Here is a 144,179-nt window from a genome sequence, read left to right on the forward strand (position 1 = left end):
GACTTACATGAACTGATGTGAGTAGAATCAAGAGAACATGGTATATAGCAACAGCAAGATTATATGATGATCAATGCATGTGGCTCTTTAAAAGCAAGGTGATTCAGACTAGTTCCAATGGTTTTGTGATGGAGAGAACTATCTGCACCCAGAATGAGGACTGTGGGGATTGGGTATGGATCACAACATAGCACTTTTTTGTTGTTGTTTATTTGTGCTTTGTCTTTTTCTCAGTTTTTTTCTCTTTTTGATCGATTTTTCTTGTGCAGCATAATAATCGTGGAAATATTATGAAAGCATTGCATGTGTTTAACATATATTGTATTACTTGCCTTCTTGGGGGACAGTTCCAATTGTTTAGTAATGAAAAGAATCAGCTACACCTAGAGAGAAAACTATGGGAAATAAACATAGCATTTTCACTCTTTCTGTTGTTTGCTTGAATTTTTGTTTTCCTTCTCAGTTTCTTTTTCTTTCTTTCTAGATCCAATTTTTCTTGTGTAGTAAGATAATTGTATAAATATGTATACATATATTGGATTTAATATATACTTTAACATGTTTAACATATATGGGACTACCTGCCATATAGGGGAGGGGGTCGGGGGAATGAGGGAAAAGTTGGAACACAAGGTTTTGCAAGGGTCAATGTTGAAAAATTACCTATGCATATATCTTGTAAATAAAAAGCTATAATAAAAAGGGGGCATTCTCCACCTTATTTCTTACCTAGTCTTGGTCACTGAATAGGTCTTGGCTCCTATTAAGGACCATGCCTAAGTGAAGGGGCAGGTCAATTCTCCGAGAGCCTTGGCAGATGTGGATCATAACACTTGAAGGAGTTGCAAAGCAGCCTTTGCAAATGTTCCCTGTGGATTGGGAATGAAATAAATTGGAGGGAAGAGGGAAGAGGAGAGATGTCAGAGAATGTAACTGCCTCTCAGTCTCCTTGTATCATCATCATCCTCTCACATGAAGAGATACATTCTACAGGTCTGAGTTAGACCTCCAGCAGCCACTGGCAGGTGGCTCCCATATCACAACATATGGCGCCCAAATATGGGACATAAGAAACACAAGAAACAAAGAAGGAGCAGTTCCCAAGAGCTGTTTGTGAGTAGGATCCTCCCAAACAACAGTAGATGCTAACTAGTTTGTGATTCTGGGCAAGTCACTTGATCCTCTCTGAGCCTCAGTTCCCTATCTGTGTAGCATGAAGATAACAATAGCACTTATCTCTTATGGTTGTAAGAATAAAGCAAGATATAATAAAACTATACTATAAGTAATATTTGTTGTTCAATCATTTCAATTGTGCCCAATTCTCCATGACCCCCTTTGGAGTTTTCTTGGCAAAGACAATGAAGCAGTTTGCCACTCTCTTCTCCAGCTCATTTTTCAGATGAGGAAACTGAGGCAAACAAGGTAAAGTGAGTTGCCCAGGGTCACACAGCTATTAAGTGTCTGGGACTGGATTTGAACTGGATCTTCCTGACTCCAGGATCAGCCTTTCATCCATTACCTAGTTGCCCCATGATATAAATGCTAACTATTAGTCTTATTATTATAAAAAATAATCAATATTTGAAGGCCTGTCATTTGAAATAGAAATTAAATATTTTTCCTGGGTCCCAAAGGAAACTAGGAGTAATAGGTGGAAGCTGTAAAGGGGCAGACTTGGGCTTTCAGTAAGGGAAAACTTCATAATAATCCCGTGAATTCCCTTTCATTAGAGGTTTTTAAGCAAAGGTTGATGACTTGCCTACACAGTAATAGAGGGGATTCTTTCTCCCCTAGACATGGATTGGACTCCAGCTTTGAAGTTCTGTGGTATACTCCACCCAATGCAGATGCATCAGAAGTAGACTTTAATGGGGAAACAGGATGGAGACTAAACATACCCATCCTTTAAAAAAGAGAAAGAAGAAAATTTAACCTAGCAACAAGAAGAGGGCAACTGTACTAGAGGTCTTTTTATCTCTTCTGATGATCTTCCCTTCACCCCTCACTTCTGTCTTCAATAAATGTACAAATATCCCCTAGTGGAAGTAATACATTAAATTCCTAACACCTACAGTAAATTATGCTGATTCTTCCTTCTAGATCAAAATAGATAATACATCTTATTTCTACAAGTCTATACCACAAAATGGAATCTTATATAGTTTGTTTTACACCCAACTCTGGGTTCATGTGGAGTAAAAGTGGAAATATTTTTAGTGATAATTATAATTACACTCTGATGACTGGAGTCCCTTACTAGTTCCCCAAGAACTTCTGCAATGTCATATCAATTCACTTTATATCTTACTAAAAGATGTTACAGGAATCACAAATGGGGATATAACAAAATATTTTATCAGGATACAATTGTAGAATAATATATTTGGAAAACCCATCCCTGGGTTCCCATCCCTAAATGTGGAAAACCTGACCCTTAATTTCTACTAGAGAATCCTAGGGGAAATAGCTCCTCTGGGAATCATGTTTCCAAAACAGGAAAAGGTCTCTGCTTTCAGCCTAGGCTTCTTGAGTTTGATTTTCATTTCTGACCCATTCTCCTCTTTTTTGCCATGACCTGAGAAAAGAATTGGGAAACTCCCCGCTAGGCAAGGTGCAGGGGACAGAAATATTGCAGGAATAGCTCCTCCTAGAGAGGAGACACACTTTACTTCTTTCTCCTAAGAGATCCGTGCCCTGAGGCAAAGCCCCAGAATCCCCATGCTTCTGGAAATAGCTCACATTTGCGGAGCACTGGAAGATTTACAAAAGTAACTTCCTCAAATCCATCTTGTTCAGGTTTTTTGTTGTTGTTTGGTTTGGTTGGTGTGGTTTGATTTGGTTTGGTTGGTTGGGGTTTTTTTTTAGAGGGGGGGTTAAGGTTAGTAAAGCTGCTATTATTTTTTTCAGACCATTTTTTCAGATCAAATGAGATAAAGGATATAAAGTGACTTGAAAATCTTAAAACATTACATAAATGTCAGCTGCTATTAAGGGTGTGCTGAAGCCAGCTCTAACCAGTATACAGATTGCTAAATTTTCATTATGAGCATTTATACCTCGGAAATCTGGCAAACATCACAAATCAGGACTTTGTTGATTGTCTGGACTTATGAAAGTGGTAGAGAAAATGTTCATAATGAAAATGAAACTTTAAAGGGTGTGATTAGCGCATTTTCTTCTGGAGATCCAGTTATTATATACATGGAAGCTGAATATCAGAAATAAAATGGTTTTCTTAGTGTCACACAGTTAATTAGGGTCCTATCTAGAATTAAAGGCTCAAGGTTAGAATGCAGAACCCAGAGCTCCTTCTACCCAACACAGAAAGGAAAAATTAAAACTCAGAAAATTATTATGTTGCTGAAAGACTTGGGAGTCACAAAATCTGAGTTCAAATTCTGACTCTTTTCTGTTTGACTTTGAGCAAATAATTTTACCTCTCTCAGTCTCAATTTCCTTCTTTATAAAATGGGGATGATAGTAGTTACACAAGGTTTCTGTAAGGAAAACATTTTGTAATATAAATATATGCATATATATATATATATATATGTATACACACACAGGTTATTATTGTTATTAGAAAGATTCACATAGACACAAAGAAGGCGCCAGAGAATGAAGGTTGTCTTTACAGGTTCAGGCTCTAAGATGAGTAGAAGGAAAAGGGGGAGAAAAAAAGGGGAGTGGGTTTCATAGGAAACCATCTCTTATTTTGCCTTTGTTTATTAACTGTTCTAGTGGAGGGAAGCAGGCTGAGAACAATAATGTAGCCAGGGCACTGGACTACTGCCCAGAGTTGTTGGTAGGACTGAGGATCAAGGATAGCCAAGGTTCTTAAACCCAGAGCCATCAGCCCTTTGCCATCACCAATCAGTGTAATTTCAGTTCTCAGTAGCAAACCTCCCCGTCCCTTTTTCATCATAGTTGAAAAGGAGGAGTTTTCCTCAGAAGGCAAGGGAGATGTGCTTGATAGGTCAGCAATATAATATAGTAGTCAAAAGACCTATGAAAGCTTAGGTTGCAGCAAGAAACAGTGCCCAGAATGACAGAGAGGATGGTCCCACTGCTTCCTCTCTTAATAATAGCTGGAGCATCTTGCACCGTTCTGGGTCCCACATTTTAGGAAAGGTTGGAGTATGACAAGTGGAGAATAACTAGGAAAATAGATACATTAGTGTATTGTTGATGGAGCCATGAGTCATTCTAGAAAGCAATTTGGAACCCTGCCCCCCAAGTCACTAAACTATGTGTACTCGTTAAAGATCAAAGAAAAATGGAAAAGATTCAAATGTACAAAAATATTTTAGCAGTTCTTTTGTATTGGCAATGAACTGAAAATTAATAAGGAAGCCAGTTAGAGAATCAGTTGAACAAGTTGTGGTATGTAGATGTAATTGGAATAGTATTGTGCCATAAGAAATGATAAAAAGAAATAACTCCTCAAAAAAAAAAAAAACATGTATTAAGCACCTACTGTGTATCAGGCACCAACAATTAAGCTTGCTACCCATCTTCTGACAAAGAAGTGATATACTCACAGGAGAGAATTCAACATAGATTTTTTTTATATGATCAGTGTGGAAATTTATTTTGTTTGATTATACATATTTGTTATAAGAGTTCTTTTTCTAACTGGTGGAGAAAAAATAAATATTTATTAAAATATTTTGCTATTTTAAAGTATTTTAATTTTAAAGACTTATTTACATATTAATCATGTTGTTAAAAAAAGAAAGAAAGAAAGAAAAAAAGAAATAGAACAAAAGGAAAAATACCATAAAAAATTTGCATTCAGACTCCAAGAGTTCTTTATCTGGAAATGAACAGCATTTTCCTTCATGAATTCTTTGGCACTGTCTTGGTTCACCATATTGCTGAGAAAAGCCCAACTTATTAACATTATATCATGGGAGAATGTTTGCTGTTACCATATACAACGTTCTCCTGTTTCTTCTCACTTCACTTTGTAATGGTCGGTTCATATAAATCTTTCTAGGTTTTTTGTTGTTGTTATTTTGAAATCTATCCATTTGTCTGACTTTTTTTTTAAGTAACCCAGTTGATGAGGGAAATGGAGAACGTGCCATGAAAAGGTAGGTTGAAGAAAATCAAGTCTTTATCCTGAGAGTTTCATCCCTTTCTATTTCATCTATTGGTCTTTTCTACCATGCCATACAAAGCTTATAGATTATTATAGGTTATTATAGATTATTGAGTTCTCACTTTGGAAGTACTCCCCATCCCTGAGACCTCAACTTCTGATTATCTGGTTCTTTCCAGAACCTCTCATTTAAGGAGGAGATCCATACTACAGGAACGTTTCATCACCTTAGGACTTCTTCTATCATGTTCCCAAGATGGCTACCATCTCCCTCATCTTCCTTCAGCTCCTTTTTCTTTATCTTCCTCTGTTAGTATGTAAGCTTCCTAAGAAGAAGTATTATCTTTCTTTCTGCTTTTATTTGTATCCCCAATATCTGGCACATTCTATGTATTGACAAATATTTGTTAACTGAAGGATGGTAGAGAAAAAAAATTAATAGGGACCTGATAACTATCTTCAAATAATAAAAAGGCTAATATATAGAAAAGATTTATTCCACTTGGCCCAAGAGGGCAGAAATAAATATTAGTCTGATAATAGGAAAAATTTCTTAACAGTTAGAGGAGCTGGCCCAAAAGGAGCTGTCTCAGGGGATTGAGGTTTCTCCTTCACTGGAGATCTTCAATTAGAAGCCAGATAACTAACATTTAAATCGCTTCCTGCTCAAGGACAAGTTGGACCAGATAGTTTCTAAAATCCCTTCCAATTCTGAGGTTCCGTGATTCTGTACTGGAAATTTTGTGCTCTTTACCCTTCCTGACAAGAAGAAGGAGAAGCTGGACTCCTAAAATGTTTGGACATTTGGACACTGCCTTATTGGCCAGCTATGTGAGGGTGCTGGGCCCCACTTTCAGAGGCTTGGTTCTGAACATTTAAGCCAGTGGTCCCTTGGAGGGGCTGGAGATTGAGTCATGAGGGTTTTTTCCCACCACACCTTAGCAGATTTAACCTTTCTTTCAAAGTAGTTGGACCAGAAGCACTGGCTAGACAGGGGAAAAGTTCAACCACCAAGTCCAACTCACTTTTTACCCAGTCCAACAGAGTGTCCACACCTACCCCATGCCTTTCTTCCCTCTATCTTTCCCGGGCCCTGAGAAGCCCTGGAGAATTCCACAATGATAAGACCCTCCCAAGAAGAGAATAGAAGCTATAAAGAGCACTGTGGGGGCTTTCTAATCCATGGGACTGGGGGGATGGAAGAGTTGAAAAGAATATTAGAAGTCATCTTGTCCAACTTTTATGGAAGAAAAAATAGCTCTGCAGAGACTGAGTGACCTGTCCAGGGCAATACACTTAGTAAGAGGCAGAAGTGGAACTCAGAATGCACAATCACCTTTAGGCAGTTGAACCTGGAGGATGCTGCTACTTTCAGAGCTCAGTCTTGGCTTATCTTACTAGTGACCCACCATCTCCCTTTAAAATTTTTTTATTCATTTTGTTTTTAACTTGTATAATAAAATAGGCACTTCCATAATATAGTATAGTTTTTTTAAAAAGATGATTGCACATGAAAGTGCAAATCTATTATGAACAACTTGCTATTGTTTTTAAATATATAATAAAGTTATGATATAACTCTTTTTTTCTTACCTCCTTCCATCTCACCTAGAGAGAGATACTATTAGACAGAAATGTGTGTGTAAGCACTCTATATATCTATTTATCAGTTCTTTCTCTAAATACAAATAACATCTTCTTTCATAGGTCCTTTATAGTTAATTGGGGTGCTTTTTGTATTTTAAAATTAATTTTATATTAGTCAAATTTAGTCATTTAATTTTGTATTAATCAAAATGACTTATTTGTTCGAAGATATTCAAAACCATATTGCTGGGACTGTATACAACATTCTCTTGGTTCTGCTCATTTTGCTCTTCATTATTTCATGCAAGCTTATCCATGTTTTTTGAAGATCATTGAACTCATCATTAACAAAATTCATTTGGAAGAACAAGAAGTCACCTCCTTTTTCATTGTCCCACCCCCCACTGCTAGGCTTCTGGGGTCCCTCAATATTGTACCCCTCACCCCCAATGGCATTTACAACTGAAAACACTGGATCTGCTGTCAAAATAACAAATTTTGATGGGATTTTAGGTTGCATGGTTTCTAGGAAAATGGAAGTAATCATCTCAAGCTGTACTTAACTCTGGTTTGGTCATATCTGGAGTCATGTTAATTTTTTGGGTGCCACCTTTTGGGAGGAATATTGCTAAACTGGGTGCTTATTTCTGTTGGGAATTAGGGTGGACAATATGGTGAGAGGACTAGGAATCATGCTATACCACAGAAAATACAAAAGATGCTTAACCTAAAAAAGGAGTATTTAAAGAGCTGGTTTCATAGAAGAAAGATTAGTTTTGTTCTGGTTGGCCTTAGTAGGCACAACTAGAAACAATGGGTGGGAGATACAGAGAGATTGATTGAGGCTTGATGGAAGAGCAAAGTCTGACAAAATTGGAAGGATCTATCTCCTGAATACCTCATGTGAGGGAGAAAAGGAAGGGAAGGTCTTCAAACAAAGGGTGAGGAGCCACTAATAAACATTGTACTTAATGCATTTCCTACTGCAGGTATGGGCAGGACTAGACAAGCTTAAAATCAGGTTTTGCTCTGAGCTCCTGGGACCTTAGGACCTTACAGTTCACATTCCCATAGCACTTTGCTCCTTCCTCCCAACTACTCTGAAGTAGGTAATACAAATATTATTATAAATATTTTGTTGTTGTTCAGACACTTCAGTCATGTCCAGCTCTTCATGATCCCATTGGGGGTCTCTTGGCAAAGATACTAGACTGGTTTGCCATTTTCTTTTCAGACGAGGAAACTGAGACAACGATGACTTGCCCACAGTCACATAGCTACTAAGATTTGCATTTAGAGATATGAGGCTTCCTGATTTCAACCCAGGCATTCCACCTACTGCATCACCTAGCAGCAACTTAAGAAATTGATGGTTAGAAGACAAAGTGCTTCTGAGGTACAGAGCTTGAGAGTGGCAGAGCCCAGCTCTTCTGACTGCAAATCTAGTGCTCTTCCCATCAGACTAAGCTACCTCAGTCGTTCCTCTGCCATAACCAGCTAGTAAGTGGCTTGGGAAGTCTTTCAATAAATACTCATTAGGTGTTCTATACACTCATTAGGTGTATAGAATAGCAATGCTAGGTAAGGGAAAGACAAGAAGTTAGATGAGGCAAAGTGCCGGTCTTCAGAAAACTTTTATCTAAATAGGAAAAAGGTAAAGAATTGTAGTGCAAAATAAAATAAAAGAATTGTAGAGCAAAATAAAAGGTAAATAATAGAGAGCTAGGCAAAATGCTAGGGCAACTAGGTGGCACCAAAATGGGTAAAGGCCAGACCTGGAGTTAAGAAGATGCATCTTCCTGAATTTAAATCCAGCTTCACACATTTACTAGCTGTATGACTCTGGACAAGTTAACTGTCTGATTTGGTTTCCTCATCTGTAAAATGAACTCAAGAAGGAAATAGCAAACCACTCCCAGTATTTCAGTCAAAACAAACAAAACAAAACAAAACAAAACCCAAATGGGATCACAAAGAATCAGACTCAAAAATGAATGAACAGGTGCAGCTAATTGGTGCAGTAGATAGAGCACCAGCCCTGAAGTCAGGAGGACCTGAGTTTAAATCTGGTCTCAGACACTTCCTGGCTGTGTGACCCTGGACAAGTCATTTAACCCCAATTGCCTCAGGGAAAAAAAAGAAAGAAAAGAAAAGAATGAACAGCAACAGGCAAAATGTTATGTGAAGAATAAGGAAGAAAATGGTCATTTCTAACTAGAGTGGGTTAATCATCAAGGAAGATTTCCTAGAGAATGGGGGCAGTATACTCTCTGGCTAATAGAAGAGTAGGCAGAGCACTAGATTTGGAGTCCAGAAGAGTCCAAGTTCCTTCTCAGACACTTATTAGATGTTCGAACTTGGACAAGTCATTTAACTTTTGACTCAGTTTCCCCATCTATAAAGTGAGTGGGGTGGATTCAATAACCTCCAAGATCCCAGAATGTAAGATCCTGTCATTCTTTGATATAATTCAAGAGAAGGAGAGAACATGGCCCCCAGCTCAGTACCCTCAAATTACATGGTTCTTAAAGCTTCTTTTACTACATCTCACCCATAAACAGAGTCCTCTTAGAAGCATAAAAAGTTCAAGCTGAAAAATAACTTTGAGGTCTCCTAGTCCAATCCTCTCATCTTACGGGAAACTTAAACCCTTGTTTTGGGTCAGTGTTGAATTGCAAATGGGCAGGATGGGGGAAGGAAAAGAGAAGAGGTTGAGACTGAAGTCTACTAAATTTCTTTTCATGAGGAAACTAAGGGCATTCCCTATTTTTTCCTCACATTTGCCTTTAGAAGACTGATAGAGAAATAATGTCACTTCCCTTGTGTCTCTATAATATTTGAATGATTTACAAATCACCCTGTTTTCTGGTTACCCTCATCCCAGACCTGGCCCTGACCGAACCCCCTCCCCATTATCTTAAAAATTAGCACAAAGGGAACAAGGAGAAAGGAGACAAGCTTCAGGGTGTCCCCCTTCTTATTTCTTTTAAACTGAGACTAAGGGAAATAGCAATGGAAATATGAATTCTTGCTAAGAGACTTGTCATCCTCATTCTGCAAGCTTAATTCCTTTCAAAGTTATTTATCAAAACTCTTCATCTGGGAATAAGAACACTCAGATTCTGTTTTTCAAATTACCCCAGATGAGGTTGACCAGAACTATCTTACAGCTTGGCAGAATAGGCAGTCACTTAACATGATAAGATTAGAAGGGCTCAGAGAAAGTCCACACATATTAAAAATTGTTCTCCTAGGATATTAGTGATTCATTCCTTTGAACCAATCATTATCTTCTTCTTCTCTCATCTTCTAGGAATTCTTTCAGGAAGAAGTAACATTTTAAATTCCTACCTTATAGTAAATGTATTTGTCAGATTCTTTCCTTTGGAACCAGAGTTATTTATATAAAGCTTTACAATACAATGGAATAATCCATAACATTTTCCTTCCATTCTAGTCTAAGTTCACTGGGATAATAGCTTAAGAATGAGGGTTATTTTGAATGACAGTTATAACTGGTCTTGGCTTACAATGATATTAATTCAGCTTGTATCTTATTAATAAGACAGAATGGAATCAAATGTGTTAACATAGTAAAATATTTAATTGGGATAAGATTGCAAAGAAAAACAATAGGAAAACACATTTCAACATCCATGCTGGGAAAAGCACCTCATTTAACAAGAAATTCTACCATAATAGTTGAGGAAAATAGCTTCTCTGAGTCTCCCCAAAGTGAAAAAAAAACTTTTTTCTGCCTTTGGTATCAAAGAAAGTAGAGTAGCCAGAGTGGACATTCAGGTTGAAGGCTGAATCTGTCGGTATCATGATGTTCTTCTCTCTACTCTTGGCATCTCTCCTTGCTCCATGAAGTCTCATGAACATTCCAGGATTCTTTTTTCCCTAAGTGCCATCATCATAATCTTGGACATCACCACCTCTTCTTTCCAGAATCACCTTCCAATCTGCTGTGACACAAAAACACACATGGCAGACACATAAATCATAGAGAAAAATTGAATCTTGAAGTCCAAATAAACATCACTATTTGGACCTATTCTGGGAAGCTCAATCTATTCCCCTCTGATACACATCTATTGTACATAGAATATTCCCACTGAAAGGTACTTCAGAAGTTATTTCAATCAACTTCCTCCTTCTATGGACAAGGAAAGTTATTCAAAGCTAGGAAACTTTCCCAAATGCATTTATCAAGTTAATAGCAGACTTGGACACTAAATCCAGATCTGCCAATGCTGGGTTCATTGTTCATCTCTCTAAACTACTTACAAAAATCCTATGAGGTGGATGAGTAATATAAGTATTATTATCCTCATTTTAAAGATGAAATAAGACTCAGAGAGGATTCCCTATATCTACACTTTTGTTCCTATATGAATTCCCAAGTCTGGAATTGGAAGGAATTCCATGTCTTTTCTTGTCTTCAACAAGTAGTTATTAAACACCTGATAGATATTTAAAGAGATGAAAATAGAATCAGGTATTGTTCTCCAGGAGCTTCCAATAGAATTGAAGAGAGGGGAAGAATAGGAATGAACCACTATGGAAACAGATGAACAGGAGCTATAAACAAATTTCTGTTGAAGTACTGAAGAGAAGTGGTGGTCATGGAAGACTTTCTTAAGGAAATAGTCTTTTTTTGGAGGCCATTCTAGGTTTAGAGAGCAAAAAGGTATGGCCAGGAAAGTTTATTATGAAGGATGTATAATATGTTTTTTCGAGACCACAGAGAAGGAGAAAGGGTGTGAAATAAAGCTGGAAAATTAGGGAGTATCACATTGAGAGTCTTGAGTGCCAAGAGCATTAAAATCATATTAGCAAATGCATGTTACATACCAGTTCTATGAGGAGCACTACCTTAGGTGCTAGGAATACATTAAAAAAAAACACTACCTTCAAAAAGTTTACACTCTGGTACTTTAAGGACTTTGAGTTTTATTTTTAAGATAATAGGAAGCTTCTGTAGAATATTTTCATTCTAGGTGAACTGGAATTCAAATCTCTGACAGATCAGACCTTACAAGAAGCTCCATCCTCCTCCAAATGAACACATCATTTCTTTGTTCTCAGTTTCTTCCCATGTAAATTATGGCACTAATCCAAAAGTCTCTCTTAGCCCTAATCCTGTGATCTTTTGGCCTCTGACCTATCCTCCAATCCCAGAGCCCCTATCAATTGGATGAGAAGATTCAATTCTGTGAGAACCAACAGATAGTGTTCCCAAAAAACCATGGGACAAATAAGCAGAAAACAGGGAAATGAGAGCCAGAGGTTAGTAAACTGTCTGGACTTGGGGGGGGGGGGGGAGTTGAAGGTGGTGTGCAAAGGGATACAAAGAAATGTTGTTCCTGTCCTTAGTGAATTACCATTCTGCTTCTTTTCCTTTGCCAATCCCTTCCTCAAAGTGACTGTCCTGCTCATCCTACTTGGCAATATCTAACCTCCCTATCCGAGGGCAGGATGGCAAAATGAGCATCCACTGAGCTCACCCGGATGTTTGAGAAAGGAGGCTCTGTGTACACACGTTGGCATGTTTGCCTTTGTGCTTGGTAAGCTGGGTGCCTGAGCCATCGGGTTGCAGTCCTTAGGACTGGGAGCCCTGATGCCCATCTCATGTATCACTTAGAGCATAATTCCCAACCTGCTCCTCTAGGGTAGAAACCAAACAATGTGGTAGCACCAGTCCCTTGTTTGTAAAATAGCTCTCCCCCTTTTGGTAGAGAGGAGAGAGTTGTAAAAGAATCTCAAATTCCAATTTAGAAAAGGCTACCTACCACCCATTTTTCCTCCCCCATTGAAAGTCTAGTCAGATTAAAGTTGTGGTCCTGAGCCTTCTCTTGCTCCCATTTATCACCCAGTTCTTTGGGACCAAATATCAGGGGCAGGATTCCCTCAAAAATGAGGACTCAGGAATTCATAATCACAAAGGCATTCCTATGTTACCCGATATCAGATACTTTCTAGCTGCAGCTCATAAAGCCTCGGCTTCCTCGTCATAAAACAGAAGAAAAGAATACTTATATTGCCTATCTAAACAGAAAAGGGAAAAAGCACATTGCTGATCTTAGAGTCTAAGTTAAAAGGAGTCAGTATCATCATCTTTAATATGACTATGGTTATTACAGAGACATCACAGGACAGTGGATGCTGACCTCTGAATTAGGAAAAATTGGATTCAGAGTATAAGTAGGCTGTGAAAGTCTGGACAAATTACTCAACTTCTCAGTGTCTCAGGTTTATAAACTTTCAGTCACTCAAGTTTAAAGTCTTAAAAAAATCAATCAACAAACAACGATTAAGTGTACCAGGCACTGTCCTAGGCAAAAGTCTCTGTCCCCAAGGAGTGTACATTCTAAGGGGAAACATAACACACGTGTGTATATGTGTACATATATATGTTTATGTATGAATATACAAATAAACATTAGGTATTTACCTTAGAGGAAAGGGCACTAGAAACTAGTAATGTCAGAAAAAGCCTCACATAGAAGCTGGTACTTGAATTGAGTTTTGAAGGAAACCAGGAATTACAAAAGGTCAAGGTGAGAAAGGAGTACATTCCACACCTGGGGAAACAGTTAGTGCAAAGGTACAGAGCTGGTAATTGGAGTTTTTCATGTGATTAACAGCAAGTAAGTCAGTTTGGCTGGACCACAGAGTGCATGGAGGAAAATGACATGCAATAAGATTAGAATACTAAGGTCAGAGGCAGGTTTTAAAAGGCTTTAAATGACAAAGGAGTTCTTAGATGTAACAGGGAGGCGTTATAGTTCATTGAATCAGAAAGGTGATATAGTTAGACCTATGCTTTGAGAAATTCTTTTTGAAGAGTGTATAATCCTACTCTTTGGAGAGCTTGGAGAGACTTGAGGCAGAAAGACCAATTAAATGGAAATTGCAATAATTCAAGCAAGAGGTCATGACTTGAGTTAGAAGTGGTGGTATGAATGAAGATTTGGGAATGGATCCAAGAAATCTTCTAGAGGTAGAAACAAGAACATATAGTCACAGATTGCTTATGTGGGATGAATGAGAAGTCAAGAATGAATATAGGTTGCAAATGTAGGTGAATGGAGTTACAGCCTGAATGACTAGAAGAGTTGCAAATATGCATTGATAGTTTCCTTCAGTTTCCTTCACTGGAAGTTCCTACAACAATGAGAGCCAAGATGTATAGCTAAAAATAATAATAGTCCTAAGGTCTTCTGTGGGTGTAATTCAAAAGAACTCAGTCAACACTGTGTCAACAAAGAAGCAAATAAAAATGATGGGGCCATAAAAATGTGTTTTTAGAAATGGAAGGTTTATGATGGCAATTCAAGAGTGGCTCATTGCTACAAGTAATTACACATAGCTTATCCTTAAGTAGTCTATACCTATCAATCAATGCAGATTATGCAAAGAAATGGTAGAAATTGGGTGACATATCATGGGAATACCTAATAAGACATAACTTGTTGGCTGATATACATGAAAAGCTCATCACTTTTCAGAAAATAACAAATGGAAAAAACAAAACAACAAAACTCCTTACTGAAAATACAGACCTCAAAATGTCCTTTGGAAATCAACAATTGTATTGGAACCTGTACATAAAGACAAAAATCTATTCCTAGTATCATCCAAACATAACGCTGACTAGTTAAAAAGACTTAAATTAAGTAATTTGCTTTTATGAGTATTAATTATCTATTTCTTCAATAGCTTTTCAAATTGAACAATAAAAATTAAATTCTCATAATAAATATGCATAGTCCAGCAAAACAAATTCCCACTGATCTTGTCTAGAAATGTATATCTCATTCTGTTTTTTAAGTCCATCCCCTCTCTGGCAGGAGGTGGGTAATATGTTTCTTTGTTTTTTAATCCTTTGAATTTGTGATTTACCATTGCATTGATCGTAGTTCTAAAGTCTTTAAAAGTTGTTATTCTTTCCACCATTATTATAATTGTGCAAATTGTTTTCCTACTTTTGCTCACAACCTTCTGCCTCAGTTGCCTCTGAAATTTTCCATTTCATAACTTCTTATAGCACAATAATATTCCACTGTATTTATCAGCATGATTTGTTTAGCCATTCAAATAGGAGGGCACCCTTTTAGTTTCTAGTTTGGAGTTCATATGAGAAGAGATATTATAAATATTATTTTACATATCAGTCCTTTTTTTTCTTTGATCTCTTTGAGAGTATAAGTAGGCCTTCTAGTGATACAAGTATGTAAAAGACTATGTATAATGTAGTAATTGCTGGGGCCTAGTTCCAAATTGTTTTCTAGATTGGTTGTACCAATTTAGAACTCCATCTACAGTGCCTAATTTACCTTTGATTCCTCCTCACACATACCATTTTCCTTTTTCTTTTTTTGACCATCTTTGCCATTCTCATGGATATAAAGTAAAATCTCAGTATTGCTTTAATTGCATTTCTCTAATTATTAGTGATGTGGAGCATTTTTTTTTCTGTGTAGTTGTTGAAAACATGAATTTCTTCCTTTGAAAACTGACTTTTTATTTTTTGACCATTTATCTATTAGGAAATAGTTGAAATCAATTCCTAATATATTTATGACATCTTTATCAGAGAAATTTGTGGCAAAGATTTTTCCCAGTTAACTATTTCTATTCTCATTTTAACAGTGGATATTTTATATAAAAAACTTTTAAATTCTATATAACCCAAATTGATTATTTTATCTTCTGTGATCCTTTCTTATTTAGTCATCAAATCTTTTCCTATTCATAGACCTAAGAAGTAATTCTTTCTTTGCTCATTTAATTTGCCTTTAATGTCACTTTTTATATTTAAGATATGTATACATTTAGAATGTATCTTGTCATATTGTATGAGATTCTATTCCATACTAAATTTTGGTCAAACTACTTTTCAATTCTCCAAATAGTTTTTGTCAAATCATGAGTTTTTACCTCAGTAACGAAGATCCTTGGGTTTATTAAACACTATGGTGCCATATTGTTTGCTTCTATAGGCTATAATCTATTCCATTAATCACCCTCTCTAATCTGGAAATATTTTTTTAAATAGATGTAATCTTGCCAATATTCAAAATTTCCAAGCTACATGGAATGAAAAGCTTTCAAAATATAGAGACCTATCAGAGAAGATAAAAACCATGAAGGAATATGATGAAGTACATTATCATTCTCAGCAGAGCCTTATTTACTACTGGGGTCCCACAGATGCTTTCAGTGAACCTAAATGATGAGTTTATATCTCAATATTTTAAATCAAATATAAAAAGCATTAACTTGTTTACCTGTTCAATAGTCTAAAGATAATTAAATATAAAAGAATAATAGTAATATGACAAGTATTGCTCTTTGATCATTTCTATCTCAATCTATGTCAAAAAAAAAAGATGAGAAAAATGAGATGCATAATAACAACAATAACAATGTTAAAGCATCTTCTCTTTTATGTCATTAGTGATTGGATCTTTTTACCCTCTAACATCCTTCTCACACCCAACATCAACACACAAGTGTACAACTGTACATACACACTATAGTAACGGTAACCTTTAATACTACAATGTATCCCTAATTTCAGTGTAATTATACAACAATGTATAAAGTAGATTTACACAATTACTTTGTATATCAACCTAACTATACTCTGAATGGATGCATGTCAACTTTCCTTGACTTCTTGTCCCTAGCAATGCTTGTTCATGTACCCAACATGCTGCAGACACTCCTAGAGGTATTTTCAATATTTTTTGAGTACCAGGATAGTGCTCAAACTATCCCTACTGTTTTTACTCCTCAGTATCACTACATGGGCCCTTCACCTCCCTTTCTAACTATACATTATCTTGAAGTATTCCCCAATAATAATAGCTAGAATTTACATAATTTTTAAAAACATTCAAAGTGCATTCAATTATTTCATTTGATTCTTACAAATCTGTAAGCCAAGTGCTCTTATTATCCTCATTTTTAAAATGAGGAAGTAAATTCAGGTCCTCCTAACGCTAGCTAACACTCTATCCAGTGTACCACCCAGCTGCCTCTATCTACAAAAGATAAAAGGTGATTCTTCTTTTATTCATGTTCACACTCTTCCACTTACAGGGCTTTGAGTTTTACAGAGCAATTAAAAGTTTTATAAAACACAGATCTTACTTTATCTTCATAACCTTAAAGTTGATTTTGCTTGTTTTCCAGAGGAGGAAGTAAAAGCCACAATTTGAACTCAGATTCTATCACACACACATCCCTAGGTACATTTCCATTAAGTATTTCCCATTGCTTAATTTTAATAACTAGCATTTACAAACCACTTTAAGATTTGTAAATCATTTGGTCCTCACAACAACCCTAGGAAATAGGAGCTATTATCATCTCCATCTTACAGATGAGGAAACTGAGGAAGACATAGATTAAATGATTTGCCCAGAGTCTTGCCGTCAGTGTCTGATGCTACATTTGAACACAGATCAACCTGCTCTAGGACCAGAGCTCTATTTCCATCTACCAGCTTCTTAACAAAAAAGAGCTCAAAATTGTATATAACATGACAGTCTATTAAGCCATTTACACTCTTGCCTCATTTGGACCTCACAGTAACTTCAGAAGTGGGTGCAAGTATTTTTATTCCTATTTAACAAATGAGGAAACTGACCCTCAGCGATGTTAAGTTACAAGGCAAGAATATGACACGGGACTTCTGATTCAAAATCCAGTTCCAATTCTAGCACTGTAGCACACAGCTACATTCTGTATAGAGAAGAAGGCTAACTATAGCCCATGTGTACTTCCCCTTATCCACACTCATTCCCCTTCAGGGTGTCTGCAGGATGTAGATTGCCTTCTGCTGGCCTCATGTGGTTAACTTTTTTCTTCACTTCTACCTGGAGTCAACTTCAAGAAAGCCTATAGCCCCCAGAGCACCTGTACCACCCCCAAAGACCAGTTCTCAGAAAAGCCATGGGATCAAATCTGTCAGTTCCCTGCCCCCCGCCCATCACAAGGTCCCCTTCCCAAAAGCTCTGGAGTCTCCTACTTTGCAATGTCCCCACCATCAAGATAGGCTCTCAGTCCCTAATTCTCAAGTTAGAAAATATTGTCTAAACTAATTTTTATGGAGGCACTAATGACCCGGCACTGCCGCATGCACTGAAGGTAGGAGGTAGAGAACATTTGTATCTTTTATTTCTTTTGTTTTATTTTATTTTTGAGATTGGGCCTTTCTATCTCAACCAAATTGTAAGCACAGTGATGATCTCAGTATTGATCCAGTTTGATCTGCTCCATTCCTGATCTGGGCCAATTCAACCCTCCTTAATTAATTAATGGTGCTATCCGTCCATTCCTGAGGGTTCCATGGATTAGTGCCAAACAGTTTGGGATATCAAATTGGCTTAGCCATACTGAAGCTTAGAGGTCAGCAAAATAGTGCAATGGATAGAGTGCCAGGTCTGAAATCAGGAAGACTCATCTTCATGAGTTCGAATCTAGACTCAGATATGTGTGACCCTGGCAAGTAACATAACCTTGTTTGCCTAAATATCGTCATCTGTAAAATGAGTTGAAAAGGAAATGGCAAATCACTCCAGTACCTTTGCCAAGAAAGCACCAAATAAGGTCAGTCAGATATGACTGAAATGTGACTTAAAAACAGCTGCAGCTAAGAACATATGATCTCAAGAGATCCACCAACCTCAGTAGAAGCAAAGATTATAAATCTGCTCTATAACACCTGAGAAATGTTTGCATTGTAAAAGAAGTCCCTGGCATTATGTCCATACTCAAAGACTTCTACCTGGGAAGATCTACCAGAACTTATGCTCTGTTGGCATATACATAATCATCATCTGAGCCTTCAGATTATCTTTTTTTTTTTCTGATAGAAGGTCTTGCCTCAGTGTGGATGGCTGTTGGCTGATCAGGGTGCCGATTGCTGAAAGTTATGTGGAGATTTCTTTAAAAAAGACAATAAAGTTTGTCTCATGGACTGACTGACTCTTCCTTTCATTTGAACACGTAGACGCCATTGTAAGCTTACTAACTGGCTTAATTTAAATATTGATGTATCTCAGAGAATAGGGATGCCTGAAGAAAGGGAGAGAAGCCTGGGAACAGCTAATCAATGGAGCAGTCAGAATACCCTCAACATTGATCGATTAAATACGCTGTGTAATGTCAAAAAAGTGGAAACCGAGTGGGTGCCCAAAAGTTGGAGAATGGCTGAATAAGTTAAAGTATATGAATGTTATGGAATATTATTATTCTGTAAGAAACAATCAGGAGGATGATTTCAAGAGAGGCTTGGGGAAACATACATGAACCAATGTTAAGTGAAATGAACAGAACTAAGAGATCATTGTACACAGCAATAGCAAGATTATCTGAATTGGATTCTGAATGGAAGTGGCTCTTTTTGACAATGAGATGATTCAGGCTAGCTCCAATGGACTTGTGATGAAGAGAGCTAAATGCTGCCAGAGAGAGGATTATGGGGACTGAGTGTGGATCAAAATGTAGTATTTTCATCTTTTTTGTTGTTGTTTGCTTGCTTTAATTTTCTTTCCTTTTCTTATTCAGCATGTTAAATGTGGAAATATTTATAGAAAAATTTGTGTTTAACCTATATTGGACTATATGCTGTCTAAGGGAGGGAGTGGGGAAAGAAAGGAGAAAAAATTTGGAACACAAGGTTTTGCAAGGGTGAATGTTGAAAACTATGCATATATTTTCAAAATAAAAAGCTAAAAATAAAAAATTAATTAAGAACTTACTGACCTACATTGACAGAGGGAGTTTCCTCTCCAGAGAATTACCTATACCAATAAAGTCACAGGTCTAATACCTATGTGATATGTTATAATAGAATGGTATGATGGATATAATGAACAGATGTAGGATATATGGAGATATAGAATAAGATAATGATACATTTAAATGGCAGAGTTTGGTCACTAAGCTTTTGTGGAAGATAGGAGAACCAGCTTGAATTTCCAACCCTCACTATCCTACTCAGATACTCCGTGGCCTAAAACCAAGACCTCTATCCATCCAGTTTTTACTTTCCAGCATGACACAAATCCTGCCTCCTCCAAGAAGTTTTTCCAGGTAGAGGCCATGCAACACAAGCTCTCAGCATGATTTCTATCCATTCCCTTCTCCTCCCAGCCACTGTATCCATCTGTCCATGTTTTATTTCCTCCTAAACTATAAACTCCCCAAGAGCAGAGACTATTTTGATCTTTGTAAGGCTCCAAGAGCCTGTTCCATTTAGTTTTGCTCATTCCTTCTGTGGAAATCATACACCCTGAGGAGCAGAGAAAAGCTTAGTTTGCAGCTTTACTACTAAGTCACCAAATCTCTGGATGAGGAGATTCAATCTCTATCACCCATATCCCCATAAAATGGAAAAGAATTATTTGCATCCCTTGCTAGTGTCCCAATGATAATTACAGACAGAAATGAATTCTGGAATGATTTTAATAAACCACAACAATGTGATATGGAAATAGCACTGAGCTAGAATCCTGCCTTTTCCATTTACTGGTTGTGTGACCCTGCACTCGTCACAACTTCTCTGAGTCTGTTTCCTGTATTGCAAAATTTGGACCAGGTGGTTTCTAAAGTCCCTTCCAGTACTTGATTCTATGAATCTATTGACCTTAAATGAAAGAATCTGTAGGAATTAAAGTTACCCAAGGTTCTCCTAGAAATCAATGGAATTAATTTACACCATTCCCACCAAAGCCCAGGCAAATTAATTCTATTTAATTCAGCAAATTTCACATATGCTGGAGTAACTGGTCACCTACAGTTCCATCTTGGTCTCTATTGTCATGATTTCTTTCTTCTACCACCACCATCTCCTGGTGTGCCAAGGAATTATTGGAGGCAGGGGAGAAAGGGCATGAAGGAGTTGGCACTGGGCACCTGAGCAGTCGATCAGCAGTGCTGGCAAATACAACTATACCTATAGGAACTGTTCTTTCTCCATGCTTCTCATAGAAGTAGGCTAGACTTAGAATTTCAAGTAGGAAAATATCAGAGTGGAAAGTCCCCCATTCCCATTACCCACCTCTGCCCACAGATTCAACCCAGTCACCTCTCCATAATTTACAGTCTCAGATTATTGCCCAGGATCGCTGAGATTCTAACTGACTTGCCCATGGTCAACATAAACTATTAAATATCAGAGACTAAATCTGACCTCAAGGCAAGCTCTGAGTCCTACAGCTCACTGCTTTTCCTTTTTTAAAAAGTTTTTTACTTTCAAAATATATGCATAGATAATTTTCAACATTCACCTTTGCAAAACCTTGTAATCCAATTTTTTTTCTCTCTCCCTTCCCTTCACCCTTTCTCCTAATGGCAAGTAGCCCAATATATATACATATATATATATACATATATATATACATATATATATACATATATATACATATATATATATTAAACCTGTTCAATTCTTCTATACATATTTCCGCAATTATCATGCTGCACAAGAAAAATCAGAACAAAAAGGAGGGAAATGAGAAAGAAAACAAAATGCAAGCAAACAACAACAACAACAAAATGAAAATACTTGCCTTTCCTTTCTTATGGTATTTCAGTCAATAAACATTTATTAAGCTCCTACCCTTTGCCAGGAAATATGCTAAACTCTGGGGATACAAAGACAGATTAAAAAAAGGAAGGGAGTTCTTGATCTCAAAAACAGTCTAATGGTGGGAAACAAAGATATACAAAAATATGTATAAGATATATTGCAGAGAATCAAAAAAAAAAAAAAAGAAGTCATTAGCATGAAGGGGGTTGGGGGAAAGTTTATTGCATATGGGATTTTAGATGACACTGAAAGGAGGCCAGGGAAATTCCGGCAGGGATGAGTAGGGAGAATATCCCAGGCCTGGGGGACAGCCAATAAAAATGCCCAGAGCCTAGAGATGGAGTTTACAGAAGCCAGGGTCACTGCCCCACAACATAGATGATGGAGTATAAGGTGTAAAGAGATGAAAGTAGCAAAGGGTCAAGGTATTGAGGGCTTTGAATGACAGAGGATTTTATATATGATCTTGTGAGCAAGCCTCTGGAGTTGATCGAACTGGGGGGAGAAAGGAAGGGAGAAGAGTTGAGACTTGTACTTCAGGAAGGTCAATTTTACAGCTGAGTGAAGGATGAATTGAAGTATACATTTATACATTTATGTAAAACTGCATGAGGTTTCCATATGTGAGCATCCTAAATTCTGTGGTCCAAGGTCAGATACTTCATCTGCCCATCTGGCTTTGTCTGTAGAGACTCATGTGCAATCACATCCTTAACCAGTAATGATGATCACGGTGTTCTGCATGAGTTGCTGTACCCTTGGAAAAGCCAGAAGTGCTATAAGGATAGAACCAGCACCTTGAGTTAAAAGTCAGGAGACCCTGGGTTCAGGTCCTGGGGCTGCTAATAACTACCTGTGTGACTTTGGCCTTGATCTTTGACCTGTCTACTTTTCCATTTCCATGTCAGGGAAAGGGGAGTTGGCTGACCTCTAAGAGGCTGTCCTTTGCATAGATCCTAACACAGGAAATCTCAACAAAAATTCAAACTGCTGTTGTTACTCTAAGCTACTTTTAAATGGGATGTAATTGACTCCCTCCCCCTCTTAAATAAGTTGAATTTTCGTAATCATTTGTGTAAGGGAGTTAGAGAAGGCATTATTATCCTCATTTTAAAGATGGAGAAACTGAGGCTTCAAGGAAGTTAAGGGAAGCTTTCAAGGTCACAAAGTTAGTAAATATTAAAGCCAAAATGACAATCCAGTACTTCCAACTCCAAGTACCTGGTTCTTTCTTTTACTCAATTTATTTATTTATCTAGTTATCCATTTGTTTATTTAATTTTACTCAAAACCTTAGCAAGGCTCCTTCTTTTTGGAAAAGTGGATTCTTTCCCACCCAGTGCTCTCTTTCCTAGTGATTTGACCCAGCTTTCCACTCTAGAGGATGGGAACGGGAAAGAGGGAGGAATGAACCTTAAATCCTTGTTCTTTCTCCTCTCCCCAGCACCCCTTTCCACTCTCCGAGTGTGGGAAAAGGGACCAGGGGCCTTCAGTCTCTTTTCGGACCCCAGGAAGCTCGGGGAGGGGCCGTTCTAGGCGTTCTGGCTCTAGAGAGCCTAAAGCTAGCTGCAGTTCCCTCGAACTCGCCGAGCAGCCCCGCGAGACTAGGGAGCGACCTAAGATGCTTCGGATAGTTGGAGGCTGGGTCTCGGTTCCTGCTAGGACGACAAATCCCCAGCTCCCTCCCATCGGTTTGGACCTCAGTTTCCTCAGCAACGGTCTGGCACCTAAGGACCCTCTCAACCCCCGAGCTACATTAAGAGGCAACCCGAATTCACTTCAACTCGATTCACCAAACTCTTGTTTTGCGCCCCCCATACGCAAAGCCGCTGGCCCAGCGAGGCAAGAAGGAAACAGCCCCTGCCCTCAAGAAGCTTACACTCTACGATAGGTCCAAGGACAAGTAAAACATTCGGAGAGATAGATAACACGGAGAATTTGGACTCTAGTTCGCGCTCCGTCATTAACGTTAGGCAAGTTAGTTCACGTCTCTGGGCCTCAATTTCCCCATCTGTAAAATGAGGACCTCTAAGGTCCTTTCTAGTTGTGACATTCTGTTAGTCCGTGGTTCCTGGGAGGGAGCGGGGCGGGACTCCCGCCCGCACCAGGAAGGAGCGGGGACAGGATGCGGGGTTAGGGACAGCCCGAGCTAGAGTCCCCACGCCACCCGCAGTCTAGCCCCCACCTCCTCCCCGCCCCAGGCCCTACGGGACCCGTGGGCGGGGCGAGCTCCGGCCCCCTGGGCTACCCCGGCTCCTCCCCCCAGGCGCTCGGCGCTCTTAGCAGGCAGCCCTGGGAGTCGGGCCGGCCGGGGCAGGCGGGGGATCGAGGGAGCGGTGCCATGGGCTGCCACGGCCACATCTCGGGCTTGTTCCGCCGTAACCTGCAGCCCACGCTCACCTACTGGAGCGTCTTCTTCAGCTTCGGCCTCTGCATCGGCTTCCTGGGGCCCACGGTGTCGGACCTGCGCTGCCAGACTCACAGCTCGCTGCCCCAGATCTCCTGGGTTTTTTTCTCGCAGCAGTTCTGTCTCCTGCTGGGCAGTGCTCTGGGGGGCATCTTCAAGAAGACGTGAGTGGTCGGCCCTCCTTCTCCCTCCCTCTCTCACCCTCCCCTTCCCTCCTCCCCGAATCTTCCTCTCCCCATCTATTTATTTTCTCTCCTCCCCTCCGCTGCTTCTTAAGCTCGGAGAAAAAGAGCTCTGGGCTGGAAATCGGAACCTCGGTTCCAATTCTCGCCTTCCCGACTGCTACCTTAAGCAAATCCCTTCGCCTCTCGGATACTTTTTGTTCTAAATGAGGGATTAGACTCGATTTTCTAAGGCCCATTTCAGAGCTAACATTCTGTGGTTCCCTTGACTGTTTTCCTCCCCCATCTCCTTTCCTCTCATCTCTTGACTGTCTTCCGACACTTCTGCTGCTTCTCCCCTCCAACTGGTCCAGTTGTTTCTAGCCTCCATGGCTCTCTCTCCTATCTCCACTATCCCCGGGGTTTGTTGATTCCCCCCCCCCCTTTCCTCTTGAAATATTGGCAGGTCCCAAGGTGACTTCTGGATTATTTATTTTCTTGACCTCACTAGAAGGTGGTTAAAACCAGTTCTCCACCCTCCCATCCTCACCTGAGAGGGAGGTAGGGGAAGATGGAAGTGGTGGTGGTGGGGATGGGGCTTTCGGTATAGAGAATAGAAGGGGGGATCTGAATGAGGTCACCATCGCTACCCTCCCCTTCTCTACGGATGGATCTAGGTTTTTATAACTACCTACCTGCTTCCAGAGGTGAATTGTAAGGAGACCGTAAAAGGAGGGGGTTGAACTATCTTGGGACTGTAAGATCCTATAGTTCTGTGCATTGGAAGCTGGCAAAAGTGAGAGTGTGGGCTGAGGGGCAGGTGCAAGGGAGGTGCCGGCTTGCACCCTTCCTCCAGACAGCCCCAAGGCATGAAAGCAAGTCTCCTTAAAGGAAAAAGCTCTGCTGTGATAAATTGTAGCACTTTCTCTTACCTTTCCCAGGTACTGCCAGAACTTTTATTTCGATCGTTCCTCTTCAGAAAGCCTGAGTTTTGCCTGGGGCCTGGGGCATTTAGGAAATAGAAAACCCTTCTTTCCTTCCTATATACACATGGTCTGGGTTGGTGGTTGGGGGCTGTATAGAATCCTACTAACAGAAAGACCCCCAGACATCATTCAGACGATTGCAATGTAAATAGAAGGAATAAAAACAAACAAGCAAAAAGTATTATTTAATTATAACAGTCGACCTTGGCCCTGAGAAACTTTCTTCCCTCTGCCCAATTGGGAAGTGGATTGGCATTGTCTATGTCTGCAGAATTATGCTTATACCTTCAGATCTTTCTTCACAAAAACCCTGTAAAGGCTTAGGGTCACAGAATCAAAAACTGAGAGTTAAAAGGGACTTTAAGGAATTACCGAATTCTACTCCTTCACTTTACAATTGGAAAAAAAAAAAAGGCATATAAAGAGGTAAAGTGATTCACCTGGCTCACACAGGTAGTGTCAGAGTTGGGATTTGAACTCAGGTCCCAAGTCTTTCAACTTCCTTTTTCTTTCCATTGCTCTGTGATGTTGATTAATTTTGTCACCTCCTTTCTTTCTTTTTTAAATCTTTCCAATCAATTAGTATAATGAATGACTCTCTTGAATAGGAGAATGGGGGAAGGGATGTATTTGGAAATTAAGGTGATGTAAAACCAAAAGTTATCATAATTTTACTTAAAAGAAAAATAAATTATCTAGATCAATCTCCTAATTTTTTCACATGACAGCCCAGAGACCCAGAGGGAACATATGACTTTGAAAGGAACCAGGAATGTTTAAAAGGACTTGTCCAAGGTCACATAAGAACTTAGTGGGGGGAAAAAAAAACTCTGAATCCAAAATGTTGGTTTCCTGCCTCTTGGTCCATGGAGGTAGGGAATAGTTTGCCATGTGCTGAATCAGATGATACTGGGATTCTCTGTCCTAGATGCCAGGGTTCTGCTCCCCCTTCTGATATCATCACTTTAAGACAAAGGGATCATCTTTCTTCTTTTGCTACCCACCTCAGTATGCTACCCAAACCTCCTTGGAACCCACTCAGGAACATCCCTGAATGATTGAGCAGAATGTCAAAGCTAGAAAGGAACTCAAGGACAGAACATCTCCAACCTGCTTGTTGGTCTCTAACTTAAGTTTCAGTGCTTTTCCCTATAATATGTTGACAGTTTAGTAGTGAAGTAAATAGTTAGGTGACTTGCCCAAGGTCACACAGCTAGTAAGTATCTGAGACCTGATTTGAACTCAGGAAAATGAATCTTCTTGACCCCAGGCCTGGCACTCTATCCACTGCATCTCCCAGCCGCCTCCTCTGCATAACATATTATTCTCCAAATGATCTGCTGATGATATGGGAGTGAAGGAGTGGGGAGAAGAGTGTTGATGGATAAAAATTTTCCCTTTTGATACCTTTATGACATTAAGACTAAGAAATATTGAGTGATTTATTCCACATGACACAGAAAGTTTAGGGATGAGATGGTAGTATTTTATCTGGATTTTTTTAATCCCAATTTATGACTGAAATTCTGTAATCCATCTAATTCTCTGTTCAATGAACTAGTCTATGAAGGAAGTAATAAATTTAGTTCTCTCCCAAAGAAAACAAGGGCAGTACAGGACATGGGGTGACTTTTTCCCAGAGAGGGAGTGGAGGAATGTGAGTAATACCCCCAATTTCACTGAACTATCAGAGTAGATATTTTTGTTGATGGAGGAGGACACAGAGGTGAGTCTATATGTCTGTCCTTGATTGAATAGGAATCTAGGATATGCTGTTGTTACCCTTCCGTCTATGCACATATACTTTTATATCTATCTATATACATAGATGTAGATATATGAATGTGTATGTATGTGTGGATATATGTTGTTGTTTGTTGTTGCTCAGTCATGTCCAACTCTTCATGACCCTAGGGACCATATTCTCTATGGAATTTTCTTCCCAAAGATACTGCAATAGTTTGCTATTTACTTCTCTAGGAGATTAAGAGGTTAAGTGACTTGCTCAGGTTCACACACTAAATGTCTGAGATGGCATTTGAATTCAAAGTCTTCCTGATTCCAGCCCCAACTGTCTACTGAACTGCTCAGCTGCCTCACATGTGTCCAGATATAATCAAATTAAAGTTGGGGGCTGGGGTAGATATCAGTAGAGGCAGTGTTCTATAATAGAGTATTAGTTTGGGAACCCAAAAGCCCTGAGTACAAATTTTCCTTCAGCTACCTAAGAGCTTTATTAAAAATGGGCAAGTCACTCAAGTTGCAAAAGTCTCAGTTTCCCTTATCTGAAAAATAGAATTAATAATACTTCTTATCCCTACCTCAGAGTGACCACAAAAACCAAATGAGGCAGCTGGGAAAAAATAATTTCACATACTATAGAAATAAATGTCTACTCTTATTTTGCATAGAGCAAGGTGCTTACTAAACATACACACACACACACACACACACACACACACACACACACACACACACAGGGCCAGAGCTCTGACCCATGCTGGAAAGGAAATTATGTGTGGCTTCAGGGCTTCCTGCTAGGAACTGAGGCCCCCTGGATCCCCAGCAATAGTGAAGGGTTTATATTCTGGACCTCTTCCCAACCACCCCAAGTCTAAATGTGAGAATGAGCGCTTGCCCTTGGTTACCTGAAAAACAAACAGGCCCCCAGCTGAGATAAAGGGACAAAGCTCTCAGCACTGCTTAGATGGAGAGGCCCTCTAGACTATTAGTGTCCAGTAGTTATCTCCCATTCCTTAATCAAAAAAAAAAAGGAAAAAAAAAGACTTGTCCACCAAATGTCACAGTACCTAAAAGGTCACTATCAGAACGTCATTCTTTTGGTGAGAAAGGCTATTAGGTCTTGAAAAGTGTCTCTTTGGAATGCCAATATCTCTGGAAAGGGAATTAACAGATCTCTGAGAACTAGGTCTCTGGAGGTGTAGAGGTTAGTTGGATAATAGGATAGACAGGATAATAAATGGAGAACTAGAAGATCCCTTAAAGATCATTTCTTCCAAATGCCTCATCATAGGGGTGAGGAAAGTGAGACTCAGAGTCACAGATATTTGTCAGTCATAGATATTTGTCACACAAGGTTGTAGTCTCAGATTGGGATTTGAAGAAAGTCCTCTGGCTCCATATTTAACATGATTTCCACTGTGCTGCTCTGGAGGACTTCTGTTCCTGGGCCTCTGCCTGAGTACTGGGTGCATTCACCCAGTGGCCTGGCCTAGCTGAGGCCCCTGATTCTCTAAGATGGGAATAGAAAAAAGAACTCTGTGTGTGTGTGTGTGTGTGTGTGTGTGTGTGTGTGTGTGTGTATGTGTGTGTGTGTGAGAGAGAGAGAGAGAGACAGACAGACAGAGACAGAGAGACAGAGAGAAAAGAGACAGAGATAGACAGAGACAGAGACAGAAGAAAGGAGAGGGAGAGACAGAGACAGAGATAGACAAAGAGAGATAGAGAGAGAGAGAGATAAAGAGACAGAGACAGAGAAGAGATGGAGAAAGAAAGAGGAGAGACAGAGAGAGACAGAAAGACAGAAACAGAGAGATCAACAGAGACAGATCCAGAAGAAGAGATAAGTGTGTCTAGAGTGAGAAATCAAGATGCAGATTCTTTAAAGTTTTTTTTCCTAGCTTCTTCCAATATGTCTACACCACTCTCCTCATTCATTATAATTCGACCCACTTATAGATACAAGACGTTGGGCCAGGGGCTGGATGACAAAGATAAATGGACTCAGGCCTTGTTCTCAAGGAACTTACACTCTAAAGGCAAGGGCAAATGTACCAACCACTATGATACATGTGTGAGAGAGAAGTGCAAAAGAGAAATTCAGGCAAAGACCAAAGAATAGATGAGAACCTAAGTGAGAAGAGTGCAATTTGATTGGAATGAGAGAGATTGGAAATTTGTGAAGGGAAATAGTAGGAAAGAAGTCTAGGAAAGTTGGCCCCAAATTGAAGGGGATTCTGAATATGGGAATAAAGCACTTTCTTCTCTGTATTACGTTCTTCTACACTCCATCCTTAAAGAGTCAACTTTCCTCTCAAAAACTTTTTGAGATTTTAAAAAATCAATTTCCCATATACAAAATTAGCAAGACAGCAATTCTTCTTGGCGGGAAGAAAGACCTGGGAAGTAAGTGGAGTGTAACTCTAATATGCATGGATCATAGATAAAATATTGTAAAGGATTTTCAAGGCCATTGAGTCCAACTTCTGTATTTTGCAAAACTGAGGTAGATCCAAATTGAGGGGAAATTTAGAAAGGTTAAATGCTTTATTCAGAGTCATACAGTTTATTAAGGATAGGAGTGAGATTTGTTCCCAGCTTTTCCTGCCTAGATATCGCAGTGCATAGTGTCAGGCACAAAGTTAGGAGAACCTGAGTTCAAATTTGACCTCATACGCTAGCTGTGTGATCCTGGGCAAATCATTTAACACTGTTTGTCTCAGTTTCTTCATCTGTAAAATGAGCTGGAGAAGGGAATAGCAAAACATCCCATTATCTGCCAGTGAAGCCTCAAATGGTTTCATGAAGAGTCAGACCCACTTGAAAAGAACAACAGCACTCAAACTTCCTGCACCCAAGTTCAGTGGCCTATCTACTACATGCACTGTCTCTCTCTATGGCTAGAAAGCTAAGGTGGACTGCCTTGAGAGGCAATGTCTAGGATTAAGGAGGTGATCATTCCACTGCATTCTGTCCAGATCACATCCAGAATATTGTGTTCCTTTTGGAAGAACATTGAGAACTGCCAGAGAAGGGGGACTGGGATACATAAGGGCCTTGAATACCACATGAAGAAGACCTCTCAGATCCATAACTACAACTCTCTTTTCTCCTGTACTTCAGTCCCATGTCACCAACTGCTTATTTGTATGTTTCCAACTGGATACTCCACAGGCACCTAAAACTTCTAGACATCTAAAAGAGCTCATTGTCTTTACACCAAAATTCACTGCTCTTCTAGATTTCCCTCTTCCTGTTTGTCACCCAGGTGCAAAACCTCAGTGACATTCTCACCCACCCCATATATCCAGTCACTAAATTTTGTTTCTGCCTTTATAACATTTCTCACATCTGTCCCTTCCGCTCAACCCCATGAAGGCAAGGACTAGATTTTGCCTCTTTGTATCTCCAGCACTTAGCACACAATAGTGCATAATAAAAATTTATTGATTGATAAATTCACACAACCATCCCCTTAATACAAGTAGTAGACTTCTATTTGGTTCCTCTTGCCTCAAGCCTCTCTCTTCATTCCCCTGCATCCTTCACACTGCAACAGAATTGGTTTTCCTAAAAATTAAGTCTGATCATGTCCCTCTCCTTCCTTGATAAACTATTGTAGTTCCCTTTCACATTTAGTATCAAACAAAAAACTCCTATGGACATTGTCAATCTATCCTTTTCCTACCTTTCTAGGTTTCTTACACATTATTCCCCTTCATTCACCCTGTGATCCAACCCCAATAGCCTTCTTCATGTTCAGGACACAGAACCCAGAATGTCTCTCATGCTTGGAAAACCCTCTTTGGTCACCTCAGTCTCTTGGAAATTCTAGTTTTCCTCAAAATTCAGCTCAATAAGTACCACCTTTTTCCACATGGAGTTTTTCCTAGCTTTTCCTAATTTCATTGGGTCTCAGTGGGCCTCTTCTATAATTATGTTGTATTCAGATTATAGATATATTGTCTCTTTGTCAGAAAATAAGGTCCTGATGATAAAACTTAGTTCATTTTGTCTTTTAGCCATTGGTACCTTGATTTATAATCAAGGCTTAATGGCTCATGATGGGCTGAAGTGCTTAGTTTGGGAAAGAGAAGATGAGGGAGGGAAGCTATAATTATGAAAGAAGCAATGAGCCGTTTTCCTGCCAAATCTAATGCCCTTTTCTCAATGTTCACATCTTCCTTGTTTTGTCCTATTCATACTTTCTATAAATCTTTGACCCTATCAATCAGTCTTTTCTCATTAATATTCTCTTCTTTCTAGATTTTCATGATTTATCCTTCCAAATTTTCTTTGCTGGATTTTCTTCCCAGTCCTGTCCAGTAACAATGGTTGTCCCCGATGGGGCTCTGCCTCCTTTTTCACTTGGTGTTCTCATCAGCTCCCATGGATTCTATGATTATCTCTATGCTGATGATTCTCAGGTCTCCTTATCTAACCCTAACCCCTTTCCCGCACTTAAATCTTACATCTCCAGCCTTCCTGTTGGACATCTTGAATTGGGTTGTCTCATAGACATCTTAAACTCAGTACATCCAAAACAACTCATTATCCTTCCCCCAAAGAAACTTTAGTGTTGCTTTCAAAGATACCTGGCTCCAACCCAGGTATCATCCTGGACTCTACTCTCTGTCATACCCATAGCCCAAATCAGTTGCTAAGACTTATTGTTTCTACCCATTTCTACCTTCCTAACACCTTTTGTATATAGTCTATGTCCCTTTACTCCCACGATACTGCCATCAGTCTGCAGGCTCTTGTCACCTTAGCCCTGGACTATTACAATAGCCTGTTGCTTAGACTCACTCCCCAGTCCATTCCATCTTCTATTCAACTTGATCTTCCTTAAATATGGATCTGACAATTTCACCCTCCTCCCACTCTTACCCTACCCTCAGTAAACTCCAATGACTCTGTAATATTCCCCGGTTCAAATATAAAATTCTGTGACACTCAAATCCCTTTATAATCTGACTCGGCTCCTATCTCAGAAATCTTTTTACCCCCAACTACACCCTATGTTCCTTATGATCTAGTAACTCTAGCCTCTTTGCTGTTCTTCAACCAAAACCCTGCCTCCAGACCCCCAACATTTTCCCTGGTCCTTCCCCATGCCTGGGATTCTCTGCCTCTTGACTTCCTTCAAGTCCTATTTAAAATCTTACTTTCTACATGAAGCCATTCCCAATTCCCTTTAATGCTAGCGCCTTTCCTCAGTTGATTATCTCCAGTGTAATCTCTTCTTATCTTGTTGCTAAACAGTTGTTTGCATTTCGTCTCCTCTATTTGACTCCCTTTACCTTTCTTTGTGCTTAGCACAACTGGATACATATTTAGTATGAATTCTTATTAGCTGACTGCCTAACTAGTTGAGCCACAGAGGCAAGAATATGGAGCTTTGGGGAAATAACAGAGATGAATTTAAGGAAAACTTCTGAACAATTAGAGCTATATATAAAGTGGAATGGATTTCCTCATGGAATAGTGAGTACCCTATCACCAAAAGTCTTTAAACCAGGGCTGGATGGATACTTATCTAATACTGTATTGCAGAGGAATCTGTTTTCAAATGCCAAACAGACTATGACTACTGAGGTCCCTTGATATTTGATAATTCTATTCATCTGACTTTGTACTTTCTACTGGAGGCAATAGGTAGCCCCTGAAGATTTTTGAGTAAGGGAGTTATATAAGCACAGCAGTACATAAGGCAGATTACTTGGCAAAGGGGTTAGAACAATGGTGTCAAACGCAAATAGAAACGGATCCCACATGGTGAGGTGGGGGTGGATTTTGACCTAGAAAACCTCAAATTAAAATCATCTTTGTTTTATCATATTTTTATTTATTTTATTAAACATTTCCTAATTACATTTTAGTCTGGTTCTGGCCACAGAGGGGAGTTTTATAGGCCACATGAGGACCATCAGCCTTCACAGGTCTCCGGTGTGGAGGTTATCATAAATTGGAGACAGAAAGACTTGTTAGGTAAGAAGGGAAGAGGGAAAGAGTGAACTCTGGCTCCCATGACGATACTTGCAGTTCAGGTAGGGATGTTGTACAGGGGGCCTTTATAGAGGTTCCAACTAGTGCTGAAGTGTTTAAGTTATACCTCAGGAAGAACTTCCAGACTAGTCTGTTAAAATCAATCAGCCCCTTCTCCATCTAGATTGGAGGAGGGGAAAGCAGGTTAAGAATAAAGGGAAAGACAGGATTTTCTTTTTTTTTTTTTTAATTTAAATTAATTAATTTTTACAAAAAATTTATGCATAGATAATTTTTCAGCATTGACAATTGCAAAACCTTTTGTTCCAACTTTTCTCCTCCTTCCCTCCACCCCTTCCACCAGATGGCAGTTGACCAATACATGTTAAATATGTTAAAGTATAAATTAAATACAATATATGTATACATGTTCAAACAGTTATTTTGCTGTACAAAAAGAACTGGACTTTGAAACAGTGTACAAATAGCAGGATTTTCTCAGTGGCAGAAATATTCCTCTTTTTCATCATCTCCTTGGGATCTTCTCTTCTGTAAGAAAACTCAACTCCAGAATATTAGCAGTAATTCTAGAAACTTTCCCTGCAAAAGAGCTGGAGAACGGCAAGACCGGAAGGGGATCAGATGAGAAAACTGAGGTTGTCAGCTATTAAACAACCTGCCCAAGTTCATATATGAGTGACAGCCAAAACTACAATTCAGATCACCTACCTCTTATCCAATTCATTTTAGAAAAAGTTTGGAGCAGCTAGGTAGTGCAGTGGATAGAGGACCAACCCTGAAGTCCGGAGGACCTGAGGCCAAATCTGGTCTCAGACACTGTGTGACCCTGGGCAAGTCACTTAACCCCAATTGCCTCAGGGAAAAAAAAAGTTTTGCTGCAGAATTCCTTTAAATAAAACAACATTCTTACTCCCCAGACCCCTCTCCCAATACATTTAAACTATTTTTGACTAAAAAAAATTGAATTGGTTCTAAAAGACCATTCAATTTTTCAGGAATTCAAAACCTTCTTTTATATCCATTTGTTCTCACTGTATATGGAGTTTTTAATGTTTATTCATTCTGTGATATATTGTGCCTTTCTCTATATTGTTTGTTAGCTTTTTCCATGAAACTTGGGAGTTTCCAACAAGAAGAAGCTGTCTCCCAATCAGACTGGGAATTCCCAAAAGACAAGGACAATTTCCCAGCAAACTGAGGATTTCTTGATTCTTTGGCACTCCCCAAAGCAAAGCTGGCATTCCCATCTGGTCCTTGCTCTTCTAGAGTCAGTGTCATCAATCTTAGATCAAAGGCACCTGACCGACGTGGACATCTATTTGCGTGTTCTCTAGCCCTTTTTGAACTTTCTGCTCTCTCACCCCCATCTTTGCCCTGCGGGCAGTAACTGCTTTTTATGGTCCAAATTGGTGAGGGAGACTTTCAGTAAGAAGACAGACTGTTTGTCCCACTGTTCACCTCACCTCAGAGAAGTAACTAAAGCAGATTTTCCCCCCTTATCTGGCTCTGAAGTTTGATGGGGGAAGTGTGCTGCCCCTCTCCTCAAAGGGTCCCTAGTTGAAATCCATATTATTGTTGATAATAAGGTTGGTACTGGCGATGCTCTCAATTTCGTTGTCAGTGAGTGGAAGAGATAGAGGACACCAGCTAATTCTTTATGCTTCCCTGCCACAGAGTACCTCCCCAGGCCCAAGTACCTTGGCAATCAGCCACAAGCCAAAGAACGTGAGATGAATGGCAATGTAATGGAACACGAGGGTTGGCGCTGCTGGAGGAATGTGGCTGCCCCGGCCTGGGCTGAGAGGCCCTCCCCAAATGGGCACACATGATCTGGGTGAGTTAGGACCCTCCCCATGGGCCAATGTCATCAGTCTAGAGGGCCACCAGTTTTCAGAGCTGGGAAGCCTTTGAATCAAATGTCTCACTTCTCTAAGTATGACGTCCAAGTTCAAGGAGGCAGCCTTGTACATTCTAAACATTTGATGTGTATACCCCACACAGATAAACCATTAAAGGAACAGAACATTAGGGTCCAGAGAAGTTTATTAAGGTTCAAGATCACACAGCAAATGCAGCCAGAGAGGGACCTCCATGCTCTCTACTCAGGCCAGTGTCCAGAGTGAAAGATCCCCTTCCCCCTCTTCTATCTCAGGCTCTTTCTCCCATCTTACCCCATCCAGATGAAGTTCCGAAAGCTATAACTTCTTTAACTTTTCTCTCCTTCTGTCTGGGGCTGTTAATATTTAACCTAGTTCAGATTAAGCTCTGGGATACAGGGTACATTTCCAGAACCAGCTGCTGCAACAAACAGAGAGGTCACTGGATTGGTAGCTGAAGGATACGAGTTCAAATCTTGACTCTTACTGACTTTGGGCTCATTATTTCACCACCCTGGCCCTGTTCCCACACCTTAAGATGAGACAGGAGGAACTCTCAAGTTCCTAAAGACGAAATACCATGATCACCTCTGCTCTTCTGGCTCACCCTCCCTCCTCACTTCTCACTCCTATTTGTGAGGAGCATGTCTCTGTCTGTGGCCTCCTCCTAGTTCCCGCCATCCCAGATTGCATCGGGAGCAATTCTAGGCCCCCCTCTTCTATTTGTTCCCAGAAGGCTCTGCCAGGGCTGGAATGAGAAAAGGGCTTTTGAGATCAGCCTCCCTAGTCCCTTCTTCCACTGCAAGATCATAATCAGGTATCAGTTGGACCTGAGCGATTTCCAGATCTGCAACTCTCTACCTGTGTGATCTTGAAAAAGTAAAGTCACTTTACTCTTTTGGGGCCTCAGTTTCCCACTCTGTAAAATGATTTCTTTTTTTTAATTAAAGCATTTTATTTTCAAAACATATACATGGATAATTTTTCAACATTAACCCTTGCAAAACCTTATGTTCCAATTCCCCCCTTCCCTTACCCTCTCCCCTAGATGGCAAGTAATTCAATATATGTTAATCATGGTAGAAATATATGTTAAATCCATTATATGCATACATATTTATACAATTATCTTGCTGTACAAGAAATATTAAATCAAACAAGAAAAAAATGAGAAAGAAAATAAAATGCAAGCAAACAACAACAAAAAGAGTCAAAATGCTATGCTGTGAAGCACACTCGAACTAGATGATTTCTAAGGGCCCTCCTGACCTCTGGCATCATAGATAATTTTTTCCCAAGCAGAAAGAAATAGGGGCAACATCAGTTGGGAGGAAGCCTAGGAGCTGCTCCTGCTCCCGCCTACTCTCACTGACTTGCTCCCGTCTGCTCTCCATTTCCTTCCTTCTCTCTGGACTTTGGCACAGTGATTCTGAACCTTGCCAATTTGAAATGCACTGGGCTCATCCGGCAGGCCAGAAGTGGGGGTGGGAGTCAGACTGGGAGGTGGGTAGGGAGGGATGTTGCTTCAAGCAGGCTTTGCTCCAGAGGGGGAAGTGGAATGATGGGAACAGGAGAAAAGAAGTTAACGGGGGGAGGAAGGTGAAAAAGCTCCCAACTGAGCAGTGTCTGTAAGGAAGGGACCGATTCATAAACCAAAGCATCACTTTAATGTCTTTAACAGCATTTGACTCTACTCCCCATTATTCACACTTGTGGAGGAACACAATCCATTGGAAATAGAGATGGATTTAAAACATATTTAAGTATGACTTTGCTTCTTGGCTTTAAAAAAAATTCTTCCAGGGCAGCTAGGTCGTACAGTGGGTAGAAGACCAGGAGAACCTGAGTTCAAATCTAACCTCTGACACTTAACACTTCCTGGTTGTGTTCCTGGACAGGTCACATAACCCCAAATGCCTCAGCAAAAAAAAAAATCTTCCTAAATTCAATTTTCTTCAGCTATTTAAAAAAACCAGCTCTCTCATATATGATTAATATGATTGTACATGTATCAGATTGTCATCTGGAGTGAGGAGAAGGAAAGGAGGGAGGGAGAAAAAATTTGGAACTCAAAATTTCATAAAAGGGAATGTTGAAAGCTATATATGCAATTTTTAAAGTAAAATAATTTTAAGTGGAGAAAAGTAAATGAATTAAAGATTTTAAAAAATAACTCCTTGGGCTTTCTTTTGCAAAGGCTTTGAGGGAAAGCTAGGCTTGTGACTAAAAATCCTCCACTGATCGCTCTCCTATGGACAATAATAACAAGTGATATTTGACCACTTAAAGTTCACAAAGCCTTTATATACATTGATCTCCCTGGCCTCTGAGTTTCCTTATCTGTAAAATGGAGGGAATTGTCCTCTGAGGTTCCTTCCCTTCCAGGCTAGATCTATGATTCTATGAGTATTCAACTTGATTCCACAATCCTATGAGATAACTTTCCTACAGGCAATATTTTCCTGGTTTTAGAAAAAACAAAGCTCAGTGACTTACCCATGGCCACATAGTTGGTAAATGCCACAGGAAAGATAGGAATCTAGGCCTCTCCTGGCTCCAGGTCATGCATTTAACCACTGTGTACCATGCTGCCTCTATAAATGAAAGTTTATTGTGTTCCTGGAGTTCCTCCTACGGACATGATGGGATGTGGAGGATGGAGGGTTGGGAGCTGATTTGGATACTTCCCAGGTATGGGGCCTAGGGCAAGCCACTTCAGAAATCTTAAGAGTGGAAAGGAAGGTTTTGAAGGTCCAATGCATACTTTTGTAGCACCAGTCATTCAATCAACAAACCTTTGTTAAAGTTCTACCCTGGTCCCACCACTGTGCTGTTGGGGTTGGGTACCAAAGCAAAAGTAAAACAATCTTTACTCTCAAGGAACTTACATTTATTCAGGGGAAATAGCATGTGCACATATAATCATATTTTTTAAATATACAAAGTAAATATAATTTAATGGGGATGGCAGAGAAAGCAAAACCAACTTCCCCCTCAATGAAGGGGAAATCACCACCTCTTAATGCATCATGGCTCATTTTTAGATACAAAATTTTCCCTTCCACTGAGCAAAAATATGCCATTCTATAAATTTCCCACAACTCCATTGTCCACCCCCGTCAATCCTCCAAAGTCTGCTTTTGGGGCCAAATGGAACAAACCCATAACATTTTAAATATTTGAAGATAACTTTCATAGCCCTTTAAGTCTCTTTTCTAGGCTTACTGTTCCTACTTCCTCAGACTTCTAGAATGCCTTCCAGTTCCCTCACTCTCCTGATTGCTTTCTTCTGGACAACCTCCAACTTGTCAGTGTTCCATGTCCACTCTTGAACATGATATTCTAGATAGTAGAATTGTCACCTTCCTCTTTCTGAACACTACTCTGTTAGGATTCTTACAAAGTATTTATGCACTGAGTTAGGTTTTTTCACCTTCAGTATCACATTAGTGACTCACATTGAAGCTTGGAGCATACAAAAAATCTCATCTTTTTTTCAGCGATTTTCCTACTAGGATACCCCAAAGAGATCAGAGAAAAAGGAAAATAACTCATATGTACAGAAATATTTATAGCAGCTCTCTTTGTGATGACAATGACTTGGAAACTGAGGCAATGCCCATTAGTTGGGCAATGGCTGGACCAGTTATGGTATATGTTTATGATGGAATATGATTGTGCTATAAGAAATGATGAGCAGAATGCTTTCAGAAATACTTCAGAAAAAAACTTCATGAAGACAAATAAACTGACATGAAGTGAAGTGAACAGAGCCAGGAGTACATTGCACACAATAACAGCAATATTTTAAGACCAATCAACTATGAAAGATTTAGCTACTCTGATCAAGAGAGTGACCTAAGGAAATTCCAAAGGATCCGTGATGAAATAAATGCTATCCATTTCTGGAGAAAATATTGATGAAGCTGAATGCATTGAAGCATTTTTTCCTTTTTATTTTTTTTTAATTTCACAACAGACCTAATGTGGAAATATGTTTTACATGACTTCATATGAATAATGGGTATTGTGTTTCTTATGAATAATTTTCTAGCCAAAGGGGTTTTAATATCCAACAGGAGAGTTTGTATTTCATATCAAAGATAAAAGGAACCATATAGGCAAGGAAATGGTCAGATCTGTACTTCAGGAAGTTATTTTTGGCCACTGGATGAAAGACTAATTGGAGAAAGGAGAGATGATACAAGGAGATCAATTAGAAGGCAATTGTAATAATCCAGGCAAAAGATGATGAGGAACTGAGAAATAACTGTAACCATGTGAGTGAAAGAAGGGTATGAAAGTAAAAGATGTTGTAGAGGAGAGAATTTATGAGATTTGACAACTGATAATATAGATATAGATATATAATGGGAGGGAGAGAGCACATTTGAAGATGACTCCAAAGTTTCAAACGGGGGTGGGGGGGTAATTTGAAAATCCCCAGGTCAGGATTTTAGATTTATCTCTTTTAAATTTTACCTTAATTAGGTCATCCATTCCAGTCTGTAGAGATCTTTTCATATCTTGGCTTTGTCATCCAGTGCATCACTTCTTCCCAATTTTGTATAATCTGCTAATGTGATAAATATACATCTATGCTTTTAATTATATTATTGATATAAAGTTGAACTGCATGAGACAAAAAATTTTCCTCAAAATTGACATGAATCAATTAGCAACTATCCTTTGAATCTACTCAGTCATTCAACAAGTTAAATTCCACCTAAAATGTACTATCATCTAATCCACACCTCTCCATCTTTCCCAAAAAGAGAGTATACCTATAAGATTCCTCTGATAAATAGGTTGCAGGCACATCTTCTAAGAGGAAATGAAGTACGCCTGACGTGAACTGTTCTTAATGAAATCTTGCTGGCTCTTTGTGATCTTGATAGTCATTAATTTAAAATCTAAGTAATTACCATTTATCCCTTTAAAATGTGTTCTAATTTTATTGTTGTTCTTATCAGAAATAGAAATTACAATCATTGGCCTATAATTTACAGATTCTACCTTCTTCCTATAAAAAAATTAGACCAGCATTTGCCTTTTTCCATTATTTTGGCAACTCTACCATTTATCAAAATCTTTTACAGATCATTGACAAAAAATCAGGGATCATATCTATTTATTCGTTCAAAACCCTGAAATGCAGTTTTTACGGTCTTGGTGACTTGAACTCATTAAGGGTATCTAGGTATTTTTTTTATTATTTTTCTCACTTATCTTGTATTTCAGCACTCTATCAACTCTATATTCTAGTTCAGAATTCATTATTCTTTACAAAAAAGATGGGAGCAAAATAAAAGTTGAGTAATTCTGCCTTCATTTCAATTTAACAAATATCTATTAAGTGCCTACTACATAAAAAGTACTATCCCTCTCTCTATCATCTGTAATTGTTTTGTCCATACTGAATAAACATTTTGTTCCTTTCTTGATCTTCATCTTTTCCTTCAGCATAGCTAAAATAACTTTTTTTGTCTTTACTAGTCTCAGTCCATTCTGAACATAGCATTTCTGACCCTATTTTTATAAAACCTTGCTCCTTTTTATATTATCTTCTGTTTTGTATTTTATTTCTATTTTTCTTGTTTGTATTTTTAAAATGTTAGTTGGTCAGTGAGTTCCTCACGTATCATAACAATTTCTGAAGATTATTTTTCTTCATTGGAATCATTCCTATTTGTATACTTAGGATTTAATTCTTAAGATAGTCCCTTCCCTCAGAGACCAAGAATAATTTTAGGTTTAAAATTTTACCTATGTTTTTTCTGAACCCTTTGAAGTTGATTCTTCCCAAAGATTCTTCCTTAGGATTCATGTCACACTATTACTAGCTTTCCTCCTTTTCTCTATTTTGAATTCTAAGATGGCATGATTGTTCCACTTTTACACTCCCATTCCAAGGTTTCCATTATCTCTACTTCAGTTACCAGTTCCTACCTGTTGGTCAGTATCAAACATAAAATAACAATGCATTCTATTTCCTCCTTCACTTTTTGAAGAATAAAATTATCACTAAAACAAACCAAGAATTTATTAATTGAACTGTCATTGTTAAAGAAAAAATATTCCCACAGATATATGCATTACTAAAGTCTCCCATCATTGCTACATCATGCTTCAACATTTATTCAGTTTCTGGAATTCCTTATATTCCTATATTGCTCTTTATTTCTTCTTCCATTGATTTTTTTTTAGCCAAATGTTTTTTTCTATTATGCTTCTTCCTCTGGTTTTTGGATTTCCTCAAAGAAATATCAGTATAAGGTATGTGTCAACTGAGAGCAGCTGGATCAGATTCAATTTTGGACACTTATCAGTAATAATATTATCATGTTAAATTGGCAGTTCAAACAAGCAAGCATTTAAAAAATACTGTATGCTTATCAGATTGTGAGCTCCTCAAAGGCCAGAAACTGTCTTGCTTTTCTTTATAAAACTAGCAGTTAGCACAATGTTTGGAACACATTAATACATTAATGAATGTATATTGATTAATGGACTGACTTCTATACTCAAGATATCATGTTTATAAATCTGTATTTGAGTCCCTTACCAACGTGATAAATAAGCATTACAAATATAATATTAATTACAAAAATAATGACATGAAGAGTTCTGTTATCCAAGTCCAAAAAATAAAAAGCAAGAAAAAGACAAAACAAAAATTTTGTTAACAAATTGAAATAATTAAGCAAAACAAATTTCCATATTGACCATATCTCAAAAAATGTGTCACATTCTTCATATTTAATCCATCATCTCTCTGTTAAGTGGTGGGCAGCTTTCACTGCCACTGGTCCTTTAGGATCACATTCTATCATTCTATTGACCAGAGTTCTTAAATCTTTCAACATTTTTAATTTTTATAATATTGTTGTAATTATATGAATTATTCTCCCATCTCTGCTTACTTCATGCTACAAAAGTTCATACATGGTTTCTTAAGTTCTCTGAAACCATATATTTCATAATTTCTTACAGCACATTAGTATGTTATGACATTCATATGAAGGATATTATTGGAAATTTGTTTATTCACTCCCCAGTTAATGGAAAGCTCCTTAATTTCTAGTTCTTTGCCACTAGAAAAAGAGCTGTTCTAAAAATTATTGTATGTCTACCATTTTCTATTTCTTTGATCTCTTTGGGATATTGACTTAGTAGAGATATCACTAAGTCAAAGAATATGCACAGTTTAACAACTTTGTGGGCACAGTTCCACATTGTTCTTTGGAATAATTGGACAAATTCATAGCTCTACCAAAAGTGCATCAATGAGCCTATTTTTTTGCCTAATATTTATCATTTTCTTTCTTTGTAAACTTTGCCAATCTGATCTAGAACTTCAGAGTTGCTTTAATCTGCATTTTTCCTAATTATCAGATAGAAAATTAGAAGCTATTTGGAGCATTTCTTCATATGGCTACATTTCTTTTGAGAACTGTCCATTCATGTCCTTTGACCATTTCTCAATTAGAAAATATTTCATTTTCTTATAAATTTGAATCACTTTCTTATGTAGTTGGAAATGAAAACTTTATCAGAAAAATTTACTGCAAAGATTATTTTCCCCACTTAATCACTAAGTTTATTTGTATTGTATTTGTACAAAAACTTTTTAATTTTACTTAATCAAAATTGTCTATTTTATCTTCTGTGATGCTTGGTTGGTCATGAGTTCATTCCTAATCCATAGATTTGAAAGGTAATTTTCCTTTCCTCAAATTTGTTTATGATGTGACCTTTAACATCCAGGTCATTTGGAGTTTATCTTGGTATATTATGTGGTATCTTAGTCTAAATGTAATTTCTACTAGACAGCTTTCCAGTTTTTCCAGCACTTTTGGCCAAAAACTCCTTATTCTAGTACTTGGAGTTTATAAGACTTAAGTTTTATCTGCTTCGGTATGTTGAATACCTAATCTATTCCATTGTTTGACCTCTATTTTTTTTAACCTACATCAAAGGATTTTAATGATTACTGCTTTGTAATATAATTTGAGATCTAGTACTGCTAAGTCCCCATTATTTCCTCTTACTTTTCAGTACTTTTCTTATTTGCCTTGACCTTTTGTTCTTCCAGATGTATTTTACTATTTTTTTCTAGTTTTATAAATAAGTAACGAGGGGGGCACAGTTACACTGGACCTGGAGTCGGGAAATCCTGAGTTTAAATCCAGTGTCACACATTTACTACCCCTGTAATCCTGGGCAAGTCACTTTACCTTTGTTTGATTTAGAATCCTCAATTATAAAATGGAAATATTTATCATTTGTCATACCTATCAAGGTAAGTGCTTAGAGTTAGAGAGTTGTTGTGATGATCAAATCGATATTTCTAAAGTGTTAGCTCTGGGATTGTTACCTAGTAAGTAGTTAATAAATCCTTCCTTCCTTCCTTCCTTCCTTCCTTGCTTCCTTGCTTCCTTGCTTCCTTCCTTTCTTCCTTCCTTCTTTCCTTCCTTCCTTCCTTCCTTCCTTAATTTTAGTAGTATTGTCATTTTTATTATATTGGTTCAACTTACCCATGAAAAATTAGTCTCTTCAATTTGTCTGTATTTCTGTTAACAGTATTTGGTAATTGTATTCATAATTCTTGTGTACATCTTGGTAAGTAGATTTCCAAGTATTTTATGCATTCTGTAGGAGATGGTATTTTTCTATCTCATTCTGCTAGTTTTTGTGGTAAGACACAAAAATGCTGGTAATATATATGGATTTAACTTAGGTTTTGAAATTGCTGAAGTTATTCTTTCAATTAATTTTTAGTTGACTCCCTAGATTTTTAAGTGATCTTGTTATATCATATTATCTATGTCTTCTTCATCTATGCTTATTCTCTCAACTTATTTTTCTATCAATGCTATAAGTAACATTTCAAGTACCATGTCAGATAGTAGTTGTAACAATGGATATCCTTACTTTATTACTGATCTTACTGAAAGTAAGTAAACTAGTAAACTAGAGTTTATCCCTATTACATATAATGTTAACACTTGATTTTAGATTTATATCATTTGCTTCACTAAGAACAGAATCATTTGATCCTGTTTACAGTGTGTTTTTTTTTAGAGAAATAGATGTTGTATCTTCTGTAAAGCTTTTTCTGCATCTATTGACATAATCACATTATTTTTGTTGTTCTTGTTATTACTACTATCAATTATGTTTATATTTTTCCTGATACTGAACCAAACCTGTGTTTCTGCCATAACTCCAACTGGGTAGCAGTATATGATCTTTGTGATATACTACTGCATCCTCTCTGCTAATATTTTATTTGAAATTTTTACACCAATCATTAGAGACATTGGTTTATAGTTTTCTTTCTCTATTTTAACTTCTCCATTTATAGAATAGAGGGAATATGTAAAAATCTTTTTCTATTTTAAAAATGCAAACAGTTTGTGGAATACTGGAATTAATTATTTTTGAATATATGAAAAATGATTCTTTTTAAAGTCAATCTGGTGCCAGATTTCTTTGTTTTTTCATCTTAGGGATACATTTATGACTTATTCAATTTCTTTTCCTGAGATTGGATGATTTAAAATTCTCTATTTCTTGTTCTATTTATCTGCATATTTTATATTTTATAAATATTTATCTACTTCATAATTTAAGTGATTGGTTTTATTGGAATAAAGTTGGCCAAAATAGTTTTTAATAATATCTTTTGTTATTCATTTATTGTGAATGCTCTTTTTATCATTTTTATAATGGTAATTTGTTTTTCTTTGGCCTTTTTATAAAATTTATCAAATTGGCTAATGAATTATCTATTCTTCTTTATTAATTCATAGCAGCTTTTTAAAAATATCTCCTCTTTGAATTTCAAGATTTCTATTTTGGTATTTAATTGGGTTTTTTTCATTTGTTGGCTTTCTAGTTGTTATTGTTGTTTTAATTGAATGTCTAATTCATGTGGCTGTTTGTTCTGTCTTTTGTTGATGAAAGTGTTTAGAAATACCCCTTTGGCTGCATCCCACAAATTTTAGTATGTCATTTCATGTTGTCATTATCTTTAATGAAATTGTCTGTCATATATATGGGGGGGTTTGCTCATCAATTCTTTTGGATTATAATTTAGTCTCTAGTCAAGTTTTAATCCTCTCTTAAATGACCCTTTATTAAATATAATTTTATTGCATTTTGTCTATAAAATCTGTAAGGATGTGTTTAATATTACTCCTTTTCTGTATTAATTTGTGAAGTTTCTATATTCTAATGTATCCACTTTTTGTAAAAACGCCATGCACATTTATGAAATAAATATATATGTACATTTATATGTATATACTTTTCTATTCCAAATTAGGAATTTCCAGGGTTCTATCATATCTAACTTTTCTAAAATGTTGTTCTAAATTTTGTTTCTTATTTAGTTTTTGGTTAGATTTAACTAGCTCTGAAAGAAGTACATGGAGGTTTCCCCAGTATTATTGTTTCATTTTTGTTTCTGGATACAATGTACTTAGCATTCTTAGCATCTCCTTTATATGCTTAGATGTTATCTATTTGATGTATGTTAAGTAATGATATTAATTCATTTGATACTTTTAAGCAAAATGTAGTTTCCTTATTTATCACTTTTAAATAAGTATTTTTTTCTGATGTCTTGTCTAAGATCATGTTTGCTGTTTACTTTTTTGAATTCAGTTGAAGCATTATAGATTTTGTTCCAGACCTTTATTTTAGCTCTATGTGGGTATTTATGTTTTAAGTATATTTCTTGTAAGCAACATATCATTAGGTTTTGCTCTCTAATTGCTTCCACTATCTTCTGTTTTATGGGTGAGTTTATCCCATTCATATTAATAGTATGATCATTAATTATGTATAATAATAATACCTACTTTTGAGGGTTGTTGTAAAGATCAAGTGAGATAATATTTGTAAAATGCTTGGCACATAATAAACACCATGTAAATGTTAACTATTAGTATTATTAGCAATATTTTCCTCCACCTTCTTCTCTTATGCTTTTTTCCTCTTTTTGTTCCCCACATACTCTTTATCATGGGTTTCTTCTTTTTATTTCCCCCTTTTTGTTTCCCTGTAGAGTTGAATGCATAGGCACACTAAATTCTTTGTGAGTTGGGGGGGGGGTATGTGTTACTCATCCCTTCCTTATTTGTTTAGACTTCTACTTCTATACTTTGATTATTTGAGATATGTTTCTTCACTTTCCTTCTCTCTTTCTTCTCTATTGTACCTTTCCTCTTTCTTTTAACTTAAAAAAAAGATAATCAAAATACAAGAAAACCATTCTCAAACTCTGTGTCTTATTTGCCTCCCTTTGTTATCCCTAATGATATTAGGGTTCTGTGGTTCAAGGGATGTTCACTCCACCTCACCCCTTCTTTATTTGTATAAACTTCTACTTCTATACTCTGATTATATGAGATATGTTTCTTCACCTTCCCTCCTCCTTTCTTCTCTATTGTGCTTTTCCTCTTTCTTTTAACTTAAAAAAAATAATCAAAACACAAGAAAACCATTCTCAAACCCTGTGTCTTATTTGCTTCCCTTTATTATCCCTAATGACATTAGGGTTCTGTGGGAATATGTATCATATATTCTCCTTCACCATTAGATATTCACCATTGTAAATACTTTATTGTTTGGAAGCCCTTTCCAATTATATCTTTGTATTTACCCTTTCTGTGTTTCTTTTGATTTCTGTATTTGCATTTCAGAAATGCTTAGTAATCCTCTAGTTAAAGACCAATATTTTCCCCACAAGATTTTTCTCAGTTTTGCTGAGTAAGTCATTCTATCTTTTACCTTTTTGAATATCATATTCTGTGCTCTCTAATCTTTTAAAATGATAGTTATTAAATTTCACGTAATATTGGTTGTGGTTCCTTAGAACTTGAATTCTCTGATTTCTTGTAATATTTTTATTTGAGCTGGATTTATAGATTTTAAGTATGACACTTAAGGGGAATTTTCTTTTTTTTAATGAAGAAATTGGTAGATTCTTTTTATTTTCATTTTGCTTCATTATATTAATATGCCTGTGCAGTTTTCTATTATTATTCCTTGAAAAACGATATCCAAGATGTTTTTTATTTTTTTGGTCATTGCTTTTAAGTAATTCACTGATTATTATCTCTCTCTTCATCTGAATTCCAGGTTAATTTTTATATAAAATACCTTCTATTTTCTTCAATCTTTTGAATCGTTTTAATACTTCACATTGTCTCACACTATCATCATTTGCTGTTGTTCTGCTCTCATTTTCAGTTATCCAAATAAAGTTTTGTGTAAAAAAAAAAGTTACTTTGATAAATAACTCCTCTGCTAAACTGTTATTTTTCCAAGTCTTTCCTCTGTAGTTCTCATTTCTTTTCTAATTTTTTTTAGCATTCCCATTTCGTTTATAAATGAATGTTAAATTCTTTTTTTTAAAGCTTTTGCTTCATTTCTCCTAGAAACTCTAATTGAACTTGTGAAGTTACATTTTCCTTTGAGGCTTTGCTTGTAGGTATATTGAAGATATTCTCTTCCATCTGCCATCATCATAGCACCTTATTTGTTTTTCTAGTTGTTTATTCATTCCTTCAGCTTTATTTCTCAAATTAGAACTTTGTATTAAATCCAAGCACTAAACTCCTCTGGTAGGACCATTGTGATTTTGTATGTTCCTGGCTTATCATATCTGATACCATGACACCATATTCTTCAGACATTTGGTACTGTGTTCTTTAAGAATCATAGTGGTGAACGTGGGCCAGGTTGCTGCAAATTTTCATTGGACCCTATGCAATCTAACAACTCCCTGAGCATTCTAGGCTCCAGATCCTTGTTTGGATCTGGACAACATAGTTTTAGATTTCCCTCAGGTTTGAGTGCCAAGAGATGATTGTTTGCTTCACCCCAACAGCTAGCTGAAAGTTCTGCCAGTTTTTTTTTTTTTTATTCTGCTCTTGAGGTCTGTGTCTGCTCTCTGAGATCACCTGTTTCATAGTGCCTGCTCTGTTCACTTGCCTGAGACAAATATGTGATCTTGTGCTAAAAAATGACACTTCTGGGTTTCCTCTTTGGATTTCCCAATCACTACTCAGTCTGATGCTCTTAGATCTTTAATGAAGTTGGAGGGAGCTGGGCTAAATTGCTTCTTTCTACAATACTATCATATTGGCTTCAAATACTTCTGAAGGATAAAATAACAGAACCAGAAGGAACCTCAGAGACAATCTGGCCAACCCTCTCCTTTCCCACTTAAGTGATTTATCCCAGTTTTGATCAGATCCCTATTCATTCAGGCCATTATCTGGTACTAACCATCCATCTGCAGCTGTTTGGGAACATATTCCTTGATACTTTTGCATTCCCAAATCTTTGCCACTAGCCCTGTTAGGACTGTTATTATCATTTACACATACAGCAAAGCATTAAGTCAGGATAATGCTTATTAGGGGGACAGCTTTGTGGAGCACTAGAGTACCTGGAGTCAGTAAGACTCCTCTTCCTGAGACCTCAGACATTTACTCGCTGTGTGACCATGGGCAAGTCATTTAACCCTGTTTGCCTCAGTTTCCTCATCTGTAAAATGAACTAGAGAAGGAAATAACCAACCACTCTGCTATCTTTGCTAAGAAAATCCCCAATGGGGACAAAAAGGCAGGAATGAGTGAAACAAATGAACAACATAGCAAAAATCCCCTATTAAGGTGAAAATTGTCACCTGGAAAGGTTCCCAAGGGGGGATTTAGTCCCAGCCACTTCCCACTTCCTGAAAAGCCCTGCCAACAAGCTCCTTCTTTCTGCTTCTGATGACCCCAGCTTACAGCAATCTCTTCTTCCCCCAAGTTCACGGTGTGGATGGTCTATATTCTTCCAAGGGCCCTTGATCATGTGCAGCCATGTGACTTCTCCTTGGCTGTCTCACACTGTAATTTTAATCTCTTGTCACTTAACTCGGAGAGTTTGCATATCATCCTCCTCACATGTGTTTATTCTCTTCTATTCCCATAGGCAGCACCTAGCTTAGACTTGATCACCTCCTACCTGGACAACTTGGAAGAGCCTCCTGGCTGATCTCGGCATTAACTTTCCATTTCTAATCCGCCCTAGGCAGCCCTCTCTAGGAAATCACTGCACTGTACATATCTGATCCAGCTATTCCACTACTCAAAAACCTTCAGGGGCTCCCTATTGATCATTCAATAACAACCAAACTTTGGGCCAGGGATTCACCCTACACACTCTGACTCCAATTGACTTTCCCATTCCTACTTTCCTTTTTTATAAATCCTTAATCCAAACTGCATAATTTGTCATTCCCCAAGTATATAAATATATATTAAGTACCTGTTGTCTTACCTATTCTGTTAGATGAGCCTCAATTTTCAAATACTTGATTGTGAAGGGGAAAAAGTCTATATGAATGTGATATACTTAGGGACTAGCTTTTAAGGGGGAAAGGAGGTGGTCTAACCATATGGTTAGAGAAAAAAGCTAATGGACAGGCAACCTTGTTGTTGCCCAGAGAACAGGGGGAAGCCTAGAGGAAGGAGCAGATTCTCACCATCTGTTGGAAAACACAGAATCCCAAAATGATAGATTGGGAGCTCCTCTGAGAGGGAATCTCAGAGAACAACCTGTCCCACCCTTTCACTTAGGGAAGGAGACCAAGGTCTAGGTTGGTGAAGTGACACAAGTAAAAAGCACCAGAAGCAGAATTTGAACTCAAGTCCCACTTCATGGGCAGGAGTTACATAGGAAGAGAAGATCTGGTTGGGCATTGGGTAAACTCTGGGAAGGATGCAGAACCACTGAAGTCTAGATTATTGTTTATCTTCCTACTAAACCTCAGAGGTCTTGTGGTGGCTAGTTCTTGAGAGCAAGAACCCACAATCTTATTGATTTTTTCTTTCCTCCTTCTCTCCCCCAGCCCTTGTACAATACTTTGAACTTAGGACATACTTGGTAAATGTTTGCTGAGTTGAATGGAATGGAAATAACTTTTTCTCCAACTAGATTAGAAGTCGTATGATCTTCAAAGCTGGAAGGTCATTTAACTACTCTTTTCGAGTAAGTAGGAGAGCAAGAACTAAAGGCAGGAGCCATATCTCATTTATCTTTTTTTTTTCTTTCTTTAGTAAAACTCTATTAGAAGTTGAGTGAATATTCACTCAAGTTTTATTCTTTTAGAGCAAGTACCAGAGCAAGGACTAAGGACAGGGATCATGTTTTATTTATCTTTTTTTCCCCTTTCTTTAGTAAAACTCTATTAGAAGTTGGGTGAATACTCATTAATACTTGAGCTTTAAGCAGCCTATCAAATTAGTTTCTATCACCATGAAGAAAAGTTCTTTGGAAATGCCACAGGCGAATATAAGTAGAAGAGCAAGTTTATGGTTAAGGACTTCAAGGGAGGATTGTGCTAGACTGTCATTGCCAGAGACTGAAACTAAGTATGGGTAATATAGATAGTCTTCGGGTGCACATTTGGAAGGGGGCTACAAAGACCTTTTTAAAAATGTGTTTTAAATGAAAATCTAGATTTTCAGTGCAACATTTATTTTGCGAAAAATCATGGCTTGTTTTTTACCAGGAAGGTTCAAAGTCTCTCAGTAGCCAGGAGAGTACAATTTTCAGAACTTACACAGTTGTACATAAATAAGTTGTCCCTGCACTGAGCTTCACAATAAAGATTCTAGTTTAGCAGAAAGTAGCTACATTTGTTTATCCAATAAGCACCTGTTATATGCAGGACCTTGAGCTAAACGTCAAGACACACATCTGGGGCAAGCAGGCATGAAGGTGATGGCAAGAAAATGACTATGAGAATTTGGCCAAGTCACCTCCCAGTGCCTCATTTTCCTTTTCTATAAAATGTGAAGATCAGGGTTGGGGAGAAGCTAGGTGGATAGAGCATCAGCCTTGAAGTCAGGAGGACCTGAATGTCTCAGCAAAGAGCAAAACAAAAACAAAATGTGAAGATCATATTACCTTAGGGGTCCTTAACCCTTTTGTGTATCATGGACCCCTACTCTTTTTGGCACTGTGGTGCACCTATAGACTCCTTGGAATATTTTCTTTGAATTTGATAATTGAAAGAAATGATAACTTTGCAGTCAAGTTAGTAAAAGTGAGAATGTAATTTCTTTTTCCCATCCAATTTCATGCATCCCCTGAAATCTATCCATGGACTCCAGGTTGATTTCTCAGGTCCCTGCCAACTCAAAAATACTTCCCAGCACTGGGGACTAATTTTTGCATCATAGTCACACTGAATATCAGCCTGGTCACTAATGATATGGTCCAGGTTCTTATTTCTCCTAAAAAAGAGAAAGAGCATGTGCACATTAAATTCATCCCCCCAAGGCCCGCTCTGACTGAGTCTAAGAGGCTGGGTTCCCTAGGTGACCACAAGGGGACAGATCCTCTTTAAAGCCTTAGATTGGTAAGAAGGAGCCTCCACTCCCACTCAACAAACCAATTGGGAAGGCACATGATAAGTAATCTCCTCCATCAGACCTGCTTGGAAACAGAACCAAAAAAAATAAATAAATAAAATAACGAACTGCAGCTATCAGTGAGGGAAAGCCAACCAATCTGTGAGGCAGTTGAGATAAAGGAGTTTAATAGAAGATGGAAGAGATTAGCGAAGTGTAGAAAACTACAATTTTCTTCTACAGATAAAGGCAGGGGGATCTCTGCAGACCACAGCTTTAGAAACTATCATTTTCTCCCCAGAGCATGGGAATTTCAAAGCCTCTAGAGTCACTGTTCCATCCTTCTGCCATCAAGTTCAGCACCAAAACCATTCCAGAATGACCCCTTTGGCCTTCGCCATCCCACAGCCTCCAGCCCTGGATGTGTGTTCTCCTTGTCTGACTATTCTCTCAGTTTGTTTTGGGCTTGCTCTCATTAGCAGAGGAGACTTGCAAGTCATCTCTAGGGGAATCTTAGCCATTCAGTGTGTGCCAAAGGAGAAGAGAAGAATGGGAAAGGAAGCTTTCCAAAGACAGACCCTGACAGAGGCTAATGTAATGTAGTTGCTGATACACTACACTTGTAGTCCTGGATTCAAATCCCACATCAAAAAAGAGATCAGCCTTAATGGCCTCTAAAGGTCCCTTCCTAGTTCTGATGCCATGATGCTATAAAGCATGCATTTCGTTATAGAGAGGCAGCTAGGTGTGCAGAAACACCTGAGTTAAAATCAGGTACTCACTGGCTGTGTGACTCCAGGCAAGTCCCTTAACCTCCAGGTTTTATTTTCTCTTCTGTAAAATGGGAATACTAAATTCTGTTACTATCAGCCCCACAGAGTTGTGAGGAAAGTGCTATGTAAATCTTAAAAGTGTTTTGTAATTGTGATCTATTATTATCTGAGACTTAGGCCTGTATGTGAATAGCTGGATAGGCCCCTGACTAGGGATGGATGAGAATGGGGAGTTTTTCATCCCACCATATTAGCAGCTCTCTACCCCCAGCCAGAGTACAAAATTTAATTTTTCCCTGGCACCCACCTGCATTTGGTATCCATCCATCCAGGCATTCTGACCCTCTTTTCCTCTGATTCCTCCCTATGGGAGATGGAGGACCTAGTTCTGCCCTCTCATTTGATGGGGCACAGACCAGGTGATCTGCCTGAGGTCCCATAGCAAGTAAGGGTGACAGGGGCTCCTCTGGGCATTATTCTCACCAAGGAGAACGGCCCTCATGGCAGATACCCAGAGGAAGAGTTTCTCTCCCTCACTGACTCCCCACCTACTTCCCTACCCAGGCTGGCCAAATCACTGTGCGTCCTCTTCACTTCATCTCTGACCATCTCACTAGTGTTTGCTGTCATCCCCCTCTGCCAAGATGTGAAGGTGTTGGCTACAGTCATAGCTATAGCTGGTCTGGCCATGGGATTCATAGACACAGTGGCCAACATGCAGTTGGTGAAGATCTACCAAAAGGATTCGGCCGTCTTCCTCCAGGTGAGCCTGGGGACAGATGAGAAAAAGGGCCTTTTTAAGTGGTGATGGTGATTTGGGTTCATTCTTACACAATCCATTTTATCTAACTTGACCCTTCTCTCCTCCCTCCCCCAAGTGTCCAGCCCCCATCTATCTCATATAATTAAGGGCTAGAAGAAATCCAAGAAATCAACAAACCCAACTCATTTTATAGATAATAAGGTAATTCCCAAGGACATGAAACAACTTACATATAGGTTGTAAGTGGCAGAGATGGGATTCGATTCTAGGCCCTCTTATTTCAAAGTCAGTTCTCCTTACTGCTCCTCCCCCCACCCAGCTTTTGTCTTCATCCACCCCCCCTTTCCCATCACCCTCCTTGGCCATCTTCCTCCCAAACACTCTGGTGCTCCAGTTCCTTCACTTTCCCTTCTCCTGTGTTGGTCATTCCTCCTCAGGAAGTTAACCAGTCCCTAAGCTTGGGTAGGGCTCTCCTACCCCAATTTGGGGCTAGGAAGTCAAGAGTCAAAAAGTTCTATTTTTAAAAGCCAAAGGTAGGCAGGTCCCACAGCTTGATGTCACAGATTGCAGACAAGGACTGGGATCCTAGGTTTGCCATTTTCTCATTATGAGACTTTGGGCAGGTCGGTTCCCATCTGAGTACAAAATGGTAACTAAACTACATGAGCTGCGAGGTCCTTTTCAGCCCTAACATTTTGTGCTTTATGGTCTCCTTTAGGGTGAAAGCCCCATTGCACCCCATCTCACTCCTGATTCTGAGTTTTTGCTTTTTCTGCATCAGGGGACAGTCTCCCTAATGGGAGGTCAGAACTAGAAGGAGGTATAGGAAGTCATCTGTTCCAAACTTCTAGTGCCTGCAGAAGTCCTCACTGTGCATCATGAGGCAGCAAAAAAAGCATCAGAGAGCCTGGATTTAAATCCAGTCATTGCTTCTTATTAACTGGGTGACCACTGGGCAAATCACATCCCCTCTGTGAGCTGTTGCCTCCCCATCAGAAATGAGAGAGAAGGACTAAGCTTGCTTCAAGGTTCCTCTGCCTGTAAATCCTATGAACCCGTAGGAGATGGGAGAGGGTGAGATGTCTGGAGCTTAGCAAAGTTTGAAGTGACTGAGTTCCCTTGTATACTGGTTGTCTTCACTACTATTCTCTCCCAGGTTCTCCATTTTTTCGTGGGCTTTGGTGCTCTTTTGAGCCCCCTCATCGCTGACCCCTTCCTTTCTGAGACTGATTGTCTACCAACCAATGCCACAAACCATGACAGAGGTGGCAGCTCCCATTTCCGAAAGATCTTGACCCCTCACCATGCTCTGCCCAACCTGACCCACCATGAGCTGCCTACCCACCCCTGGGTAGGAAGTCAGATGTCTTATGCCTTCTGGATCATGGCCTTAATAAACGTGAGTACCATACCACAGTGGGGATGGGTAGGATACTGGTGGATGTCAGAATGACTTCTCACAGTGTTTCTGATTTGTGTAAATGTTTTTGGGAGGGCAGTGCCCTGTGAAAGAGAAACAAAGGTTTGATTTTCTGAGAATATTGTTTTATTTGCAATTTTGCAAATATCAAAAATTGTATATTTATTAAGCATAGCAATTGACCAGCAAAATTTGAGACAGTGTCTCCTCAATTGACCTGGACCCTAAATACAGGTGAGGGCAGACTTTTATGGACTAAAAAGAATTAATCAAATAAGGCCAGTTAATGAAAAGGGAACAACTAGAATACAACATTAAATAATCTGATTTCTAATTAGGGGAAAGATTAGGGATTTTCTAAATTGGGAGGGGGAGAGTGAACAGGTACAATTCCCTGAAATCAGAAAAGGAAAGATTCCATTTTTCCCCCAAGGGTCTGGGAATAACCAAAGGAACATGGAAACAATATTTGAATGATCGGTACAGGTACAGGACCAGATTTCAGGTGTATGGGCTGCTTGAGATGTATAGTTGTGAGAAAACTCATTGAATAAATCTTTGGCTTTGACTGGTTTCTGGTCAGCATAACCTAGATCCTTAGGGTCTCTATGCAGCCCATAGAAGTGATCCAGTTTCCCAGTTATGCAGGAATAGGTTCAAACAATACAATAAGGCTTCTCCAGATTCCCACAATTGAATGAAGTTTTCTCATAAGACAGAAATTGGGCTAAACCCATAATTGAATAGAAAGGGAACATGGTTAGCTCCAGAATTGAGTCATGAGATGGAGTCAATGTGGTTTACTCAATTCCCACCATCATTTGCTGCTCCAATCCTTTCGGTTCCCTTAATTTCCTCAACCCAAAAAATGAAAGGCTTGGAAAATGAGAACATATGATCAGGAAGGATTTAACCCAATTCACTGCAGTGCAACACAATGAAGTTCAATATTATTAAGAATTGGTTATATATAATAGATACACAGCTAACGGGGGTCTCGGGAAGATCTGCCTATGTGCTTCTGACATACTGGGTGTATGAACCTGGCCAAATTATGTAACTTCTCATGGCCCAGGAAATTCTCTAAGATTATAAATTATAGAACAGTTGCTAATAAGAATTGTTGGAAGGAATTTTTTACTGGAAGTTCTGTATACTAATTTACAGGTCTAGACCAAAATAAAATTGTACCCATCAGCATGGAAACCACAATAAGGTTCTCTGTCCCCAAGGAACCCCTAGGATGAGGGATAAGACAAATCCATAAATAAATATGATATAAGACAGATGTGATAAAGGCAAAGTAAATGTCTACAGGAAAATTCAGAGAGAAAAATATTATTCATGGCTGAGACATGAGCAAGGGGAAGGAGAGGTTTCAACAAAGCTGAACCTTGTAAGAAAAAAAAGATTCTAATAGGTAAAAAGGAAGAGTGAATACAGTTCAGGTGTGGAGTTGACCTAGGCACATTCATGGAGACTGGAGATGGGGGAACAGCTGCCAGTGTAATGGGACTAAAACATGGAAGAGAAAACTATGAAAGGAAACTGGGAAGATGCTTGCACCTGGAAGAAAATAGTTTCAGAACTAGTCTCGGAGCTCTGAAGGGTTGTTTTGCAGAAGACAAAGACCTGTTGTTTTCTTCCTCCATTGCAAGAAAAAGGAGGGACAACAAGAGGGATTGAGGTAACACTGGGAAATGTGGCAAAGAGGGAGGCCATGATCTACTGCACAAGGGCAGTACCCTATTAAGCACAAAATGGACCTGATACCCACAGAAGAGCTGAGTTAGAATTCTATCTCTACTACTGAAACACTATGAGGCTTCAGATAAGTCATGACATCTCTAGGTCACAGTTCTTTTGTAAAATCCTCTCATAAATGACCTCTAAGGCCCTTTTCACCTCCAAATCTATGGTTTCCAGGATTTTCCCTCTGCCCAGGATATTTCCGGGAGTTCCTGTATAGGACAGGGGTGAATGAAATTCTTTCTGGGAGGGCTTGCAATGGTAGGGAACTGAGAAAGGGGAAATGTGCACCCTGGAAGGGAGACTCCACTATAGGGCCTGGAGACCACTCTTTCCCACCTCCCCTTTGCACCACGATGTCAAAGGAGAAGCAGATTCAGGACTCACCCAATACACTGTCTGTGGGGTGATGTTGGCTCTGCCATTAGCCACACAAACATTCCCCTCTGGGTTTTAGCCTAGGTGGAGAAGCTGACATAGGAGCACCCTTGGGATCTTGGGAATAGTTCTTTAGGTATGGTCTTCTCTCAGCACAAAGTGAGAGATGGGATAAGATGCTAGGATGTTGGGGTTACCTAGTAAACTCAGGAAGACATTTGGGCTAGACAACAGAAAAAAACTTGGTTTGAGTCCTGCTTTATTAACCATTAGTGTGATTCTGGCGGCCAATTCTTCATCCATAAAATGGGGCTATAATAAAAGTCAAACGAGCGCTGTATAAATGTGCGCTCTTAGCATTTTCATTATCCCCTGGGTTTTCGGATTTGGAAGTATGCTTAGGGATCACCTAGTCTAATCCCTTGTTGTACAGATGAAGAAACTAAGGCCTGTTGACCTACCCAAAATAAACACCGATACTGAATTCTCAGCTGGGATTTGGACTCTGCTGTCAGGGAGTTAAATAGAATGCAGGGTCAAGGAAATCCCGAGAGTGAGAGTCTGTCTCCCTTTGGAGTCCCTTGCCATCTCTTGCTAGAAGCCCACCAGCTCTAGCCTGAGCTACTAGTTCCCTTCCAGAAGGGTGAGCCACCCCCGCTCCAGCCTCCCATCCAGCTGGGCAAGGGCAACTGGCCATCGGGGCTATCCCTTCCATCCCCAACCATCTCCTGGGATGGCCTTTTCCTCTTCCTCTTCCCCATTTTTCATCACCCACCCCCGGACTCCCTCTTCCCTTCCTCTGGGTCAGCACCTGCACTGGGCTTCTCAGGGACAGTCCCTTCTTCCTTGCCCTGCCCCACCCCTCACCCATATTGCCCATTGTTCTGGAAACAATGACTGTCAGCCAGACCAGTCAATGAGCACCTTGGAGGGGAAGGAGCTCTGGCCATTGCGATTAAGTATCTGGATTGGGACTTCGGTAGCCAGGAAGCCGGAAGCTTAAGCTTTAGTGTCAAAGCCCAGGCTCTATAATGGTGAGATCCCTGAGTTTTATTTTGTTGGGATTTTTTTTTTTTGTTTGTTTGTTTTAGTTTGGGCTTTTTTTTTGTTATGTATTTGCCAGAGGATTTCCGGGCTTTTTCATTGGCTCAGTCAGAAAACAAACAGTCCTCCCACTGGGAAATGGAAATCCCCATCCCGCCCTCTTAGCATGCCCTCCTTTTTTCTTTGTAGTCCTTCTAAAGGAAGTCCTCTACCTTTTAGAACCCAATTTTAGGGCCCAAAGTCAATGGTCCTGAGCTATAGCTGGAGATGCCGGGCGTAGAGGTAATACCAGCCGCATTTTAGAGCCCTCTAAAGTTTGCCGAGTGTTAACACAATCACACCGTGCATTTAATAGAGCTGAGGAAGATCTCATTGAAGTTTTCTTTCATAGCTAGAATTTATATTGGGCTTTAAAGTTTGCAAAGAGCTTCACGGAAGTTTTCATTTCATTCTCACCACAACCCAAAGAGCCAGGTGCGCAGATTATCCCCATTTGCGGATGAGAAAACTGAAGCAAAAGAAAGTGAAGTGATTTGCCCAGCGTCGTAGAGAGGAAGTATTTGAACTCAGTCACGGCTAGCCCTCCAACAACTAATAGTAGGTGAAGTGTGTGAGTCACGGATTGTAGCAGGATTGAAAGAATTCAAGGAGATTCTCTGATAATCCCAAAAGATTGTTATGTCAAAAATGGCCGACTATCTCTAAGAATCTAGCATTTAGAGAACATTTGGGAGGGCTTTATATGCTGAAAGTCTGGGGCTTAACTAACAAGCTAATGGGCTCCAAGGTTGTAAATTGGAGGGAGGGGGAAGGGAAGGAGAGAGACAGAGAAGAGAGAGACAGAGACAGAGAAAAACAGACACAGAGAGAGAGCACAGAGAGAGAGAAGGAATGAGAGAGACAGAGAGAGAGACAGAGAGACAGAGAGAGAGAGACAGAGAGAGAGAGGAGACAGAGAGACAGAGACAGAGAGAGACAGAGAGAGAGACAGAGACAGAGAGAGACAGAGAGAGAGAGACAGAGAGAGAGAGGAGACAGAGAGAGACAGAGACAGAGAGACAGAGAGAGACAGAGACAGAGAGACAGAGAGAGACAGAGAGACAGAGAGACAGAGAGACAGAGAGAGAGAGACAGAGAGACAGAGAGACAGAGAGAGAGAGAGAGAGAGAGAGAGAGAGAGAGAGAGAGAGAGAGAGAGAGAGAGAGAGAGAGAGAGGGGGGGGGGGGGAGGGGGAGTGGGAGGAGGAGGAGGAGGAGGAGGAGGAGGAATCAGACAAGTAAGAGTTTTTACAAAAGACAAATAAAAGTCAGGAGAGGGATTCTACAGAGGCCAAATAAGGAGTAATAGGTTTTAATTCCTCCGCGTTCCTTAGCTATAACTAGTTTTTATTTCTCTGCATTCATCAGCTAGACATGCAGACCCTGGGCTGTGACCCATCATAGCTGCCACATAAATGAAAACCTGTATATCCACACACACATATATGTATGAACATATAGATGACAGATATACATCCATATGTAGAATGGTTACATGCATGTACATAGGTATGTACATGCATGTATTTGGGTATATTTATATGTGTGTATATACATGTGGTAGGTATAATATAGTTAGTTGTATGTATGCACATGTACATATTTATAATATAGTATGTATAACATGTATTTGTGTGTAATGAATATGTACACATACACATACTACATTTATAATGTATATATATATACACACACATACACTGTCTCTTGCAGACAGAGGATTCCGGGCTGAGAGCCCCATCCTGTCCTTTGAACACTGGAAGAGCCCTTAAAGTTCACGCAGTTAATCTAACTTTTCAGTTGGCAGAGGAGAAAACTGACCCCCCCCCAAAAAAAAAAAAAATCAGGTTATTTGCTCCAGGCGAGAAGGGAGCAGTGACAGGCGGGTCTCCCGGCCTCCGGAGCCAGTTCTGTGTCCCCATGTGATGCCTCCTTAGCTCAACTCCCCAGTCACCTGGGAGCTCGCCCTCCACCGTCACCCCAGGAAGCCTCGTCTGGTCACCTCCTTAAACTCCTCCTGACTTAGTGGTGCTGACTGAGGTCAGTCCGGACCGCTCGGCGACTTGGGGGGGCTCCCCCCACCCGCCGTCCCGCCGAGACCCGGTGAGATAAGGAGGAGGCCTTGAGCATCCCAGCCTCTTGTGGCTTGTTTCCTCACTTACAACATCGGACGTGGGGGAGATCAGAGGCGTCCAAATCAAAATTCAACTGGGAAATGCTTAACAGAACAAACACAAATACAGCGTGCATGCTGGGCTTTGTGCCATAGTGAACTCCTCTCAGTTCAAATCTACTCTCAGACTCTCACTAGCTGTGTGATCCTGCAAGGTCACTTGTCCCCACTTGCCTCAGTTTCCTCTCCTGTAAAATGAAGGAAATAGCAAACCAGTTATGTATCTCTACTGAGAAACCCCGGCATGGGGTCAAAGAGAATAGCACATGACTGAAAACAACTGAACAGCAACCCAGGAGATCCCTCGCTTCTGGATGGGTCCGGTATTTGGTCTAGGAATGTCTTATATCTAGGCAGCCTTGTACCTTGAGACCCAAGAACCATGGCTTCCCCCTGCTTTCCCATGGCTCCAGGAGCTTTCCCGTGGGCTCCACCACTTACCAGTCCTATGACTCCAAGTGTCACTCAGGCTCTCTGACACTTGATTTCCAGATCTCTAATATGGAGGTAACCCTTTTATTACCCCGCCGGAGGAATCAAGTGATATCACAAATGAAAAGCATTCTAGGAACCTTAAAGCCCTCTGGGAAATAGAGAATTCCATCCTTTCTGAACCAAGTTTAAGGCTAGGAACACCGAAGGAGTAAAGCACAACTCGAAGCAAACTCTCCCTAAGGGGAGGTCAATTAGAACATGTGTGTATGTGTGTGTGTGTGTGTGGGGGGGTGTTTCAGAAACAGAAGCCATTTTCCCCAAGCTTGGGCAGTAAACCCGTAGCCCTGCCTGAAGACTGGGCAGATTTGTTGTTCCTCAAGCCTGCATTTCTGGTGACATAAATGCTTGTACAGTGATTAGGTCACTGAGTTCCTCTGTGTGTACCCATGGGACTTGTGCAGAGCCATGTTTTAGGTTTAAGACCTTAAGGGCCTGATCCAGCACCACAGCAGCAGAGCTCTTGTTCCTAGTCCTTGCTGCCCTCCCACCCAATGCCACATACAACAACACACCGGCTACTGGTGGAACTTTGGGCAAATAGGAACAGGCGTCTCTGACCCCCAGCCTCCTTCTCTGGAGACTGAGATAGTAGCTCTGGCCGGGCCTAGCTCACAGGGCAATGATGATGACCAGAAGAGACGATAACGGTGTACAGTCCTGTACAAATCTAAGAGAAAACCCATAATAAGGAATGACTCACAAGGATGCTGATGTGACTGGCCCAATAGCTTGATTAAACAAACCTTTAAGTCTCCCATGAGCAAGAAAGCTTAAGCTAACAGTAGAGCCTGGGATAGGGACACCTGGGTTTGGGGAACTAAACTCAAGCTGCCCATGGCTAAGGGACCTCTGGAAAGTAGAATGCAGTTTATAATCTTATACATGCCGTCTAGGGGAAAAGGGAGGGAAAAATTTAGAACATAAGATTTTATAAAGGTTAATGTTGAAAATTATCCATGTATATATTTTGAAAATAAAAAGCTTTAATAAAAAAGAAAGAAAGAGAATATTATAATCTTAGAGAACTGCTTAGGGTACTAAGAAGTTAAATGACTTGACCAGCATCACCCAGACAGGGTCTGTTGCCAGAGGGATTTGGATCCAGGCCTTCCTGGCTCCAAGGACAATTCTCTAGCCCCCACATGAAAACATGAAGATAATTACAAGGTAATGAAAAACTTTTGCAGTTGGGGGATCAGGAAAGACTCCATGTTGAGCTCAATTTTGAAGGAAAGCAAGTATGCTAAGAGGTAGAAATGAGCAGAGAATGCATTCTAGGCAGGGAGCCTGCCCATTTGATTTTTATAAGAGGGTCAGTGCCTGGAAATTCTGGACTGTAGATATATTGGGGAAGAGAGAAGGCAGCTGGGAAGTAGGGGTCTTCCCATGCCATGCTGACTATCACGGTTTCCACTCCCACCCCCAAATCCAGCTGCCGGTGCCCATCTCGGTTCTCTTCCTGCTGTCCAAGGAACGGATGGTGCCTTGTTGTCCGAAGAAAAAACCTCTGCTCCTGACTACTGATGAGCTTGCCCTCCAAATGGAGCTGCCTGAGAAAGAAGATTCCTCTTCGCTGCCTACCAAAGCACAGTCAGAAACAGGTAAGGGCTTTATTGATCCTTTAACTGCTCAGAGCCAGGAGTTGGAGTCTTCTCAGATAGCCTTCAGCAAAGCTGAGCTGGAATCCCAAGGGGAAGCATTCAGCTTGTTCTTAGCCTCTAATCCTTTGTTGGGAAAGAGGGAAGAAGAACAAGGAAGAGAGGCAGAAAGCGGGAGACAGTCCTTTCCAGTTGTGTGATCTTGGTCATTTCACCTTTCTCACTTTCAGTTCCCTCCTTGGTAAATTAATATAACAAGACTTGAATAACCTAGATTAAAGATTGTATTAAATGAAAAAATGCTGTGTAATGTCCACTTCAGCAGCTCAAAGGAACCTTAAAGAAGAAAATGATGGAGCAGTCAGTGCTGCTAACAAAAAGACCCTTTTAATTAGCCCATTTAAGAGAAAGCCAGGGGGAAAGTAGGTGACACAGTGGATAGAACACCAGCCCTGGAGTCAGGAGCTGAGTTCAAATCCAACTTCAGATAGTTGCAGAGGAGAGACAAATAGACAGACAGAGATGGCTATTAAAGGTACTCTCTTGACCATGGAGGGAAAAGAGAGGGTCACAAGAGAAGGGAATAGGGATGCAATCACCTCCTACAATAAGACATCCCCTCAAACACAGGATTTCTATATCATTCCAGCTTTTTATCCACCAATTAAGAATCATAGTTCCCTCTACAAATATCCCAGCATGAAAAACATCTTGGGCTTAGCTCGAATCCCAGGTTACAATCCTATGATCCTTGTTCAATAAATGGGACATATTCCTAGCAGAAGTGAGTCATATTGATCTTGACACGCTTACTAAAATTAAACCAGAAGATGAAAGGGAGTTGCAGCCAAATAGAGGAATGGTTCACAATTCTCCTTGGAAGGGCAAATAAAGGAGGCGCCAAGGTTATATTTATCATGTTACCAAAGGTTACATGAAATATTATTTTATGAGACCTTAGATCACATCACACTTACTGACATTTACAAAAATACCACTTTAAAAATAATTATAACATTTGTGCTGACTTCAGAAGAGATGGAAAAGCTTCACAAAGGACAAAAGGACCCTCCAAACTGAATGATCAGAACTTGATGTTCAACCCCTTTAATACAAAACTAGGCACATAAGAGGGGAATGCAAAATTCTGGGAAACATGACTCAGAAGTGAGGGGAAAGGTTTAAGGAGGCACAGAAGTACATCTCACATTTTTGTTGTTGTTCAGTCATGTCCGATTCTTTGTGATCCTTGGCAAACATACAGCAGTTATTTGCCATTTCCTTCTTCAGCTCATTTTACAGATGAGGAAACTGAGATAAACAAGATGAAGTAACTTGTCCAGCATCACATAAGTAAGTGTCTGGGACCTCATTTGAACTCAGGAACATGAGTTTTCCCGATTCTAAACTCAGTACCTTGCGCACTATGGCGCCACCTAGTAGCCCATATATATCACATACTTTATTCTTTTAAAAGTTTTCCTTTTTTTTAGGAACTTAACCAGTGGTTATCTAGAAAATGTTTTACAATTTTTCTCCAAGAAAAACACACACATATACATATAATACATAATATATAGTATGTGTATATATAAGCACAATGCACATTTAAATTTAATCTGCATTATTAACATGTGATAGAAAATGTTAATAATGCAGATTAAATTTAAGGGTCAAAACATGACTTGTAGTCTTTGGAGGCATAAATGACCACAGTTAAAATTTAATAATCAGAATAGGCTCCTAAACGGCCACTTCAAGGTGGCTCTAACACATCCTCCCCAATCTTAAAAAACACAAACATTTGAATATATAAGGAAGAAAAGAGGGCTGTATATACAAGTATGAACTTCTATTATGTACATCTTTGTTTTGTAAATATAAATTAAATTTAACACAATAATAAAAACTCTCCGCTTATCTGAGTTTCCTGGATTTTCTTCTGTGTATGGTTTTAATGTTTCATTGATTGAGGTTTTTAAAAATAAATGTCTTCATTTTTATATGCAATAATAATCTACCACTCCCACTACCTTTTTCATTAATACCAAGAATAATAAAGCTATCAAATTTAGGCTATAATATCACCATGTTAGATGTGATTCATGAGAAAGAAAAAAGGGCAATGAAGAAAACAAGGAGAAAAACAGCAGGATTAGAGCAAATGTACATAAGCCTGTTTTTTAAGGCACTGAAGGATCAATTTCCAAGGTGTCTAAGAAGAGGGAAAGATATAGAAAAAAATGTTGATTTTTATCAATATATATATATATATACATATATATATATACATATATATATATATACATTAAAGGAATTCTTGATAATAGTAGAAAAACGAATGGATAGCCTTCAAAAACAATATTTCACAATAAATCACTCCAAAGATGTGATGGAAGAAGCCCAGTATAGATACTAAATTAAAGAGGAATTCTTTATAATAATGGAGTCCTCTAGAATCTCCTCTTTGCAGATCATAATGTAGATTGTATTAAGCACTACAGAGCATCCTAAATAAAATTCATTAATAATTCAAAAGAATTCAGCCTAATTCCCCACATGGGGAAAAAGTGAATAAAGAGTACCTATTGCTCACATAATAATATGCAATTAGATGGACAATTTATGGGGCATGTCCATGAGTATGTTTACCTTGGACAGTGATCTGGATCTAAAACTAAACATGAGAAGGCGAGGACATTGAATTGCCTACAGGAAATGACATCATCTTTCTTTTACGGACCCTGAAGCAAAGGCCTATCTGTTTAACATCATTTTTTTTTCTGGTGATATGTAACCAAAAATCTTGGAATTTAACAGTCTCCAAAGCACTAACGCTGAGAATCAGTCAGAGGGTAATGAAGAGATAACAGTGATAAGCAGCCAGCAACACTCTACTAATGAATAACTATCCGAGAGACACAAGGTAATTGAGGCCATTAGAGAAATGTCAACCTAGAAAAAAGTGGGGCAATGACATAGTGAAAGTGAGGGATGCCCAATGAACGGCCTGATTGCTCCTTTGTAGCCACACAATATGATGCGCATATGAGGACTCTATAATACAGGGCCTAAGTGAGGAAAATTTCCAGTAATTCCAAAGTGGAAGAGGCTGCTTCTGGAAGTGGAAGATGCTCCTTTCATACAGCAACGTCCAGCTCCAAACCATGCTACCTTCACTAGCTTTCTTCCCCTCCAGAAACTTATACTTTACTCCTGGGCTGAGTTCTAATAGGGGAGCTTTTGCCTTGTCTTTCTGAGATCCAGTCTTTCTCCTTACCTCCAAATAACTCCAAAACATAACACATCTTGCCTCTTCTATCTCCCTTTTATATTATCGTCTTCCCTCGTTAGAATGGCTTTTTTTTTTTTAACATGGCAGCAAACACCCACCTCTGTTTCTTTCCATGGAGTCTGGGAAAGCTCAATGGTCCATTGTCCAGAACTGTCATGAAACTGATATACCATACAGATGAACTTCTCCGGGCAACCAAATTTGACATAATTTTCATAAGCCCTCATGACTGACAGTATCAAAGGCTTTGGTCAGCTCTACAAATATTGTATACAGACCTCTGCTCTGCTCCTGGGATTTCTTCAGGAGTTGTTGGGCAGTAAACTCCACATTAGCTGTTCCTCAGCCCTTCTGAAGGCACACTGGCTCTCAGGTAGATGACCTTTTTCCAGGTGTAGGATCAGCCTTTTTTTTTCATGTTTTCAGCTATGTTGTCAAATGCCTTCAATGAGGACAAATATGGAATCAAAGTCGACTAGCGCACTGATGGCAAATTCTTCAACTTGTAAAAGGCTACAAGGCAAAACTAAAGTGGAGGGAATGTCGGTGCAGGACTTTTTGTTGCCAATGACTGTGCACTCATTGCATCTTCTGAAGCTGAGATGCAACAAAGCATGAATCAGTTCTCTGCTGTCTGTGCTAATTTTGGCCAAATAATTTACACCAAAAAAACACAGTCCTCCATTAGCCATCTATAGAACCATGAGTTACAGCAAAAAGGAAGTTTTGAATCCTGCAGATAAGTTCTCTTACCAGAATTGTCCACATAACTACGAGATGGATGCACACATTGCCACAGCTAACTCAGAATTTGGGAGACCCGAAGAAGAGTGTGGGAGAGAAGAAATATTAGACTGCCAACTAAACTGTAGGTCTACAGAGCCCTTGTGCTGACCTCATTGTCATATGCCTGTGAAACCTGGACAGTGGACCAGCACCATGCCAGGAAACCGAATTACTTTCCTTTGAATTCTTAGGAAGATTCTGAAGGTCACCTGGAAGATCAAGATACCAGACACTGAGGTCCTTTCTCAGACTAAACTGCCAAGTATTTCAGCTCTACTGCAGAGAGCACTGTTGGTTTGGCCACATTGTTCCAATACCAAATGTACACTTGCCAAAAAGATTATTTTATGGAGAACTCACACAAGGCAACTGCTCATAAGATAGTCAGAAAAAGTGAGTCAAGGACACCCTCAAAGTATCTCTTAAAAACTTTAGAAATGATTGCACGACAAGGGAGACACTGGCACAGGACCACCCAGCATGGTGTGGCTGAATTAGCTCAGAAGAAACCAAGATACACAAAGTTAGAGAATCCACCCCAAATGTCCATAGGGACCATTTGTGTCCAATTATGGCAGAGCATTCCAAGCTCATACGGGTCTGATCAGCCACAATCGGACACCCTGTAACTTGACTCTAACATAATGAGGTCATTTTGGTCCTTTTCGAGAAAGAAGGACAATAACCATTAAAATATAAGTTTTCTGAGGTCAAGGACCATGTTTTGCTTTTCTTTGCATCCACATTTGTTAGCTAGTGCTAAGCATATAGTAAGTTTTTAATCAATGATCAATATATATATATATATATATATATATATATATATATATATATATATGTGTGTGTGTGTGTGTGTGTGTGTGTTTATATATAGGAATATATACATACATATGTACATTGATTGATCAGAGGTTCTTAACCTAAAGCCCATGAACTTTAAAAAACATTAAATGTTGATAATTGTATTTCTATATAACAGTTTCTTTTGCAATTCTATGTATTTTATTTTACACATTTAACTACATTGTTCTGAGAAGGGGCCATAGACTTCAATAGAATGACAAAAGGGTCCATAGAACATAAAAAAAAGATTATGGTTTATAATACAAAAAGGTCCCTGTTTTAGATGTTTATCAGGGATATTTTAGAAAGGATACCTTAAATGATTTCTGATTCTTTGATTCTATTATCACTGTTAAAAATAAAACCTCACTGAAGTTGCCTGATATGCCTTCATGAGTAATGTTGATCCAGTCTAAGCCCCAGTAAGTCTTCTCAAACTGAAACAGCTATTGGGCCTCAGACCAGTTGTGGACACTCTGTGCCTGTTGTTTGAGACCCAGTGAAGTCAGGGTCACAAAAGCTCATTGCCAGGTTGGTTACCAAATGATGGCTATTTTTACTCAGAGAAACTCCTAGAAGTTGGCTATAAAGGCATAAAAAGGTCATATATTAATGGAAGGATTATCCATCTGAATATAATAATGGAAACTTGAAGTGTTCAATAGGTACTGATAATAATGAAAATAGTAACTCTTTAGGGCATGTATGACTTTTGGAGGGTGGTTTAAACTCCCTGGGGTTCAGTTTTACCCCAGAAGTGAAGATGAGAAAGGCTCACTGTGCTGACTTCTAGGCAGGCAAATAAAAGCTGGAGTGGGTGGCTGTGGTCAAAGCGGATTCCAGGTTCACCTTCTCTTTGCTCACTCAGCAACTCTGCGGAATGGGTTGAAAGAACGTCCAGACATCAAAACCATTTGGTATTGGCTAAGAAATAGACTCGTTGATCAGTGGAATAGATTAGGTTCACAGGACAAAATAGTCAATAATTTTAATAATCTAGTGTTTGACAAACCCAAAGATCTCAGCTTTTGGGATAAGAATTCACTAATTGACAAAAACTGCTGGGAAAATTGTAAACTAGTATGGCAGAAAGTAGGCATTGGCTCAGACCTAACACCGTATACCAAGATAAGGTCGAAATGATTTAGACATAAAGAGTGATATTATAAGCAAATTAGAAGACCATAGGATAGTTTATCTCTCAGATCTGTGGAGAAGGAAGTAATTTGAGACCAAAGAAGAATTGGAGCTCATTATTAAATATAAAATAGATAATTTTGATTATATTAAGTTAAAAAGGTTTTGTACAAACAAAACTAATACAGACAAGGTTTGAAGGAAAGCAATAAATTGGGAAAACATTTTTACATTTAAGGATTCTGTTAAAGGCTCCATTCTAAAATATATGTAGAATTGACTCAAATTTATAAGAATTCAAGCCATTCTCCAATTAATAAATGGTCAAAGGATATAAGCAGACAATTTCCAGATGAAGAAATTGAAACCATTTCTAGTCATATTAAAAGGTGCTCCAAATCACTATTGATCAGAAAAATGCAAATTAAGATAACTGAGATATCACTACACACCTGTCAGATTGGCTAAAATGACAAGAAAAGAGGGGATGACAAGTTGGAGGGGATGTGAAAAAACTGGGACACTAATACATTGCTGTTGGAATTATGAATGGATCCAATCATTCTAGAGAGCAGTTTGGAACTAAGCTCAAAAAGTTATCAAACTGTGCACACCCTTTGATCCAGCAGTGTTTCTACTGAGCTCATATCCCAAAGAGATCTTAAAGGAGTGCTTATGTGATAGCAGCCCTTTTTGTAGTGGTCAGTAACTGGAAATTGAATGGATGCCCATCAATTGGAGAATGGCTGAATAAGTTATGTATATGAATGTTATGGGATACTATTGTTCAGGGTGATTTCAGAGAGGCCTGGCGACACTTCCATGAACTGATGCAAAGTGAAATGAGCAGAACTAAGAGATCATTGTACACAGCAACAACAAGACTATATAGCTATCAATTCTGATGAACGTGGCTCACTTAACAATGAGATAATTCAAACCAGTTCCAATTTTTCAGTGATGAAGAGAGCCATCTACACCCAGAGAGAGGCCTGTGGGAGCTGAGTGTGGACCACAACATGGCATTTTCTCGCTTTCTATTGATGTTTGCTTGCATTTTGTTTTCCTTCTCAGATTTTTTTTTCTTTCTAGATCCAATTTTTCTTGTGCAGCAAGATAACTGTATAAATATGTATGCATATATTGGATTTAATATATATTTTAACATGTTTAACATATATTAGGTTACTTGCCATCTAGGGAAGGGGATGGGGGAAAGGAGGGGAAAATTTGGAACACAAGGTTTTGTAAAAGTCATTGTTAAAAAATTATCCATGCATATGCTTTGAAAATAAAAAGCTTTAATTAATTTAAAAAAAGAAAGAAGGACCAGAAGCGGTTAGACCTCTCATCCCTCCTACATATCTCTCTGTATTTCATCCCACCAGGGCATGGAAACCTGTTTGTCTGTTGTCAGAAGAAGAGTTTTCGGGGTGTCCCTTGCTCCTTCTTTGCCATTCACATCACAGCAGCCCTGGTGCTATTCATGACTGATGGAATCATGGTGAGTAGGCTCAGAAGGGACAGGATCTGGGCGGCCAAAATCAAAAATCAAGAATTAGGTACTGAGGGGAGGAGACATATCAAGATCTTCAAGGATAAATCTACTCTAGGTGCTCTGTCTCTTTCTGCTCCCAGGGAGCTTTATGCCAAGTAGTAGGTCACAGGTAAGGAGATGGCTAGAAAAAAGACAGCCATTTTCCAATATGACATCAATAAATATGAGCAGAGAGAGAGAGCATAAGGAAGATTCTGGGGACATGGCAGAATAGGTTAGGATTTCCAGGCTTGGGGAGAAATCTTTGAAGAATCTAGTAGCCTGAGTATTGGGGAGGATGATGATGATGACAACTAAGTATTGTTATATATGTGTCAAGTAATCTAATATGTAATATAATATAATTATAATATCATCATCTATATGAAGGTGATGATGATTGAGTATTGGGGAGGATGATGATTGAGTATTGGGGAGGATGATGATTGAGTATTGGGAATGATGATGAAGGTGATGATGATTGAGTATTGGGGAGGATGATGATTGAGTATTGGGAATGATGATGAAGGTGATGATGATTGAGTATTGGGGAGGATGATGATGTGAAGGAGAAGGAGGAGGAGGACAACTGAAGATGGGGGATGACGATAATGATGATAATGAATGAGAACTGAGGACTGAGAATTGGAGAGGAAGAGGAAGATGATGCTGCTGCTGATGATGATTGAGTATTGGGAGGATGATGATGATTATGATAATAATGATGATGACTGAGCAGTGGGAAGGAGGAGGATGATAGTGGTGTCTATGATGATGAAGATAAACAATGTGGTACAGTAGAGAGCCAGCCTTGGGGCCAGAAAGACATGGATTCAGGTTCTGCTCTGCCACACACTCTTTATGTGACTCTGGGAAAGATAATTTAAACTTTTGGCATTCCAGGTAATTCTCAAATATTATAAATTGCTGTTACCTCACCTCCCAAAAAATAAATCTTGCATTTTTCAAATTTTTCTTATTACTATTAAGGATACCATTCTACTCCCTTTCACTCAGACCCATTCGTAGAAGGAGCTGTTTCATCAGCAGGTTCCAATACCAATGAAATCATGGCTCTTCCCCAATGATAGCTCACACTTAAGCTTTAAAGTTTACAGAGTGATTTTTTATTTGATCCTGATCATCAGATAGATGCTTCCTATTTCACAGATGAGGAAACGTGAGGCTCCTGGCATGGGGTACCAATCAGACAAGATAGCTGCCTCACTAAATTTGCACTGCTTTCTCCACAGGGTGAATATTCTGCCTTTGTATACACCTATGCGGTAGATGATCCACTCTTCATAGGACATAAGGTGGCCGGCTACCTTCCCAGCATCTTCTGGGGCTTTGTCACCTTAGGCCGGCTCATCTCCATCCCCATCTCTTCCCGAATGAGCCCAGCTACCATGGTTTTCATCAACTTGGTATGTTCCCAATACTGTAATTCAGATCAGAGGGCTGGTAATGGCTTCTTCCCTCCTTCTGCCACCCTCCAAACCCTACCACACACACACACACACACACACACACACACACACACACACACACACACTTGTAATTCTTCAGCAATGTCGGAATAGACTGTGGGAGTAAGATAGTGAATGCTGGAGTGGAGAAGAGAGAAGTAAAGAAAAAGGTGACTTAGCTATGAGAACTAAGGAAAGTCCTTTCATTTCTCTTTCCTCAATTCCTAAAATTACATCATTGCAATAAACTTTCTCCCAGCTCCAAAGCTCCCCCAACAACACTGGATTTGGAGTCAGGACCTCAGTTTGAAACAGTCCTGTTACCTACTGACTGAATGGGCAGATCTCTCGCCTCTCAATGGGTCTCAGTAAAAATGACGGGGCTTTAAGGCTCTTTCAGCTCTAAATCCCGTGAGTATGACTCCATGAGAAGTATGTGTGCAAAACAGGGATGGAATTCACACCGGCTTGCATAGGACAATTTATAATGTTATGAACCAATGCTCATATCCTGCCAGGAAAGGAAGGAGGTGCATCTCCTGTCCTCACACATTTGAGTGTCACATGTGAAACTCACAAAAATCCACATTATAGGCTGTTTCTCTTTCTTTCTCTCTCTCTCTCTCTCTCTCTCTCTCTCTCTCTCTCTCTCTCTCTCTCTCTCTCTCTCTCTCTCTTTGTCTTTCTCTGTTTCTTTCTGTGTGTGTGTGTTTCTCTCTCTGAATCTCTCCCCCTCTTTCTCTTTCTCTCCCTCCCCATCTATTTCTGTCTCTCTCTCCCCTATCTCTCTCTGTCTTTGTCTCTGTCTGTCTGTCTCTGTATTTCTCCCTCCATCTTTCTCAGTCTCACTGTGTGTCTCTCTCTCCATCTCTATCTCTGATTCTCCCCATCTCTCTGTATGTCTTTCTCCCATTTCTGTCTGTCTCCATCTCTCTGTCTCCTTTTTCTGTCTTTCTCTATCTCTCTCCATCTCTGTCTCATCTCTCTCTCTCTCTGTCTCTGTCTCTCTCTGCTCATTTCTATTTCTCTCTGTCCATCTCTATCTCTCTTTTTCTGTCTGTCTCTCTGTGTGTTTGCCTGTCTGTCTCTGCCTCCAGAATAAATAGGTAGACTCTGAAAAATGTAGAGGACCTAGGCTCAGGCTGAGATCCAGGTGACCTGGGTCCACTGCTCCCTTTGCCACTGATTGGACTCTACACTCTGGGCCTCCACCTATCTCCTCATTTCTACATAGAAATAATGTCTGTCCTTCCCCTGAACTATCACTTACCCTGCTCCCCAGTCTGCTACATGTGCATTTCATATGACTATGGACGGGGAAAGGAGCTAATTGATAGGGGACTTCCTTGGAAAAAAGGAAACATAAATACAAAGATCTATCATTCCAAATTTTTTTTGTTTTAATAGTGTGACTTGTGTCACAAGATGCCTTAATGGTTTTTAAGGGATTTTTCACCCTCTTGGCTCATACTCACCCACCCAGAAGATCTGGGGAAGTTTATGCATGTTACTCTCTCCTATTAAGATTGACTCTCCACCACAAAGTTCACAGTATTAAAGAGAACAAATATTTTTAATGAAAAAAAAATTGAATCAATCAACAAGTATTTAGTAAATGCCAGTCACATGATTAGATGCTAAGGATACAAATACAAAAACAAATGTTCCTCTTGCTTAAGTTTCAACAAGAAAATTACAAATATACCTGTAAGTAAATACACAATAATGCAAAATAAATGCAAGGTTATCTGTGGAAGCAAGAGGGCCTGACAGCATGGGGTAAGGTGAATGGGATGGGTGGGGTAAGGGAATCAGAAAAGATCTCATGAAAAGGGAATAACACCTGAGCTGGGCCTTGAAAGAATCGAGGTATTCCCAAAGGAGATGAGGAAGATGTACACTGCCAGGATGGTGGCCAGCATGGGAGCTGGAATGTCATATATATAGAAGAGTAAGAAGACCCTTTTGGCTAGAGAGAAGATGGTATGGAAGAGAGTAATATAAAATAAGCCTGGATTATACAAATAAAACCAATGTAGCAAAGATTAGAAGGAAAGCAAAAAATGAGGGCAAAATACTTTTTTTTTTAATAAAGGTCTCATATCTCAAATACATAGACAACTTTGTCAAATTTATAAGAATAGGAATCATTCCCCAATGGATAGTCAAAGGATATGAACAGGCAATTTTTTTTTTCTGAGACAATTGGGGTTAAGTGACTTGCCCGGGGTCACACAGCTAGGAAGTATTAAGTGTCTGAAACCAGATTTGAACTCAGGTTTTCCTGGCTTCAGGGCTTCTATTCACATTGCCACCTAGCTGCCCCTACAGGCAATTTTTCAATAAAGAAATCCAAGCTAATTATAGTTAGATGAAAAAATACTCTAAGTAATAATTGATTAGAGAAATGCAAATTAAAACAATTTTCAGATATCTTCTCATGTCTGTCAGATTGGCTAAAATGATAAAAGGGTAAAATGACAATGTTGTGAGGATTATGGGAAAACTGGGAGGCTAATATACTGTTGGTGGTATTGTAAATTGATTCAACCATTTTGGAAATCAATCTGGAATTATGCCCAAAGACTTATAAAACTGTGTATGCTCTTTGACTCATCAATAACACTATTAGGTTTTTCAAGGTGATCAAGGAAATGGAAAAGAATTTACATGTTCTAAAATGTTTATAGCAGCTCTTTTAGTAGTGACAAAGAACTGGAGATTTTGGGGATACCTAGCCATTGGGGAATGGCTGAACAAGTAGTCTGTGATTATGATGAAAGAAATCTGTACTGTATACTAAGAAATGATGAACTGGTTGGTTTTTAGAAAAAACATGGGAAAGACTTGCATGAAATAATGAAATGAGCAAGACCCAGAGAACGCTGTATACAGTGACAGCAATATTGTTCAAAGAATTATTGTGAACAATTAAATTATTCTAAATATTCAAATCAAGTACAGAGGAGATGAAAGAAGATGCTATCCACCTATAGAAAAAGAACTGATAAAAATACTCCTATTATAGAAGAAGATAAATATACTTCTATTATATGAATTAGATAGATAGGATGATAGGCAGACAAACATACATAATATATATCTGGGGGGAATAGCTTGGAACTTAAAATGTAACAAAAATAAATTAAATTAATTTTTTTAAAGAAAGAAGCCTGGAAAGATAGGCTAAAACAAAGTTTTAAAGGGCTTTAAACACCTAACAATGAGCAATCACTAGTCCTAAAGCTGTTGCTATATCTCCAGAAATATTTAGCCACCTTGCCTCTCCCAGCCCTTTCAACCTCCTTTGCAGAATCTTTGTCCAGGCCAAATCTGCCCAGCACGTGTCCTCCAAGTCTTGGTGTTGGGACCTCTTCTACACCTTCAATTTGTGATTTTATCATCGCTCATGATTTCAATGATTATTTCTATGCAAATGATTCTCAGATCAAATCTCCCTCTCCTGATCTCTCTCTCCTGATCTTCAGTCCTGCCTCAATAACTGCATTTTGGCCCTCTTGAGCAGCTGGAAGACCTGACGTATCTCCATCTCAATGTATCCAAAACAGAATCCATTATCTTCTTCCTACAAAAGCCTCGCCCTCTTCTCAACTTCCCTGTTATCTCAGGGGTCCCAGAATCCTCCCACTTACCAAGCTCAAAACCTCGGTGCTATCCTCCACCATTTTAAAAGTCACTTCATGTATTCGGTCGACTGTCAGATCTTGCCCTCTCTAACTCCCCAATATTTCTTGTGTTTCTTTGTCCCCTTCAATCTACCAAAAACCCATCTCTCTAGCAGAGGCTCTCATTGCCTGACCCCTGGATTGTTCTAGGAGCCTGCTAGTTTCCCTGCCTCACCTCCATCCTCCACCCAGCTGCCAAATTGGTTTTCTTAAAGTGGCCGCATCGTATCCCTACTTAATAAACCCCAGTGGCTCCTGGTAGTGGTAAGTAGGACATTAGGGAAGGCTTCAAGAATGGGAATAGGGAAGGATGAATAGAATTTCTCCAGGTGGAGTCAGATGGCAAGGGCACTTCAGGCAGAGAGGGCAGTGGGAAGCCAAAGAGGAAAGCAGAGGAGAATAGCAGAGAACTGGGATACAAGAAGGAAGGAAGGAAAAAAAGAAAGATTCAGTGTGATATCTAAGCCTCCTGTGATCCACTGGGAAATATTGCAGTCTACTGGAAAAGACACTGGGCCTAGAGCCAGCAAGACCAGAGTTCAAATCCCATCTGGGACACTTATTAGCTGTGTGGCCTTAGGAAAGTCACTTAACCTCTGTCTGACTCATTTCCTCATTTGTAAAGTAAGGGGCCGGCGGCCTCCAGCATCCCTTCCAGCTCTGGTCTCCCTCAAGAATTCCCAGACTACCAGGAAATTGACTGATAGAGCCGCAGTCCTTAGCTGGAAGATCTCCCAGCTCCTGTCCCAGCCCCGTCTCTGCCGCGGCCCCCTCACCAATCACAGCCCCCTCTCCACGGCAGCCCTTGCTCTCTTTTTTTCCCTGTTGCTAAATCCTTCCTCTTCTCTGCTCAGGACTTTTCTGAAAGCACCCTCTTCCTCCTCCTCTAAAAAAGAGCTTTCCATCAGCCCTCACAACCCCACTGGCCTTAACACTTTGGAAGAAGTTTCAGAGGCATTCATTTTTTTCATAAGAAAGCTTGAACTCCCATCAGGATGGCTTGGCCTGCCAAAGCAGGAAGCCGAGGAATCTCGGGTGGGATGACCAGCGGTGTTGCTAATGACATTAAGGGGAAGCCATCTGGGGTAATGGAAGGAACCCGGCTTTGGAGACGGAAGGACTAGGCTGTGACACTCACTATTTGGCTAGGTGGTAAGCGGGTGAGGAAGATAAATCACTGGATCTGGGACCAGAAGGACTCAGCTTCCTGAGCTCAAATCTGGTCTCGGGCACTTCCTGGCTGTGTGGCCCTGGGCGTGTCACTTATCTGAGTCTGCCTTGGTTTCCTCATCTGTGAAATGGAGATAGTCCTAACCCCCACCTCCCCGGTTGTACAGATTTGTGAAGGGCTCTGCAAACTCTAAGAGGCTCTAGACACATCTGCTGGTTATTACCTGGGTGACGGGACTTCAGATGTCCCATTGATAAAGTGAAGGGCCTGGATTACACGGTCTCTGAGGGTCCTTCTCTGACCTCCTGCTAAGACTCACCGGCCTGCTTGAGGGAGTGCTTTCTCCTAGGACACTTAGGCTGGAGGGATGCATTTCCCAAGCATGCCCACAAGGTGGTGGAGCTGCCGCACACATCCCACATCCTGGGAGATGGGAGCCTCGGGGTATTCCAGGAGACTCCCTCCCAGATGCAGGAAAGCTGGAAGACAGAGTCTCCGCTGGGGGTGTGGGGAGGGGGTCCCGCTTCTTCCTCATTTGCCTAACGTTTCTACCAGCTCTTCCTTCCCTTTCCACTCCTTTCCGCAGGTAGGAGTGGTGACCACGTTCCTGGTCCTCCTCTTCTTCTACTACAGCGTGATCTTCCTGTTCGTGGGGACCGCCTGCCTGGGCCTGTTCCTCAGCAGCACCTTCCCCAGCATGCTGGCGTACACTGAGGACATCCTGCAGTACAGGGGTGAGCTTGGGCCTGGGGGGGGAACCCCCATAGTATTCCTGCCCTTACTCTTCTTCTGCCATCGTTAAACAGCCAACTCAAGAATTCCCCCAGATAGGGATCAGTTTCTCCAGAGGACATCTTTACTCTCAGAATAGAAGTGTAAGTTCTAAGTGTTGGGGGCTATGACATCTTCTCACTGTTTCTTTGAAGTGATTCCAACATCCCCTTTACTGCTGCTCCCCCACAAAATGGCTACAATTTATTTTTACAAGTCAGTTAAGAGTAATCGGGTGTTGGAAGTTTCACATTACCCTCTGAGATAATTGGAGACACACTGCAGAGTTGCCGAGCCGGTAAAAAGATTGGTAATTTCTTTGGCAGGAAGAGGGGTAGCTAGGAGAGAGTGGGAGGTCCTGGAGACAGTCAGCAGCGATCCCGTACAACAATGAAGCAGAAAAACCTAAATCCCTGAAATCCAAAGACGATCCTGAAACACCATTTTAGCTCTGCCCTCCTCTCCAAGCCCCGAGTGCCCTTGAGTACACCACTAGGTAGTGTGGCACCCGGAAACAGAAAGTGGAAATGCACGGCCACATGTTATCAAAGGCCACAAACCAACGCTCTCATTTTATGATGGTGGCAAGTGAAACCTTCAGGAGATGAGGGGCTTGTCCAAGGTCACATAAGTGTTAAGTAGCAGAAGCGGGATTTGATCCCCAGAGCTTCCCTGGAGATTCACATCTCAACACTGCCCCTTATATCCTTTGTGACTTTGAGTAAGTCAGTCCTCTTTGGGAACCTCAATTTACTCCTGTGTAAAATGAGATTAGACCAGATTGACACTGAGATCCAGTCTAACTTAAAAAAAAAAGAAAAATGGAGATTAAGTGAATGTGCCTAGCCAGAGTTACACAGCTAGTAGGTCATCTGAGGCCAAATTTGAGCTCAGGTCCTCCTGACTGCAGAGCTGGTCCTCTATGCACTTATGGCAATAACTCGTGCTCCCAGCTCTGATTTATTTTTCCAATAGTATTTTATTTTTCCAAATACATGCAAAGATAGTTTTCAGCATTCACCCTTACAAAACCTTGTGCTCCAATTTGTCTCCTTCCCAACCCTCCACTTTACCAAAAGAACAATCCAATAGAATTAAACATGTGCAGTTCTTCTAAACTTATTTCCATATCCATCATGTGCACAAGAAAAATCAGGTCAAAAGGGAAAAAACCATGAGAAAGAAAAGAAAAGCAAACAAACCACTACTACAATAAAAACGGTAAAAATACTATGTTATGAGCCACACTCAGTCCCCATAGTTCTCTTTCTGGATGCAGACGGCCCTCTCCAGGTCTTTTGGAATTGGCTTGAATCACCTTATTGTTGAAAAGAGCCGAGACCATCACAGACGATCGTCCCATAATCTTGTTGCTGTGTATAGTGATCTCTTGATTCTACTCACTTCACTTAGTATCAATTCACATAAGTCTCTCCAGGCCTCTCTGAATCCTCTTGCTGGTCGTTTCTTACAGAACAATAATATTCTATAACATTCATATTCCATAACTTATTCAGCCATTCTCCAAGTGATGGGCATCCACTCAGTTTCCAGTTCCTTGCCACCTACAAAGAAGGCTGCCACAAACATTTTTGCACATGTGGCTCCTGTTCCCTTTTTTATGATCTTTCTTTGGGACTCAAGTCCCATAGAGAAACTGCTGGATCAAAGGGTATGCACAGTTTGGTAACCCTTTGGGCACAGCTCCACATTGCTCTCCAGAATGGTTGGATCCTTTCACAAGTCCACCAACAATGCATCAGTGTCCCAGTTTTTCCACATCCCCTCCAACATTTGTCATTAACTTTTCCTGTCATCTTAGCCAATCTGAGAAGTGGGAAGGAGTATCTCAGAGTTGTCTTCATTTGCATTTATCTAATCAGTAGTGATTTAAAGCATTTTTTTCATGTGACTAGAAATGGCTTTAATTTCTTTGTCTGAAAATTGTTCAAATCCTTTGACCATTCATCAGTTGGGAAATGTCAGATCAAAATTTTATGATGATGTTCTTCAATTTTTCCTGCTTGCTCCTGGCAGGAGTGTAGATGATCATAAAAAATGCCCCAAAAGTCAAAGAAGAGACTGATGTAGAATTGTTATCATATTGTGATTGGGAAGCGCCCACCCCTCCCATTTTACAGGTGAAGAAACTGAAACCAGAGATTATGAAGTGACAGAGACAGTGAGTGGCAGAGTGACAGTCTCCTCGTCCTTTTCAGTGAACCTCAAAATGTCTGAAGCAGGATTTGAACCCAAATCTTTCTGATTCCAAGTCCAGCACTATCTATTACATCAAATTACAGCCAACACACTTGAAATATATGTGTTTAGAACTGTGAGGCGATGTAAGTGACAGGCAAATAGAGTCTAAGTCTCAATGAAAGGGATAAATTATAACTCAACAGGAACTCTAACAAGGGAGAGACGGCAGCTAGAGTAGGAGACCTGAGAGGGGCCTTTGAACAGTGGGGAAGTCAGACAGCAGATAAGAGAAAGGGCATTCCAGGCAAGGCAAACAAGATTTCAACTTCATCCTAGACACTCTAGATGTTAAGTATCAGAGGAAATGCAACAATAAATAAAGCCTCAGTTTCCTCATCTGTAAAATGAGCTGGAGAAGGAATGGCAGATTGGTTCAGCGTTTCTGCCAAGAAAAACTCAAATGGCCTCGCAAGGAGCCAAGTACGAGTGAAACAACTGAACAACATCAGTTAATTAGCTTCTCAGTGCGCCAGGAGACCTGCTAACAGAATAATTGTTGATCTGCTTCTACACCCTGCGCTCCCTGCACTTATGAAAATCACATGTGGGGCCTAAGAAATAACAATAGTAACTTGCATCACACTTATGCCCATACCTGTTATCCCTCTTTTTAGTTAATAATAATAATTAACGCTTATATAACACTTACCATGTGCCTGGAACTGTTAAAGTGATTACAATTATTATCTATCTCATTTGATCCTCACAAGATTCCTGGGAGGCAGGTGTTATTATTATGTCCATTTTACAGGTGAGAAAACTGAGCTAAATTATGCAAAAACACATTGAAAACTTAAAAATAGGGACAGCTAGGTGGCGCAGTGGATGGAGCACCAGCCCTGAAGTCAGGAGGACCCGAGTTTAAATCTGGCCTCAGACACTTAACACGTCCTAGCTGTGTGACCCTGGGCACTTGCCCCAGTTGCCATAGCAAAAACAAAACAAAACAAAACAAAAAAAAACTTTAAAACACTACAGAAATGCTAATGAATATGATAGATGAAGAAGCTGAAATCCCTAAAAGTTAAATTACTCACACACAGTGACCCCTGCTCAGGGTCAGCAGCTAGTAAGTGTCTGAGGTCACATTTGAACTCCATTGTTCTTGGCTCGAGGTCTGGCACTCCATTTACTTCTCCACTCAGCTTCTTTATTTTCAGATTTGTTTCCTCCAACATCCTTACTTAGAATATATTCAACAAACATCTTTTGCGAAGTGAATTGAGACATGATTTTTAAAAAGATAAATCGTTGCCAGATTGTGGAGAGTCCTTGAGTGTCTGGACACTTTTATAAGCCATGGGAAATCATTCAAATTTTGACTTGGGAATAACATGAAGAACACAATATAAAAGTATGGTCAAGGGAACAGGGTCCTGAGGTCCTTGTCTCATCCTATGCTGACCACTAACTTACTCCTACACATCCCTCCCAGGAGGGCCAATGGTGCAGGGCTAGAAGGAGACAGATGCAGGTGCTTCCCCTTGCACAGAGAGAGCCCCTCCCCATCTCTCCCTGTCCTGGGGGCAACAGGAAAGGGGAGTGGGAACATTCCTACAAGACGCTGGGAAGTAGGTAGAAGGGCAGTCAGAAGCTAGCCAGGGTGCTAAGAGTGTGAAAATGTGAAGAAGAAATAAGGTTCTGTTTTTGGTCCAGCTGCTTCATTTAGGCAGCTGGGGGTACGCTGGACAGACAGATGGACAGACTGAGTGTGGCCGGAGATCAAATGGGCACCTACCTAGATTGTTTGGAAATTAAATGAGATAATGTATGTGAAACATATTGCAAACCTTAAAACACAACATAAATGCTAACTGATAGAGGAAGAAGCTGAGACCCTCAACCCCAGCCAAAGCAGAGATGTGAGTTCCTTGAAACTCCTAGCATAGCTTATGTCTCCTTCCCCTATCTGGATAGCATGGTGGGGGGTGGCAGGCTCTGCAGCCCACACCAGGACAACCCCAGATAAAGCCCTCTTCTGTAGCCCTTACTCATCAGGGCTTCTTAAACTTTCTCCACTCGTGGCTCCAGGTATGTAGTATATAAATAGGTACACAAATCAAACATTTATTGATAATCATCATAATTTTGCGACCCCACATTCAATGTTGAGACCTATATGGATTCACAAGCCACAGATTAAGGTTTGCAGTGAACATGGCAGAACCTAATGCCCAGTGATGCGTACATCAAGCAATCTAACATGACTGACGTTTTTTCTTCTTCTTCTGTTCCAGGCTGTGCAACCACGATGCTGGTCACAGGGGCAGGAATCGGTGAGATGACACTTCAGCTGCTCATTGGCTCGGTATGTGATTGGGGAGGGGCGAGGAGTGAGGAGCAGGGGGTGTCTGGGCAATGAACCTCAGGAAGGGTTGTGGTGGAGTGATATAGCTCGTCAGAGGGGCCCAGGTTTCCAATCCTGGCTCTTTCCCTTAGGTACAGCACTTAGGCTGTTATTATATTTTTGGAGGGGGTGAGGGTCTCAGCTTTTTCATCTATCATATCAGTTAGCATTTATATCATGTTTTAAAGTTTGCCCTATGCTATATATATATATCTCATTTAATTTTCAAACAAACTTTGAGGTAGGTGCCCATTTGATCTCCAATGCTCAAGGTCCCACACTCAGGCTGATCACAAGTCCATCTGTCTGTCCAGCATGTCCTGCAGATGCCTAAATGAAGCAGCTGGACCAAAAGATTTCCAAGTGTCAAATTCCATGATGTTCTATTCCAGTCAATTTCCCAATGAGCAATGCTCTTCCTTGTGCACCTTCAGCCCCAGTGCCCACCCTATCTGTGTAAAGGCAGTTGTGGGGGTTGAACCTCGTATGGCAGGAGACCTAAGTGAAAGGAAAACCACAGGCAAGACCCGGCAGCATGGAATGCTTTCTCCCTTACTGTTAAAACCGCCCTCTGCAGCTCTTTAAATCACTCCTTGCCAAGCTCTTAGGCCACTCTCCAGAGGGACACAGGCTTCCTGACTCAGCTCTTGTTCAGATATCAATCAACAGTCGACTCCAGTTCCTTTCAAATGAACTCTAACCCCACTTACCTGTCAAAGGGTGAAGGTGAGGGGACCTCCCCTCCTGCTTATCCGGACCTGTCTGGGGGGCAGCTCTCAGACACGCCAAACACAATGTGGTTCGAGTGAGGGGCCGAGGGGTAATGCAGTGGGTGGGGTATGACTGGAGCATCACTTACTGGACATACAGTTTGGACCAAGGAAAAGAGAACAGTCAGAAGGCCTGCATTTGAGCCTGGGAGCTGATGTTTCCTAGCCAGTTCCTGAGAACAAATCAGTGAACCTGAGCTTCCATTCGAAAAAAAAATTGAAGAATAAGACTTGGACTTTATAGAATAAACCCTGCTTCAAATAAACCTTAGAACAAAATATGAATGCATCCAACATTTAACTAGACAGGAAAAATTCAAGGTAATTAGGTGATATGATACAGAGAGCAGTGGACCTAGAGTCAGAAAGAGCCACATTCAAATCCTGTTCAAACAGTTACCCCCCAGCTAGTCTCAGCCCCAGTTTTCCCATCTACAACCTAGAAGGCAACTACATAATTGAACGGGTAAAGCACCGGCTCTGGAATCAGGAGGACCACAGATAGTAACTAGCTGCATGGCCCTGGACAAATCATTTAACTCTGCCTCAGTTTCCTCATCTGCAAAATGAGCTGGAGAAGGAACCCCTCCAAAAACTCTACCAAAGAAACCCTAATTAGGGCCACAGAGAACAGACATGACTGAAATGGGGAGTAAGAAGTATCATGTATCCTATGGGTTGTGAGAAAAGCTCTCTGCAAACCAGTAAGTGATGTGGTCAATGTGATTTTTTTAATGCTTGATGGGAATAGTTCTCATGCAGTGAGTTGGGACTCAGGCTAACAGGGAGAAGGTACATCAGGAGGTCCCCTGCACCAGGTATGTCAGGACTTTTGTCTTCTCTGGGCTTACCTCTAAAACTTACCTCTAAAAGCAGGGCAGTGTTCTCTGCCAGTCCCTACTGCTTCTGGTAATGAGCCTGAACTTGACTGAAAATTTCATCAAAGGCTCAAGAAAGCTGTTTCTTCCCACGCAACTTCAGGACTATGTTTAAATGGCTCTTGTATCTGTGTGTTTTCCCGTTGGCAGATTATCCAAGTGCTGGGCAAATACAGCTTCCTGGTCTGTGGCGTGATCTTTGGCTGCCTGGCTTTTACCTTCTACATTATGCTCCTGTTTTTCCACAGGATATACTCCAGGCCCTCATCAGGTAAGGGAAGGATCTATTTTTCTACGAGAGGAGGAAAGCAGAACAGGAGGGCAGCAGGGCTCTTAGCACACCATAGCTATTGCCCTGTTCCAAGCAAAATGCAAGGAAGTGTTTATTTTTCTGCTGCTTCCTTTCCCCTTTTCCTGACTTACCATGCAATTGTCGGTGTTCAGGGTAAGCAAGGCCAGGTTAGGTTAATGCATGCTTTCTTAGCTTAAAAAAGAGGGGGGAGCATTGATTGTGAATTTAGCTCCAGGAACCCCACCCTGATAGAGGAATGCCTGGCCAAGAAGCTGTCCACAGCCTGCCCAGGGTACCAAAAGCTGGTTCCCACCTCTGTTAGTTGGAATTCAGCCCAGGGGCCTACTTGGCTGTCTCTGTGCCGTCAGGAACTTGACTTTTATCCAAATCTTGTTTTCATAAAGAAATCTTCTATGCCAAGTTTTAAAGAAAATCTCCTTCAGGACAGGGGTGCCTCTCAAGAATAGCCTCCGTCTCTGGGTTCCTAGGCAAGGGGAGTCCCCAGAGCTAATTTTTTCAATCCTGTACCCTCACATGCCCTTTGACAAGGTTCTCAAAAATCTCCCCCATCTAAGCCAACTCCAAGGTGGATGGTTGTAGCCAGTTCTTGGGAGACGGCTCAAAATTCCTTCCCTCTATAATACAGTTCAATCCATCAAACATTTACTAATCAGGTACCTTATGCAAAGCAGGGGTGATTCAGAAAAACCTGAATTTGAATCCTGCCTTGTTAGCTATGTGTTCCTGGCAATGAGCTTCATTTGTTTCCTCATCTACTGGGATTCAACTAGGTGACATCCATAGAAAGACATACTAATAATGGTGGAATTGTGAAGTGGTTCTGGTGAACTATTCTAGAAAGCAGTTTGAAATTATGACCCAAAGCCATTAAAATGTACCTTTGACTATGCACTATCACAGGTAGGTCTATATCCTAGGAAGATCAAAGAAGGAAGGAGTCTATATGTACAAAAATATTTACAGCAGTTCTTTTTGTGGTAGCAAAAAAATGGAAACTGAGGGGTTTCCCATCCACTAGGGAATGGCAGGATAAGTTATAGTATAATGATTATGATGGGATGCTATTGTGCATTGTGAAATGATATGAGGATCATTTCAAAAAAAGCTGGGAGAATTTGTATACTCTAATGCAAAGTGAATAGAATCAGTACAATTTACACAACAACAGTGCAAAAAAAAAAAAAAAATCAACTGTGGAAGACTTAGTAACTCTAATCAACATTATAACCAACAACAATTCCAGGGACCAGGGATGACAGAAAATTGATGGACTCAAGAGCGCAAACTGAAGAATATTTCCTTCTATTTCTTTCTTTTTCTCTTCTTTTTTTTTGGGGGGGTGTAGAGAGGTAGACATAAATAATGCAGAAATTTGTTTTGTACGACCACACATACTTATAAGGAGTTCTACTATTTTTGTCTTCTCAATAGAAGAAGGGAGAGAATTTGGAACTGAAAATAAAATAAAACTGAACTTTCAAAAAAACGAGCCATGACAGGGAAGAAAAGCGAAACATTTACTTAGGGAATCCCCCCCAAATTGCTCACTAAATTGCCTACTGACTAGAAATCTGATTGTGTAAAATGATGTTTTTTTCCTTTGTAGTCTTGACCTTGGATAAACCACCAGGGGCAGAAAGCCCTGAAGTCTACCAGCAGTAAAAGAAGATAAAAGGAGATCCCTCTCCCAGAAGCACAACACAGACCCCCCCCGGCCTTGCCTGATAATACTGGAGAGACCTAAAATGTTTAAATTTGCTCCTTTGTATAAGGGAGGGTTCAAGAAGAAATAATTTAGATCAACTCTAGGACAGTGGCTTCTCTTGGGGCAAATCAACAAGAGCCTATTTAGCCATTTCCATTCCCCTTCCTTGCCTGATTTCCTGGTTCGTTGCCTAAGGTGTCCAGATGGGGAGAAAAAGGATACACCTACACTACAACTCTGAGGCCTCCTGGACTGAACCCTTAGAGTTTTGGCATTCCATCTCGGATACAGTCTGAAAGAAAGAAATAGAGCCAAACTTAAAAGATGATGTTCAGTGAAATCTGACAAATACAGATAAATGTGATGTTTTAAATTAACCTGGATGAGCCTTGGGTTATTTCCTAGTGAACTCTACATCCCAAGAGGAACTACTATGCTTGACTTGGGACTAATCCCAAATCTAGGGGATTCTTGATTTTGATGGTTCCCCAAAATTCAGTGATTCATCTCCATTGTAAAATTTTGGAAGGAAAGTTGAATCTTAATGGTTCTAGGAGATGTACAATGTATGATTAGTCTAGGAAAACAGAAGAGTGGGAAAATATTATGTATTCTGTTTTCTTTTACTCCGTGTGGATGTGTGGGTAAGTGTGGTTGAGATATCTACGGAATCAGCAGAAATAGCAGTATGGATTTTTAAAAACAGTTAGGTTTAATGCTTTTACCTCTTCTGCTTAGAAAAATCTATCTCTTTACACTCTATCAAAAAAGGAATAATGGCACATTGAAGCAAAGGGAAAAGCTGGGAGTACCTGGCACTTTTAAAAGCTGTGCACTATACTAAAAGTAGTGACTGCAAAGGCAAATTATGAATACTGCATGTAGAGTACTAATAACAATGAGAGAAGAGCTATACCTCTTTATTTTTTAAAGAAATGGATACCATTGACTGTATTTTAATTTATTTGCATTTTATGGATGCACCAACAAGTATGTGGGTGTGTATCAATACACCTACATATGTTTATATATGTTTATATATCTGTATGTATAACATACATATTATATGTATATTTAAACATATGCTTATATGTACATATAAGTGTATCTACATACAAACATTATTAAAACTATAGTGATTATCATTCAACCATCATTCACAATCAGGTTCACTCAAGTCAACAAGCATTTTTAAGGGCCTACTACATATCCAAGTATTATGTTAAGCAATAACCCCATAAAATTAAAAAAATTAAAACAGTATCTGCTTTCAAGGAGTTTACATTCTGCTGAGAGGGAAAAAATGTAGATAAGCAAATATAAGGTAATTTAGGGGGAAAGACACTTGCTTAGGAGATGGCCCTTGAGCTAATTCTTGAAAGAAACTGGAGGTTTCAAGAGAAAGGTGAGGGAGGAGGAAGAACATTTCAAACATGTGAGACATCCTATACAAGGCACTGAGAAGGGACATTCCATAGTTTTGTCTGTGACTCACAACTATTCAGATTGGCCAAACCAAAGAATACATATTCTAGTTGACTATTGCTCATATTTAGGAAATAAGCTAAAAACACAGAACTAACTTTCTGAAAAATGGTTGCTTGGGTATAGCATATACCTCTTACCTTAGAGGGCAGTTAAGGACATCCATGTTTAAAAAAAAAATTGTCCATGAAATAAGTTGTAGGCTCCCATATAACTTAATTGTACAATCTAATTGTAGTGAAAAGCTGCCCTTGGTCAACAGAAAACAGCTGGACTTTCTTCATTCAATTAAACTGTAGTGTGTTTTTATGCTGTGCTTCATGGGAGGAATCAGAAGCAAAATAAAAATGGCACTTGACCAAACTGGGATGCTTGTAATCTATACTTTTACAGATTTATAACTGAAAGAGACTTGAAGTCATGCAATTCAGCTTCGTAATTTTGCAGATAAGGAGGATACTAAGGGCCAGAAAGATGAAGTTAGACTTGACTGGAGTCACATAGCTAAAAAGTGAAAGAGGTGAGATTTAAATCCGGCTTGTCTGTCTCTCTTTAAACAGCTAAGGATATCCTTAAATTGAAAAAAAAAAAAAAAAAAAAGGCTATTCAAACAGTTTGAGCCTTGGGTGTGTCATCCCATGGCACAGAGTGTGTCTTAATCCTTTCATAAGCTCCCAAACAAAGGCTGACTTTCTTATTGCCACAGGATAGGACTCTCACATTCTATGAAGTCATATGGTGGGATTTGGAGGCAGGAAAAATCCTTTTGAGTGAGAAGCTTGACACTCATTTTCTTAAGGGATTAGAGGGGTAGAATCCATCCTTCAGAAAGTTAGTGGAGAACTCCTAGCAGTGTTTTCCTTCTTCCTTCTAGAGTTTAAAATATAACTGCTAGGGAGTCACTACATCCTGTAGACACTCCCCTGCTCCTTCCTGGATACTCTGGAGGCATCGAATTGGAGATGAGATGTGGTAAGCAGATGTGCTCACAGCAATTCCTGATGATCAATATAATACTAAAAGCTAACAGCTATATAGCACTTTAAAGTTTGTAAAACAGTTTATACATTATCTCATCTGATTCACCCAACAACCCTAGGATTGGTGCCATTTTATTCCTCAATTATAGATAAAACATCTGGGCCTGAGACAAGCCAAAATGAAGCTTTGCTCAGGGTCATGAAACTAATTTAGGGTCTCGAGACTGGATCTGAACCCTCTTCCTGATTCTAAGCCTGATGATCTAGATCTATCCACTGCACCATCCTGCCTGATAGTGGTAAATTCTAGGACTATGTAGAATCATGAAGCTATTTGAAGGGCTATAGTGACCTTCTTGATAATTCCTCTGCTACTCCACAGCATAGTATACTAGAACCATCTGAGGAATCCTAGAGTCCTGGACTTAAGAGAATGATAAGACCATTATTTAAATCCTGCCTTTGACACTTAACTATCTTAATGACTTTGAGCAAATCATTTTCAATTCAATTTAAGAAGAACTTAGTAAGCAGTCCATTTATGTGCCAGGCCCCAGAAATATAAAGGAGAAAAAAAAAGAGTCTGCGCTCAAAGAATTTATATTCTAGTAGGGGAAAACCTATATACATGTATGTGATAAATATGTGCACAGTAATTTAGAGCACTTCCCATCAGAGTGGGAGGTGGATGGGTCTGGAAAAGCTTCCTGTTGTAGAAGCTATAGATGCTAAAGGGCAAAGGAGCAGCCTCTGCAGTGGCATGGAAGTGCCTGATAGACTGCCGCGTATATAACAAGTCAGCCGGTTTGGTTGTGTGAGAGGAATTAATATGCAGTCAATCTGGAAAGATAGGCTGGAACCAGATCGTGAAAAATTTAAAATACCAGACACAAGATCCTAAAAGAAAAAGTCACTCAAGCTTCCAAAGGAAGGGGGTGATAGTCAGACCTGGAGCTTTTAATTTGGCAGCTGTATGGAGGACAGACAGGACAGGTGGAAAATGGGGCATTGACACACAACTACAGTAGTAAAGTTGAAGAGAATGGTAGCTGTGTGAATGTAGTAGGGAAAGCGACAGATACGAGAGATATTGTGGAAGGGGAGGGGGATGGAAAGTAAAGAGTTGAGAAAGCCTCTAAGACTGCAAATCAACCAAAAAAGTTCTTATTAAAAGCTGTCTATGTTACCTTGGTAACTAGAAGGGTGGTGTTGCTCATGACAGAAATTGCCATATTTTGAAGTGTAAGGACTTTTGTTTTTAGTTGGGGGGAAGGGGTGGTTAACAAGCTTGTTTTAGACACTCCAAATTGAAATGCCTATGCTTCATCCAGGTAGAATGTTTAGTAGGCAGATGGTAAGGCTAGAACAGAGATCACAGGTGAGAGATGGAGATGGAGGTATAGATAGTTTATCTGCTTACAGAGAACTGAACCCATGGCAGTTGATGAAGTCACTAAAAGAACACGGAAGACTCTACTTTTCTGGATCTGTAAAATGAAGAGGTTCATAACGTCTAAGGAGCCTTCTAATTCTACCTTCCTCTAAATGGCAGAAAAAGCACGAGGTTGGGAATCAAGGAACTGAGGTTCTAATCTGACCCTCCCATTAACTCCTCTGTAAAGCCTATCTACCCCATCTATAAAATAAGAATGGGCTAGATCAGAGGTGTCATATATGCTTCATGTGGCCTACAGCACTCTTAAATGTGTCCTAAACCAAAATAAAATGTGATTAAAAAATATTTAACAAAAGATATAAAAATACTTTATATAGATAACATTTTTAACAACTAAATCAATATGTAGGATCCTTAGGTAATTTATGGGTGTGTTTCTATTGACACGATTGGGCTAGATGAACTCTTTAAGTCCTCTTAAGACTCATTAGAACAAAGAAAAACAATTGGTATCACTCCAATTCAATTTAATGACAAGGAATTGCCACTAGTTTTTTGTCCTTTCAATGGCCACTTTACTTGGCCTCCCTTCAACCATTAGATATATTATAAGGAAAGTGATTTACCATCATCTTCAGTCATAATGTTATAATCCCTAGGAATAATCACACATTTAGCTTAGTCCTATATGAATGATATTTTATTCTACTGATGTTTGCTGCCACCACATGCTGCAGGGACAAGCTGGACTAACATTTGTTGAACTGGCTTGTTAAAAAAAAAAAAAAAAAGTTTTGTAAACACTAAAGTGCTACACAAATATGTTAAATTGCTCCAAGGCAATATTGACTACATTCTGTTCTTTTGCTTCCTTTAAGAATCATGTCATTAAAATAACCATCTTTGAAATAATTGCATGATCAAAGTGGATCATCCAGTTCTGATGGAACTCTCATTTCAGTGAGTACAAAGAAGAGATGTTTTCTCAAATGGAAAATCATACCTATGGCTGCTTATAGGGACTGCCATAAAAAAATCTTAACTGATACCAAAAAGTCGCATTCAAGTTTTAATTAGAAAAAGTATGGAATAGAGATTTTATATATTCAATAAACTGTCCAACTCATTACTTGTTTTTCTAATTAGTTATATTTTGTGATACTGATCACTACCCTCCCCTTGAGGCTACTTTAAAATGTTAAAATGTCCAGTTCACATCAAACATCTAAAGCAAAGACCCAAATGACATTTATAAGTTACCAACTATATGCAAGACATTGTGCTGGGGTTTAAAAGATGAACTGAAACAGAAATTCCTCAAGGAATTTCCAATTTTGTAGGAAGGTTACAAGTTATAGTATAATGAATTCATAGAAGAGGTCTAGTGTAGTATGAGATAACTGAAAGGAAAGATTGAATATCTGAGAGGATTAAGGAAGACTTATGCCATGGTGAAAATGGTACTTTGAAGACATTTTTAGGGAAAATATTTTAGTGACATGGGAGAAAATCATTTTCGGCATGGAACACTGCTTGGAATGGAAGGAATGGGGCTGTGAAAAGTCAAGTGGTCTAATTTGAGTGGAATGTTAGGTAAGAGGAATAAATAAAGTTGAAAAGGTATTTTGGAGTCAGACTATAAAAGGCCTTGAATGCTAGATTTACGAATATGGTTTCTATTCAATAAGTGATGATCTTTAGTCTTTAGCGAAAACAAAGGTCTTTTTTTTTTTTTTTTTTTAGCAAGATCAGATAGATATACTTCAGAAAATGATGCTATTTAGGAAGGAGAGAAAAGAATTAAAGGCAAACTCAACTAGAACATCTAGTGAAAAGAAGAGATGCCAGAAAAATTCCAGAAGGAAGGATTTTCCTAGCCAAATTCATTTTGATAATCTCTGTATTCCTAAAGGCTGCCATTAGCCTTGGTGTCTTTATTATATGCCATTAATCTTGATGTCTTTATCATAACATCTTTCCATAAATCATGGTTTCCTGCTAAGGATCCATTTGGAGGCAGGTAGAAAAAAAGGACTGGATTTAAAATTCAAGAACCTAAATTTAAATCCTGACACTCCCACTTATTACTTCTGGGATTTGGGACAAATCACTTAACCTGTCCTTTGCCTTAGGTTTCCCTCAATTATAAACAGAGGGAGCTGAATCCATGAACATTCCTGTGAGCCATTCACTGAGTTATATTTTCCTATGAACTCCATATAATAGGGTACCTAGTATAAATGGATTTGCTTATCACTGAGATAAGTAGGAAAAGTAAGGCTTCTAGAATGAGGTGTGTCTCCAACATATCCTAGCTCAAGTTTATGTTCCTCATCTTTTGACCCTTTGAAAAATTATGGAGGATTAGAATTTTTTTTTATTCTTTGTAATTTGTATCCCCAGTACCAAGCATATAGTAAGTGCTTAATCAGTACTTGCTAATTGATAGAAAACCACAGAATTTACTCATTACAATAGCCAAAGCCCAGATCATTTGTCCCCAAAATAAGTCTTTACCAGTGGGCCCAGGAGATAGTAGAACTGGTCCATTTCAAGGCCTCTGGAGAATGATGTAAGAAACTATTTATTCTTTTTGGAAGTCATGATTCAAGGGAAAAAATATCCAAGGTGTATGGAGGAGAATGCCCTTATCTAAAATAATTTCTACATGGTGTTAAAGGCAGGGGACAAGGAGGCCATCAGGATGAGTCTGAATCCCATGATATTAATGGGTATCACCTTTGAAAGATCATGGAGAACAGTGCCACAGGTCTAAGAATAGGCAAGAGAAAAGGATAGAAACTTCAAATATAAATTAGCAAACTTGACTTTTATTTTTGGCCCCTGTGAATAAAAGATAAAATAAATAAGTCATACAGGAAAGCATTTTGTTAAAAATATTTATTAAAAAAATACAATTGTTTTGCATGTCTGGTTGCACATATAACTATTAACATATATGCATGACTTTTAACTTGAATAAATTTGCTACAATGCTTTTTAAAGCCAGCTTGCATTATACAAAGCAAATCCCTCTGTCAGTTCTTACACAAAATAGTTTTCTAAAATCTATTTAATTTTTTTTTTAAAAGATACACTTTGCCATTATAGCATGTGTGTGTATATGCACGCATGTGTGTGCATGCACAGAACTTAATCAATTTATTTTAAAAATCCCCTGATTATTCAGGGCAGCCCCTCATAAGAGTTGGAGATGCACTGATTATCAATGATGCTTTTTTCTTTTAAAAGCAGAGTGCTTTAAAGCCCTCAAAGTGCAAACACAAATCTTTTCCTCATTGATCTTATCTTGTGCTTTTCTTTGCTATGCTAATCGACTTTGAAGATCATCCCTTTATTATTTCCCCATAGTGCATCAGTGCTGCTCAGCCAGAAGATATGGCAGTTTCTCTCTTGTGGCATCATCAGTACTAATATTTTTTGCACTTCCCAATCCTTTTCATGTTGTAACACTCTGAAGGTCTCTCTAATGTAAATTGTACTGGGATTAATAAAGACCAGGGATTAATCAACATTTCAATAGTTATCTACCTTTTTTGTTTCATTTTACTACATATGTACTTGTATTATACACCAGCAACACAATGTTGTTTACAATGGCAGTAGATACTAAATATTAGGTACAATTTCAATAAAATGAACAAGGAAAAAAATTACAAAGAAGCAACTGTTCCCAGGTAAGTTGACTTAAGTATAAAGAAAGCACTCTGACAATTTTTCATTACCACATATCCCAAACAAAGAACTATTTCTAAAATTATGCATCTTCTCTGATGTAAAACCTGTCAGTGTTTACAGAATAAAACTCTCACAGGTAGATACATTTTTTTCTTTTTTAAAGCCACTCCATGGACTGGATGAGTGAAATCCAAGAATGCAAAACTGTTTAGTCTCAGTTAAAGTTCTTAGTCTCATCAAAGATATAATCGCATGTATCACCAACACTAAAATAGCTCCACCAATGTAATTTCCAAAGAGCTAACGTTAAAATTATTCTCCATGAACTACTCTGTCCCAACTGTCTCTTGTAAACAGATACTTTTCATAGACAGAGAAGTACACTTTAGCTGACCCAACAAAACAAGGATCATTGAGAATTTACTAGTTTGTTTTTCACAAAATAAATCTCTAGACAGCCTTATTTTTTTAGCTTTGTGTTAGAATAAGAGGCAAGAGATATAAAGCTAAAATATTGAAATAAGAAATGTTAAAATCCCATTTTAATGAATAGCATCAATCTCATACCAAATTCATAAGCCAACAGGTATCAAAATTAACTTATGAGTTCATGTTTAATTTCCCCTAGCCAAAATAGGTGAAATTGTCCAAAGGCAAAAGGTAAAGAATCAGCTGTAGACTGGATATAGGATTTATACTAATAATAAACAATCTTTGAATAATCAAGAATTAAAGATATCAATTTATTTGCTATCTTTTAGAATCAGACAGATTCACTAATATGTACAGCAGAGTACATAAAATATGCTACTATATCACAAAAGCAATGAATTAATATACATAAGGCCATCTGGTAACACTGCACCAATAAACAAAAATATATATGAAATGTTTTTAGAAGGGACACAATTTCCCTCCACACCACAATGAACAATAAAGTAATAATAGTTACAGAGAAGAAACTTGAAACCTGATACATTATAAAATTCTGTGCAATCCATCAACAGCTAATCATAAAAATCATATTCTATATAGCACAATTTTAAGAGCTTGTATATTTAAAAACATTCTAGCCAAAATACACCTCAGAAAGCCAAATAGAATAAATTTTGTGAATCCATTTGCCCCCCTCCCAAAAAGTACAAATTCCAGAAAATATAAAATAGTAATAACCTTCACTTCCTGATCCTCTAAAGCCTTCAGCTAAAAATTAAAAATCAAAACAAAAAGTTAAGTGCTTCCAGTTATGAAAACAGTGCTAATAATGGTGCATGACGACACAACAAATAGATTTGCCACAGCAAGTAAAGAGCAACCTACTTCTGTAATCCAATCATGTTGTTATTAGTTTGCTAGAGTTCTGGCCCAACTTTAGGTCATCCCCAATTTAAAAGATCCTAAATCTCTTCTAACAGAACCCTCCCAGAACCCTATTACCTGACTGGTCAAGATAAAGAAGACTGGGAACAGCACTCATTCCAAGGTATTTTCCTACTCCAGCATTTCTCCTTTCACTGACAATGTATTGTTCAAAGGGTTAAATCGGACAACAATGGCCAACTCCTAGTCATTCAATCCATGTTTACATTTCTGTATTTTAAGAATAGTTATTTCAGTATAAACTCCTATAATTATGATGTAAGTAATCTGATGAATATAGTCAAGAGAGAAGCAAAAGTAAATGAAGACTATCGTTTAAAAATCCTGTTTGCCCAATCTTATACCAATATAACAGACCAGAGAATAAGATGATTTTTTTCAAAATTACATGTCATAATAGCACTGAGTTGTTTTTTTTTTTTAAGTTTGGTAAGCAATAGTCCATATTAAGGCTTATGACTTTGTACTTACTGAAATTTTTTAAAAGAAATTGAAATGTGCAAGGCATTAAACTTTAAAAAGTGATATAACTGCAAAGTACAGCAAAACTTTAGTTTTAGTATAAAATATATAGCCTAGGAACCACCCCATCCTAAGGGATGAATAATATATATCCCTCTGAAAAATAGATTTTATATATATATATATATGTTTATATACATATTTAGCCAATATGTCAGAATAATTTGAAGGAAATGTTCCAGTCTCAATTAAATATTAAAAAATAAATTTTCAAAACTCTGACAAAACTATCAGATGTGTATCATCCGTAAGAAACCAGAGTCACTATCATTTAACATGTTTGATTACTTTTCCGTAAATATTCTAGTTAAAAATTTCTTTAAAAATTTTAACAGATGTTTGAATTTTCTGGTCTTTGTAGAATGTCTAAATTAAAGTCAATATTCCCTCTCTCACAAATCATTTTCCAAATGTTAAGTATAATGTTAACACCCCAGCTACAACAATGTTCTGGCAGATTTCTGATCTCTTTCTTAAAATATTTTTTTAAAAAAGTAGCTCTGAGGGAAAAAAAAAGATAGCTCTAAGGGGAATGTTTATTTTATATCAGAATCTCAGATGTGCTCAGGTTGCAAGGCAAAACAAGACTCTTTTTTACCAACAGGCAATAGTAGCCAATATATCTAAAATCAAGTCAAAACTGTCCCTTTTCTTTGATTACTAGCCACCCACAAGAATTCTAGATTTCAAGGTGCAAAAGCTTCAGTGGGGGGTTCTGATAACCTAAGAGGCAGAATAGGGTACTTTTATTTTAGGAAGTACAAGCAACATTTGAAAAACAACCACCCACGCAACCTATTTTGGATACAAAACCAAGCAGGCATATGTTTCAAGATGCTTTAAAAAAAAAAAATGCTTATGGTCCAACCAATTCATTGGCTAGGAAAAAACAAAACAAAACTGACGTTAATCTCTAATTCATTTAAGCTATTATGGATAGAAAAATTAACTCTATCAAACTATTCTATACCCTTTGAGTTATAATTTCTAGACAGAAGACTATCTGCACTCTTTGTGCTTTTCTACTGGTCTTGATATTCATCTGGGGCTTTTTTTTTTCAACTAACAGGAATGAAGTCCTGCCACTCCTGTTAATTATATATATAATGTTCTGAATATGTAATAAAAATGGCACTTCAGAAAGCACAATTCTCTAGTGCAAAACTTAATTTATCATTCAACAAAGGGCAAAAAGAGAAATGGAAACAAATCAGACTGGAAGTGATTGATAAACAGCATAAACCCATCCCTAAAAACATCCCTTTAGAACCCCCAAAATGTTCTCTTATCGCCAAATAAAATCTTACAATAAAGGATAAAAATAAGTATACAGCAAAATAATCTGAAGTAGTCCTGAATTTTGTAGTAAAATGATTACATAAAAATTTATAATAATTTATAGAAATAGCAGTAAAATGGAAATTATAGTCACATGGTTAATGGTGAGGGGGAGGAAATGCAGATACAAACTGTAAATTGCTGACTTAAATTTTACCTAGTTCATGTGGACCTTTTTATATGGTAACTTTCCAAAGAGAATATTAAGTTTCATGGCAGTTAATGGCACACTCATGTACAAAATTCCAAATGTTATGGAGATGTTTGCATAAAAGGAAAAATTTAATACAAGAATAATCCATCCCCCTGTATAATAAAAAGCATACACGATTTTTCCAAGGCTTAACTTGGAAGTAATACATTAAAGGACAATACTGCACAAATGTCTATGAGTGTGATTAAATTGATTACACAAACAGCTTATTATCAGAATACAGAATCAGGAAACCGGTGCTTCAGTAGCAGAAAGAAGCAACATTGTTGGGTAATACATCATCATTCAAAACTGGATGGGCACATAAATGAAGTGATGCTATCCTGTAGAGTTAAAGTTCTGAAATTCTAGGATTCTATTTTTTCTTTCTAAGTCTTACTGAAAATATATGGAAAAACTAATAAGTAGAGCCTATAAGTGAGCTCTGAATTCTTGCTCTCTAAAACAGCAACACACATATAGACCAAGGCCCTTAAAGGGCTTTTCCAGTTAAACTGAAGTAAATTCTCCAATATTCCCTACATGTATTTCTGAGGTTGCTAAATTTACTTTTCCTTCTAGAATGTAAGGAAAACTTCCCAGGTTTGACTAGGTATCATGTGGAAGTACTAAACCAACAGTCCTACAAAGCAAATATTACAGTATCCACCTCCCCCAGAATCAAATTATCCCAGGAAGCAAATAACCACAAAGAACCCTGGACATGGCACCAGAAGTCAAAGGTCCTAATCCTTAGGTGGTGCCAAAGGAATACTATACAGTATACTGAAACCTGCCAAACCTCCTTCCCTGAAAAGCTTTAAAAATATGTTGAATATATGTTTTTATGTGGTTTGGATACAGTTTTATTCGGAGAATGGAGAATAGGCAAAATGATCATGAGCTATCCTTTGTAATTCCAGGATTATGTAAAATAAATTAGTGGAAGTTTTCATCTTATTATATATGTTACCAACCTCAAATCATTGTAACACAACATTTTAAAGAATAAAGGTTTAAGTAGTAGCAACAAACTATGATTTAATTTTGAAAAGAAGGCAGCATCATATCTTTAATCAGGAAAAATATTTTGAGAAATGATGAGAAATTTGTTACAAAGTAATATGGGTTAGAAGGCAAAAAAAAAAAAAAAAAAAAGATAAAGTCAGTCTGACAGCAGAACTCCTACTACCCAGTTCAACTAGCTTCCCTTCTTTCACTTAGGTTACTGTTGCCTAACAGCATTCATCCCAGTAATATGATGGATAATTAATCATATATAATGAATACCTATCTGTATCAGTCTTCCCAATGACTATTGATCCTAAATGGGACGCTGACTTTCTGATAAGTATCTCTAGATTTTCTAAAGATTCTGATACTGAGCCTTTGCTTAAAGGAGGTAGGTTAGGAACAAGATGATCATGCCAACCTTGTTCAGATGAATTACGGCTGGAAACATCTCATTTTTTAAAAGAATAGTAAGACTTCCAATGATGAAAGAATCACCATCTTCCCTTAAATCATGAAGAGAAAGCAGATCACAATCAACCAGGTATGGCTACATACTTCTCTAAGGTTTCAGGGACAAATATATTTAAGGAAAACCAGATAAAACTGGTTTCCATTAAGCTGCCTTTAATAGTGCCATTTAGTTCTCTGATGTCCCTATCCTAAAAGACAGGAAATGCATAGAGACCAAAGATGTGATCTTGGAAAACTATCCAATGGCTTGATTCCTCTGTTAATTCATGAAAATAAATTTTTCTTTAGTGCTTAACAATTTTAAAATTCCCAGGTAACTTGAACACCCCAGCATCTTCTTATTACAAAGTATAAAATAGTAATCATACTAATAACACTAGCTCAGAAAGTGCTATGGAAGGTTTAATTTTCAAAAGACGTGCAAACTAAATATTCCAAATGACTGCTCCTCTTCACTACCTACAGTAACCTTTCAGCATTGCTATTGCACATCTCAGGAATGGATGAGTTCCTCATATGAACCAGCAACATACTTCCAAAACTTCAAAATATATGAAGGCAGTTCCCTGAATTTAATCCTTTTCCTCCACTCCCAGTCAATCAAGATAAATATTCAATTTGATCCACTAGGCAGAGAAAAAGAGACTTTTAGGACAGAAAGACACCATTCCATACCAAAATTGGGTGAGCAAGTAATGTTACAAAATCTTGAGACCTCTGGTTACATGAGTTACTATGAATACAATCTATACCAAAATTATGTAGCCAGCTACTTTTGTCTAATTAAAATCTCATACATAAGAATCTCTATACAGTATAAAAACAAATTTAAAGTGAATTTTGTGCAGCTGGAAGGTGCTGAGTTGACTTATTGTCATCTGGAATCCTTCGTTTCTTTATCCCCCAACACAAGCAGAAAGCATTGTCCTGCCTCATCTCATTTAATCAGTGTGACACAATCTTATAATATCTCTAGCACTGAAAGAGAAATTCAATCTGGGGAGGTTATCTGAATCTAGACTTCCAGGCCAAAAATATCAACACAGTACCCAACTATGATGCTGGCCTCCGTCCAGTTTCTTGAATTCAGAGAAGCTACATTCACCTCACACGGACAGGAAATGATTTCTACCACATGGCTAATGTTTGACAAATTAAACCAAGTTCAATGACTCTGAGATGAAAGCCTGCATTTCTCATTATTTGAACAACCCCAAACTGAAACATGGCATAGTATTCTCAAATAAACTCCCCACCTATTAAGATAAAAATATTCCTACAAAATAAGTACTTCTTTACCTCACTGGGTGATTTTGAGGATTTCACTTTTCACCTTTTTCTTACAGCTTCAAAAATATCACAATTTCAAATTTTAAAAGGAATAAGAAAAAAATGCACAGCAGAACCTGAGTTACTACGAACAGAAATGGGTCCTGTACTTTGGGTATCTTCTTGACTGAAAAAGCCACAAATGTCCTTTCAGGTTGCTCAATTAGGCATCTTAACTAAATATGTCCTAAGTTTCCAATAATGCAGCACCATCCTCACAAAAACCTATTCATCTTCCACAGTACTGTATTCAGTGGGTGTATATACTAACCAGACTGCAGCAAAGTCAATGTTTCTATGCTGGATACAGAGTTCCATCTTCTCAAAGAGTCTTCCAAGCACTGTCTTAAAAGTCAGTAACCGTCACTTCAGGTTTAAAAAGACCCCTCCCCTCCCACCCCTTAGGATGAAGCAGAAAAATTGGATTCCATACTGTTGACAGGTTCAGACAAGATCACACATGGCTTATAGTAACTGAGAGATTCACCCTGAAGAAATGTAAACTAGATGCCTCTTTCTGTGTTGCTTACATATACTACAATTCACTGCAGAACTGTTTGTCTCCCCAGCAGTGCTGTTAAAACCTCATTCTGTAGGAAGGAGGGATGTTTCTTTGTCCATTACCATTTATCAGCTATAATTGACAGTGTTTTCTTCTTGGTGTGAGAGAAGACACCAAGTCTTTCAATGTGTGGTCAGTTTCATCCATCTGACAGTTTCTTGAAATCACCAATTCCAAGTATAAATCTTTTTCCTGCCAACATGTCCCAGTAGCCAAAATATAATTTTTGTTCTTATCTGCTCATATCAACACACTATTCCATCTCTGTATTCTGTAGAAGAAAAAAAAACCCTTCTTTTTACCCAAAATGAATAGGGGGGAAAAAGAAAAGGAGAGGCAAAAGGGACAGGTGGAGTCTAGACTCCAATTAAGGCGTTTCCATACATATTCCCGACTTGAGTTCTATTTAAAGAAAACTGAAAAGGCATTTTAAATGGGAATGGCAAAAATCACAATAGTCCGTTATCAGCATTTTAAATATGATCATGCTGAACAGCAATTTCTTCTTTGTTCCTTCTCTCTTTCCACAAGTGCATGTGCTATGTTTTTTGTAGATCTGGAGAAAAGGGGCCAGGTGTGGATGGTCCATCCAGGCTAGACAGAGTAAATGACCCATGACTGTTCAGGACAGAAGGAAACTGAGAAAGAAAATAAAACACATTATAATCTTATTACTCAATTTCAACTTTCATTTTCTATCTAATGAATTCCCTGAGGCACAACAGCTTCTGCACTGGCTAACAGGACCAATTTTTTGTCAAAGGCAGTCACTGTTTGTCATCAAAGCATATGCCCTGACTACAGAAAATTCAAATATTACCACTCTTTAACTTACTGTCCTATATTGGAAACTGAGAAAACAAATATACTGGTCCAATTTTAGGCCATTCTCCAAAAATGTTATCTCTTTCAAAGGGGGAAAAAGTTAGCTAGGGAGACAGATGTGAATAATTAAGGGGAAAAAACAACTTACTCTATTATAGACTATACCAAGTTTTATATAAGCTAGGCTTAGACAAACAATACAATCTACATTCAGACAGTATCCCTCTATGTAAGTTTATTTCCTCAAAAAAAATAAATAACAGTTACTCTTACAAAGCTGGAAATAAGCTGATAAATCAAATCCAACAGTATTAACACTACTGTCTCTCTTTGGTCTCCCTTTTAGATGCCATTAAAACAACCATTAATGGATACTACCTTAAAACATGCTTCACTATAGAGTGGAATTAAATAAAATGCCACTAATGGAAACCATACCGGGGCAAGGGGAGGGGAGGGGGGTTGTTAGTTATTGAGATACCAAAAGGACGTCATTATTAGAAGTTTTGCCTAGAGTTTTTATGTCATGACCAAAGAAGATAAGCTATCTAAAGCACTTTGTAAACCTTAAAGTGTTATACTGGTGTCCCCAAATCTTAGTGCAATCTAAAGCTTAAAACAGCAGTAAGGATACTTACTATAATCAATCTGTTAAAGGACACAGCTATATTCACATAAAAAAAATTGGGTCCTTCATTGGTGGGAGTGATTTGAGAAGGGTCATCAATTATTTAAGCATTTAACAATTGTAGCTCCAACTCAAATTCACATAATATGAAACAACAAAAGGAATCTTGCTATGAGGTGGATGTTTATCAGAGATGCTGGTTTTCTGTTACTTTATAAAATTAACATAGAGCTTCTGGGACTCAGAAACACATCTATTAATTACAAACTGCAGAGTGAACAATAGAATAGTGTTGGTTCTCAATTTTAGAGTTGCCCCATTATATAACTCGTGAAAATTATGAAATGTCATATAATATACATATCATATATATATATATATAATTTACCTGGAAAAGGGTGTTAGCACCTTGCAGTCTGGCTGGACTTAAAGGAGCAACAGGACTGAGAGTGCTCCAAAAGTGGATACTGGAGAGCAAGGGACTTGGTGTCAATAAGATAGGAGTCTGTAATACACAAGGCAGAAATATTTACCAAATCAAATCACTGATATCCCAGACAGCATCACATAGACAATAACCCAAAGCAAAAATTGTTTTCTAAATCCAAAATATACACAAAAGGCAAAACCCCATCAGTGTTCTTTAATAGCCCAAGAAAAATAAAGGCAACAATAGCCTCTTTCTTTCTTTCCAAGTGCTTCCCTAAGTAAGAAAACTGATTCTGATCCATTGGTTCTTTTTTTTTCCTAGTGAAAAAGAACAGAAGGTAAGAATCATTCATATAAGCATATTTTCTCCTTAGTGAAGAGAAAACCTTAAACTAACATAGGAGTAATCCATCTATAAAAATACTATGTGGGATGAGCAAGTTAATGAATATCTAACTGTGTAAACCTGTTACACAACATCATACTGGTAATTTTTTAAAATTCTTAGTATCTATTGTTTTTAAACACTGAAATTTAACTATAAAAAAGCCTCACTATTAAAAAATACAATTGGCATTCTTGGTCTTTGCCAACATTCAATTTTACACGACAAAAGACAGAAACCTTTATTTACTTGGGGAAGGGATTCAAGAAGATTGTCTGCCTTTGAAACAATATTTGACATTTAAAACTTTTGTCAAGTAGTTGTGTAGCCTAAGTAAAAGGAAAGGAGATGGTGTTGATTTAAAGGTTAAGTACAACTTAAAGGGACATACTTAACTTTTTCAGTACTATAAGGCAAAGCAGAAGGTAGCAGCAGACTGAGAGCTTAAACTGTGGCTAAATTTTTTTCTATTTAAGTTCTGTAAAAGCAAACAATCCTGACATTAAAAGAAGGGAAGAGCTACCTGTGAAAAAAGTGCAGGAGTGAGAGAAGCCGTAGGGAGAGAGGGACTCAATATTCCCAGGGGACTTGGATCACTGCCTGTGATCACCAAAGTGGGTGCCAGCTCTAGCCCTTTGGGTTTCTTGGACCTTGATGAATGAATTGTGCTTTCTTTCTCTAGCAATGCTAACTCCTGGTCTTTGAGCTCCAATGAAAAGTTCTGAGGGAGGCCCACGGACTGAGAAGCCACTGAGTCAATGTCTGTGTCAATGTCTAGGTCTGCGTTAGGACTCAAGGGTGGTGAAGGTGATCTGGAAGGATCCTGCAAAGAGGGAGAGATGGAAGAAACAGGAGGTGTGCTGGTAAAAGTGGTCATAATATAGGGTATGGAAGGTGGAGTTTCTGGAGAAGACAATTTTTGAGGAACTAGAGTCTCCAAGGCTTGGAGGGTTTCTTCTGAAGCTGTAGAAATAGTTGGGCCAGCTGAAATGGTAGAAGGGACAGGTGCAACTGATGACTTTTTGGAGGGTGTCGTGACAAATTTGATGACCGAAGGTGTTGGTTCCTGGGGAGATTTTTTTTCTGCCAGTTTCTCAGCTGGATTCTCAATTTTTATAGACTTGAAAAGTTTTACATTGGAAGAGTTCAAAGAATTGAGAGTAAATGAAGAGTAGAGGCCAGAGTGTATATAGTCATTGCGGCTAGAAGTCTTGGCACATGGCTGAGATGGCTTCTCTTTCCCTCCATTCTCCAAATCTTTTGAATTGGTGATGACTTCATTGAAGCCTGAAGTTTCACAGTCTCCTTCAATCCTCCCCACAGCCATTGGATCCATATTCAAAATCTCTGGGTAAGAGACAAACTTGTACACAAACTTCTGACCATTCACTTTTTTAATGATATTCTGTAGAGAAATGAAATAAGCACATTCTTATACCCCCCTCATTAATTTAATTGCTATTCCTCTTAGGAAAAGTTGTCAAAATAACTTTTTTAGACATCTAAGATTCCCTAGTATTTTAGTTAAAATAATTCAAAATGCAATACAACCACACAAATCATGTGTCAAAAATTGCAGATCTAATATCTCAAATAATTTTATAGATTTATATACTTATCCTGAGAAATCATGTGTCAAAAATTGCAGATCTAATATCTCAAATAATTTTATAGATTTATATACTTATCCTGAGAAATCATGTGTCAAAAATTGCAGATCTAATATCTCAAATAATTTTATAGATTTATATACTTATCCTGAGAAATCATGTGTCAAAAATTGTAGATCTAATATCTCAAATAATTTTATAGATTTATATACTTATCCTGAGAAAGCAAAAACCAAGTCATCATAACCAAAACATTGAACTACTAATAAGGTTCCTACTTACCTGAGAAACTTAAAAATTACATAGAAGGAGCTAAAGGACAAACCACATATTTTGAGATTAATGAAATCAAGATCATTACTTAATACAAGGTAGATACTTAGTATTTGCTGAACTATTCTTTTGATCCACTTATTTTATGTTAGTTTCATCAGAATATATTTTAAATAAGTGTAAATAAAATAAGAAGTTATTATAACAAGGACAGTAACTATAATGTCATTAATAGCTATTTATTAATGTACTGATTCCATTCGCTATGGATTAAAGAACTAAAAAGAAGTCAAATGCACATAACAAACATTGAACACTAAAAAAAAAATCAAGTTATAAAAATACAAAAAATATCTAGCTATAAGAGTCCACATCTGTTGTGTTCTAATCCTATATTTGCTTTGTTCTTTTAAACAGAATTATCACCAGTAATAGTATCTGCAAAGGGAAAATCTAAGATAAGTGTCTGAAGAAATACATATGAACCCTTAATCCTAAATTTAAAAATACAAAGGCTCTATTTACATTAACTTATTTTAGGGAAATATAAAATATTAAAGAAATAATCCTTATTGAGACTATTTAAACAATCAAGAATTTAGATTTAATTTACCTTTACATAGTAGTATCTGAGAGCTCGGCTTAGTTTGTCATAATTCATGCTAGGTTTGTTCTTGCGGATTCCCCAGAGTCGAGCCACCTCCTCTGCTTGCAAAAGCTTAAATTCCCCATCACTCGAGGTCCAGCAGATCATATGCTTGTTCTGAGGCTCCTGAAGGAGCTGAAGGAGGAACTGCCACAGTGTAATAGCACTGTCCATAGCAGTGAGCTGGAAAAAAAGACAGATGATATATACAATGATTTAGAAAAAGCTTCTTGCTTTTCCAGAAAGCAATAGGGAAAGAAAATTATGTTATTTTTACAAAATGAAAGATTTAGAATAAGGCTGCCAATTGAAAAAGGCTTTTGCTATAAATTCTAGCTTAAAATTTTACTTGCCATAATCTTTTGAGAGATTCTAGCCTCAACATTAACTAAATTTACTGGATTGTCCTGAAGAAAATAACTGTCTATGACACTACCCTTTAATTCCTTTCCTCCTCAAATGTCACAGCTGTCATTTATGGATCAACAACACTGATGACTCAAATATCATATTCCTTAGTTTGATTTCATAAAATCAATACTTATTCTATAGTACTCCACAAGAATCATACATTTAAATATGAAAAGGCTTTCATTTGATCATCTGAACCTTTTAAAAGACAAAAAACTTCAAAAACTCAAGTTTTAAGATCTCACTATGATGAACCACTCCTTTCTTTAGATGGCAAAGCAACTTGGAAATTCTCCCATGTTATTCATACCATAAAACTTCAAAACTGTCTCCTAGAAAGATCCTGTTCTTTATAGAGAAACTTAGGCTCAATATATGTTCCTAGGAAGTTAATAACTAGAAAAATGTACAAATAACTTAACATGAAATATCCTTACCCTCATCTTCTAGAAGCGAAACCTAAACAAGTTTATATCAACAAATTAAACACAAACAAACAAACAAAAAAGCAAAATCAGCTTCCACTTAATACTAACCTGAAATACAATACAGGAAGTTTAATGCTTCAAGCTATTCATTAAGTTTGTTAGGGTCCCTGACTTATAATTAAAATAAAATTCTAAAAATATTTATTGATTAGCCACTGAATACAGGGGACCATGCAAGGTGCTGCAAATAGAGGAAAATATCAAGTAAAGAAGGATAACATCATGATATACTCTATTTTCTTCTTTAAAAAACATCAAGTTAAATTTTACTTTTTGAATTATCAAGCCTTTTTGTCTCCTTCCATCCAAATTCTCCTTCATGAATAAAGGGGAAAAATTAACAAATAAATAATAATCAAACAAAAATTCCTTTAATTAATGGCTATGTCCAAAAACATGTCCCATTCTATATAGTCTGTCACTTGTCAAGATACGAGTAGCATTCTCCTCTTTGGAATTATGGCTGATTGATGCATTGATCAGAGTTCTTTTAAGTCTTTTAAGACTTCTTTTTTACAATGCTGTTGTAAGAATATAAAATATTCTCCTCTTTCAACTTACTTCTCTCTGCAAGAGGATCTACAATTCTTCTCAGGTTTCTCAGAAACCATCTTATTTCTTATAGCACAACAGTCATCAATTACATTTAAATACCATAATTTATTCAGTCATTCCCCAATTGATGGACATCTTGCTGTACTTTATGAAGAATTCAAAATAACATTCTTCTATTAATCCACAAGATATCAAAACATTCATTAAGTTTGTTGAAGATGTTTCTACAGAGGTCCTATTTAGCCCAGTTGAACAGAGAAAGGGAAAACTGTTTCTAAAACTACAGACTAGGTCAACAAAAAAGCTAATACAAGTACCAAGTTTTTTTTTAGATAATCAAATATCTTATACATTTGGCAAAATTGCTTTCCAGGATAATTAACATCAACACTAACACTAACTTGTGAAGAACTACAACGAGCTACCTTAACACTAAATAACTATGCCTAGAAATTGCCTACACTCTGATATTTACACTAGAGTCAATTAATGTGGCTTACTAAAGTTTTGTGAATTTAGAACAGTCCAAAGGCAAAGGCATATTCTTTATGAACTAGAATATCATATATCCCAGATTCACATTCTTTTTGGCCATACTTCTAATGATAAACCATGATTATTCAGGATACTACATCTTCAGATATACACAGGACTTCCATTTAAACAAACATTTGCCAGGCAAAATCTGTTAAATTTGCTGTAAATTCTCCCTAATAAATATTAATTTATTATTATTGATTTCCACATACTCATTCATTTCATAAAGAAAATGCTACAGGCAATTGAAGGGGAAAGAAAAAAAAACTTCAGTCTCTGTATTCTTCATGGCTCCAACCTACCTTTCCAGACAAACTGAACCACTCAAAGCTCATTTCTCCCTATTATCTGGAATACTTTCTACATTAAGGTTCATCAGAAGGTGCTGAAATTCTACTCATACTAGAAAGCTCAAATCCAAATGTCCTCCTCTAAAGGAGTCTTCCCTGATTTCCTATCAAGACAGTTCTTCTCCACTTTCATGAACTCTTATGAAACCCTCTTTATAAGATCATAAGAGCTAGAAAGAAACTTAAGACATCATTTATTTGGATCCTTCATCTTGTGAGAGAACTAAGGCTTAAATATTCCTACTTCAGACACATATTAGTTGTGGGACCTTGGACAAGTCCCTTAACTTCTTTCCGACTTAGTTTTCCTTATTTATAAAATAGGGATAATAGTTCCTACCTCACAAGGTTGTTGTGAAGATCAAATGAGATTAATATGTGTAAAGTGCTTTGAAAATCTTAAAGTACTATATAAATAACAACTATTATTATTACCTTTTTAATGAAATCATAGTCTGTTCTATTTTGGTTTTTATGAACTTCTAACCATTTCTACTAAATTATAAGCTCTTTGAAGGTAAGGATTCCATCTTATTTATTTTTATACCTCCTCAATGTTTTGCATACATTAAATGAAAGAATATTTCATGAAACTAAAGCTTTTGCACCTCAAGTTTATAATGGCCGACATACATTTACAGAAAATAAAAACATAATCTTCTGTACATTCTCAGCACACAAATATTGGAATGAGAAAAAGCAGTTTCCAAGATAAAAGATATCCTCAAGATGGCAGGTCAAAGAGTGTCAAAAAGAATACTATGAGTAGGGGAGGAAAAAGAGAGGGAGTGGCTTGCAGAATAGGAACAAGAAAAGACTGAAGAAATGAAGACGTTGTAAAAACAAATTATGTCAATAAAATGAAAGAAAGAATACCAGATTTTGAGTCAATATCCGGGTCTTGAATCTCAACTCTAGTGTTAACTAGCTATATAACCATAAATAAATCACTTAATTTCTCCAAGACTCAGTTTGTGGACCAATATAATGGGGATAAATAATATCTATACTAACTACTGCATAAGATGGATAGTAAAGGAAACAGTTTTGTAAATTTTAAATCATTATCTAAATGTGAGTGCATTATTATTTTAAAGATGATGAGAAATTAAGCTATGAGCATAATTTTATGTTAGTCATCAATTAATGAAGTTAACACTACAAATAAAATATTACTGTGTTTATCAGTCAGTATATTAAATGCAAAAGCCTTATTATTGAATACATTTTCTCTGGGTAGTGATTAACTTCAAATATATTACATATTTGGACTTGGAGATGTTGAGAATCATAGTCAACAAAAGAGGAATACTGCTATAATGAAATGAATTAATTGAAGCAGTTGTGGTGCTTCAAATTATACTATCCCATTCAATTAGGACAACTAGCTATTCTTTAATTGAAATCTTTGCCAAGATTTAGTCGGCTACTTATTCCTTGTATCCGATACACTATCTCCTGAAGCTATGGTATAAATACAAATTTCAGAAATACTTTTCAAAAGATAGCATGTCTTTGTAACACATTCTACCTAATCATTGAGTATTTATTAAGCATCACCTAGGTGTCAGGCCCTGATACAGAGACAAAAATGAATCATTCTCTGCACTCAAGGAATTTAGATTGTATAAGGAATCACAGTATACACACACACATATATACATATAAATACGATATGCACATATATAAATATTTTATCTATAAAATGTATTAAGTGAGAAGGGCAATTTCAAGAAGAGCTCCCACAAGCAGCAGTGTGCTATGAAAAAAAGATTCCTATGGGTTTGGAAGTCAGTGGACCTTCCTCAAAGCCCACCCTTTATCTTCCTAACTCTAAACTTGGGCAAATCATTTAACTTCCTTAGCCTTGGTTTCCTAGATGACCTAAAGTTCCTTTCAGTTCTGTAACTATTATCTCATGATCCTCTAGAGTGTATATTAAGAAAGTTTAGATTTTAAAAAGCAAAAATGCTCTTATTTAAAAAAAGCAAAAAAGGAGAAAAAAGTATATTTTCATTTCAAGATTTCTTCAAATACAGCTTGAAAGAGGGTACATTTTCTTTAGCACAAAAAACAAAAGAAGATAGATAATGATCTAAAACATATTAGCTGGTATTAACACAAGTGGGATATTGAATAAGCTGCAACTAAATCTGCAGTGAATTGCATCTCTCACAGGAAGGGAGAATTGAAAAAATACATATCAAAGCATGATTTCTTAACTATGAGATGAAGGCTGAGTTCTACCACAAAGTGTGATGTGAATACTCTCTTATAATGAAAAGGAAGTTTTTAATTAAGTAAGATCTTTCCTGCCCTCAACATATTTACAATACACAGTTCAATTGCTGTAAGAGCATGACTATTTTTCAAAAAAGTTTTTTAAAAGTTTAAAAAAAAAACTTCAATTATAGCTAAAATCAGTTGTTCTTTAAATGAATCAAAATTGATACTGAATTATGAACATAAAAAATAGTTAAACTCCTAATCCCAGGAGTATATATGAATAGTAATAGAAATATTAGCAAAAACTTACAAATAGTAGCATTTAGAAAAGATAATCATACTTTATTAACATTGTAAATGGTTGCCACTTAAGTACTTTGAAACAAAATTTAAAGAAAGGAATGGAAGATTAAGAAAAAAAATCAAAATTCCCCAGACATTTTATTAAAGATAACACTAAAGAAGTAATTATGTACATTAAAGTTTTGTAATGCACTTTCCTCACCTCACCATTCTGTCAGATAAGGACTTAGACTAGGATTTTTTGAAGAACTTGCCATTTCTTAAGTGTAAGGAGGTACCTCCACTACCAAAACAAGCAGGCACTTTTTATCTAATTTAGCCTTAAGTCACTCGGGTCTCCACTCCAGACTCGGGTCATCACTCAATTTCCACTAACCCACACTGCCTGACGATGGCTCCAGAGTGACAAAGAAAGACGAGAGAATTAACAAGATTTGGGGACTTACCCCGTCACATGGCTAGTAAATATGGGAGGTTTTGACCGATGCCTTTCAGAACCAGGACACCACACGCTTTTTCTAGAAGTAAAATTATTCTGCTTACAAGATCAAACCATAAAAGGGGCGTGGCCCAGGCAAACTAAAAGTGTGCAAGGTGAATTGATGTGTGCCATTTTTTAAATGTAATTTTTTAAGGCAAAGAGCCCCCTACAGATTTTATAGCATCATTTTCTTTGCCAAGAAATCCCAAATGGGATCAGGAAAAGCCCGAACGACAACAAAAATCAAAGACCGACGACTAGCCCCGTTCCTCCCAGTTTGTGGTCCAGCTGGGGTGCCTCCCGGCCATGAGTCCTTCCTCCACCTATCAGACCCTCATCCTTCTTAAACCTCTCTCGCCTCCCTGGATCTCCCTGACGCACTCATCTCCACACAACCTGCACCACGTCCTCGCGCCCCCAGCGAGGCTGCGCTTCTCCAGGGCAGGGAGGGGATGTTGCTTCTCTGGCATCCCCGGCAGCCAGAGGGGCACGATCTCCGAGAGAAAATCTCGCTTCTGAAAAGTTCCCTGCTAAGGGCCATCAGGGATCTCGGGACAGCTAGGCTTCAAGCCATAGGTGAACTTCTTCCCCGACGCCCTCAAACTTTACGCGGGCCGCCTAACCCGGGCCGGGGGCGAGGCGGAGCGCCCCGGCGGAGATCAAAGTCCGGAGAAGGGCCGCCACCCCCAGCCTCCCTAGGCAGCCAGAGAGGGTACTTTCATTTTCCGACTTCCTGCCACCCAATAAAATTAAATCCGCTCGCTTGGCCGGGCCGCGCGTCCGCACAAGGATGCTTTACTAGGAGTGGGCTGGGGATGCGGCCGGCGGCGCCCCCTCCTCCCGCGCTCCGCCCAAGCGCCAGGCCCCCGGGGACCAGCCCGAGGATGCACCTCCGAACATCCCGCAGTCGTGGGCGGTGAAGAGGGATGCGGAGCTCGCTCGCGAGTGCGCGCGGACCCGAGCGGGCTGGGGGTGACGGGAGACAGGAGGGTGACAGGCAGGGGGGCGCGCGCCCCTCGCTCCCGCCCCCGCCGGCCCCACCCCCAAGTCGCGGGGAGGAGGGGGCGCTCATTTCCTGCGCGCGGCGTGGGCGGCGGCCACGAGAGCCGCGCTGAGCGGGGGCGAGGCTCACTCACCGAGGGCGCGGGATCTCCCTCAGGTCCTCCTCTCCCTCGGGGGCCGCCGAGCTGCGGCTCCGCCGCGGCGGGCGCCCCCCGCCGCCCTCTTTTCACGCGGGCAGCCCACGGGCGCTACGGCCGCGGAGGCGGCGGCGGCCGAGCCGAGCCCGCCGGGCGTCCGCGGTCGCCCGCATCTCCCGCCGTGGCTCCTCCCGCCCCTTCCACGTCCTCCCTCCGCGGGCACGCACACGCACACACAGCCTGGGCTGCAAAGCCGGGCAGTCGGGCTGCTAGCCGCCCTCACCGACCGGCCAGCGGGCGGATGGGCGGGGGCGGAGACACGGGCGCGCGCTCGGAGCGTTCTCGCTTCGGCCCCCGGCCGCCGCGTCTCCGTTGCAGCCCCAAGGCCAACCCCTCCCGGCCTCTGTAGCTGTCAACGTCACTTCCGGGGTGGGGCATCGATGGGGAGGGGCGGCCGCCAGCGGAGGGGAGCGTGCCAGGCCCAGACACCTCGCGGGAGCCGGGGGTCGGAAGCGGGAGGTGCAGCGGCTGTGGTCACCCTCCTCGACGTCCGCTCCGAGTACTCCGAGCCCCCCAGGGAGGGAGCCGGCCTTGCCCTGCCTCCCCGGCGTTCTCTCTTTTTCTGGGAGTAATCCATCCCTGAGCATGTATTAAACGCCTATGTGTGCCAGAGACTGTATTCAGCGCTAAAGTCACAAAATCCCTGCCTCCTTAGCATTTATAACTACATGGGGTAGACAACATTAAAACCAGTACGTACAAAACATCTAGGCAGGCTAGATAATTTACAGAGAGAAGGTACTGGAATTAAGAGTTAGTTTGTAAACATTTATTGAGCACCTAGGATATGCCGTCTGTATAGTAAACATGGGAGACAGGAAAGGAGGCAAAAGACAGATCCTTAATCCCAAGGGCTCGTAGTCTAATGGGGGCGACCGAGCAGTCTCCGTACGTACAAAGAGCTACGTATAAAGCGAGGTACGGACGCGTCAGAGTAGTTCTCGGAGTGCAGCCCAGCGAGCGTAACAACAATCCTCCGCGCTCGCCCCACCACGGCAGAAGCCCAGGCCTTTCTCACCAGCCCCGGGAGCTCTCTGACGTTCCACCCGCGCCCGTAGCATAAAGCCTCGCGGGGGATCAGTTTCTCTAGGTGGCCGTCCCCCTCATTTTCCGGGTTACAGCTCCCTGCACAGCCGTCTGTACAAAATCTGCCGTCTCCGGCTCGGGCCCAGCTCCTCCCAGCTCTCCTTGTCGCTGGTCAGTTTCCTCACTTTGAAATTAAACGTGTTTGTTTCTTAGCCAGATGTTTACAGGCTTATAATCTAAATAGAGTTTCCTACAGGAGGCTAGGGAACCCTGGAACTCAGTGAAAGGTGAGGAGAGTTGAGACCACGTTAGAAAATTCCTCTTGACAGGTGAGTAGTGGAGAGATGGAAGACTATTTAGAAAGCCCTGTTACCACAGCCATCTGATCATCAGATACCAATTTTTTAGGTCAAAGTCTGCAAATCCTCTGGCATTTTAAGAAAGTATATATGGACTATATTTATATTTATATATAAATATATTTAAAAGGAATATCAAGTTGTGCATAGTAGACTTGCCGTTTCATGTACAATCATCTTTTTAGTGTACTGTTAACGGAAATAGATGTTTTGTTCCATAAATTAAAAATTTAATAAGAAAATAAGAAAAAAATTCTAAATTAAAAAAAAAAAAAAAGAAATAAAACAAACCACCCCGGATTGCCCCTGATGCTTGATAACTACTAAATGAACCTTGCTTTCACCTTCATACATCACTGACTAGTTAGTCCTCTCACAAGCCAAAAAGAGGTTTCCTAACTGAAGGAAGTTAAGGGTCACTAATAAGTTAGGAAGTATTTAAATAACTCTTTGAAGCATAAGTAGAAAGAGGCCTAAGGATCAGATTCTGCTTCACAATTTGTGTGACCTTGGGCAATTTATTTTGCCTTCTGAGTCTGTAAAATGAGGCTATTGGAGCAGATAATAAGGTCTCCTCCAGTTTTAAAATCTACAAAATGGCTGGTTCTATCAACTTTCTGATCAATTCAGCAAACATATTAAGTCCTTAATATATTCAAGGTATTGTGCTAAGTCTTGGAAATGCAAGACAGAAGCCTAATTCTGAAAGAGCAGGCAATGTAGTATATAGAAGATAAATTAGTGTTATGAACACTTTGAGGAAGGAGAATCTACTTTCTACTGGGGGAAGGGGATGCTTCAAGGTTCTGAAGGCACTTGATAGAACTCTAAGGAAGAGAGGAACTTTAGCAGATATAATGGAGAAATCTGTTCTAGGCATAAGGGATAAGTCTAAGCTAAAACATCTAAAAAGTGAGGACAGAATCAGGACAGGGAAGGAGAGCAGCCCAGTTTAACTTGAATTTGAAATATATTAAAAGGAATTGTATGAAGTAAAATAGAGAAGGCAAATGGGAGTCAAAAAATGGGAAGAACTTTATGCCTTCTGCAAATCCCTGCAAGCCTCTAGGAATACAAATACCAAGAGGAGGTGGTTCTTCAAGAAGCTCACATTCTATACCAGAACCTTATTTGTGTCATGTATCTTTCTGGCAATCTAGTGACGCTTATAGAGCCCTTCTTAGAATAATGTTGTTCAATAATTGGAGGAAATGCTAAATTTCAGCTAGAGATTGAAGATATATTTTTCTTTCCTTATCCAATATCATGGACCTTCAGAAATCTTTTCACAAATATGAGTCCATTGATCCTAGGTTAAGAAACTTTATAATAGAGAAATACAAACTATTCAGAGATAATTAAATACTAGTTAAATAAGTACAAAGTGTTATACATCCATCTTGTCTTCTCTGAAATATTTGACCCTGTTTCCCTTAGTTTTCATAGTACTAGATTTCTCAATTTTCTTAATTACACATGTACCCCCAAAGCATCATCTTGTATTATCTTCTCTATCACACTCTATTATATTAATGACTCATTTCCCTGAAAGCCCACCAAAACCCCCCGATTTTTTCAAACAAATTACTATTTAGCCCTTTCTCTCTTCCCTCCATTCACTCCTTTTACTTTTGAGATAGTTTCAACATTGTAAGACTTTATATTTATCCATATTTAATTTCAACTCATTTGATTTGTCAACCCTCTCCAAATGACCAAAGAGTCACAGCAGCTCTGCAACTTCTGTTAGCTCTAAAATAAAAAAGTTAAAATTGAAAAACTAGAGAGTTCACACAGGCTATCAAAACCACAGTTAAAAAGTCTAAAAAATATAGTTATATAAAACAAAATAAAACCAAAGAAATAACAGTGATCATATGCAAAAGCTTTTTATATTCCACTGGAAGAGAAAAACTGGATATATGTGCCAGAGCCCTGCTAGTTGGAGACTTCAATACATTTACTAGTACATACATATACATAGATGTATATGAGCAAACCTCGAACTAGTAGCTGCTCAGTGAAATGTAACTTCTGACAATAAGGAGTATTAGTCTTTGTTAGTGGAGTTGTGAACTGACTCAACCATTCTGGAGAGCAATTTGGAACTATGCCCAAAAGGCTATTAAACTGGGAGTACTCTTTGATCCAGCAGTGTCTCTACTGGACTTATATCCCAAAGAGACCATAAAGGAGGGAAAGGGATCCAGATGTACAAAAATGTTTGTGGCAGCCCTTTTTATAGTGGCAAGAACTGAGTGGATGCCCATCAGTTGGAGAGTGGCTAAATAAATTATGGCATATGAATGTTATGGCATATTATTATTCTATAAGAAATGATCAGCAGGATGATTTCAGAGAGGCCTGGAGATACTTACATGAACTGAAGCTGGATGAAGTGAGCAAAACCAGGAGATCATTCTACATGGCAGCAACAAGATTAAATGATGATCAGTTCTGATAGACATGGCTGTTTTTGACAATGAGATGTTTCAGGCCAGTTCCAATGGTCTTGTGATAAAGAGAGCCATCTGCATCCAGAGAGAGGACTGTGGGAATTGAGTGTGAATCACAACATACTATTTGCACTCTTTTTGTTATTGTTCACTTGCATTTTGTTTTCTTTTTGATCCGATTTTTCATATTCAGCACAATAGTTGTGAAAATATGTATAGAAGAATTGCACATGTTTAACATATATTGGATTACTTTACATTTAGGGGAGGGGTGGGGGGAAGGGAGTGGAAAAAATCTGGAACACAAGGTTTTGAAAAGATTAATGCTGAAAATTATCCATGTATATGTTTTGAAAATTAAAAACCTGTAATTAAAAAAGGGTATAGGCGATAATGAGACAAATTTGATTCATAGCTGGAACATAGGAACTACAGATACGTATCCAAGTTCAGAGACCACTTGGTGCCGGTGTGAAGTAATTCTGGAATTTTGCATTGTCTATGATCATCCAGAAGGTAAGCACAAAAAATTGTAATGCAGAGCTCAGGGTACAGCTTGCTTGCTGGGACTTAGCTTTGGAAAACAGGGTATCTACTAATAGCAAAAAGAAAAGAGTAAAAAAAAGAGGGATAAACCATTGGGATCCTGACAGACTCAACAGTGTTCTAATTTGTCAAAAAAATTTTCATATTCTTACAGTCATCCAGTTTATTTGCTATTTCCTTCAGCTTTGGGTCAGCTTCAGATTTCATAAGCATATCATTTATATTTTTATCAGAATCATTGGTAGAAGTAGTTGAAGACTGAATAAAAAACATATGGATTTATTTCTTTTTGATACCTATGTTTTTTCATCAGTGTAAATTTTTCCTAGTAAGAAAAGTCCTTTACCAATTCAGATTAGCAACTATTCTGCAACTTAAATGTAGGAGAAGCCTGGTACAGAGAAGTGGTGTTTTGCCCAAGGCTACATAGCTAGTATGTGACAGAAGATAATTCCATGTAGTCTTCACTCTGAGATAATTTTTCTACAGTATCATATGGGCTCTCAGATTTATTTATAAAAAGATCACTGGTAACCTTGGGGAAAATAATTTTTTCATAGAGATATTGTGACTAAGTTAGAGAAAGTTGAGGTGTAAGTCAGCAACTATTCCTATATTTCAGGCACTGTGCTAAGTCCTGGGGATGCAAAGAAAGGTTCAAAAAAATAAATAAAATAAAATAAAATAAAAACTACTGTTCCTAATCTCAAGATGGTCATATTTTTATGTAGGAGATAGCATGAAAATAACTATGTACTTTTAAAATATATGCAATATATGAAAGGCAATTTTGGAGAGAAAGAATGAGAGAGGAGGATCAGGAAAAGATTTCTATAGAAGATAAAATGTGAGCTAAGTCTTAAAGGAAGCCAAATAGTTTAGGAATCAGAATGGAGAAAGCAGGCAATTCTAGGAATGGGGGAATAAATAGCTGGTACAAATTCAGCAATCTGCGAGGTGGAACATGTGAGCAATAGGAGGTAGGCTAGTGTAGCTGGAATACTCACAGGATGAGCAGAAAGGAATAGAATATAAAATTTGGAAAAGTGGGAAGAAATAAGACTGTGAAGGATTTTAAATTTTAGAAAATTTTCCATTTCATGCTGGAGGTAATAGTCATTGGACTTTATTTGGTGGGGGAAGAGAGCCATACAGTAAAAGTTGTGCTTTAGGAAAATTATTTTGGTTTATAGGAAATTATTAAAGACAAGGAGACCCATCAGAAGGTTAATGGTGATAAGAGCCTGTACTAGGATGGCAACAATATGAGTGTAGAGAAGGGAAGACACACACACACACACACACAAATATATATGTATGATGTGCATGTTTACATATATATGCACACGTATATTTAAAAGAGATGTTATGAAGTTTTAAAAAAAGATTTAACAGATCGGATATATGGAGTCAGTGACAGATTAAGATATAGAGGAGTTAGATTGTGAGCACAGACCACTTTTTCTAAAAGTCTGATAGGGGAAAAAAGGAGGCCAACCTGAGACCAACTCAACTTTAGACCACAGGTAGCATAATATTAAGATAATTGATCTGTACCACATATTTTTCTAGTAAATCAATTCATCATTACTTATCACATTCCTACTATGTTCAGGACAATGTAACAGGGGCAAGGAAAACAAAGTTATAAGCCCTACCCATTAGAACATGAATATAATGGAGGAGAAATAATGTTTTCCTAAAGACAGAACATTAAAAATTGTCCCCCTGTTAATAATCATATGAAAAATGCACCAAATTATTCAAACTAGAAAAATCTAAATTTTAAAACCATGAGATTATTGTCTCATAGCCATCAAATTGACAAAGATTGCAAGGGAGAAAAATGACCAACATTGGAGGCTGCAATAAAATAGGCTGGTACATTATTGGTTGAATTGATCTACACATTCGGAAAAGCAATTTCAAACTATGCCCACTTAAAAATGTATAAAATTGCCCAAACCCTTTGAACCAAATCGAAGATGAAAAGGAGTATGTTATAACATGTTTTATCATGTTATAACATGTTATAACTATGTTATAAAAAGTTCTTTTCTTAGTAACAAAAATCTGGAAATAAGGGCATGCCCATCTTTTGGGAGAATGGTTAAACAATTTGAGGTATATGAATATAATGGAATATGATTGTGTCATACTGTTGGTGGAGATGTAAACTGATCCAACCATTCTAGAAAACAATTTGTGACTACACCCAAAGAGCTATAAGTCTGTGCATATCCTTGTACTTAGCAATACCCCCATTAAGTATGTATCCAAAGAGACCAAAGAAAAGGAAAAAGGATCTATTTGTACAAAAATATTTATAGTATCCATTGGTAGCAAAGAATTAGAAATTGAATGGATGCCCATCAATTGGGGAATGACTGGACAAATTTGTGGTATATAATTATAATGAAATACTATAGTGCTAGAAGAAATGATAAGGAGGATGGTTTCAGAAAAACTTGGAAAGACTTATATGAACTAGTGCAAAGTGAAGTGAGCAGAAGCAAGAAAATATTATTCAAAGTAAAAGCAATATTATAGCAATGATCAGCTATAAAGATTTAGCTACTCTGATTAAGATCATTCCAAAGAACTCATGTTGAGAAATGCTATTCACATCCAAAGAGAGAAGTGATGAATTCTGAGTGCAGACTGAAGCATGCTTTTTTTCACCATTTCTATCACTACCACCACTATTACCTCTGCCTCCTCCTCTTCTTCCTTCTCTTCCTTTTCCTCTTCCTCCTCCCCTTCTCCTTCTTTCAATCAGTAGGGAAGGAATTGAATGGAAGAAGAGAATTTGAAACTCAATTTTTAAAAAATGTTGAAAATAAATAATAAAAAATTTAAATATTATTGTGCCATAAGAAATGGCAAAATAACCAGCTTCAGAGAAAAGTGGGAAAGCTTCTATGATCTATTGCAAACTAAAATGAGTAAAAGCAGAACAATTTACAGAAAAAAAAACTTTATAGGGGAAAATAGCTTTGAAAGACTTTAGAACTCTGATTAATGAAATCACAAACCATTAGTCCAAAGGAATGAAGGTGAATCACCCCACCCACCTCTTGCCAGAAAAAGCATGGACTTAAAATCCAGTCTTAGACATTCATGTTTAGACATGGCTAATGTGCGAATTTGTTTTGTTACACTAAGCAAGTTTGTTGTGAGGGTTTTGTTTTTCTTTTTAAAAAATTATTCAGTGGTGTTAAGAAAGGGGTACAATAAATTTTTTGGGGGGGGAAATTCTTCCCAATCAGATTACATTAAATACCCAAATTATCCAAATTCTAGCTTTCTTGAAAAATATATGAAAACAAAAGTTCAATTATAGCATTGTCATGGCCATAAGTATTGAATATATGAAAACTCTTGAGTTTTATATTTATTATTCCATTTTTAGTATTCAAAGATAATTGTAAACACTTTGCCACTACTGAAAAGATATCTCCCTTACAATCCTTTCTTAGACTTGCTGGGGGAAAAAAAACAAACATTGTTTCATTTACACTAAACTCCCCCCTTAAATAAATCCCAAAGGAATCAATTTGGATATGTCTACCCAGGTGGCTACTATGCTGGCAACAGTGACATTATTGAAATGAGAGAATGTTTTTAAAACAGTTTTCAACACAGTATGCAAGCATATTTTCACAACAAATTTGTAGGCAAGAAAAAGTTAGTGGAATGTTTATAAAACATTAATCCTGAGGCCCTTTAAAGAAAATGTTTTAGGTACAACAGTTAAGAGAATAATTCTCCATTGTGGAAACACTAGTTAATGAAAAACAAATGCTTTCAAAGGGAAAAAAAGGATTTTGAGTCATTTGATAGAATGTGACAGTTTCATTTCTGGAAGATTTATTTAGAAAATGCTTGCCAGAGATAGTTCAAGTATTTTCTGACTTCCCTGGTCCAATCTAGCTATTATCTTTTCACACCTAGAGTGTTCAAAAGATCATTGTTGATATCCCTTTCAGATCAAGCTTCTGGTATTTATTGACTTTTGGAAAAGGCTCATACAATTCAATTCAATTCCATAAGCACTTATTTATTTATTTACTTACTTAATAAATCAGCCAAGCATTTATTAAGCATTTCCTATGGTTCAGATGATGTGATAAGAATGGTGGTTACAAAAGAAAGGCAAAAACAGTTCCTGCCCTCAAGAAGCTTCCATTTTTTTTACAATCTTTTTTGAAATTGTTTATTTAAACAAATTTTCATTTAACAAATATCTATTTACTTTTTCTTATTTTTCCATCCTCACTCTACAGGAAAAAAAAACAAAAAACAAAAACAAAAATCCTCATAACCAATATGTATAGTCAAACTAAACATTTTGGCCATTCCAAAAAATTAATATCTCAATCTGTACCCTATGTCTATCACCTCTTTGTCAGTAAGTCATTCAATAAACATTTACTAAGTGCCTGCTATGTGCCAGTCACTGGGGTAAATTCTGAGAATACCAAATCAAAAACAAACAACAACAACAACAACAAAAAATCAAAGATAGTTCCTACCCTTTAAGAATCTGATAATGTAATGGGGAGAAAATCTACAAATAATTGTACAAATAAGCTATATATAGGATGCTTTGGAAGTAATCAACAGAGGAAAAGCACTAGAATTTAGAGGGATCTGGAAAGGCTTCCTTTAGAAGGTGGAATTTTAACTGGGACTTAAAGAAAACCAGGGAAAGGAGATAGGTTGCATGCTTCATCATGGGTTTTTTGGAATCATGGTTGGTGATTTTGTTGATCATTTCTTTAACCCTTGAAAATTATTTATCATTATACTGTTGCTGTTATTTTATAAAGTGTCTATTGGATCTGTTTATTTCATTTTGCTTCTGTTTGTCTTAGTATTCCTTGGCTTATCTGAATCCTTCCCTTTCATCATTTCTTGTAGCACAATACTCTATTACATTCATACACCATAATTTAGTCATTTTGTAATTGATAACTCTTCTTTAATTTCCAGGTTATTTTTTGACGCTACAAAAATTGTTGTTACAAATATTTTTGTACATAAGGATTCTCTTTATCTTCTTATCTCTTTGAAGTATAGGCTTAGTAGTGGTATGGCTGAGTCAAAGAATACATATAGTTTAATGACTTTGGGGACATAGCTCCAAGCTATATCCAAGCTATGTTCCACAGCTCCACCAAAAATGCATTAATATAACGATTTTTCCATAACATCTCCAACATCTGTGAGGTGAAAGTTGTTTTAATTTTAATTTCTCTGTTTCTTAGAAAACTGCATTTTATATCCTTTGACCATTTTTCAATTAGGAAATGGCCCTTATTCTTAGAACACTTAAATCAGTTTTTATATATGGTAGAGGCAAGACATTTAATAGAGAAACACTGTAAAAAAATTTTTCCTTATAATTGTTTCCCTTCTAATTTTAGCTACATTTAGTTTTGTTTCCAAAACTAAATTATTTATTAATTTATTTATTAAGCACATGGGTTGGGCTGTCCTGTGGTAAGTGCTAGGATTCAAAGACAAAACCAAAACTCTTTGCCTTTAAGGACTTTACATTCTATTGAGGGAAAATAATATATGCTGAAAAAAGTATACATTAAAATATATTAAATTAAAATTAATTAATTAAAAAATAAATTAAAATATATTAAAATAAAATTTATAATTCCATGCTGTATTATATCCTCAAGGGTTTATAGATTATATTGTAATGCCAGAGAAACTGTGCAAGACAGAGATTAGTTTATAATCTTTTAATATGGAGAGTTTAGACTAGCTAACCCAACAGAACTCAAGTTCAAAATCATTCAACCCCAGGGAGCTGAGACCAGGAACTTATATAGCTAACTAGTGTTTGCAAACAGAATACATAACCTGCGTATACATCCTTATAAGGGAGATAGACAGATAAGGGGGGAGCAGACTCTAGGTGAGTGGACAAACCATAATTCCAGGAAAGGATCATAACTTAATCCTGACAGGATAAAGGTCAAGATAAGAAGGTCCAGGGCAGGAGACAGCCAGGCGAGGGGCAATACTCAAAAGGAGGGGTATTATCCCAGCAGGATTGAACCTGGAGTTTTCATGATATAATGGTATGTAAAGTGACCAAAGCTTCAAGGTTTTCCTGATTCAATTCTCCTAGTTCTGAAGAAGGAGAGATGGCTATAATAATTTTATTCAGGGCATGACAATTCAGGACAAAAAATATCCCCAATATCTCAGGTTATACCCCCTGTGAAAGTGCACTTTTATAAGTATAGTTCAGTAGAATGAAATTGAAATAGTAATGTCCCGTAAACACTACATAAAGATCCCTGCGCCACATATAGACTTAGAAAAATCACATTATTAGCATTATCTGTGTTCTATTTTATTTTATCATGTTGTCAAATATTTCTCAATTGCATTTTAATTTGGTGGGGTAGAAGTATTTCAGGTAGCATGCAGCCTAAAGGCAAACTAGTTGACATATATGGTATCATTCTTCTCTTTACCCCAGATATTATTTCACCCCGTATAAGTATCTTCTGCCCTGCAGTCTCTTCCTCAGATTGTCTACTTCCTCCCAGAACCTTCATTTAAAGGAAAAAAACTCAAGACAGCCATGACTTCATTTCTCTTTAGGCTCTCCAGACTTTCTCTACTAGGCCCCATTCCCTTAATTTCTTTTCCCTTTGCCCCTTTCCATTGATCTTTTATGAATTGACTTCCCTCATTAGAATGTAAGGTCTTTGAGCTATTCCCAGAGGTTAACACAGTGCCAGTTTCATTGACTGACCAACAATAGGTTCCTGGAACTATGCTCAAATGGCTATAAAGCCATGTGTGCCCTTTGACCTAGGACTTATCCCAAAAGAGATATAAAAGCAAAGAGGAAAAGGACCTATATACACAAAAATATTTATAGCAGGGAATTGGAAATGGAGATGCCCATCATTTGGGTAAAGGATGAAAAAATTGGGATATGTGGGAATGATAGAACACCATTGTGCTATAAGAAATGATGAGCAGGATGCTTTCAGAAAAACCTGGAAAGACTTACATAAGTTGATACAAAGTAAGAGGTATTATGTACAATAATTGTGTGATCAACTGTAATTAACTTAGCTATCTCAGTAATACATTGACCCAATACAACTCAAAAGCACTTGTGAAATATGCTATTCATCCAGAGAAAGAACTGTTGGCATGTGAATACAAATTTATACATACTTTTATTAAACTTTATTTTTCTTGAGGGTTTTTTTTTTTTGGTCTATGATGGATTTTTTCACAACTATTATTATGGAAATATTTTGCATAATTACACAATTATAATCTATATGTTTACCTTCTCAGTGGGGAGGAGAAGAGAAGGAAAGAATCTGGAACTCAGAGTTTTAAAAACAAATGTTAAAAAAAAAATACCTAAGGAGAAAAATAAAATACTAAAAAAATGTAAAACAAATAAATAAAAACAATAGATCCTAAGCCAAACTCCACTTGGTCATTGTTTGGACTTTGATTGGCTCAAAGTAAATGTAAACAGTAATTATTTTAATTCAGCCAGAAACCCCAGAGGAATTTCCCCTCCCAGGTGGATTTTTTTTAATAGGTAAAAGAGGTCATTTTCTGCCTCGTTTCTTTTCTAGTCTTATTCTATAATTGGGTGTTGCCTCAGTCAAACTGAGACTTGGTCTTAGCTTGTTAAAGACCTTAGCTTAAAATGACTGAGGTTTCCCACTGCACCCAGGGCCATGTCCAGTGATTGCCACTGGACCCAGACAGTTCTGGAGAAGAAAGTAAGACTGGTGACTTTGTACAGCCCTCCCTCACTTAAGTCCAATTTACGTGCATGTCATAGTATCATGATGTCATGCCTGATGTCATGGCTTCTTTGAGAACTAAGGACAAAGTACAATAACAACAATTCCTAGCACACAGCAAGTGCTTAACAAATTCTTGTTTTATGCCTCAGTTTCCCTGAATTGTTCTGCCTTAGTTTCCCTGGTAGCAACCCCCCTTCTTGGCCATGAGATAATTAAGACTGGAAGCCCTGACCACTACTAGCATTCCAAAGAGTCATAAAACTCCAGATGGCTTATCTCATATAGATGGCACCTTCCCCCCCTCATCTCCTAGTCCAGACATTCTAGCTTCTTCCCAATTTATCAGAATTTATGATCCTTCCTTACCCTCAACTTGTCAGAACTGAATTTACCGTCCTTTCCTGGAACTTCCAGTTCTCTATCTCCCTTGCTTTTGTTTCCCTGATCGTTGGAGCCCTATAAGAGTCTCTGGAATCCCTCACTCATTGCTGGATGCTCTGAGACAAGAGGCCCATCTACCAGCTGACTATGATGGCTTAGCCAGTCCAAACTCTCCTGCTAATAAAATATTAAAAACCTCTGATCTCTATCTTGCCTCAGTTTCTCCAGCATTACAATCACTTGATTGACTCAAAAGCTCCCATTAGTAAGTTTGCCCGTGTAGAATAGTAAATACAATTAGCTTAAAACATCCTTCCCTAAATCTGGGGCACACACACTCTCTTATAGTGGGAAGTGTAAAGGGTTAGAACTGAGCAATGCACTTGGATAATGATGCACATGAGACTAATTGCCAATTGGACAGTTCCCTATTAACTTGCTTGAAGGTTGACCCTCCCCAGCTGTTCTGTGCTGACTTGATTGGTGGGACAAAGAGGGAGAAGTGACGTGTGTGGGAGGAGTAGGAAGAGGAAGAGGAAATTGAGACGCTGATGCTGAGTCAGTCTCTCCTGGCGTTTGAGGGAGGAAGGTGTGTGTGAGATTGCTAGACCTAACCCTCTGACCTTGACTGTAAAAAATCAAGAATAAAGATGTTTAGTGATCCTGACTCTGGCTGATTTCTGGGAAGACAGAGTTCCAGCATTTTGGCGCCCAACGTGGGGCTCGCTCCCTTTCCCTGGCACGGGTTCGGGCCCCAAGGAGGGCTCAGGCTGCTGTGCTGCACAAGGTTAGATCTTTCCTCCTCCGCTAACCCCCTATCTGACACTTTTGAGCTCCAAGGGAGAAGGGGGCGGGGTCATCTTTGGAGTTGGGAGAGGAGGCGGAGCTGGAGCCCCCGCAAGTTATTTTGGAGGAACAGAAGGGCTGAGACTGCAGCGCTTGAGCAGCGGCCAGAGAAGCAGGGTACCGAGATGTCAGATCAGGGAGAAGGATAGCAGGAGGTCAGCCCCACGTTGGGCGCCAAAATGCTGGAACTCTGTCGTCCCAGAAATCAGCCAGAGTCAGGATCACTAAAGGGAAGAGTGGGTATAAATTTCAATGGTTATGGCAATAAGGCAGATATATAAGGATCACAATTTTCAAGGTAACTTCTGCTTTCAGTTACTTCAAGCCTTTCTTTGATTTCCTCCTGGAGTCTTTATACTGCTCCTCTCAAAGCACATCATGTATGCTAAACAGGTCATTCAACTGGGCTCCCAAATCTTGATTCTGGATTTTCCAATTCTATTTTTTTTCTTTAGTTCATAATGATCTTTCTTTTTTGCTGCCAGCAGCCCCATTCCTTAAAGCTGACTAAATGCTACCATTCTGTGTCTGTCTGAAGAGATTGTGTATCTGACTCCTGATAGGGGTCATGTCTCTTATATGGTACTGCCACCATGGTCAGTGGGGGAGACAGAGAAAAGGAAGAGGAGGAGGGGGAGGAAAAGGAAGGGAAGAAAAGAGAGAGTTGGGGAGAGACAGAGAGAAAGAGACAGACAAAAACAGAAAGACAGAGAAAGAGAGAGGAGAGAGAGGATAGACAGAGAGACAGAGGAAAGAAACAGAGAGTGACAGAGAGAATGAGACAAAGGGTAGACAGGGAGAGAAGAGAGAGAGAAGAGAGAAAGAGAGAGAGAGAGAGAGAGAGAGAGAGAGAGAGAGAGAGAGAGAGAGAGAGAGAGAGGGGAGAAACAAAGAAGAAGAGAGAGGAGAGAGAAGCCAAACAGAGAGAGAAAGAGGAGATAGAAGAGAGGGGGGAAGGAGAAAGAGAGGAGAAACAGAGAAAGAAAGAGAGAGAGAGAAGAGAAAAAGAGAGAAGAGAGAAACATTCAGAGACAGACAGAAAGAGACAGAGAAACAGAGACAAGAAATCTCTTTCTCCCCCTCTCCTAAAGTATATGTTAAAGAAATCACACTCCACAAAGCTTCCCTCAGCCTCAAGTGATTATAGAATTTAACAAGCTAGATCTTTAAAGATGTTATATCAAATTAGCTCTTGGAGAAGGGAGATACTAGAGATCTGAAGGAACAGGATAAGCTTTTTTTGCTTGGGAGATGGAACTTGAGATGAGCTTTGAAAAAAAAGCTAGGCTTAGCTGGAGGGAGTGGAACTCAGCTCCAAGAAGTCCCAGAGAAGCGGAACCTTTGAACTAGGGACCGCGGTTTCTGGCAGACACTTCCAGTTTGAGCACAGGGGCTTTTCACGTCACCTGCTGCAGACATCCACGCCCCACCCGGACACATAGGCTGGGCTTTGTGCTGTCTTTACTATTCTACGCCCTCGAAGCACAGTAGTGCTAATCACCTCTGAGGCACTTCCAGGGAGGGGGTGGGGAACTCTCTCCCAGAGCTCTATCTTAGCTCAGGCGCAGGAGCCGCTGCATCCATCCGGTCTGGGAGGAAGCTGGTAAAGAAGTAAATAAATAATTTCCTACCCCAGGGACAGACCCCAAAAGATTTTTTAAGTATGAGCAAAAAAGCTAGAAAAACCATAGATTCCTTCTATACAGAGAAAGAGCGGGTATCCAACCCCGAGGAAGTTAACAGCAGAGAGACAGCAGATAACAACCTAAAGGGGAACGATTCCTGCCCCCCATCACATAACTCTCTCCTAGAAGAGACTCTTTAAAAATTGAGGGAGATTGAAGAAAAATGGGGAAAGGAAAGGGAAGCTATGATAGAGAATAACAACGTCCTGAAATTGGAGTTGGAAAAAATAAAGAATTCACAGGAGATGCAGGGAAACAAAATTTATGAATTAGAAAAGGTTAAAAAAACACAGGAAAGTAGGATTTCTGAATTGGAAAAGATAAAAAAGTCTCAAGAAAATAGAATTTCTGAATTGGAAAAAGAAAATAATTCTCAAAAAAAAAAAATTAGGGAAATGGAAAAAAATTCAATAGAGCAAAATAATTCATTTAAAAACGAAATTGGGCATTTACAAAAAGAACTAAAAACTGTGAAAGAAGAAAATAACTCCTTAAAAGTCAGGATGGAACAAATAGAAATGAATGATTCACAGAGAACCCAAGAATCAGTCAAACAAAACAAAAAAAATGAGAAGCTGGAGAACAACGTCAAATACTTACTGGGAAAATCTATAGACCTGGAAAATAGATCTAGGAGAGATAATCTGCGGATTATTGGACTTCCAGAAAACTATGACCAAAAAAAGAGCCTAAATTCTATTTTACAGGAAATTATCAAGGAGAACTGTCCAGAGATAATAGAAACAGAAGGGAAAGTAGATGTGGAAAGAATTCATCGAACTCCTTCTGAAATAGACCCTAAAAAAAGAACACCACGGAATATAGTGGCTAAGCTGCAGAATTACCACACAAAGGAGAAAATCCTGCAAGCAGCTAGAAAAAAACAATTTAAATACCAAGGTGCCACAATAAGGGTCACCCAAGATCTGGCTGCCTCCACATTAAAAGATAGAAGGGCCTGGAACCTGATATTCCGTAAGGCAAAAGATCAAGGACTGCAACCAAGAATGAACTACCCAGCTAAGTTTAGCATCTTTTTCCATGGAAGAAGATGGTCATTCAATGAAACAGAGGAATTTTATATGTTTCTAAGAAAAAAACCAGACTTAAACAAAAAATTTGATCTACATCCACAAGACTGAAGAGAAACAGAAAAAGGTACACAGAACCCTTGAGAACTGTAACTCTGTTGTGGGTATATAAAAAATACTCAAGGATAATTTGATTTTACTAATATAAAAGAAAAAAAGGGGGGTGTAGTAAAGGGAAGGAGGTCGGTTCAGAAAAAGGGGAAGGAGTGATAAAAAGAGGGAAACTACATCCCAGGAAGAGGCATAGAAAAAAAAGCTAGGAATTTAAAAGGTGAAGGTGAAGAAAAGAAATATTTTAGTCATTGGTGGATATTCTATTCTAAAGCACAGATATAGGAGATATAATTCTATGTTTAGAAACTAGCAATCAGCCCAGTTTGCCTGGATTGAAGAGTACTTGAAAAAGAATGATTTGTAATAAGTTTAAAAAGTTGTTTGGAACCAAATTTCAAAGGGTTTAAAATGCCAAATAGAGAAGTTTGTATCTTATCCATTGTACAGGGTGATGACTTGATCAGACTTCTGCTTTAGGAATACGAATTTGACAACATTAAGACGAATAAATTAAAGAATAGACTGGATTAAGGAACACCAATTAGGAGACTTGCAAAAAAGAACAACAAAAGGTCAGGAAGATCTTTTAAGTGCTGGCCATATGAAGGGGAAAATGAAATGGAGTCTAGGTAAATGGAGGTAGAATCCAATAGACTTCAAGGTAAAAAGGAATAATCAAAAAATGAGACTTTAAACCCACATAATTTAGAAAAATGATGGCAAGCTCAACAGAAATAGAAAAGTTGTGAAGGAGGGAGGATGTAAAAAGAATTATGTTTTAGCCACAAAAAAGCATATTTGGTAAAGTTATCAACTGACCCAGTCATTCCAAAAAGCAATTTGTAATTGTTCTTTTAAAAAATTTATTAAATTGTACACGCCATTTGAATGATCTATGATACATACCACAAATAGACATGTACCCCAAAGATTTCAGTAACAAAGAAAAAAGTCCCAAGAATATAATATGTATAGTATCACTTTGTTGTAGTACCTAAGAACTAGAAAGAATTTACCAGGTGGGGAATGGCTAAATATATTGGTATATGAATGTAATAGATGATTATTATGTTGTAAAAATGAAAATTATGTAGAATGAGAAATTTGGGGAACTTATATAAACTGATGAAGAGTAAATACATTCAAAATAACAACTTTAGATAATAACAATGATGTAAAGGCAAACATTGAAAAACACAGAAATCTGATAAATGTAGTGATTAATAGTAACTTTAAAGGCTTGACAGTGAAATGTTTCTAGCACCTCTTAGTGGGGATGTGGTAGATTATATAAGCTCAAAATGAAAGATAAATTTTTTACGTTAAGCCAATATGAAGATTTTTTTTTTGCTTGACTGAACCTATTTATTTCTGGGAGGGCTTTATTAGAGGTGTGAGGAAATATTGAAAAGCGACAATATTATAAAAAGGTGGGAGAGAAGATATAACACTTATGGGTAACCTTTAAAAAAGGTCCTTGGTTTTAAATTAGTAAAAAGTATGTTTTTTCCATATGTATTATCCACATATCCACATATACATAATATTATTAACATTAAAGAAGCCAGAAAGAGAAAAGAAAAAAATCTGTTTTAGATTAGTGAGGGCTATGAAAAAAATCTATTTATCTAGTTTTCTAACAGTAGGGGTTCTAAAACTGTGGGACTTCATTTGACAGTTATTCAATTAAGAGGTGATTATCTTTGCAGAGTCAATTTATACAAATTGTGTTTTTAAGGTTAATTATTTTTTCTCTCTTTTGGGACTATTTCTTGAGGTCATATCACTCATAGTAGGTTACACAGAATGGCTATCTAGTCATTGTTTGTTGAATTAATTAGTTTTTAGTTTTTTAGTTTTTTGTTATTTGCTGAGGCAATTGGGGTTAAGTGACTTGCCCAGGGTCACATAGCTAGGAAGTGTTAAGTGTCTGAATCGAAATTTGAACTCAGATTCTCCTGACTTCAGGACTTGTGCATTATCCACTGCGCCACTTAGCTGTCCCTGAATTAATTAATTTTCTACAAAACAATGAATTCCTAAATTTACTACTGTCCTTACTAACTTTTCCAGACATCTTTTGGATTTTATAATTAAGTTTTCTGTATACCCTGCCCCTGGTGATATTTCAGTTTAAACTAATATTCATTAATGAGCTTACTATGTATAGAGAGGTGCTAGAGTTGAGATATAGTTTAGAAAAAACATTCCTTTCTTCATGGAATTTAACTGGAAGCAAGCTATCACATACAAATAATTAATGTATGATGTGTATACAAAGGAAGTATAAATAAAAAAGTATTTAAGGAGTAGGGGCCATGGTCTTTAAAACTCCAGGTAAGAATTCACCACTTAGAGAAGGGGATCAGTGAGGAAATGGCATTCCAGGTACAAGGAATAACATAAGAATAAGGCATAGCATAAATAAGGGATGACAAGTAATCCAGTCTAATAGTAGGTGACATTTATGTAAGATTTTAAGGTTTTAAAAGCACTTTTCATATATTATCTAATTTAAACCTCGTCAGGTAGATTCTACAGGTACAATTCTTGTTTTACAGGGATTAAGGGCAGCTAGATAGCTCACTGGATAGAGCACCAGCCCTGCAGTCAGGAGGACCTGAGTTTAAATCCAGCTTCCACACTTTCTTTCCTAGCTGTGTGACCTTGGGCAAATCATTTAACACCAGTTGCCTCACAGAAAGGAAGGAAGGAAGGGAGGAAGGGAGGAAGGGAAGAAGGGAGGAAGGGAGGAAAGGAGGAAGGAAGGGAGGAAGGGAAGAAGGGAGGAAGGAAAGGAAGGAAGGAAGGAAGGAAGGAAGGAAGGAAGGAAGGAAGGAAGGAAGGAAGGAAGGAAGGAAGGAAGGAAGGAAGGAAGGAAGGAAGGAAGGAAGGAAGGAAGGAAGGAAGGAAGGAAGGAAGGAAGGAAAGAAGGAAGGAAGGAAGGAAGGAAGGAAGGAAGGAAGGAAGGAAGGAAGGAAAGGAAGGAAGGAAGGAAGGAAGGAAGGAAGGAAGGAAGGAAGGAAGGAAGGAAGGAAGGAAGGAAGGAAGGAAGGAAGGAAAGGAAGGAAAGAAGGAAGGAAGGAAGGAAGGAAGGAAGGAAGGAAGGAAGGAAGGAAGGAAGGAAAGGAAGGAAAGGAAGGAAGGAAGGAAGGAAGGAAGGAAGGAAGGAAGGAAGGAAGGAAGGAAGGAAGGAAGGAAGGAAGGAAAGGAAGGAAGGAAGGAAGGAAGTAAAGGAAGGAAGGAAGGAAGGAAAGGAAGGAAGGAAGGAAGGAAGGAAGGAAGGAAGGAAGGAAGGAAGGAAGGAAGGAAGGAAGGAAGGAAGGAAGGAAGGAAGGAAGGAAGGAAGGAAAGGAAGGAAGGAAGGAAAGGAAGGAAAGGAAGGAAGGAAGGAAGGAAGGAAGGAAGGAAGGAAGGAAGGAAGGAAGGAAGGAAGGAAGGAAGGAAGGAAGGAAGGAAGGAAAGAAGGAAGGAAAGGAAGGAAAGGAAGGAAGGACATGGAGGGAAATAGTATAAGAAAGATGGAAAGGCTAGGTAGTAGCATCTTGTAGGTCTTGGATACCAAGCATAGTCATTTGAACTTTACTCATTGGATAATAGTGTTTGAAGAATTTTTAAGAAAGGGTATAATTTGACCAGCAATACTGTAAAAAATAAAATTTAAAAAAAAAACAAAAAAAAAACCTTCTTCAGTCTCCCTCAGGCCTACTTGACACTGACTTCCTTCTGCCTGCCTAAAACCTCTTCTTTCAGTCTTTTCTGGAAATTTTCACATCCAGTGCTTGCTTTCCCTATTTGAATCAATAATGAAGGTCTCTAATGGCCTTGTGATAGAGAGAGGATGGTGGGTACTGAATGTGGATCACAACATAGTATTTTCACTTTTTTGTTGTTTTTTTTCTTTCTCTTTTTTTCCCTTTTTTGACCTGATTTTTTGTGTGTGCAGCATGATAATTGTGGAAATATATGTAGAAGAATTGCACGTGTTTAACATATATTGGATTACTTGCTTTCTAAGGAAGAGGGTGGGAGTGATGTAGGGGAGACATCAATGACTCTGCTGGCCTAGAAATGTAATATACTGAAGCCTTTTGACTTAAGAGTCAATGATTGTGGAGGTCCTCTGACCTGGGAATGTAGTAGTGTTTCTTCCCTTAGATATACTAACAATCTATCTGTCAATGATTTCAAAGTCTTCTGGCCAATTGTAGCGAGCTGTCGTCTCTAGAAGCTGCTGGATCGCTCTCTGGGAAGAGATCTGCTGTGTCTACTCAAATCTCTCCGACAGATTCTTCTTCCTGTAGTGAACCGTTGTCTCCAGGTAGTTGCTGTTAACTCTTGTCCTTAGAAGTGACTTCCCTTCCTGCAGAGAGCCCCATCAAGCCTGATGCAATGCAGAGTCTTTCTCTTGAATCCTGGCTCTGAATCTCCTCCTTTGTAAGAAAGATCTTACAAACATTAGTGACTGTCAAATATAATCTATTGGTCAGTACTGACCAAGTTCCTGAGACAATAGTGAATCCATAAAATTAACAAATATAATCTGTTGGTCAATAATGACCAGTTCCTGGAATAGATCTACTTGTAAATGATAAAATTAGCAAATAAGTATCATGAAGCTCTGATCCAACTTTGTATAAATCTATCTCCTTTCCCTCCATTCTTTGCTAAACTCCTTTCTGGAATCTTTGCCCACTTAACTGGGAGACTAGGTCTGTGAATTCTTTTGCCATATCTGGGACACCAACCTGGGGACTCCCAAATGTTTTTGGAGTGCCTTATCCCTCAACAGGAGTAAGGGAGGGAGGAAAAAAAAATTGGAACACAAGGTTTTGCAAGGGTAAATGTTGAAAATTATCTATGCATATATTTTGAAAATAAAAAGCTTTTAAAAAAATAATGAAGGCCTAGCATTTTTCTTGTCTGAACCATGGGAGTCAGAAAAGAGAGAAGGAAGAAACCAATTGAATAGGTCTGAGTGAACCCACATTCTCCCTATACAATCTATGGCCCTTTTGCTCTTCAGTGAACAGCTGTAACGTGAAGGAGATAAGACTTGCTTGTCTCACAGATTGACCAGGAAGAAAGGCAGCAAAGCTGTTACGAGCACAAGATGCTCTCTCAGGCATCATCACTGATTTCCAATCCTCTTTTGCCATGCATTACTTGAAGATCATCACAACCAAACCCTGATGGCAAGATCCAGTTTTATCTATCCCCCTCCAGCAACAGAAACCCAAGTGGATCCTTTCTCCCAAACTCTTTCCCCATATCTTTATTACTGATGGTTTAAATAATGCCTTTGCCTTCCCGTGTGAGAATTAAAGAATTCCTCCGAAAGGCTTATGCTTTACACATTGTTGCCCAGTCTGACTCTTATCGACTATGAGTCCCTCAGAATGCTATAGGGACTGTGAAGCTCTTCTAAGCTTTGACATGGCTGTCATAGACAGAGACACCAGATACATACATTTCCTTTCCTGGCCCTATTCTCTGATACACCCATATGCCCTATTCTCATAACATGTAGCTTGATCTTTCCTTCTCCATTTATCTTTCCCCTACATCTCAATGTTTCATCATTCTTCTCCTGCCTCCCCTCATTTCTCACTTGAAGTATTTTATTATCTTCCAAGGACATTTTAGCATTCTCACAACACCTTCAGGAAACATTAAGCCAACAAAGTATGCTTGGAACTCTTGTTTTAATGACCAGTTATGTCTCTATCAAAGTCCCAAAACGTGAGAAAGAAACAGGCTTGTAATAATAACAGCTGAGATTTATGTGGTACTTCAGTGTTTGCAAAGTGCTTTATAAACATTATCTCATTTGAGCATCACAACAATCCTGGGAGGTATAGTATAGTGATCAACATGCCCATTTTACTGATGAAAACAGGGGGATCTCAGAGTTTTGTCATTTGTCTATGATCACCTAATTAGTACTATTCAATCCAGGTTTTCCTAATGCTAAGTCCACTAATTCCACAAGAAAAAAACAGAGAAAGAAAGGGAAAATTGGTAGAGGTTTGCATCAAAAAGACCTAAGCTCCTTCAAGAGAACATTGAACAGGATAACAAAAATATTTAACAATAGTCAAGTGTAAAAGACTTTTATTCTAATCAACAATGATTGGAGGCAATTTTAAAGGGCCCATGATGAAAACTGCAATCTACATCCAGAGAGAACTGATGAACTCTGAAGTATAGATTGAAACATATATTTTCACTTTATTTTCTTGCTTTTTTTTGCAACATGATTAATACAGATATTTTGGATGACTTCACGTTTAATTTATATCTTCTCAATGGAGGGAGGAAGGAGAAAATTTGGAACTCAGTTTTTTAAATGAATGTTAACCATAAATAAATCAATATAGATGATAGAAAAAATAGTTGTTTTTTTTTTCAGAAAGAAGACTAAGTTCTAGTTCCTGAATCTGCCTTTATTAATGTTTGAACCCTTAGCAAATTGCTGTGATTTCAATTAACTTCATTTTCCACATTTGCAAAATGGAAACAAATATATCTGTTTATTTGTTTTTTAAAAGCAGACAGGATTTTTTAAAGGAGACAGAACAATTATTTGAGCTTAACTATAACAATTGATTTCATGGTTTCTCTAATGAGATGATTTGCAGTCACATATTTGGGAACAGTCAGTAATTGCAAGCCTTAATTCAGGTATGGAGATACTAAGCATAATATATTGATTTTGGCAACATCTATGAGCCTTGCCCAATTCAATTCAACAAAAATTTATTTGTGCAAAACACTGTGTTAGGCACTAAGGATCCAGAGAAAAGACACAGACACTCTTCTTCAGGAATTTAGAATCTAAACAGAGTAGGGGGTAGAGAGAAGAAAGGAGAGCAAAAGAACACGAGAAAGAAAAGAAAGGTCCCTAGTAAAAGTGATGTGAGAAATTTCAAAAAGGAAGAGATCACTTTCAGCTGTAAAGGTTTCATGGAAGAGATTTAAAGTTGTCCAGTTTGGCTGGACTTTTAACTTTCCCCAAATTAAATAGACTTTGCAATGGAGATGCTGGCCGATTAGAATTACTATTACATAAGATACCATCTTGCTTCAGCTGCCCTCTGACCTGTCTACTACAAAAAACTAAAATCAGACAAAAATACAGAGGTGGGAATCCATGGGCAGGCAGTGCATCTGAGATCTCTAAAATATGGGAGGTAACCTCATGGCAGCATTCTGGTTCTGGCTGGAATAATCCCACAACACTCTAGCATGCTTTATTAATGGAAAGGGCAAGACAAGGCATGAATTATTGCAGTTATATGCCTGGAGCATAGTAGCTATCTGATAGATTTAATGATCTGTCACAAACACACCAGGGAATAACTTAACACCATTTTAATTTTAAGTACCTATAATATTCCCCTCACACTTGCTTTACTTCTCTCCTACCCCCAAACATCATAACCACACTAGTCTGTTTGGTCTAATAGGAAATTTATTCTGCTTTGTTTAATTACATTTTTAGAAAAAATAATGGATCTGATCCCTGATCTCTAGTTCCCATCTCTCCCTTTCAATTAAATTAATTATATACTTGTTAAGTGAAGTACCTACTCTGTGCAAGAAAGACACTCTGCTAAACTCTGGGGACCCACTTATGATTTCACTGCAACAGGGAACTCCCAAATGAGGAAACTCCTTCCACCAGTTCAGATTGACATCTTCACTGAAACTTAAGAGCTTAAGATAGTTACCTAGAACAATAAGAAGTTAAATGACAATTTACCCAGAGTCCCACTGCCCTTATGGGTTACAAACTAGACTTGAACCTGGTGTTCCTGACTTAGAGGCCAGTTCTTTATCCATTAAGTTTTGCTTCTCAACATTATGAGGACACAAAAACAAAAATAGTGGTCTTTGGCTTCCAAAAAAAAGACATGGACTCAGGTGACAAATAGAAAATGGAATGGAATGAGAGCAAAGGAGAATTTCAGACAAAATACTCCAGTAAAATTGAAGGAGGAAGAAATTGCTTCCAATGTGGAAAGATTCATGTAGCTAGCCACAATTGCTCAGTCTTCTTATCGTGGAAAAAGCACTGATTCTGAAGTCAGAGAACCTGAATTCTAATCCTGATTCAAATGTTTTATTTCCTATGGGACCTTGGAAAGTCATTTCCCCTTCATAGGCCTCAGTTTCTCAATTTGTAAAATAAAAGAATTGAAATAGATCCGTTCCAGCTTTAAATCTATGTGTATTGTTGTTCACCCTTCATTCTCAAAGACGACCAGTGCATCAGGATGATTTCTTGTCTAGCAAATGAATTGGGTTTAAGTGAGGCAGGTTCTGGGTGGTGGTCTACCCAACATTTTATTAGACATTTATTATTTGTTTTTTATATCTGATATATTGTTATATATATGTTCTTATATTTTATATATATATATATAGTTATTGTCAGACTATATATTATTTGTCAGATATATATTATTATTTGTTATTGATAAATTTATACCTATTATGTCACAGATATATAGTTTTTTCCTGAAATCCTTTAAGTACCTTCTTTTCAAGATTGTTATGAGGGTCAAATAAGATATTTGGGTAGGCAAAAAAAAACTGGGTAAGTAGATATCCTGGGTAGGCATTTAATAAATATTTGTTAACTTCCCTTCTCAAACTTCTTCACCCTGACTTTCATGCCTATATCCCTCTGCCTTTTCTTCCTATGTGACCATCATTAAAACAAAGAGTGGAAGTCTAGAAGTAGCTATATAGAGAAAGAACACTGGTCTAGTTGAAAGACCTAGTTTCAAATCCTTGCTCAACTGCTAATTAATGTATGACCCTCTCAGAGTCTCAGTTTCATCATCTATAAGATGGGTACTTGTACTACTTTCTTCATTCATTTCATAGTTTCATTGATTATATGAAATAATGTATCTTAAGCACCCTCTATCTATGAGGTGTTAAATAAATCCTGGCTATAAGGAGAAACAACGTGGGGAAATGGATTTGATGCTGGCCTCAGAGCCCTGGTTCATATCCTACCTATAATGTTCTTGCTCAGTGATCCTGGAAAAATAACTTTCTTGTCAACATCCCAGGCAGCTTCTACAATTCTCTAGGATCCAGAGGACTTTCTAATCTGCATTGATACTTCTATCACTTCCTCAGAGGGAATTCACTATAAAAATGAAATTACAGTCACTCACTCCTCCCTTCTCCTCTTCCTATTCCTTCTCTTTCTCCCCTTTCTTTCTTGTCTTTTTCCTCTTCATCCTTCTCTCCTCCTTCTTGTCATTATTAGACTACCAGTGTAAAGCTGTTGCTACTATTGTACAAGAAAATAAAAAACTGTTCCAAGAAATTTGGGATCATAGATTAACAGCTGAAAGTGACAGTAGAGACAATCGAGTCCAGTTCCATAAAGGGAAGAACCAGTGGAAGGGAAATGACTTGACCATGATGAGATAACAGAGCTGGGAATCAAAACTTGGGACTCACTAATTCTAAATCCAGTGCCCTGCTATTGTTAGTCAGTCAATAAGCAAACAAACAAAACAGTCAAGGAGCTTAGTCTAATAGAGGAAGATAACACACAAAAGAAAATCAAAAGGGCTGAGGGGACTGGGTATCTGACTCTGGGGGAGGGGGACAGCATCCTTAGCATTGCCCTTAGTAAGAATTGTGGAATTAGAGAATTTAAAAGTTGAAAGAGCATGAGGGGGCAGCTAGGTGGCAGCTAGGTGGCACAGTGGATAGAGCACCAGCCTTGAATTCAGGAGGACCCGAGTTCAAATCTGGTCTCAGACACTTAACACTTCCTAGCTGTGTGACCCTGGGCAAATCATTTAACCCCACCCTCAGGGGAAAAAAAAAAAAAAAAAAAAAAAAAAGAAAGAAAGAACATGATGGAGAAATCCAAAGGAATGGAGCAGGGAGGGAAGTGATCTGGCTGACCTCCTTAAATGAAGGTTCTGGGAAGAGCTCTTCCTTCTGTCTTCCAATAGGAGGGGCAGAGAGGACTGATGTTATTATTGTATTATTATCATCTCATCTATCTCAGTTTCTGGAACACACTGTTTCCTATTATTCCTTTATATTTCATGTTCTTCGCACTAATGCACAGAAAGAGAAAATAGCTGCTTTATGTAGTTGAATAAAAATATTGAGATTTAAAGACTGACTGAAAGCACCTTATGACCAGTGAAGTTAGAAGGATGATAATGAAATAATTATTCCTTCTTTTTCATTTTTCCTCCTTCTCTTTTTCTTCCTCATTTTTCCTCCTCTTTCATATTCAAAGAAATGTATAAATACCTATGATCCCGACAGCACCAGGTGAGTGTTTGTTCAAGGCCTTTACAGCAAAGGAGTATGAATGGCAAAGTAAGCAAGAAGGGAATGAAATCATCATCTCTCTGGCTTCGGTTAGGGACTATTTCCTGAAAGAAGCAGTTTGGAGAGACATGACGCTAATTCAAGGAGTAATGACCCCTTGCCTACCTTGCTCAGTGTTGCCACATTAGAGAACTGAGCTGGTAAGTCTTCAGTAGCCCAGAAATAGGACTACGTCACCAGTTTCCTGACTTCCCTTCCCTCGGGGAAAGAAAATTCTAATTCTGCTTCTGCTGGTAAAGTGAGAAAGTTGTTTACTGGGTGTGGATGTTTTGTTTTGCTTTTTCTTCCTCCCTTCTTTCCCTGGGCACTTCCCTCATCTCCATACACAGATGGCAGTGGCAAGTGGTAGCACTGTGCTCTGCCTTTTGTTGGACAGTGTCCCTAGCATTATCCTCCATAAGAATTGTGGAATTAGAGAATTTAAAAATTGAAAGAGACCACAATGTCTGGAGAGTCCAACCCATACATGAACTCCTAGGAGGGGGCATCTATCACCTCGAGGTGACCCATTCTACTTTTGGACAGTTCTAATTATCAGAAAGGGCAGTTAGAGGGTGCAAGGAATGGAACACAAGAATCAAGAAGATCTAAGTTAAAATCTGGCCTCAGACACTTACTGGTGGGCAAGTCACTTAACTCTGTCTCAGTTTTCTCATCTGTAAAATGAGCTGGAGAAGGAAATAGCAAACCACTCCAATATCTCTGCCAAGGAAATGCTAAACAGAGTTACAAAGAGCTAGACATGACTGAAAAACAAACGAATGATAATTTTTAGAAGAATATCTTCTGACATTAAGCCGAATGTGCCTCTTTGCAACTTCCACCCACCATTATTGGTTCTGCCCTCTGAAACCAAACACATCCTTTCTCAGGGTGATAAACCTTGAAATACTTGAGTCCTGATAGAATATTCCCCCAAGCTTCTCTTCTCTGAGCCTCACATGCCTAATTCCTCCAACTAATCCTCTTAGGACATGGACTTGAGGCCTTGTATGTCTTGTTGCCCTTCTCTGATTGTTCTCTAGTTATCAATTGCCTTCTTAAACTGTGGTGCCCAGAACTGAGCACAATAGTCCTGATGAGTAGAGAGCACAGTGTTAAAGTTAGGCCTTCATACATGTATATAATGCAATACTGAAGAGTATCTTTGTCCAGGAGGCATCTTACCAAGGGATTCCAAGAAAACTGGGTAAATGGAAAAGCCTTCCAAATTACAGACTCATAGCAAGAAAGACATCTAGGGATTTGAAGAGAGTATTGTGTAGAGTTATGCTTCGGTCTAGAAAAAACACAATCCCTGTGTTCATGGAGCTTATATGGTGAAAGAATAAAAACATATATATAAATAGCAGTACTATATAAGAACAGTTTCTTCAGGTACAAAATGAAATTAATGCTTGTACTGCCTACCACATAGGTTTTTTAAATTTTATTTTATTTATTATTTTACCCCGTTACATTCAAAACAAAAAAAATTTTTTTACATTTGTTTTTAAAATTTTTGAGTTTTCAGTTCCCTCCCTTATCTCCACCCATAATTAAGAAACCACATGTGAAGTTATACAAAACACCTCCATAAAAGTCAAGTTGTGAAAGAAAACATAGATCTTCTACCCTAATGAAAACAAAGACCCTCAAGAAAAATTAAGTTAAAAAGAAAAAGAAAGCGAGAGGATGCTTCAATCTGTATTCAGATGCAATCAGTTGCTTCTCTGGGTATAGATAAGATTTATCATAAGTCTAACTTTAGAATAATTGTGGATTCTTCTACTGAAAATAGCAAAGTTATCTACAACTGGTTATTCCAGAACATTGCTATTACTTTGTATTCAGTACATTTCACTTTGCTTGATTCATGGAGGACTTTCCAGGTTGTTTGTGTTTTTTTTTCCTGAGAATATCCTGCTCATCATTTCCATCAGAAACATATACCACAATTTATTGAGCCATTCCCCAATTCATAGGCATTTCCTCAGTTTCCTATTTTTTGGCCCTGAGAAGAAAGCTGCTATGAATATTTTTTTGTATATATAGGTCATTTTCCTTTTTTCTTTTCCCTGAATCTCTTTTGGTGTTTAAACCTAATAGTAGTATTGTGAAGTAAAAGGATATGCATGAATTTATGGCCCTTTAGGAACAGATCATATCTTTTGATCATTTATCGATTGAGACATGACTTTTTTTTTTTTTTTTTATAAATCTGACTAAGTTCCTTCTATGTTTGAGAAATGAGGCCTTATTGAAGAAAGCTTGGTTCAAAAAAAATTTTTACACAGTTGTTTTGAAGAAAGAAATTTGTAAATTTTAAAGCTTTGGATCCCAGCCTATGAACATTAGCTATCTTGAGAGAGCAACAGAGTTTTTACAAAGCCAAGAACCATGTACAATTGAATAAACCATCAAATATATTTTCTATAGATGGCAAAAATATTTTGCACATATATGTGTTATTGTTTGTTGTTCATCCTGTGTTTTCAAAGAGGACCAATGATATCATGGTGAAACGTTTTGACTCACTAGTGAATTGGATTTAAGTGAGGCAGAGTTGACCCTGGGCAAGTCACTTAACCCCAATAGCCTCAGCAAAAACAAAACAACAACAAAAAATATATTGGACTACTTGCCACCTAGGGGAGAGAGGTGGGAGAAGAGTGGGGGAACTGGAACACAAGATTTTGCAAGAGCTAATGTTGCAAAATTATCTATGCATGTTTTGAAAAATAAAAGGCTTTAATAAAAAAAAGAGAAAAAAAAGTTATCATATTCAAAAGTTAGAACACTAGCTCAAATATTTAAATAAACATGAGATGTTTTAATGATGCTTAGAATATCCTCTTTCATCTTTGGCCTGGTTACATTCTTATCTTTTTTTTTTAATCTTTAATTTTGTATTATTTTTAATTAACAAGTACTTTTTTTTCTTTCTCATTTTAGCCTCAATTAAAAGAAAAAAAAAACAACAACAAACAAACAAAATCCTTTTAACAAATATATAGAGTTAAGCAAAACAATTTGCTTGGCCACATCAGTCATCCCCAAAACATACGAGTCATTCTGTATCTTGAATTTATCACTTTCTGTCAGGAGGGAGCCTAACCAGCTATTAAAGCTAAACTCAAATGCCCAATTCTCTAGGAAGATTTCCTTGATCCCTGAAGCTGATAATATATAGAAATAGTTATCTGTCTGTCTGTCTATCTTGTTCACAGATTTCTGTTTGAGAACTGTCATTAGAAAACATATTTTCCTTTATGGGACTGCCTGCCCTCTAGGAGAGAGGGTGGAGGGAAGGAGGGGAAACATTGGAACAAAAGTTTTTGCAAGGGTCAGTGTTGAAAAATTACCCATGCATATGTTTTGTATATAAAAAGGAAAGAAAGAAAGAAAGAAAGAAAGAAAGAAGAAAGAAAGAAAAGAAGAAAGAAAGAAGAAAGAAAGAAAGAAAGAAAGAAAGAAAGAAAGAAAGAAGAAAGAAAGAAAGTAAAGAAAAGAAAGAAAAGAGAAAGAAGAAAGAAAGAAAGAGAGAAAGAGTAGAGAAAGAGAGAAAGGGAGGAAGGGAAGGAAGGGAGGAAGGGAGGAAGGGAGGAAGGGAGGAAGGGAGGAAGGGAAGGAAGGAAGGAAGGAAGGAAGGAAGGAAGGAAGGAAGGAAGGAAGGAAGGAAGAAGGAAGAAAGGAAAGAAAGAAAGAAAGAAAGAAAGAAAGAAAAGAAGAGAAAGAAAGAAAGAAAGAAAGAAAAAGAAAGAAAGAAAGGAAAGAAAGAAAGAGAAAGAAAAGAAAGAAAGAAAGAAAGAAAGGAAGGAAGGAAGGAAGGAAGAGAAGGAAGGAAGGAAGAAGGAAGGAAGAAAGAAAGAAAGAAAGAAAGAAAAGAAAGAAAGAAGAAAGAAAGAAAGAAAAGAAAAGAAAAGAAAAGAAAAGAAAGAGAAAACATGTTTTCCCTCAGTAATTGTCATTCACTTCCATGGTTTCAACTATGACCTCTATCTTTATCTCTAGTCCTAAACTCTCTCACAAGTTCCAGACCTGTAAGTCTAAGTGCCTTCAGGCTACATCTATCTAGATTTCCAACTGGATCCTGAGAAGCAGCTGGTGGTGCAGGAAATAGAGAACTGGGTCTGGAATCAGGAAAACTAAGTTCAAATCTGGCCTCAGATACTTACTAGCTGTGTGATCTTAGGCAAGTCACTTTACCTGTTTCCTCATCTGTAAAATGGGAACCAAAGTAGTACCTATGTCCTAAAGTTATTATGAGGATCAAATGAGATATTTATGAAGCACTTAGAACAGCTCCTGGTACACAGTAGGTGCTATATCGAAGCTTATTTCCTTTTCCCTTCCTCTTCCTCATTCAGCATATCTAGAATTGAGATTATGCTTTTCCTTTCCCACTAAAATTGATTCTCCTTTTGAAGGCTCTGTGGTCCTGCCATTCACCTTGATTCTCCATGTTTGCAACACTAGACTTAGTTTTGACTCTTCATTCTCTCTCCTTCACTTCTCAAGTCTTATCAAGTCCTGTTAATTCTACCCCAACAATGGCCCTCTTGAATCTTTCCTTTTTCGAGTTCAAGGCCACTGCCCCAGTCTAGGCCCCAGTTACTACCCTATTGTATTATTGCAACAACTTCCCAGCAGATCTCCACATTTTTATTCTCTTCCCTTCAACCTTTCTTTATTATTCTTGTCAGAATAATTTTCTTACACATAAAACAGATTGTTTCACTCACTACCTCAAAATATTAAAAAATATTCAGAGGTTCCTTTTTGTCTATTGAATAAAGCAAGAATCTTTGATGTGGTTTTTCAAGGCCCTCAAACCAACTTTTACAGTCTCGTCTCATCTTACCCCCTCTCTGTATTCTGTACTCCATTCAAATGGCCTATTCCGTGTCCAGAACATGCCTTCTGCTTCCTTATTTGTTTTTCTTTTCTTGAGTTGTTCCATATGCTTAGAATAGGTTTAGGGACACTGTCACCAGACTTTAGACAGCCAGAAATTAGCTGGAGGAAGTTAAATGGATAGACCATTTGTCAGTGGATAGTTCACTGGGCCTAAAGTCAAGTTCAAATTTGGCCTTAGACACTTAGTACCTGTGTGACCCTGGGCGAGTCATTTAACTCTGCTTGCCTCAGTTTCCTCATCTGTAAAATGATTTGGAGAAGGAGATGACCTCTGCCAAGAAAACCCCATACATAGGGTGGTCTGTGAGACATGAAATGCTGGATAAAACTGAATAACTGAACAACATTGGCTAGAAATGAGCAGAAACAGACCAAGGAGTAGAGAGCAGCTCAGGAGATATTCAGGGAAATCAACCTAAGGAGGCAGGGGAGCTCAAAAGTAGGTATAGGAAATCATGCATAGTCCAAATGTGCTGGAACACAATAAAGTCATCTGAGAAGATTAGGAAGGTAGAGTAGCAAGAGAGATTAATAGCTAGCATACTTGTATATGTGTAGTATTTTAGGGTTTGCACAGCAGTTTTGATCCTCACAACAACCCTGGGAAATAGATACTATTATTATTCCCATTTTGTAGGTGAGGATACTGAGGCAGACAGAGAGGAAGTGATGGGCCCAAGCTAGTAAGTGCTGGAGACCACATTTGAACTCAAGCTTCCCTGCTCCAAGTCCAGCACTCTATCCATTGCATCAAACTCTCTTAAATTTGGAGGTTCTGCAATGCTAAGCAAAAAAGAATGTTTTTAATCACATAGGTGATACAGAGGCATTGAAAGATATGTTAATGGGGACACATAACAGCTCTTAGTACAGTGCCCAAAACACAGTAGGTGCTTAATAAATGCTTATTGGTCTGACATGCAAATAAACATTCATGGCCAAAAGCAAGTTATGCAAATTAGTTGCTGTTGCCATGCCAATACATATATTACCCCACTATTTTTTTTTTAACCAGTGACAGATTTGAGTCATAGTTGAGATAGATGAGGTACACTTAAAATGCTATTTTTAAAAAGCTAAAAAAAAGTATTACTGTCCATAGATCTATATTTTAGTCGGTTTGCTATAAACCACATGAGATTAAGCAGCAGACCAGATCCAGCCAACTGGCTGTAGATTTCTCATCTCGGCTTCCAACAAAACATCACATATTTGTGAAGATGACTTTTGGAATCCAAGTGAAACACTAAATTTATTCTGTCCGATTTCAACTTATTAGATTTAGCCCAGTGCTTTATGACACTCTGCTTTCATCTAACATGTTAGCTTCCCCTCCCAGCCTTGTGTCATCTTCACATTTGCCGAGCCAGCCATCTATCCCCTCATCCACGTCATTGATTAAATTGGATCAATGCTCGGCACAGCGCCAAGTACACAGACACTTCCCTTTGAATTAATGATTAAGGAAGCGATATGAAGCCAAAAGTCAGTGTTTCATGTGGAACCCTCCTTTTGTGTTCTGCTGTTTGTAGGAAAAATGCTCAGATTCAAGAAAATTAAAAAAAAAAATCACTAAAAAATCACTATGTGGTATCATCGTGGACGGAGCACCAGCTCTGGAGTCAGGAAGACCTGAGTTCAAATTTGGCCTTCTCGCTATGCGATTCTGGGCAAGTCACTTAACCCCAATTGCCTAATTTTTAAAAATGTACAGGCGGCTAAGGGACACAATAGATAGAGCACCAGCCCTGAGTTTGCTGAGTTCAAATCTGGTCTCAGACACTTCCTGGCTGTGTGATCCTGGGCAAGTCACTTAACCCCAGCCTCAGAAAAAGGAAATAAAATAAAATAAAATAACCCCAATTGCCTCAGAAAAAAATAAAATAAACCAAACAACATAACCATTCTTTGTGACTCTGAGGCCAGACATCCAGCAGGTCCCAAATCCATCTAACTGTATGGTTATCTAGCTCATATCTCCTCATCTCTCCCACGAGAATAGTGTGAGATACTTTGCTCAAATCAGTGTGAACCTCAGTTACCAGTTTGCAGTCGCCCTAGAAGCACTTAGGAAAGGCCCACCATGTACCAGACTTGCCAGGGGTGGTCGCTTCCAGCTCCATCCGCTTGTGTTGCTACGATTCTATTTTTAGGGTCTCTCTCTGCTCTTCTCTTTCCCCGCCTCCCTCCCCCGTTAACCACTAAAACAAAATCTGACTGTACCTCCCCATCGCACCAACCACAAACTGTCACTTGTTCAATGAGTGCTACGGCATCCTCTCCCCAGCTCGGGAGATAAAGACAAGCCGGCTCTGAGAGTAACAGCAGGACCTGTTGGAGGCCAGGCCTAGCACACTCGTCCCACTGGGGACGAGCAGCTGAGGTGGCTCTGGGACCCAGGGAGCGGGGATAAAACGCGTCTTCATCCGTGGAGATGGACGAGCAGCCGAGGGGAGATGGTTGCGTGTGTTTAGCTGGCTCCCTTCTGATGCCTCCTTGGGGTGTGGCGATGGCCCTGGGTTATCAAAAGCTCTGCCAGGGGAGCACAAGCTCCAGCAGGCCCTGCCTGGCTGGGGAGGATTCAGACAGAGGCCCGGGCCTGCCGTGGGAGGC

At 38.6% G+C, this 144,179-nt stretch overlaps 2 protein-coding genes across 3 annotated transcripts; one reads left to right on the forward strand and one right to left on the reverse strand.

Annotated features, from left to right (window-relative positions):
* Positions 1 to 23,448: 23,448 nt before the first annotated feature.
* Positions 23,449 to 86,156, forward strand: MFSD4A (major facilitator superfamily domain containing 4A). Its single transcript, XM_074308960.1, has 10 exons — positions 23,449 to 23,876; positions 52,244 to 52,442; positions 53,599 to 53,841; positions 61,173 to 61,341; positions 68,788 to 68,903; positions 70,190 to 70,363; positions 75,849 to 75,996; positions 80,533 to 80,603; positions 82,441 to 82,561; positions 84,210 to 86,156. The coding sequence occupies exons 1-10, from the start codon at positions 23,647 to 23,649 to the stop codon at positions 84,263 to 84,265; spliced, it is 1,527 nt and encodes a 508-aa protein (XP_074165061.1). The 5' UTR covers positions 23,449 to 23,646; the 3' UTR covers positions 84,266 to 86,156.
* A 4,897-nt stretch (positions 86,157 to 91,053) lies between these two features.
* On the reverse strand, positions 91,054 to 110,295 carry ELK4 (ETS transcription factor ELK4). 2 transcript variants are annotated; one of them, XM_074308961.1, is made up of 5 exons: positions 109,961 to 110,295; positions 103,441 to 103,656; positions 101,468 to 102,349; positions 100,519 to 100,635; positions 91,054 to 99,315 (listed from the first exon to the last, which is right to left on the reverse strand). In XM_074308961.1, the coding sequence occupies exons 2-5, from the start codon at positions 103,645 to 103,647 to the stop codon at positions 99,217 to 99,219; spliced, it is 1,305 nt and encodes a 434-aa protein (XP_074165062.1). In that variant the 5' UTR covers positions 103,648 to 103,656; positions 109,961 to 110,295; the 3' UTR covers positions 91,054 to 99,216. The 2 variants fall into 2 exon arrangements, with proteins under 2 accessions (XP_074165062.1, XP_074165063.1); XM_074308962.1 differs by lacking the exon at positions 109,961 to 110,295 and adding an exon at positions 108,790 to 109,172.
* Between the last annotated feature and the right edge of the window lie 33,884 nt (positions 110,296 to 144,179).

Source organism: Sminthopsis crassicaudata, chromosome 4 (genome assembly GCF_048593235.1).
Source record: "Sminthopsis crassicaudata isolate SCR6 chromosome 4, ASM4859323v1, whole genome shotgun sequence".
Lineage (NCBI taxonomy): Eukaryota > Metazoa > Chordata > Mammalia > Dasyuromorphia > Dasyuridae > Sminthopsis > Sminthopsis crassicaudata.

Coding starts and splice junctions, on each gene's coding strand:
- ELK4 (XM_074308961.1), bottom strand. CDS start 103,647: ATGGACAGTGCTATTACACTGTGGCAGTTCCTCCTTCAGCTCCTTCAG. Junction 102,350..103,440: donor TCAGATACTACTATGTAAAG/GTAAATTAAATC, acceptor ATTTCTCTACAG/AATATCATTAAAAAAGTGAA. Junction 99,316..100,518: donor GTGCTAACACCCTTTTCCAG/GTAAATTATATA, acceptor TTTCTTTCTCAG/TTTCCTTCTGTCCTGAACAG.
- MFSD4A (XM_074308960.1), top strand. CDS start 23,647: ATGGGCTGCCACGGCCACATCTCGGGCTTGTTCCGCCGTAACCTGCAG. Junction 23,877..52,243: donor GGGGGCATCTTCAAGAAGAC/GTGAGTGGTCGG, acceptor TTCCCTACCCAG/GCTGGCCAAATCACTGTGCG. Junction 82,562..84,209: donor ATACTCCAGGCCCTCATCAG/GTAAGGGAAGGA, acceptor TTTCCTTTGTAG/TCTTGACCTTGGATAAACCA.